This window comes from Dermochelys coriacea, chromosome 7 (genome assembly GCF_009764565.3).
Source record: "Dermochelys coriacea isolate rDerCor1 chromosome 7, rDerCor1.pri.v4, whole genome shotgun sequence".
NCBI classification, from domain to species: Eukaryota; Metazoa; Chordata; order Testudines; family Dermochelyidae; genus Dermochelys; species Dermochelys coriacea.
The window spans coordinates 17,760,347-17,897,540 of NC_050074.1; the positions used below are offsets into that span (position 1 = coordinate 17,760,347).

At 41.0% G+C, this 137,194-nt stretch overlaps 1 protein-coding gene across 4 annotated transcripts; it reads left to right on the top strand.

The window, feature by feature from the left end:
• Positions 1-54,724: 54,724 nt before the first annotated feature.
• LMCD1 (LIM and cysteine rich domains 1) lies at positions 54,725-120,200 on the top strand. 4 transcript variants are annotated; one of them, XM_043518725.1, is made up of 7 exons: positions 54,725-55,002; positions 55,512-55,603; positions 87,007-87,095; positions 95,052-95,307; positions 105,368-105,703; positions 114,060-114,275; positions 116,221-120,200. In XM_043518725.1, exons 2-7 carry the CDS (start codon positions 55,586-55,588, stop codon positions 116,377-116,379), a joined length of 1,074 nt encoding a protein of 357 aa, XP_043374660.1. In that variant the 5' UTR covers positions 54,725-55,002; positions 55,512-55,585; the 3' UTR covers positions 116,380-120,200. The 4 variants fall into 4 exon arrangements, with proteins under 4 accessions (XP_043374660.1, XP_038267161.1, XP_043374661.1 ...); XM_038411233.2 differs by lacking the exon at positions 55,512-55,603 and having other exon boundaries at positions 54,727-55,002; XM_043518726.1 differs by lacking the exons at positions 54,725-55,002; positions 55,512-55,603 and adding an exon at positions 68,588-68,654.
• Positions 120,201-137,194: the final 16,994 nt, after the last annotated feature.

Below are 137,194 nucleotides of genomic sequence, written 5' to 3' on the forward strand. Positions count from 1 at the left end.
TATTCGCAGTCTGCCTGGGACTTAACTATCTTTAGTAGTTGAACTACATAAGCAAACTAGCTGTAATTAAACTGAGCTATGATGCCAATCATCATACTGCACAAAATAAGGACTGAAATTATAAACTTGGCATGGTGCAGGGGTAGAGCTCAGAAATTTTTCGACATTTTTATCAGAAAATACCAGTTCAGTGAAAATGAAACTTTTCATGGAAACATTGATTTTGACAAAACTTTAATTGGGAAAAGTTTATCGGGTCCAGGATGGAATTTTGGGTCAAAACTGTGACAAAGTATTCTAACCACTGGAGTATCAGCTATTCTAAGATATCTCTCTCTCAGCTTTTTTCATAAAAATTTCAAAGGGACTCTGTTTCATTCTTATGCAGAAAAAAAAAAATTCTGAAACTTCTAAGTTCTTCACAAAACAGAATTATTGTTTTCCAGACTGCCTGACCCAGGGGACAGGCAATGGAATGCCCACTCTATTCCATCTTTATCTCTGGTTTAGATAGGTCTCAGCTGGTAGCAACTGAAGGTTGTCACCATTTGGTGGCTTATTGAAAATAAGGGCCTTGTCCTGAGTCCATTGAGGTCAATGGGAGTCTTTCCAATCACTTACATTAGCCTTGAATAAAGCTTTAAGTTGAGAAATTGGTGCACATTCAACACTAATTGTAACCCTTAATGGCAGTCTAAGCAGAAAAACCTAAAGACATGGAAAGGCTGCCTCTTTCACCCATAGAAATGCTTGTCCAGCTCAGAGTTGAGTTATATTGAGGTCACAATGTGGATAATACTTTGTCTGCCCTTAACCATGTTGTGCAATATTCTACCTGTTCTCCAAATAGAGCACTTCAGAATCCAGTCACTTTCCAGAGTGATTTTTTTAAAGCAAATTACAAAGAAGTACAGAATTGCAGTCCAACTCTAGATATGCTGAGCACCACTGGAAAGGTGCTAAGCATTGATGTGCTCAGTATCTTGTACCTTTGGCCCTAAACTAGTTGGTCCTGTATCATTAAAAGAACTGGACTTTAGTTTTTGGGAGTCCTGACATCTGGATGAATTGCAGTTGGCTCTCCTTGACTTTGAGGTCCTGTCACTCTCTGAACTTCTAACTAAACCTCACAAGATTCCACTGAAAGCCAGGTGACAATTTGCTAGTTTTGACTTCAGAAGAAAGAACTGGAATGGAATCTAAATATATCCACAAGCTGAGGATAAGAAGAGGACTGAATAATGGAAGTGGACAGGAAGAGAGGTGAATTAGGGACACAGACAGATAAAAGGCTCAAACTTATGAGGTTCAGCCAGGCAGATGTGCTTCTCGTCTGAGTCTTTCAAATAATGTTTATATGATCACATTCAAAACTTTATATAGCATTCATAGCAATCTAGGATTTCCCAAATCCCTAGTTTAAATATAAAAAGAATAATAATTATTGCTGATTAATTATTTGGTTGTCATTGTAACCATAATATGCCCCTCATCTTCTCAGAATTACCTGCTGCTAACACTTTTTGTGACAGAATGTTTACTCTCAAGACAAAGACCTCTTCTTCTTGGATTGTGTTGTCAAAATGTGTTGTATTCAGGAAAACATCATCATCCTACATTTAGTAACTTAAAATACTTGATTAGACTCTTGTATTCTGAAGAATGTTTGTCATTTCCATATGCCCTAAGAAGCTTTGAATAGCTCTAAAATATGCAAGATAGAAGAATTGTCAATCCTATTTTGAATTTTTACATTGTATTACAAATATATTAAAATGTATTTCAGTGAATACTTAGATAATTTGTGCCATAGCTGATTAGTAGCTATTAGTCATCTACTGTAATTATTGTTATGACTAATGAATACTATGACCAACTGCATTGTTCATAACCCTTTCCTTCTTTCAGCAAGATAAACCATGAGGCATGCTTAAACTAGGGAATGGAAACATGTTCAATTATATTTTGAATATAAGTACATGCCATATGTTCAATATTTCTTTTTCACATCACCTGAAGTTCCATAATCCACAAACACAGCTCCTTTAGGTTGTCCACAATCAGAACTCCTCAGTGTAAAATGTCTAATATGCTGAGAAGACTGCCACCCTCACCCCATCATGTATTTTACCTCCCTGGAGTGACAACATATCAGAGATACAGCACAGGGTTCCATGAAGTCTGAATGCTCTATCTGATGGAGACTTCTACTTGATCATTCAGAGGATTACTGTTACCTAATAATGCACCTGGTTACTTTATACTTCCCCAGACAACTGGAACTTCTCAAATAACTCTAGAGTAGTTTCACCAGGTTCAGACTGCCTATATTTGTCAGGTTCTGATCTCCTGACTTCAGAGTATTCTCTGGAATATTTTCCCCTATCTTCCACCTCAAACACTGTTTTACACACCAAACCTCCCTTTGACCAAGCCCAACTCCCTACAGCATCAGTTGGTTCTCCAAATGTAATGTAATGAGATAATTAGTGAGTCTGTCCATTTATATTCCAGAAACTTTCCACAGTAGTTAGTAAAGCTGAGAGAGAGGCAAGTCCCATTAATAACATTTCTACAATAGCATAATAGATTTTCAGGCCCTTGTATTATTAGAGGCTGCTTGAATTATACACCAGCCTCCAGTTTGTATGTACCACTGCACATTATTCTGTCAGAGCTTTGATGAGATACCATTACTGTAAACTTTGCTTGGAGAGCTGTGAAAGATTAAATCAACCTATTACATCTCCATTTGACTGATGCCCCATTTTCAGACAGAAAACAACATGCAGTGCCAACTCAAAGGTCTACTTATATTCAGGGGAGGAATCCCACTCCTGCAGACCAGGATGTGACACCACAGCTGTTCTCTCAATGCCTCTTTGTGACAGCTTCTGCACTGTGAGACCATAATGCTATTTTACCATACATGGACAACGAGTGCCCTCAGGGAGCTGAAAACTACTTTTTATAGTGTGGAAGCATCAGTGTTAAAGTCTAATACACTAAATAAATTCAGGAGTCCATCACAGCTCCTATGATATGACATAGAGAATGCCATAGAAGGAGGCAGAGTCTAAACTATTTAGGACATTTTTTAGGTCAAACCATGACTTTAACATTCACCCTGAAATCAGTTGGCACCCAGCACAGATTGCAGAGGAGAGGAATAAAGTGGTCTACATGTGAAATATTTAGTAAGCAAGCAACTGTTCTCTGCAATTGCTGAAATTTTTGAATAGTTTTGAAATGTTATTCCTCATCAAGCATATTTCAATAGCCAATCTTTCTATAATTTCTGGCCACTTAATAGCTCATGAACAGAATAAATGTTAGCCTTACTGTGCATCATCTCAAGAAGCAAGCTTGAATATGCAATTTAGAAAGAGTCCCTAACCCAAATCCCTGAGCCAAATACCTCCAAGCTTATGGTGTATCTGAAACTGACTCCAGATCCAAAGTTTGTAAATAGGCTCTATCTCTGAAATGGAACACATAGAAAAGCCAAATCTAAGTACCCCTGAATCGTGAGGAGTTTGAAATGAATTTTGTAACATTCAGCAAGGTATTTTCCTCTAAGAATAATGTTTATAACAAGGAAGCAAAATGCCCTTACATAATCAAAGAAATAGAAAATAAACTCATTCTCCAGTTTGGGTTCCACCTCAATAATATGATGTTGCATTTAGCTAGCAGTCTTCCTCCATAAAAACTTCCTACCTACTCTGTCCCTCCAACAAATGCAGTCAGTAGCCCTTTTCCTGATCACCTGTGTAAAGTGGCAGAGAAAGCTCAGGTGAGGTTAAACCCTTATCTGCCAGGAACCAGGTAATAACTGTGTATCATCTCACTGCCCATCATTAGTGGGCAGCATACTCTGGTATATCTCCTTTTTTTTCACTTCACACAGAATAGAGTTTTTGTACTTTTTAGGTGTGTATATGTCTAAGCAGAAGACTGGAAGTTTTGCTAGGTAGGTTTCTGTGGGCTGTCATATCAAGGAAAGGAAAAGGAAAATTTAATTTATAAAATAAGCACAGTTCAAGTCTCTAAACCATTGTCTATTTTTTCTCTCTTCAAAACATTTTAAAGCTTCTCCTGTGGAATTCAACAGATGGCACATGGACAATGTACCAATTAGCAGGAATTACTCCCAAATTCCTCGTCTCATAGAGAGATCTCACAGAAACTGCCCAACTCCACAATCAGTGCAGAAAGAACTGAAGCCAGCCACAGTGCTTCTGACAAGGTCAGATATTTACTGTCACTGTAAGGGCCGAACCCCAGTGGCAAAACACTTTCTCATGGGAACCAATTAGAAACAAAAATACCTAAGTGTTTGCAATGGGTTCACATATTTCTTTTTTTTTCATTTAACCCAAGCACATTTTTCCTTGCTTCCTCACTTTCTGCTTTCCTCCCTTCCCTACTGCTGCTATACTTGGTAATTAGATCCATTAGTGACAGCTGACCAGCTGCTGTGACTCTGAAGGACATTAGGAGGCCCCATTTACAGTAGCAGTCTGGTGGAAATAACACCAATCAGCAGCCCCAAGTTCCACTTAGCCACCAAGTAGTTCCACCCTGCCCCCAATCCCAGGTATGCTACCTTCTAATTGAAGAACCTGGTTGTGGAAGCGGACTAGGGCGATGGGAACACCCCACATTGCTCTGCAGTCACTCCCTGGCAACTGACACGAGAGTGGCATTCTTCCTTGCCCAGGAAGAATGGGTCATTGTGGTGACAGAGACGACACCTGGGAGGGAGGAACAAAAAGTTTAATGAGCATTCTTAGAGGGTTCCTCTCTTTTGTCTTAAATTTGTGGTGAAATTCACTCCTGTGCAAATGGCCAGCGCGAAGCCAATGCACCACTTAAGTCCTGCTTCAGCTCCATTGTGAGGGTTTAGGTAAGACATTCCGGTGCCTAAGCCTTGTAAGTGGCCCTCCACACTGAGGGAATGTGTTACCCACAAATGAAAAAGTAGTAAGAAAATACTTACTGCCTGAACTATTGATGAAAGAGAGATGAAGTAAGACGAGCTGATTATTAATAAATCATTGCTATAACTTGTATCCAAACAGTATATGTATTTACTTTAATCCATTACTTAAGTCTGCTGCTTCCCCTAATCTGGTGTATCTGACATCTTCTTTTTTTTATTGCTTATAGAAGGAAATGATTTCTACTGTTCTTTTTATCTTGAATAAAACATTAGCAGCTAAGGGTCCAAACCTGCAGTGACTTCCAAATAGATGCAGGAGTCTAGCTGTGTGGAGCTCATTGCAGTATCAGGACCCATCTATATTCATAGGTTTTTCTTTATTACCAACTGTGATGGGCACTAGGCCCTGTAATGCAATGGCTTTGAATCAGGCTCTATAATACAATGTAAATGAATGGTACATGGTTTGTTTTATTAATAACATATGTGAAACTTTTCCAAGACCAAGAAGGTAGAATAGCTTCTATACCAGATATGGATCTGAGCCACAACTTTTGTATTCAGATGAAAATTTTCAAGTCCACTAATCCACCCACTTCCCCCACCCCAAAAGAGATTGTGTTTAGATCCCCAGTTTTGGTTCAACACAATATGCAGATACAGATAGATGTGGATTCAGATTTAGAGTCTGAACACCCATGATCCAGTGTCTGGTTATGTTCAGAACACAGATTTTAACCCGGAACTCAGTCTTGAATATATTATATAATAAATTAGCAAAATTCAAGCATCTGCGGATTTATACAGGTGTAATGGACATCAGAATCCAATCTCCGAAGTTACAAAATGTACTGACTAAACAGAAAATAGCAGGTAAACAGTTGTTCTTAAATTCTTTTCTGCTGGTTTTAAAAATATAGGTTTTCTCAAAATGATATTAATCAGCAATTCAAATCAGAAATTGATGTTCTTTTAATAATTTTCTTGAAAATGCTGGAATGTTATTTCTCAGCTGAGTATCAATTAATAAATCTTCTGCACATCTGAGAAGATCTTTTGCTGAGAAAAATATCCAAGGGCTTTTCTTTCATCAAACTTTGGGTACATCTGTAGTTCAAATCATCTTCAAAGAACAGTCTCTTATGGTCTCATCTTCTTTCTCAAGTGATGCTGCCTGAACATTTGAATGAACTCTTTCCTTTCCTGAGATGATTCAAGCAAAGAGTTTAGTTACGTAGATTCTCTGGTACATGGACATTGCACACAATTGCTCTCATTGATGTAATCCATCTGACACATCTGTTCATCTTTTATTATGTTTATTATATTTATTATTCAGTTTAGTTGCTATTCTTTTATGTCCAATGGTTGGCTGTAGTGTAGTGCTATAATATACAATAAAATATTTAAACAAAGTATAAGATCCTTCAGCAGTAGTAAATTGAAGACAGCAGAGCTATGCTGATTTATACCAACAAATCTGGCCTGCAATATGTGAGAACCACTGTCATTTAATGGGGCAAGGGGAAGAAAGAAAATGTCATGCTTGTTTTTGATACAAAAACTCAGAATACTTATAAGTACCTTATACTTACTTATGGGTAGATGGTTGGGCAGACAAACCTTGTGTGTTTTTGGATTGTGCATTTTTTCAGTAACCACTTTTCCATAATGATGTTATTCTGATTCAGGAAACTCAGCCAGTAGCGAATTAAAAGGGGGCCAGTCTCAGTGTGTGCCTTACACTATATTGTTCCTTCTCTGCAGCAGCAGTTACTTGTGGATGAAAGTGCTAATGAACTAAATTTCATCTGGGTGACAGAATAAACCTGATTCATTTCTGGGTCCAAAAATCAACTGGCATCAAGAGCTTATGCATAAAATCTCCCCTAGCATCAAGAGCTTATGCAACTAAATGCTTCCATGAAGCCAATGAAAATTTCCTCCATCTTTTACTATACTCAGCTGCTGAAAAGTGCTGCTCATCCAGCTGTAAATATCTGAGAGGCAGTCAGACAGCACCTCCAGGAAACAAGGTTTTAAAGCAAAATCTAGCTATGTATCATCGATGTGTGCATGTTAAAATTCACAATATGCTGACAATTGAGATCCCCTGGTCACATCAGATAACTCAGAGACAAGGCCCAAAACAAAAGGTGCCCCTTTGGCGGATGGCACAAGTCAGTTTGGGACAGGAGATGAAAAATATCCCTGGATACAAACCAACCAAAGTCCAGCAGACAAGACCAAATTCAGGTGAAAGCAGTTACAGATGGAAGTGTCACAAATTCCCACTGACCCAAGAGGGTTTCACGAACCTCTGGGCCAAACGCAGCAGGTATATTTTAAATAAAGAAGCAGATAAAAGGTAAAGGGAAGTTCAAACTGTATTTGAATTCAGACTTTGAGGCATCCGACACCTATTCAATTTCAATATGATCAATACTGACTAGCACCTTTAGGCTCCTTTGAAATTCATGAATCCAGATATCCATAAGGAGTGCCATAATATCCCAAGGAAAGGTGTTCCAGATGGACTGCACCAGTAAATACTCAGAAGCAAATCCTGCTCTAAATGTACAGCCCAGAGCAGCTTTTCCAGCATATGTTTCAGAACACAAATGATATCAGAAGTGAAGTAATACAGATATTCCTCCTTCAGAAACAGTCTAATTCTAGGCCATGGACATTTTGCTTACAGTTTACCAAAATATCCCTTTAGATTTTTCTTTAAAGGCATGCACATTCAAAATATGAGTACAGCTTTAATTACCTGTTCAGATAAGGTTGAAATCCCAGAACCCTCAGGGCTGTTGATTAAGTGTAGAATAAACTCTCACACCTTTTCCAGTGCTACGAGCTAAACAAAATATTAGAAGGCATAGAACAAAACAAATGCAAACACTAAGATTCTTCAGTGCCCCCTTTCCATGGCTCTTCCTCCTTTGAACTTAAAAGCACTACTATAAGCATCTTCGAGCAGATGACAGGTTCATTGGGAAAACACTTTTCTGTCATGTGTTCTGACTGGCTTGCACCTTCATTTATGCTGAATAGTTTGTCTGCCACCTGCAATGACAATGTCAGGAATCCATCTGCAGGCTGTCAAATTGGCTCTGTCCACATTGTCTCTACAGCTCAGTACTGACAAATCATTTTAAATTCTTTCTTAGGTCTCCAGCATGTTCCACTGCAATGGCACCTCTGACAGATATGCTAGCTCTAACGGGTGGACTCATAATTGGCATAGAATTTGACCTGTTGAGAACGTAACACTGAGGACACAGTAGTTCTTTTCTGTGTGCTTGTGATATTCAAAGATGGATGTTTCTTGAAGAGAAGAGCGGCTAGCCCTATAGGAAAAGGGGAAGAGTCAATGGAGACTACACTAAATATGAGCCCCAGGAGAATACAGGATGGGCTGAAGAGGATTACAAGGGAGAATAGAAATGGAAAGAACTTGCAGCCAGAGGAAACGGGATAGACCGGAGAATTGCACTGTCACCAGGAAAAGGCAGGTCTATGTGATCGGGGACTCCTTACTGAGAAGAATAGACAGGCCTGTAACCAGAGCTGATCCAGAGAATAGAAGGGTGTGCTGTCTTCCAGGTGCTAAGATACAGGATGTGGACCTGAGGTTGAAAAGGATCCTAAAGGGAGCGAGAAAGAATCCACTGATCGTCCTTCATGTGGGAACAACTGATACCGGTAGACTCTCGCTGAACGTATCAAGGGAGACTATGCCGGGCTGGGGAAGACGCTTAAGGAAATTGAGGCTCAGGTGATCTTTAGTGGGATTCTGCCTGTTCCTAGAGAAGGGCAACAAAGGTGACAAGATTATGATGCTCAACAGATGGCTCAGGCAGTGGTGCTATAAGGAGGACTTTGGGATGTATGGCCACTGGGAGGCATTCATGGACAGAGGACAGTTCTCTCGGGATGACTTCATCTAAGTAAGGAAGGAAGTAGACTTCTAGGATGGAGGCTGGCACAACTGATCAAGAGAGCTTTAAACTAGGAATTTGGGGGACATGGTTGGGAGATGTCCAGGTAATCTCCACCCCAGATTTTAGCATTGAGAGGGAAGAAAACAAAGTAAGAAAGGATACAGCCATGGGTGGGAGAATGGACATAAGGAGTAAGGGCAGTGTGGATACCAGTCTAATAGGTCATACTGGCTGTAAAATGACCGTGCCTAATCAGGTAAAGAATGTGAGCGAGGCCAAACAGCAAAAATTAAGATGTTTGTACACCAATGCAAGAAGCCTAGGTAACAAAATGGAGGAACTAGAGCTACTGGTGCAGGAAGTGAAACCAGATATTATAGGGATAACAGAAACATGGTGGAATAGCAGTCATGACTGGACTACAGGTATTGAAGGGTATGTGCTGTTTAGGTAAGACCAAAATAAAGGTAAAGGTGGTGGAGTAGCATTGTATATCAATGATGAGGTAGAATGTAAAGAAATAAGAAGAGATGGAATGGATAACACAGAGTCTGTCTGGGAAAAAATTACATTGGGGAAGAAAACTATTAGAGCCTCCCCTGGGATAGTGCTTGGGGTGTGCTATAAACCGCCAGGATCTAATTTGGATATGGATAGAGCCCTTTTTAATGTTTTTAATTAAGTAAATACTAATGGAAACTGCGTGATCATGGGAGACTTTAACTTCCCAGATATAGACTGGAGGACGAGTGCTAGTAATAATAATAGGGCTCAGATTTTCCTACATGCGATAGCTGATGGATTCCTTCATCAAGTAGTTGCTGAACTGACTAGAGGGGATGCCATTTTAGATTTAATTTTGGTGAGTAGCGAGGACCTCATAGAAGAAATGGTTGTAGGGGACAATCTTGGCTCAAGTGATCATGAGCTAATTCAGTTCAAACTAAATGGAAGGATTAACAAAAATAAATCTGCAACTAGGGTTTTTGATTTCAAAAGGGCTGACTTTCAAAAATTAAGGAAATTAGTTAGGGAAGTGGATTGGACTGAAGAACTTATGGATCTAAAGGCAGAGGAGGCCTGGGATTACTTCAAGTCAAAGCTGCAGAAGATATTGGAAACCTGCATCCCAAGAAAGGGGAAAAAATTCATAGGCAGGAGTTGTAGACCAAACTGGATGAGCAAGCATCTCAGAGAGGTGATTAAGAAAAAGCAGAAAGCATACAGGGAGTGGATCTTAGGGATAATGGTAGCATGACAAATGGGAATGAGGATATGAAGGCAGATATTACCATATCTGAGGTAGAAGCGAAACTCAAACAGCTTAATGGGACTAAATCGGGGGGCCCAGATAATCTTCATCCAAGAATATTAAAGGAATTGGCGCATGAAATTGTAAGTCCATTAGCAAGAATTTTTAATGAATCTGTAAATTCAGGGGTTGTACCATATGACTGGAGAATTGCTAACATAGTTCCTATTTTTAAGAAAGGGGAAAAAAGTGATCCGGGTAACTACAGGCCTGTTAGTTTGACATCTGTAGTATGCAAGGTCTTGGAAAAAATTTTGAAGGAGAAAGTAGTTAAGGACATTGAGGTCAAAGGTAAATGGGACAAAATACAACATGGTTTTACAAAAGATAGATCGTGCCAAACCAACCTGATTTCCTTCTTTGAGAAAGTAAAAGATTTTTTAGGAAATGCAGTGGATCTAATTTACCTAGATTTCAGTAAGGCATTTGATATGGTGCCACATGGGGAATTATTAGTTAAATTGGAAAAGATGGGGATCAATATGAAAATGGAAAGGTGGATAAAGAATTGGTTAAAGGGGAGACTACAGCGAGTCATACTGAAAGGTGAACTGTCAGGCTGGAGGGAGGTTACCAGTGGAGTTCCTCAGGGATCGGTTTTGGAACCAATCTTATTTAATCTTTTTATTACTGACCTCGGCACAAAAATTGGGAGTGTGCTAATAAAGTTTGCGGATGATACAAAGCTGGGAGGTATTGCCAATTTAGAGAAGGACCTGGATATCATACAGGAGGATCTGGATGACCTTGTAAACTGGAGTAATAGCAATAGGATGAAATTTAATAGTGAGAACTGTAAGGTTATGCATTTAGGGATTAATAACAAGAATTTTAGTTATAAGCTGGGGACGCATCAATTAGAAGTAACGGAGGAGGAGAAGGACCTTGGAACAGTGGTTGACCACAGGATGACTATGAGCCGCCAATGTGATATGGCCATGAAAAAAGCTAATGCGGTCTTAGGATGCATCAGGCGAGGTATTTCCAGTAGAGATAAGGAGGTTTTAGTACCGTTATACAAGGCACTGGTGATACTGGTGTGCAGTTCTGGTCTCCCATGTTTAAGAAGGATGAATTCAAACTGGAACAGGTACAGAGAAGGGCTACTAGGATGATCCGAGGAATGGAAAACCTGTCTTATGAAAGGAGACTCAAGGAGCTTGGCTTGTTTAGCCTAACTAAAAGAAGGTTGAGGGGAGATATGATTGCTGTCTATAAATATATCAAAGGGATAAATACCAGAGAGGGAGAGGAATTATTTAAGCTCAGTACCAATGTGGACACAAGAAAAAATGGATATAAACTGGCCATCGGGAAGTTTAGACTTGAAATTAGATGAAGGTTTCTAATCATCAGAGGAGTGAAGTTCTGGAATAGCCTTCCAAGGGAAGCAGTGGGGGCAAAAGACCTATCTGGCTTCAAGATTAAACTTGATAAGTTTATGGAGGGTGGGATCTGAGTTACTACAGAGAATTCTTTCCTGGGTATCTGGCTGATGAATCTTGCCCACATGCTCAGGGTTCAGCTGATCACCATATTTGGGGTTGGGAAGGAATTTTCCTCCAGGGCAGATTGGAAGAGGCCTTGGGGGTTTTTCACCTTCCTCTGTAGCATGGGACATGGGTCACTTGCTGGAGGATTCTCTGCACCTTGAAGTTTTTAAGCCACGATTTGAGGACTTCACTAGCTCAGACATAGGTGAGAGGTTTATTGCAGGAGTGGGTGAGATTCTGTGGCCTGCATTGTGCAGAAGGTCAGACTAGATGATCATAATGGTCCCTTCTGACCTTAATATCATGAGTCAATGAGCTTTCTTCAGCCTTTTTTTTCCCCTGGAGATAAACCCTAATCTCTATAAATAAGATGCTGTTCTGCAGTGGTTGCTATGTTCCAGTAGTCATAGCCTTGCAGTGCACTGCACATTGATTCTTATTCCCTCTCTCTTTTCCTGCTCAGCAAAGTTTCTTTGTTCAATGGAAGCCTTGGATAAACGATCCTCCACATCAAACAGTTTTTTTTCCAGATGTATTCTCCTCCTTCCTCCTGGTTTCTCTGCATTCTTAACCTTTGTATCTTCTTCCCCTTTTCCTCCTTTAATTCAAGTTGGAAGAGTGTCTACAGTAACCCATGCTTAACAACTTGTCGCTCTTCACAGAAGGGTGGACTCTGTTTCCTGTGCTGCTCTAACTAGCCTTATGTCTTATCACCACACAACTAAGCTTTATTTACATCAGTTTCCCTCTATATTATGCAGTAGGAGGAGCATCAGAGCCTAGATTTTAATCCTAGTTTATGTCAATGAGGCCCCTCAGAGTCAGGGACTCAATGTGTTAGCCAGTTCAAGAGGTGGTCCTTGAATTTTTCAAACACTTCTTAATGTATGCAGTCTTTTCCCATGCATTTGTATAATCTCAACCTCCTCTCTCTGAGCAACAGTAACAAATGCTATGTAGCTGGGTGAGGAGAGAGGAGTAGCAGCTAAGGCTTATTTCAAGCATTATTAGAATGATAGCTGAGCTTTAGATGTTCAAGAAGGTCCCTAGTGTCATTCATGATGGGGAGACAAACAAAATTGTAAGAGTGTCCTGGTAGTTCAAGAGCGCAGATAATTCCTGTAAGAGGAAGTAAAACCCTCTTATTTCTTGTAGATGAACTACAGACCAAGGGTGAAACCCCGGCGCTATTGAAGTCAATGGGCATTTTCCCATGGATTTCTTTGAGGCTAGATTTCACCTTGCTCTTTTAGGTCTCCCTATACCTCTATTTTATTATTATAAAATAATATTATTGATTATTATTATAAAACAATATTTATTATTTAGCAGGATGTCCAGAATTCCATTATCATCCCGATTTTTCACTTGGTGTAAACTTTCTAGAAAATTATCCTTGGGGTCAGACTTCTCATGTTTAGAGTCAACCGATAGGTGAAAGTTTAAATAAAATCTTTTCAATCATTTTGAGATATGGAAGAATTATATAGAGCACACATATACACACTTTTTCAGTTAAAATAACTAGTGGCCAAATGCTCCTTGAATAAGCTCTGTTGACTTTAGAGGAGCTGCGTCAATTTACACCTGCGCAGAACTTGACCGTAAGATTTGTTTGTATTTAATTTTGCTTACCAGTGACATAAAATAACACACAGAAATAACGTTGAAACCTGACATGTGACCTGGGTTAGGTTGTGCTGGTGAGTGAAGGGGTATACAGTTTGGACATACTGCTGTAAGTAATTGGAAAACCACTTTTGAGCATGCTCAGGTGGTAACAGCTATGAGTTTAGAAAAAAATAAATGAAGCCCCACCCTCTAAGTGACATCATGAGTAATACAGCGGAACTGTATGTTTTTACCAGGGAAGTGACTCTTCAGGATTTAAGGCTTGTGTTCTCAGGCTACTGCTGGAGCAGTCTGCATGAGCAAGAATGGAAATGTCTCCCTGGAAAGTCACACAGCAAAATCCCCAAAAGGGTAATGAAGTACCTCTTCATTGACAACACGAAGAATATACTGCTTTCCTGAACCACGCTCCAAATCAGTGCACTGTGGAGATTTGTAATCTAAAAGATGTAAAAGGGCACACGGAAGATTAATTTTATTTTTGTCTTAAATATGTCAGTAGCAAAGGCAAAGTAATTGAAGGAGCATTTGCGTTCAGAGGATTCCTGAAAGGTCCCTAACAGTCTGAGAAAAGAAAAAGGGGGAATACTGTCAAAGCTAAATTCAGTCCATACATAATATCTTTACATTTTATACTATGCACAGTTCTCGTACAGGGATATGGCTCTTCTGTGGGAAGTATGAAAAACAATTGAAAAGTATTAGAGGATGCTGGAAATGGTTAATAAACTGGTAATACTGTGGGGGTGGCTAAGGAAGTCATCTGCTCTGCTTTTCCATGGTGTCCATTTAGAATTTCAGGTCTCAAAAACAGACACTATGCTAGACTGAAGAGGTTGCATTAATGAATCAGATCCTCACCCGGTTTCAAGCAGCCTAGAACCGTTGGCTTTGGATAGTACTTCATACAAAAGTATCACAAGAGAAGGACTGAATGACTTATTAGGTGTTTTCAACTCTAAAATGTGTTGGTTTGAATCCAGTTTGACTTTTGGGTGAGGTACAGAAGTTAGCGTTCTGAAAAAAGTTGATTATGCTTTCATAGTTCATGATTTTTCATTTTCTGATACTTTTATGCACCTCTTGTTTCCCCACCATCCTCTTCCTAGTCAAGCTTCAGGTGGTCTTTCCGTAGTCCCTCCTAGCCATCTCTCGCCCACACCACTCTCAACAGAAAGTACTTGGTAAGTTCTCCAACACATTTCTGAATGGTTTGCCTGCTGCTTGCTTAGCTCTACCAAGTACTATTCTTTTCCTCAACTTTCCCATCCTACCTGCTTTACTAGGACACCTATGTTACAGTTTCAGAGAGGAAGAAAATCACCCACACGCAAGGTAAAAATAGTTGATCCAGTTTGTCACCAGGTGGTGAGAGTCTTTTCTAATCTCAGTAACTGAACACCAGAACTCCAGGGACTTTTAACCATTACTGTACTTTATTACACCCCTTCAGCAAGCCACTACCTAGGGTATTGTTTACAGTCAGTAGCTAACTTCTCCTATTAGTTCATGGGAAATGGTACAGCCTGGCTAGAAGCCCTGCTTCTTTCAGCCTACCTAATCTCCCCCTAACACTAACCTCCTGTCTGTTTATATAGTCCCAGCAGTTGGGGGCACACTTGCAACCAAATGAGCTCCTCAGCTGTACCACTACTCAGTTAATTGGCACCCTCTGCCAACTGTCTGTCTTTCAATCAGGTCCCAATTAGTCTATATTGGTGGGGATTTGAGTAACAGGGCAGTGAGTCCAGTCGTGACTCAGCACATCCTGTTCACAGTTATATAGGATCACCTCCCTCCCCCTCAGTATACAGTCCCACTACCCACAAGCTAGAGGCAGGGAACAGCTATTCTACATGGCATGTTTCCTAGCCTAAACTCTCAATTATAAGCTATAGAGCAGCATTATTTGTTCTCTACATACTTGAACTGCACGAAAGGATTGTAGGGAATAGCTAAAGTCAGCTGGGCAATTGAGGCCATTCTGCTGGTTTTTGGGGGGGTGGTTTGTGTGGAAACAGGGGTTTTCAGCAGCTGGGTAGAGATCCTTGGAGTCTCCACATATCCACTTCACTCTCTTTTCCTCCAGATCTCTGTGGTCTGGTGTGCACATGATCCTGCCTCTGGCTGCCAGTCCCATCTTGTCCAGGGGAGTGAGCAGCACAGAAGGGCTCTCTATTTTTAGAGATATTCTCTTATGCTGATCTTATGCAGAAGTGGAAGGCAGGACTTTCAAACAGGATACAGGGATCAGAAAAGAATAGGCAGGGATTCTTTCATACCTGAATCTAGGGGATGTGCCAAAACTGCTCCAGTGTATCTAGGAAGAGGTGAAAAAAGGATTGATCTTGCACATTATGAGAAAATGCTGTTAAACCATGTGCATCCAAATAAGCCTCAAGCATCCTGTAGTGATGATGAGGAATTAGTTTACAAAGATATTCCTATTTTAGGGAACCATGTGATTTAGTTAGGGTTGTAATGCTGCATACTTATCTCAGAAAACAATCTGGCTAATAATCTCAAACAAATGGTTTGCTATACCAAACAGGCAGGCAATACTTGGAATAGAATAGGTACTTGTCTGCCTAACCATCTTATTACCTGTCCAATGCTTCTTGTTAAGTGTTCAAACAGGGAGAGGCGGAGAAGACACAGGCAGTAAAAGAGAGAGAACCTTTATCAGCGGGTCTCCAGCCAGTCAGTATTTGTGGCTTTGAACCACTGCACCTAAGCTACCAGGGCAACCTTTCTATTTCAATTTTCCATGCTCCCCTGTGTGCATTTGATATCTTGATGAACCCTCCTCTCCCCAGCCCAGCCATATACAGGTTGGAACAAAATGTTTTCAAAGCCTTGTTAAGCTCAAACACAATGAAAAGTGGTGTAATCATGAAACAGACAGTTGGCGGTCATAGGCACTGCAGCTCTCCAGCCCCCCTCACAGGTTCTGCGGGCACCTCATCAACTACATTCAAATTAAAGAAGGTGTCAACCCTGCTACTGCTGTCCCAGCCAGCTCCATGGGGATAGTGTTTATTGTAAGAAACTCTCCTAAGAATACCTGGTCAGATTCTAGGGGGATGATCACTAGACCGATCTGAGAAAGCTACTAATAATATGTAATAAAAATCAATAGCATCCTGGCCCTTCTTCCTCCAGTGAACAAACACTCGAGAAAAAACTAAGGTAAGGTGCACAGGTAAAAAGACCTCAATACTCTGAGTATATGTTTCACATCAGAGTGACAGCTTCAAAAAATAGAAATTGGGTCAGTGGCCTATTGTACATCCCATGCTCAGCACCCTGAACCCTCATCCAGCTCTCACTGATGGAGACAATGTTGTCAATGAAGGAATATGTCATTAGGAAGGAATATGTCATTAGGAATATGTCCTAATTAGTCATTAGGAAGACTTTTTCCATCATAATGTATTGACCCAACAGGCAAGACAAATTCCACTCCCAGTTAGAACGGTGCAATTAACGGACTTTCAGTTTGAACGAAATTTGGAAATTTTTGTGAACTGAAAAGGGGAAAAAAAATAGTTTCAGGCTGAATGAAAAGTTTCATTTCAACATTTTATAAATAAAATGGTCTGATTTGGAGCATTTTTAAACAAAATTTTTTTTTATTTTTTTTTAAATAAAGTTAAGCTACATTTTGAAATGAAAAGTAGCTTGTAACTGACCACCATGCATTGGAGCTGTTTTGTATTATAGCTACAGAGTAGCTGCCATGGTATATGGTATATCATCTGCAATGTCTTTAGGGATCATGTGGAATGAGATGGACTGCATAAATGTAACACTTTGCCATTTATTTAGTATGATGCTGTTATGATGTCGTAAGAATTTCACAATTAATCCTTCTTGTGACTGTTCCTGGTGTTGAGTTTTTAAAGTATGTTTATGATAAAAAAGCAACTTAATATGGGCCTGATCCTTAAAAGTTCTGGGAAAGCTGGAATTCCTGCTGATCTGTAGCTCAAAGGGACTCATGCCATGGTGTGAACCCCAGGAAATCAAAGCCAAAGGCAAGATTTGAATCAACTACTCACACACTTACATCACTGCCTTGTGACCGTAAATATGCAACATTTGCACAACCCTAGCTATATCATCCAGAATATTAGGAGTTTCTACTAAAAATGTTGGCCCAAACCTAATTATGGATGGACAATTGGTATAATTTTATTAATAAGTACTACGTTTACCCTAGTTATGTTCTTCATTAGCTCCTGTAGTTAAAATAATCCAAAAATATATGGTTTAATGAGCCCTAAAGAGTCCTTTTCAGAGCTGCGGTAATAGGTAAATATTCTGAGTATAAAATATCATTTAAAACTGACTCAGTTCCATTACAGATCAATACTCTTCCCATAAATCCAATCTATTTTCCTAACCCTGAAGGTCTCTTAAGTTTAGCATGTACACTTGTGCTGACAAAAAGAAAAGGAGTACTTGTGGCACCTTAGAGACTAACAAATTTATTAGAGCATAAGCTTTCGTGAGCTACAGCTCACTATCTCACGAAAGCTTATGCTCTAATAAATTTGTTAGTCTCTAAGGTGCCACAAGTACTCCTTTTCTTTTTGCGAATACAGACTAACAGGGCTGCTACTCTGAAACCTGTCACTTATGCTGACAGTTAGTTAATATATAAACATGTTTTAAATTAAATGTTTTACCACAGTGCCACCTGGTGGTTGACCAGAAATGATACACAATTCCAAAAGTGAGTAGTTAAAGGAATTATCAGAGAAAATAGTAGCACTATCTCTAGGGTTCTTTGTGCCTTGATAGAGAGGAAAGTTTTGAAGAGGTTTTGCTGTCTTTATCTTTCAGTTTGCAGTCCAACAGTTGGGGAAAGCAAATATATTATGCAAATAACACAGTGCAACATAATTAAAGGGAGTACCTGAAATGTAGAAAAGGCCTGGGAAAGAAAACAGTAAGGGACAATACATTGAAGGGTCAGGGAAAATTCTATCAGTGTGATTAAAGAGACTGTCCATTAGTACAGATGCAATGGGATCGAAGTTGTTTGGAGCAGGAACAATTCTTTTGTTCTGTGTATGTACAGCATCTGGCACAGTGGGATTCAAATCCATAACTGGGGCTCCTAGCTGCTGTCACAATACAAATAGCAAATAATAATAATAATTGATTAAGATATGGTTTTATATTTCAGCTTTAAGACCTCTGGGCCAGATCTTCAGCTGGTCATCACTTCAGCTCCATTGATTTCCAAGAACAGTCTCTGCTCCCAAGGTCATTTCTACACTCTGTATAACATTTCCTATTCTTTTTTCCTTCTCTCCAGAACTGTCATATCATGACATCACTATAAAGCTGGTCACATGCTGTTGTTCTTATGCATCACAAAAGTATACTTAAATAACTTTAATTTCTCCACTAGCAACATCTCCTGGCTTCTCTCTCCTCACATTGTTCTTGGTAGTTGAGCAAAAATGTGCTTTGACACATATTCAATAAAGGAAACTCCTTGTACTTGCTTCAGCCTACATGGTGTTCTTTAGCCTCTCATCCTCTCTGTGGGAAATCATCTATCACAAAGAATTACTTATCAGGTTCTGTCATGCAGCATTGGATCACCCAATTAAAAATTCAATTCATAGAGGATTTTTCCATTTGCTACTATTCCTTTCTATAGCAGCCTTACTGTGGGATGCTGATCTTGCAGCTACAACACTAGCCTAATATTTGGAAATTGGGGGGATGATTCTCAGCTTTGTCACAGATTTCTCATTTGACTTTGCCCAAGTAATTTGGTCTCTCTGTGCCTCAGTTCACTGTCAAGTGGAGAGGGTAAGTCTAAATGCACTAATGATTATGAGATGTTCATATGCTATGGTGATATAGCCTGTGTCAGTGCCTAAGCGGTGGATTGAAGCGCCTCCCCTAGAAGTGAAAAGAATGAAATCAAAAAAGTGATGTACCTGTTTTAAAGTTAAATGACTTCCTCCTGATTTTGTGGATAAATTTCAATTCTGTTTCATTTCAGTTGAGCTCTTCTGACATCTGTGCCAAGACTCCTCTTCTATTCATTAATATATTTAAAAAACCAGCCTAATCATTCAGACACCTGGGAGTGTATCTAAACACCTGTATAATGTTTTCCTTAATGAATTTTTCACAGCAAATAAAATGAGGATCAAATTCTGCTCTTGAATAGACATGCTGGAACCCCATTCATGTCAATGGGAGCCACTCATGCTGAAAGGAGGACTGTATAAACAATGTTGTAAAAAGTTGTAGGCCCAATACTGCAAACCTTTATTTATGTGAGTGTTCCATATTCATAAGAGTAGATAGATAATCAGGGGTTCTCAAACTTCATTGCACCGCGACCCCCGTTCTGACAACAAAAATTACTACATGATACCAGGAAGGGGGACCAAAGCCAGAGCCCATCCAAGGCCCCCCATCCAAGGGCTTCAGCATCAGGTGGGGGCCAGTAATCTGAGCCCCACCACCCAGGCTGAAGCCCTCGGGCTTCAGCTTTGGACCAGGGTGGTGGGGCTCAGCCTTCAGCCCTGAGCCCCAGCAAGTCTAATGCCAGCCCTGGTGGCCCCATTAAAATGTGGTTGGGACCCACTTTGGTCCCAACCCACAGTTTGAGAACTGCTAGATTAGATAGATAGATAGATAGATTAGATAGATAGATACTGCTCAATTCTTTGCAAGATTGGGCAGTAACATTCCTATTCACACCCTGTTTGTTTTTCAGTTTTCATGAAGATGTGTCTTTGTCAGAAGTAATTATTAATAGATTATTATTAATAATTAATTATAACAATTATTAATAATAAATTTAATACAGGGCTTTGCTAAAAGGATGAGCAGAACCAGATTCAGATATTTCAAACACACCCCTGGATAATATAGCTATAGTAATCTGTCTGACTCTGAGCTTTTCTACTACACTCATCACCATAATGTCTGAACGCCCCATTGTATCTTTGCCAAATTTTTTTCAACATATTGTTTTGTCATTATCATCTTTGGAAAGCCTTCCCACTGGGATCACCACATGAAATATCTTCTTTTGCAATATTGCATTACTTTTATGAATGAGGACAATCCAAGTTGCAGGTGCAGAATCAGGCTCTGTTTTAATATAACTCACGTACTATGTCAGGAACTAATGCTGAATGACTCAGAATTTTGCTGTTGACGTTAATGGATGCAAGGTCAAGCCCTTAAAAACCCAGTGCTGTAAGGTACTATTTGGTGCTCTCATGATCAGGTTCAAAGACAGCTGGCCAAATTAAGCACTGGTGAAGATCTGAGGCTGCTCCTCTCAGGGTCAATGGGACAGCTCGTAATTATGTCAATATTACAAGATCAAGCTGCAATTATTGAATAATTATTAATTATTGTTTGTATTCCAATAGTGCCAACAGCCCCAGCCACGAACCACTGTGCTAGGCACTGTACAAACACAGACCAAAAAGATGTTCCCTACTGAAAATACCTTTGTGGATCTGACCTTAAGGTATTTAAATTCAATATGAAGCATTACTAAAAGATGAACCAAACAATGGATAGCATAGCTGTGGTAATCTGTCCAACTCTAAGCATTTCTACTGTGCTCATCACCATAGCATCAGAGCACCACATTGTAGTTAGTCACCTAAAGACCTTTGGATTTAGGCCTTACAAACTAACTAATTGGGTTTAGCTCCACTGAAATCAATGGTGTTACACCGGAATTGAAATTTGACCCTTCTTTGCCTTATAATACCAGACCAGACATTATCACTTGTTATACCTTTGCTTATTTGCCTAACCACTGCTTGTATCTATAACAACTTTTCAAAGACAAGCCAGAAGAGTTCACAGTTCAATGCGTAAAAAAGGATGAGAGAGATTTTGCAGTCACTGTTTTGGTTTTTTTTGGTAGTCATTTTCTTTACAGTAAAAAGAAAAGGAGTACTTGTGGCACCTTAGAGACTAACAAATTTATTAGAGCATAAGCTTTCGTGAGCTACAGCTCACTTCATCGGAGGCATTTGGTGGAAAAAACAGAGGAGAGATTTATATACACACACACACAGAGAACATGAAACAATGGGTTTATCATACACACTGTAAGGAGAGTGATCACTTAAGATAAGCCATCACCAACAGCAGGGGGGGGAAGGAGGAAAACCTTGCATGGTGACAAGCAGGTAGGCTAATTCCAGCAGTTAACAAGAATATCAGAGGAACAGTGGGGGGTGGGGTGGGAGGGAGAAATACCATGGGGAAATAGTTTTACTTTGTGTAATGACTCATCCATTCCCAGTCTCTATTCAAGCCTAAGTTAATTGTATCCAGTTTGCAAATTAATTCCAATTCAGCAGTCTCTCGTTGGAGTCTGTTTTTGAAGCTTTTTTGTTGAAGTATAGCCACTCTTAGGTCTGTGATCGAGTGACCAGAGAGATTGAAGTGTTCTCCAACTGGTTTTTGAATGTTATAATTCTTGACGTCTGATTTGTGTCCATTCATTCTTTTACGTAGAGACTGTCCAGTTTGGCCAATGTACATGGCAGAGGGGCATTGCTGGCACATGATGGCATATATCACATTGGTAGATGCGCAGGTGAACGAGCCTCTGATAGTGTGGCTGATGTGATTAGGCCCTATGATGGTATCCCCTGAATAGATATGTGGACAGAGTTGGCAACGGGCTTTGTTGCAAGGATAGGTTCCTGGGTTAGTGGTTCTGTTGTGTGGTGTGTGGTTGCTGGTGAATATTTGCTTCAGATTGGGGGGCCGTCTGTAAGCAAGGACTGGTCTGTCTCCCAAGATCTGAGAGAGCGATGGCTCGTCCTTCAGGATAGGTTGTGATATAACCGCATTTGCTCCAACCCCTCAGACAGAGACAAACACCTACAAGATCTCTATCATGCATTCCTACAACTACAATACCCACCTGCTGAAGTGAAGAAACAGATTGACAGAGCCAGAAGAGTACCCAGAAGTCACCTACTACAGGACAGGCCCAACAAAGAAAACAACAGAACGCCACTAGCCATCACCTTCAGCCCCCAACTAAAACCTCTCCAACGCATCATCAAGGATCTACAACCTATCCTGCTCTGTCATGTGACCACTTGGTCGATCTCAACAGCTGAGCACAGACCCCTACCAAGTGACTTCTTCCCAAACCAATCTCTTCCCTAATAAATCAATACTCTGGGTTAGGAGCCAGACTTTTCCCTAGGATGCTTCTATACCATCTATTGTGCAACTACCCTTGGGAATTCCAGTCCAACCAGGAAGTAAAAGGACAAAAGAAAAGGCAAATAAACCTGACATTCAAAATAGAACCCCAATCAGACACAGACACACATAAACACCCCCCATTATCAAATAGAATTCATAAACTGTGCATGGACAGATTCCCCAAATCACCACAGCCAAGTTTACCAAATTATCCTATGACTGACCTATCCTAATCATTACTTACCACTCCACCAATTTTTGTGTCATTGGCAAACTTTACCATCAATTATTTTATATTTTCTTCTAAATCATTAATAAAAATATTGATTCGCACTGGTCTAAGAACAGAGCCCTGTGAGGCCCCACTAGAAACACCCCCTATGATGAGATCCAGTTTTAAAGCCAATTAATATGTGCTACATTTGATTTTGTATACTGCTACATTTTTAATCAGAATTTCATGTAGTACTGGGTCAAATGCCTTACAGAAATCTATTATGTCTACACAGTTGCCTTTATCATCAAACTTCAATCTCATCAAATAGCAATATCAAGTTTGTTTGAGAAGACTTATTTTCCACAACCATTCTGATTGGTAACATGTATGCTATCATCCTTTAACTCTTTACTTGATCACATCCCATATCAGGCTTTCCATGACTTTGCCTGGACTGATGTAAGCTAAGTGGCCTCTCTTTATTCAGGTCATCCTGTTAAAGCTTTTTAAATGCACAACATTAGCTTTTTTCCCAGGCCTCTGAACTTCCCCAAAAGTTATTAAAAATCTACATCAGTGGATCTGAAAGACCATTGGCCAATTCTTTTAAAACTCCTGCGTGCAAGTTATCTGGCCCTACAGATTTTAAAATGTTTAATTTTAGCACTTGTACTTTAATAGCCCCCCTAGCTATTGCTGGAGTAGAAATTATCACTGTAAAATGTGATTAAATCACCCAACTTTTTTTCAAATCTTTTTCCTTCAGTACAGATATTACTGTTTTCTGGGCAGATGCTCTCTCTCTATCAACATATCAAACCTGAGTCACAGGGTGAAATGCTGGCCCCACTGACATAATTGGTAGTTTTGCCATTGACTTCAAGAGAGCCAGAATTTCATCAATAGCACTTAGGTTCACAGTACAGTTCTCATAACTGTATAACTCCTTCCTTCGTTGTCCAGCTTACAGAGTTGCTTTAGGGCCAGATCCACAGGTAGGATTATAATCACAAGTTTATTCAGACAGCAGAAGGTACAAAGAGCAGCTGTGTCCAAGAGAGTAGAGAGTAATGAGGTACAAACTAAATCAGAATCACTTTTCTAACATCAGATCTAAAACTATTGAAAACCCAAGGCAGCATTTGGAAGTGATGTCAGATAAAGGGTACAGGTTGCGTGAATGGCATCTCTGGAGGGAAAGGGAATCAGTTACACTGAAGTTAAGATGAATCTGATGGTCACATCTCAGTAGACAAAAGTGCATTTCTCAGTTCAGTCACATGATGCTGTGTTGCAATTCTGTCAGCTTTTGTTCCAGACATAGTAGTACAGACACTAGCTAACATGAAAATGAACGGAGCTAATGTGATCTCAAGTGAGTGAGTGGCATGTCCAGAGGTTAAGGTCAGAGTATTATTCTTATGGCAGAATGGGGAAATTCACTGTAAAACCTGAACTGCCTTTGGAGAAAGAGAATTTGTAACTAAATTTCTACTACACTCCTAATCATCTGAAGCACTGCTACATATTTCAAGCTCATGCCCTCATCCCTTTGCCCCCTCCCTTCACACCTATCTACACACATAAAGTAATAAAGCATTTACCAGTGGATATGAACTTTGTACTATAGGTCTGGTGGTCTTTTTGTGGTGGAACTCAACATATATATATATATATATATATATATGGAGGGGGGAGGGAGAGAGAGGAAGTGCTTATGGTATTGGTATGTCCAAAAGTAAGAAGATAATATTGTAATGCAAAGTATGCACCTAATCCCTTATAGATTCTAAGGCCAGAAGGGATCATTGTGGTCATCTAGTCTGACCTCCAGCATGCCATTGGTCATAGGACTTCCCTGAATTAATTCCAATTTGAACTAGAGCATATTATTTTTAAAGTCCAATCTAGATTTTAAAATTTCCAGTGATGGTGAATGTACTTCAACCATTGGTAAATTGTGTCTACAAGATAGATATAATGTTATGGACTCAAGGTCAGAACACGGCATGAAAGTTGGATATATTATTGATGCCAAAGCTCTTGGACGGAAGTCAGTGGTTACATATCACTTAATCTCTGTGGTGTGGTCGCATATACTATGAATGAATAGACAAATCAAATCAAATATGCTACAATTAAAAGATTACTTCATCAAAACCTACTGACCTTGAGCACAATTTCTAAGCAAACCTATTCCTTTGATGAAGAATTACACGATTTAAAGACAAACAATGCACACTCTTTAAACCATGGATCCATAAATGGAGATAAATTCTACTTATCACAGCTCCATCAGGGAATCGAACAGTAGTGAAAGATTTTCCTCTGGTTAATTCCAGTGCTTTCTGCCTACAATCTTAACCTTGTATCTTCCCTTGGATATCAAAAGCTAAGTACTCTTTGGTGTATTTTTAATGGAGCAGAGGAGATTACGCATTTTAAAGGCAAAATACTCCCAACCCCAGGTCTGCATCTCATCGCTATTCTGTGCCAAATGCCAACAAATATCAGTTGGAGTTATATACACGCAGAGAGTGTCAGAATGGAGACGTGCTGTGTGAATTTAGGAGAACTTTGCCTAAGGGTGAGTTGGTCCATTTTATATGTTTCAGAGTGGTAGCCATGTTAGTCTGTATCAGCAAAGAGAACGCATGCATCTGATGAAGTGGGCTTTAGCCCACAAAAGCTTATGCTCAAATAAATTTGTTAGTCTCTAAGGCGCCACAAGTACTCTTCATTCCTTTTCCATTTTATATGTTTCCTTGCATTTCTCACAGGACTCTCTAGGTGGCAGATGCTACCTTACTTGACACAGGTTTTGTTAAGTCTATGATATTTTCTTAGTAGCTCTATGTGCATTTCCTGATCCTGATTTAGGGCCAGATTTTACCATTTTACTCAAGATAAAGAGTACATTATGGACCAAGTAGTTCCATTTACTTCATTGGGCCTAACTGTGGAGTAAGTTACTCCTCACAACCCAAATAAGGGAAAAAATCAGGCCCATATGCGGTGTTTGAGAATGTGGCCTTTCTAAAGCGTTCTTTGTGCATTCTTTGTGCAGATTGATATTTCTATCCGATGACTGACCTTCCTACACTGTCTAAGCACTGTGTGTGGGTTCAGATCTCTACATTCAGTCAGAGTCCTGCTAAGGAATTACTGCACATCTCTGCACAATATACTCCTAGATGTCTATCATCGTCAGATTCATCAAAGTGGGAGGTGGTTTTCATCTTTAAACTGTAATGGAAGATAACTGTTTATTAAATAGGCAAAATGAGGAAGAGATCTAGTGATGATTACCAAGGGTCCTGTTCTGTCACCTGCTCGCATGCTGAGGCGTACATTACTTCACAAGCAGCTCCACTGATTTCAGGATTAGTCATTGTGCAGTAAGAGAGTTCTCAGTATGAGAAAGCTTGTCAAATCTGACTTGTAAATAGCTTAGCTAAAAGGATAAAAATTTGTTAAATGGCTCTTAGTGGACACTTGACCACACCACAAATGGCATTATTACAATTTGCACTAATCCTTGTCAGCGGTCTAAGCAGAAAGGACAAGGGACAAATGAGCCATGTAGGTAGAATGGACTCTTTCAAACTTAGAAGTGGTCCCTTCAGGCTAAGGTGGATGTATATAGATGATGCAGTTTGGAGTTGTCCACAGAGCTGCCCACACTAGCTCTGTCTATCTAAAATTCACGTTGAAAAATAGATCAGATGCCTAGCTGATGTAAATCAGCATAACTCCACCAAAGTCAATGGAGCTATGTAGATTTACATGCACTGAAGATCGGGCCCTATAACCAGAAAGAGATTAACTCAATTGTGTTATTATAGTGTCCGACAAGTGATACTACTCTTACGGTTTAGAAAGCATTTTCATTCTAAGTGAATAGATGTGTGCACATTTTTGCATGTGTAATAGTGTACACTTAGTGTGCAAATCAAGTCCGAATGATTCCGAGGCAGTTTCTGTAACAGTAAGTATTTGTTGTAATGTCTTTGGCCAAAATTTCCTAGTTTCACTAACTGTCTCCCTCCCTCCCCAGATGTGTCTGCCCTTCAGTGGCATACCATGTAAAGGAGTTGTTTTGTCTTTGGGATAACATATTATTGATTATTATTAATAGTAGCCCAGGAGATCCCATATACATGTGAGACTTTCCAGACAGATGCACTCAATTAGTGGCAATAATAACAAAATCATACCTGCTAGGTTCCATGAGCTCATAGTTTCTCTAATATTTCATAATACCTAGGGCTCACTGTTAGTCATATATCACATATAACTAGGTCTGTACAAAGCTCTTCAGGGTTCAATTTAAAAAGGAATTAGGAAACCAACCCTGGTTTACATGACCAGGAAGCAAACCAACTGTTGCAGTTTCACTTGGAGATTCAGGGTCAGATGCAAATGGTGCAAATCAACATGGCTCTGTTGATTTCAATGGAGCTACACCAATTTACATTGACTGAGGGTTTGATCCTCAATCCAGAATTTCCTGAGGTTGCTTCACTTCTGCCAGTGCCTTCCCACTCTATGCTCCCAACAAGTCACTGTACCCCCTCCAGAAAGTCCCAGCTTCCCTGAAGACATCTGGTAAAAGAAGGGGAATGCTTGGGGGATATCGGAGAAAGAGGGTGAATACTGTGGGCAGCATGAGACGCCTGCTAAGGTGAGAGAGTTGTTTCTGGCTTTCCAGATGTGCAAACAAGCACAGCCTCCATTCATCAAACTTTTGCAAATGCAATCTGAGATTGGTAAATGATCAAAGATCAAATCCAAGGCCAAGTTCACATGAGTTTGAGCTTCAGTGTGAATATTTCACACAGTTTCAGTTACAACTTATCCTGTCACTTTCTATCAGGACCACAGATATGATTCAGGGGTAACTGCTGTTCCCCACCCTTACCTATCAACGTGAAAAATAAATATTTAAGATGTAGCTTCAGATCATGGACTGTCTTCATATCTGGCTTCTCAGAGTTTACTTAGCAGTAACCCTATCAAAATAAAGCTATCCAGTATGTCACTTCTTTGTATTGTGTCCTATTATAATATGTATCCATGAGCTGCCAAAGAGATGGTAAAGTACCTCAACCAATCGGATGTGAAAGTTTGTAGAGCACCATTGGGCTGATGAGTGCACTCAATAGGAACTCACAGGTCCATTGTTTGGCTTGCGCAACAGAACTCTCCCACTTTCAGATTTCAAAATAAAACAGATTGGAGGAGCACCCTGAAGATAACTGAAAACATCTGTAGCCTGAGAGTCCCTTCTTATGCCATTGTGCAGTTTCTTGAATGTTACAGTGCTAGCACGTGAAGATGTATAGTCAAAAACATGGTCCATGCCTATTTGCTTCCACTGCAAGCAAAATACCTCTTTGTTCTATGAAACAGCAGAACTATTCTCATGCCACCAATGGCATAGGGATATGCAGGTAATAAATACTCACAATAAAATGACCCCCCCCAAACACCTATTCTTTACAGGCAACTCAGCCATATTTCACATTATGGGTTTGAAACTTTAATCTATTCAATCCCTCACCAAATGCACTAGAAATGTCAGGTGTATTAGTGGAACTGCACTGAAACACAGTTGGAAAGCCTTATAAAATATATTTATCACAGTTGAGATAATGCACATCATTGCCATGGGTTGGAAGTTTTAAAAATAACGGCTAGTGAATCTCATCTCAGATTGCAGAGGATATTATGGTGAGAGGGTCAGAACAAGTCAGTTAAACTAGTACAGAATTTTCTTTTTTATTCTTATTCTTTTTATTGTTCTTTTCATGTTCAGACGGCACTGAACAAAATAAATGCTGTTACATTTTGTTGACGTGGAGAAGAAAATATAGTCTAGTGACTAAGAGTCAGAACTCCTGGGTTCTACCATCTTTTTATATTGAATTGATGTGTGATGTTGGGCAAGTCATTTAAACTCTACAAACCTTTGAAAAATAGTTATAATGCCACCTACCTAAAAAGCTTCCGCTTAATACAGACCAGCAGTGCACTTTGAGATCCTCAGATGAAAGATAATCTATGAATGCAAAGCACATTAATTATTACTCAATGAATTTTAAGAGGAATTAAGATCACTAGAGAGGATCCAAACCAAAACCCTGAATCTCAACACCCCAAATCTGGAGCATGGAGAATCATAGAATATCGGGGTTGGAAGAGACCTCAGGAGGTCATCTAGTCCAACCTCCTGCTCAAAGCAGGACCAATCCCCAACTAAATCATCCCAGCCAAGGCTTTGTCAAGCCTGACCTTAAAAACCTCAAAGGAAGGAGATTCCACCACCTTGCTAGGTAACCCATTCCAGTGCTTCACCACCCTCCTGGTGAAAATGTTTTCCTAATATCTAACTTAAACCTCCCACACTGCAACTTAAGACCATTACTCCTTGTTCTGTGATCTGCTACTACTGAGAGCAGCCTAGATCCCTCCTCTTTGGAACTCCCTTTCAGATAGTTGAAAGCAGCTATCAAATCCCCCCTCATTCTTCTCTTCTGCAGACTAAATAATCCCAGTTCCCTCAGCCTCTCCTCATAAATCATGTGCTCCAGCCCCCTAATTATATTTGTTGCCCTCTGCTGGACTCTTTCCAATTTTTCCACATCCTTCCTGTAGTGTGGGGGCCAAAACTGGACACAGTACTCCAGATGAGGCCTCACCAATGCAAAATAGAATATAAACCTAGATCTGATCCACACTTTGTAGCTAGGCACTATCTTTATTCAGGGCCAAAACAAATGCCCTCATCAGAACACCCTTTAATTTCAGTGTCTACTTCTGAGTCTAAACCTTTCAACTCTGTATCACTTCTCATAGATAGATAGATAAATAGATGCATATATCTATCTATACATGACTAGGTTGTTGCAGGGCCCACTCCTGCAAGCATGTCCACATGTACCTAAGCATACTCCGAGTGATCCATTGGGTTCCATGAGAAATGTGACTTTCCTGAACAAGAGTTTTCTGGAGTAGAGTAGCCTTTTTTAAAGGATTAAAGTGAGATTAAAGAACAGGCACATTTGCCATATAAATGCTTAGCTGAGAACTTTTGCCAGTAAGCACAAAATCCAAAATAAAATCACTATTTGCTCCTATTTTCCATAAACTTTATTTGCAGAGCTTTTATAAAGCCTTTTCATTCTGGGATACTAAAAGATAAGCCACAAATAAAAGGAATGAAATAAATATGTAACTCCTTGTGTTGCCTTGTCTAAGACCTCCTCGGGTGGAACCTTCTGAATTTGCACAGCTCTAACATAGACACACACTCCATGGTTCATGGAGCTGCTGCTTCGGTCTTTTAATGCTAGTTGTCAGCAAACAACAGCATTAATATTCAAATGATTTATCTGCTGGAGGAATTAGACTCTCAGTGGACCACTGAATACATCTGGACCTGCCTAATGAGTGCATTCTTCACCAGCACAGTGATTGTGGAGGGCTTGCAAATATTTTAGACATGATTCACAGAGCCATGTTTACTGATATGCTATTTATACCTAGCGCAATTAAACCTCTTTGGAAGAAGAAAAGAAAACGTCAAGGATGCCAACACTGGCACTCCAGTTGAAAGTGAATATATCCTCATTAAAGAGGTTAGAAAAACATCATTAATAATTTTGATAGTTTCTCTCAGGGATATTTATGTCTGTCTTTGTCTGACTGCATAAAGTAGCATATATGTTTCTGACAGCAGAAAAAAAAATCGATGTTTTAATCTGACCATTTCCCTTGTACCAGCCAATTTTTGTCCTTTCAGCTGTGAGCAGTCTGGAGGTGGGTATTTTGTTTCTTGGTTTTTTGGTTTGGGTTTTTTGTCCCCCAGCCTTCTCTGACAAATTAGGAATATTCTTAATTTAGTGAATAATCATTAGATTTCTCTCACCAGTTGAAGATTAGTCTAAGGAGTTGCGAGGTGAAAGTCAAAAGAGGCTAGAATGTGGTTGGTCCCTGCACAGAACTTTAAGATGGAGACTAACACAAAGGCCCAGAGCCACGAAGGTATTTAATCAATGGAAGTTAGAAGCCTAAACACCTTTGTGGACCTTGGCCAATGAGCCAACATAGTTGCAATCCTTTCACACTAGTGGGGATGGGATGGGAAAAGATACTTGCCCTTTCCTTTGCGGGCCTCAAAGGGGACAGCCAGCTGCATCTTCTTAGGCATGTAGCAGTACCTATGTATCTTGGAGCTCCAAAAATAGCGTGTCTCCAATGTGGGCCAGCACTTTAAAGGCACAGCTGAGCCCAGGGTATGGAGATTCTGTCTAGAGACCAATCCAAAAATTAGAAGACATATCTGGAGAACTTCATGGAACCAAAAAATTGCACTGAAATTCTCTTGAGAGCAGCCCTCTTATGTCAAGTTTTGTGGTATTTCCTGCTTCATAGAAACGTAGAAGTAATAGATGGAAAAAGCCTATTAGATCATCCAGTCCATCTCCCTGCCAACGCTGAATTGATGCTGGCAGCATATGTATCCATGTCAGCTGGTATTTTTGAGCTTCTGTTTCCCATCCTACCAGTACTGGGAAATGTGGAAAAAAGCAAACTGATATTTTTAGCTTCATAACAGAACATTTGGGGCAAAGATGTGGGGTGATTTATTTTGTCCAAGCCCATCTCATTGAGTAACACACCACAAAGATTTTTATACATTACACTTTTATTGAAAAAAAATTAACATCCATTCTCATACATACATCTCTGTAAATTCCAGGGTCTGGATCTGTAACCTTTATGCTGAGTTGCACATACTAACGCAGAGTCCAACTATGGTCAATGGGTCTACTCCACCAAGTGCTGACAGTGTTAGTCAACATGTAGCCATTGTAGAATTGGGCCCAAAGTAATTAAGGTCTCTGCTTTCCTATATATATTGGAAAATGGCTAAAAGTCATTCCCTATCCAATACCTAGTGGATATTGGTCTTCGCCAAATTTATTTTTTGTAGTGCAGCCCAATCCCTTACTATTAGTTATCAGCTTCACACTGTTTTGTATCTGCTTCTTACTACTGAGTGGTATTTGCTACTACTTTGCTGCTATAGCAGCTAGTCTTTACTGGTGCCAAGTAATAACCTTAATAATTCTCACTGTTCAATAGTTCTCAGTGCAGAGTCTAGAGTACAGACGTGGAGACACAAGACAGAATTATACAAATTGGGAGATGCACCATAAAACAGATTACAAAAAGAGAAGCAATTATTACCAGAAAACTATTGAAACTCTTGGGGCCACCTACAAATCCAAACTTCAAAAATTACCAAAAAGGTAAAGTCAATACAGACAACTGGTTCACAACATGGGAGTGGGATATTATGGCAAAAGGCAGACCCCGACTATTACAAAAGCACCACAGGATCTAGAGTGCCTAATTTTTATGGTGGTCCTTAAATTTGCACCTCTGTGCAAATAGGTTCGTACCTTTGGGTACCCAAGTGTCATACACAGAAACTCAAAATTTGCGTGTACCAAATGATGTTTGTTCACATAAAACATTCTTAGATGTCTGTGTACCCAATATATGGAGCTACACACTTGATTTGCATGTGTAAATGCTGTTGGTGTGCACAAACCTGAGTTTTAGGTTGTTTAAAATGTGTAATTGTTCAATTTTAGATTTTAATGTCCATGCGGAGCAGATTGGAATTTGGTTTTAAGACAACTCCACCTGGTAATATATGGAACTCAGTTTACCTACCTCACAAAATGAAGGACTGAATTATTTCTCCTGAGATCTGAACCCCTGTTTCCAAGAAATCTGGTTGTTTTAAACCATATGCTTATAATTAACAAACAAAGTCTTGCCCTCCAGCAAGAAAGAAAACCACCGATAAAACAAGCTTTAGTGTTCATCCTGTGATAAGCAAAGGAAGATTTAACAAGAAATATTTAGGTATGAATTAATGGGAGAAAGTACAATAGCCTTTGTATAATATTTAAAATGATGTACATGTTAAATAATCAAGGTTTTGTAGTGTGAATACAATATTAATACATTTCTAAGCATCAGATCATTTTAAAAATGTATTTTATTCAAATGGAAAGCAACTTAATGTGGATTTAGAAAACAGGGAGAGAGTGAAGCAAATTATAAATACCTTCTACTTTATCAGCATTATAGGACAGTATTAATTTTAAAAATAGCTTTTAAAAACATGCATAGTATACCATAATAGAGATGGCTGTATTTCAGTACATCATCCTGATGACTCTCTCCACAGCAATGAGTTATGCAGACACACAGAGCTCTAGTCAGCAGATACGGTATGTTCCATGTCGCAGCTGAGGGAAAGAAACATTTTTGTCTTTTGATTCAGGATTATGCTCTGTAGCTACTTTTGAACATGAGTGGTTACTGACTTTATCTGCATGTACATCAAAGTCCAGGAAGCTGTCCCCTGGATTATATCACTTCAGGAAGTACCATCTCTGAAAAATGTCCAATGTTTATTATAGCCAAAGACAGTTAGAAGGATAAGACCATTAATGCATCTTTTCTGTGATGAAGAACAACAGGGCTAATGGAACATGCAGTAATTTAAAGGGGTTAAATTAACTGCATCTGTAAAAGTTGACAGTACTAATTGGCATGAGTGTCCTTTAAAATTATGTATTATGTCTCTCTAAGTGAGGAAGGGAGCAGTTACCATAGCAAACACTGTTTTTATTGACTGCTTAGAGGAAATAGTCACATAAAACTGCAGATCAGGCCAGAACACAAGTTAGAGCTGCCTAGGGATTTTTCTAACATACCAACTTTTTTTCCCCTAGTCTGCAAAGTTTTCTAGGCCTCATAAGATAGCAATTACAAATATGACAGATCTCAAGGACCTGTTACAAAATTCTCCAAGGATGTTGAGAATGACTGCATCTTTCCATGAGCTACCGAGATCAGGGACAATTCTTTAACCGTCATTGAAGTCTGTAAGGAGAAAAAGTACCTCAGGATCTGTTCCAATAGAAATAAATGACCTATTTTTTTAATATCGGAAAGAAGTATGATCCAATGGATAAAATACTAGACTACGTATCAAGAGACTTAAGTTTTTATTCTTGGATCTGACACTGACCATCTTTGTCGCTATGGTCACATTACAGCACTGCTCTGTGCCTCAGTTTCCCCATCTGTAAAGTACTTTAAGATCTAGGGATGAAAAAAAGCACTATTTAAGATCTAGGTGTTATTCTGATTAATTCTTTAAACAGTTCAACAACAGAACTATGAAAAACTCTGTGGTTTTGGTTTGCAGGTGTTTAGGCAAATTTTTATTTCAGCTACTCATCTTTAGTTGATGTCCCATTACATTTTATGTATTTACGCACATAGTCATGTTAATACAAAGCATCACATCTTCTCTTTTCCTACTACCGGCTTCCATATTTGAGCATGGCATAGACTGCCAGTAGTCAATTCCAGTTTTAGATCTGGACATTTCTTTCAGAGCACATATTTCTTGGTTTGAAATGTTGCCCTCTTCCCTCTCATACTTTATTTCATTTACTAACCCAAGAATTTCTTGAAGATTAGATGTCACTTTCCAGATTTGTTTTGCTCCTTGGAAGTCTGATCCAAACCCAATGAACTTAATGAAAACAACTAGAATGCATTTGAAGGCTGAGTAATTTTTCTTATACAATTCCTAGAGTGATAATTATACACAGGGCCACCCATTACCCTTAAGTACCCAGAAAAATCTGCTCCTTAATTTAAAAATCCTTCAAAACCTTTCCTTCAAACAATGAGCACCTGAATGCAGCCACTTCTCTGTATAATGGTGTCACATTGCTTGAGACTGCATTATAGGTTTTAATAACACTTCTAAGTCCAATAAACAGATGTCCCTTTACTTCAGTGTATGCCAGTGAATGGTTTGGAGCGTTGTGTACTACATACCTACTAATGTGAATATTAAACACTAGGTTAATTTTCACAGTACTTTGTGAATAATTTTGTTTCCCCAGTTGTTACAGTGGTTTTGATGTCTAATTCACTAAGGGGACAATAAACTAGATTCGTGTGGACTGTAACTATATACAGCATATATTTGGTAATAAAGTATAAGGTAATTCTTTAGCCCAGATTTGACTTCCACATGCACTACGTATGACATTCCCCAGTGTACAATCAGGATGGTTGAACAGCTGTGTCCTCTCAACTCTCCAAACCGGGGTGCCTTTCACACTGCTTCACTGTGAGAGCAACCGCTCCTGGCCTTATTCACACACAGCCTCTAGCATGTAAATTACTCCCAGCTGAGTTATAGGAGTGCTTCTAGCCAGTCGCTCCTGTTTATGCATCCAAGGAGCATATTTGCTTTTTTGGACACCATCACATTGGACTCCCAAATCTTTTTCAGAGTCACTGCTTCCCAGGATAGAGTCTGTAAGTAAGGCCTACATTCTTTGTTCCTGGATGTATATATTTACATTGAACTGTATTAAAACACATATTGTTTGCTTACATCCAGATTACCAAGCAATCCAGATTGCTCTGATTCAGTGACCCTGTCCTCTTCATTATTTATCACTCACCCAATTTTTGTGTCATCTGCAAACTATATCAGTGATCGTTTCATATTTTATTCCAGGTCATTGACAGAAAATGTTAAATCACGTAGGGTCAAGAACCGATCTCTGCAGGACACCACTAGAAACATACCCATTGGATGATGATTCCTTGTTTGCAATTACATTTGAGAACTAAAAATTAGCCAGTTTTTAATCCATTTAATGTGTACCGTGTTAATTTTATATTGTTCTAATTTTTTAATCAAAAGGTACCAAGTCAAATACCTTACAGAAGTCTAAGTGTATTACATCTACACAATTATCTTTATCAACCAAGTTTCTAATCTCATTAAAAAAAGATATCAAGTTATTTTGACAAGTTATCTTGACAGGTTATTTTCCATAAACTCATGTTGATTTGCATTAATTATATTGTCATCCTTTAATTCTTTATTAATTGCATCCCGTATTAGTTGTTCCATTATCCTTCCTGGGATTAGTGTCGGACTGACAGGCCTATAATTACCTGGGTCATTCCATTTACCCTTTTTTTAAATTAGCACATTAGCTTTCTTCCAGTATTCTGAAACTTCTGAAGTGCTCCAAGACTTATTCAAAAATCAACATTATTAGTGGACCAGTGAACTCTTCAGACAGCTCTTTTAAAACTCTTGGATACAAGTTATTTAAACCAGCTGATTTAAAAAATGTCTAACTTTAGTAGCTTCTGATTAATATCCTTCAGAGATATTAACAGAATGGAAAGAGAGTTATTGTCAGCTGATGAGACTACATCATCTGTTTTCCCCCCAAATACAGAATAAAAATATTTATTGAACATGTCTGCCTTTTCTGAATTATTATTGATAATTCTACCATTTCCATGTACTAATGGACCAATACCATTGTCAGGGTTCTTTTTGTTTCTAATATATTTAACAAACTCCTTCTTATTGTCCTTAACTCTGCTAGCCACAAATCTTTCCTTCTGTCCCTTTGCCTCCCTTATCAATTTTATTCAATTCCTAACTTCTGAATTATATTAATTACTATCAGCTTTCCCTTTCTTCCATTTGTTTTAGATAGATAGCTGCCCTCAATTCCCCTCTAAACCAGGTCGGTTTTTTAACCAGCACTGCCTCTTCCTCAATTGTGGCTTTTGGGACATCTTATGAGTTATTCTTTAATGTTTCCCAATTATCATTCACATTTTTCTGATTAAATTCTTTCTCTCAGCTCATTTGGCTCATTAATTTTTTTCAGCTTTGTGAAATTAGCCCTGTTGAAGAATGAAGCATATGTACTACTGGTCTGGACTTTATTCTGTTTGCACATTATAAATCTGATAAAGTCATGATCACTTGTATCTAAGTGACCATTATTTTTTAGTTCTGTGATCAGTTCCTCTTTATCTGTGAGGATAAGGACTAATAAAGAATTTCCCTGTATTGGCAGTAAAACTTTTTGAGTTAGGAAATTGTAATCCATAATGCTTAGAAATTCTAAGGATATTTTCAGACTGGCAGCATGAGACCTCCAACACATGTCACCTCCAACACATGTCACTCAAATTGAAGTCCCCAATGATCACATGCAGGTTTTTTCCCTACACATTATAGACAGGTATGTAAGAGGACAGTCATCCTGTTTCCCAGAGTGATTTGGTGGTCTATAGAAGATTCCAACTAATACCCCGTCTTGTGCTTTATCTGTTAGGACACTGATCCATAAGCATTCAAGATCATTTTCTTCTGTGGTATCAGTGACTCAGAAACAGGTAATGCCATTTTTTGACAGAGACCCAGTCCCACTTGAGCCTTCCTAAATAGCTTATAATCATTGATTTTATGTGAATCATCCCACCACATTTCAATAATGCCAACTAGACTGAATTTAGCCCATAAATGAGCAATTCTAATTCCTCTTGTTTTTTTCCCAGGCTCCTAACATTGCTGTATAGGCAATTCAAGAATGTCTTCTCTTGATAACCTTTGGTTGTTTGATTAATTTTGTTCTCAACATATTGATTTTGTGCTGAGTGCTCATATCTTCCCTCTTTTTACCCTCCACTTTTGCGATTGGTTTAACCCCTCCCAACTGCTCTAGCCAGCCTGTCCCTGAGGAGATTGGTCCCTCTTCTACTTAGATGGAGGCCATCAAAACTATACAACTCTATCTCTCCATAGAAGGTGGACCAATTTTCCACAAAACCAAAACCCTCTACTCTAAAACACCACATATCTATTCAACACTTCACTTCCAGAATCTTCTGTCTTCCATTGCTCATGGACAGGTAGGATCTCAGATAAGATCACTTGGACATTCTTCTTTTTCAGCACACTTCCAAGTTCCCTGAAGTCATCTACTATCTGGGACATAGCCTACAACGCTGTCTCATTATTGCCCATTTGACCCACCACCAATGGATCCTTGCCCATTGACTTCAGAAGCCTATCCAACCTTAATGTGACATCTTGTGTCTTGCTTCCAGAAAGGCAGCACGCTGCCCTGTTGTCTGCCTATCCCTTGCAGAATGTTCTTTTTGATTCTTCTGAGTATTGAATCTCCAACATCTGTCTTTCTTGGATGGTTGGACAACTCTTGGCAGGCAAATTTGATTTTCGTACATGTTGGGTCAAGCTGCCATCCACATGTGTGCCTCATACATCTCTCTGTTCCCTTGAACCTGCTGGATCTTGAGAGGTGCCAAAGTTTCCAAGGTAAGGATCTGATATTGATTTTAAACTTCTAGATGTGTGGAATTCCTCCTGTTCTTCTTCTCTCTGTTGGCCACAGCCTGCCCACCACCATCTGTCTCCAGCTGAGTAGAATGCCTCCTTGACCTCTTGTCTCTGGGGGTTATGAACTACCAGATCTCCTTTCTGACTTTCTCTCTCTCCAGCTCCTTAGTGGTTAGTTCCCCATTCTTCCTTGAATCTGGTGTTTCCCAAAGTAGGAACTCCTCAGTATTTTTGATTCTCAGTAGCATGTCTACTAAGAATCTCTTCCTCCCACTCAACCACCACCTTGCACTTCATACACACAAAATCCCTTGAGTCTTCAGGCAGAAAAATAGAACATGGCACATCCATCTTAGGTCACCAACACTGTTCCATTGCCAGCCATCTTGGTATCACATATAGTGCTGAACCTAGAAGGAAAGCTTCTCGCACTCCCTGTCTGAACTCCCTCTGAAACTCTCCTGTTAGCTGCCTGTTTGTGGCTCTCAAGTTCACCTAACAAGTGACTTTTTATACTAAGCCTTCCCTGCATAGCTTAGCTCAGTTCTGCACATCTCCACCCAGTCCACCATTAAGAGACTTTGAAAAGCTGAGCTGACCAACGCTCCTAAGGTTAGAGCCTCATGGCCTTTAGCAAGGCACCCTGCTTACTTGGGGCCTGTGACCCAGCCACACAGCCTGTACACAGAGAACACACAAACAGTCAACCAAACAACTCACAGACAGACCAAACACACCATTCACCTAGTCCCGCTACCTCCAAGCACAGAATCTGCACTACTGCCTCTGAAACTCTCCTGTTAACTTCCTCTGTTTGTGGCTTTTGACTACTTTCCACAGAACTCACCAACCATAGGTCCAAAAAAATATACGGTCACTACAATTTCTGATCCCCTCCAAACCCCGTAACCACTAATCCTAGTCTTGTTAATATCTAATCCCTGCACTTCCTTGGTCCTGGATCCATCTACTCCAGCTAAAAAGAAGCCCTTTCTTCAACTAAAGATCATTAAACATCTGGGGTTAACTGAGGCAGAATGTTCATTTACCATGTTATGAGGGATTGCAGGCCTTGAACACAGGCCTGGGGATCCCGAGACAGTACTTGGACCACAGCCTCAGTCACGAGATCACTGGAAACCATGGAGAAGGGGGCTAGCAGAGCCCTAGCTCACCAAAAGCTCTTACCTCAAAGCTCCTGACTGAGGGAGACTCTGTCCCTACCAATTGGCTCAGACACAGCACTTAAGCCAGAAGGAGGCACAGGAAGTTATCTGAGTAACTAAGTGAATCCCTGGCTAGCTGCTACTTTGGACCTTGTGTACTTGGCTAACTCCTGAGCTCTGCCCCCCAGCCCGTTCCTGCCTCCAATCACAAGGCACCTCCCCTGCTACCCAGTGTACTTCACTGCCGGGCCAGTTCAATGGGTCTCATGGTCATAAACACACATCAGGCTGTTATCCTTTCACCAAGATGTGAATTTATTCTTTTCTTACAAATTATCCCAGTGTAATGCAGGTTTACAGCAAAGAGAGGCTTCCCTGCAGTCTTCACTCCTCAGCCAAGGCTTATCCTCTGAGCTCACTTTCTGAGAACCCCTTACTTCCTGTTCTTTCCACTTATATCCTCCCAGTTACATTGTTAGCCCAGGAATTACCACCCAGGTCCCCATAATCCCCCAACAGAAAGTGTTTAATAGCTGAGCCTGCAGCCTTCTTCATCAACATCAGTAACCAGGGTGCTACTAATAGTGCCCTGTAACATCTCTTTAGCCCAGATTCTGCTTTCCTGCCTCACTCCAGGTGCCTGCTCCACCATTCTACCCCTCACTCCAGTTCAATGCTAAACTTGACTCCTGATTCTGTCTCCAGCTCTGACCCCTGGCTCTGGTTTCTGACTCTGACCATGAGGCATGACCACCCTCACCCTGATCCTCATACATGTTTGCTAATGTGACATGGTTGCCTCTGATAGCAGACTAGACTAGATTTGATGACCCAGGAGGTCCCTTCTAGTCCTATGGTCTTATGTTCTTGTTGGGGCCATATGGATGAGGAGTTCTCCAGGAAGAGGAGTGGAAATATTCATAAAATTACTTTAAGTTTACTGAAAATATATGAAATTCTGGCTGTCTGACTAATATTGGCCCTCCGCCAATCAGAGCACAGGTATCAACATACTCTATGGCTACTGAGAAATAATTATACAAATAATTCAGCATAAAACAATCAGGATGAAGGAAATCGCATATCTGTTAAATGTGTGCTATTGACAATTAACAGTTTCACAGCATCCCTACATTTAGACTGATTGAGACAATGCCATTTCAGTACTATGAGTGGTTCTCAAAGCCAGTCCACTGCTTGTTCAGGGAAAGCCATGTGCCAATTCTGCCTTCATTCAAGATTCTCTCCTCTCTGGACAACAGGTTTGAGACTAGGGAGAGTATATTGAGAAAATCAGACCCTGGTGTTCAGTATCTCCGTATTGCTGTAGATTGATAACTTGATTAAGAACATTAAGGCTTTTGTTATGAAGTATCACTTTCAAATATGCCTACTTCCCACTCTGACTCTCTGTTGACAAGGCTGTGCTCTAATAATCTCTCCACTCTGGTGTGGATTCAGACTGTGAGCTTCTCAGTACTGTACTGAGCCAAGAGAAGGGCATATTTTCAAGTGACGGGGTAAAGAGTTCCAGCACTCTAAATCAAATGAGCAGACAACCTCTGAGTGGGAGCCTCTGATAGATGAATGAGCTGGCAACAAGTAACAACAAGGTAATAAACAAGATTAATGTGAAACTAATGGATGAATAGAGATAAATGCACAGAATATCCATGTAACAACAGAGAGGTTTGTATGGTAGATTTCTGGCAAAGAGTTTGGTATAGGGCTAGGTGACACATACCTACTAAATCACTAGCAAAAATCCTAAGCTATGTCAAAGGAACATGAAGGATCTACTTTGAAATGACAAAAGCAAGGAAACTCAGCATTACAGACAAAAATCCGGGCTGAAACACGGTCCTTAATTCACTCTTTAATTTAGACCCAGATTTGAAAAGATATGTAGATACCTACAGATGCAGGTAGAGCTTTTGAAAATCCCACCAGGCATATGTATGCATCTTTAGGTGCCTAAATATCCTTACAAGCCTAGTTCTGAATAAATAGAGCAGCAAGAGAGCAAGCTATTATGGTGTGAATTGAGGATGTCCATCGGAGGTTTTTCTCCTTGCTCCTGTATGTTGAAGGTGGGTTCCAAAAATGAATTTAACATATTTTTGCTATGTCACTGACTTTTGGAGGCACAACAACAACACAAGCAGTTTGTAATTTTATAGGCAGAGCTGGTTGGAAAAACAACAAAAACATGAAAAGATGTGAAAGTTCTCACTGGAAAATATTAAAATGTTCAAATAAATGTTTTTGTAAAGTGACCCTTCCAATCCCTTGAGATGAGCCAATGGTAAGGACTTTAACTCATTAATGACAGTTTGCCCGCTCTTCTAGTTCCGCATTTTCTGGCCTTCTCCCTCTCTCGTTTCCTTCATTTTTCACATTGCTCCAAATGGTTAGAACAAAACCTCATTTCCTCTGTATCGATATCCTCTACTCCTCTCCTTCAATTTCCTATTCAATATCTTCTTCTTTTTGCCTTGCTCTCCATTGTTTCCCTGTGTTCTACTTTCTCTTCCTCCCTAGCCCTACCTCAGAACCCACTCAAAAATCTCAGAGCAGGCAAGATTCACTCACAACCTACCAGGACTCACATTTATTTTAACCCTGGCCCCTTCTTTGTTTTTTTATGTTCATTATCTGTACTTACCTAATTTATATGTAAACTCTTCAATGCTGAGACTCTGAATAATTTCATCTCCATAACTGTGGTAAAAAGTGATTGTGCTAAATAAAAAAAATAAATTGTGAATGTGACACTTTGTTACTCCTGCATTTACCTGCTGTTCTCTATGGCCAAATCAACAACAGCTTATCACTATAAAGGGGGAGGGTGAATATGCAGAAGACTCTCACACAGGAACTTGACCTTCTCCGTGGCCCACAGAAGTGATTTTCATAGTGGGCCTTCACAGAAAGGGAAAAGAGGGGAAAAAAGGCTTGTTACCCACCAATTAGCATAGGTCAAATGGGTTCCCCATCACATATGCAGTGTGGTTCTGCACCACCAAACTGTACCAGTAGTTCATTTATTTCTATCTCTTCTACTCAGCAGAAGCAAGCTATGCATTGGCTATATGGATGCCCTGGTTCTGCAGCATGCATAGGCTCAGAGGATTCTTCCTCTCTGCATCATTCTGTTGTGATGCAGTGTGCAGCAAGTAACACAGGGGCTTTGCTCAGAGTGTTTAGGATTGGGCCCCAAACGTATGTACTCTGAGTTAAAACTGCTTAGATAGCCAAGAAACCCCAAGTTTTCACCTTTGCTAAATTTAAAGAGGTAACAGAAAGTTACAGAAAAGTGATCTGTGTTCCAGTCTGCATCATGGAATCTCCAGCTACATTTTGCTAGACTGCATCTTTGGGTACATGGGCTTATTTAATAGTTACTAGATTGAGCTTGTAGTGTTGGGAGTTACAAAAATCTTCCAAGTGGGGAAGATGATCTTGTGATTACAATACTTAATTGGGAGCCCAGAGATCTGTGTTCTACTCCTAGCTTTGACACATACTTCCTTTGCTACCATGGTGAAGCCCCTTAACTTCTCTGTGCCTCAACTTCCCCATATGCGAAGTGAGGATAATGATATTTACATACGTCAAAAGGGTGTTGTGAGGCTTAATTTATTTCAGCTTGCAAATGGTTTTAAGATAAAGTGCTAAGTGTAAAGTATTATTAATTAATATTTATTTTTATATTATTTTGACTCACAAAGTGGCTTGGGAAGACGTTACTGGGAAATGAATATGAAGTTAAATACCAAGTTGTTTTTTCTGTGCAATTGCTTTTCTGACCAAATCCACATGTAAACTTGTGCAAAAAGAGAACACAATTACATAAAGTTTAGAGTGCTCATTATTTATGTGTTCCTTTAGAGCTATTGAAGGAGATGGTGTCAATACACGTCTCAATTCTGTACTTCTCAAACACATATAATTTACTCTAAAGTTTCTATTGGCTTCTCTGAAGTAAACTTGTATCCACACCTAAAAGACAATAAAAGGGGAGATGTCTGCACAGGCTCAAAACAGCCCTGAGGTAGAACAAAAGTATGACAGGTGTTCTCAGCTTTGTCTGAGACTTTGCTCATTAAGTGAGCTTTTTGTGCTCACACCAGTGGAATGAACATAGCAATTAGCTAAGTGAACTCAGAAATCAGTTTAGCTATTCCAGCAAGACCTCCTAGTGTAAACATAGTTTTACCATTCCCCAAATGAAATAAGCTATACTGGCAAATACACTTTTTTACAAATGTAATTACATCTACACTATGGTTTTTGATGATATAAAAATGTTATTTAAAAAATCACATCCCTAACCAATGATGTTATACCAACAAAAGTTTCAACTGGGCAAAATCTCAGCCTTGAATAGACACCCTTCTAAATTGGGGTTTTACTCCGATTCCTAAGTCAGCAAATAACCGAAACTGTTACATTTGTAATCTTATCTGCCACTGGACAGAAATGAGTTTTATATCAACCAGATGCTTTTCATTTTTAAGTGATCCATGTTTAAAACTTTCAAGATTATTTTATGAGCTAATGCTAAACTCTGAGGATACAAATACTTATATTTACAATTGTTTTCTTGATCTTTTGTGCAAGCTGTTAAGCTAGACAGCTCTAATGAGACCCTGGACTGTATGCCTTCTGAAATATCACAACATGTAAACAACATTTTTCTCATGTCCATGCAGAGGTAAGACAGCTGAAGATAACACAGAATTTGCTTATACTTCTAACAATGGCACATTTCTTCTTTTAGAAGTTGATTGATATTTATTGCTACAGTAAATGACAGTTTAAATAAATACTAGTGCTTATTCAATGCATCATTAATTTAAAAAAAAAGCAGGACACCTACTGTCAACAAACAACGGACCTGAACACATGAATAATTGGGGCAATATGACAACCATTTTAAAAAGGAATTATCAGAGTACAATAATAGCAATTGAAATGGAACCTCTTTATCATCAAGAAGGGAAGAATTCCAAACATTTTGTATGATTATATATGGTGTAATCAATAAAAGAGGTGTCTGAAGTTATCTGTTCTAAGTAGCAAAAACAAAAACACTGGGAAAACATTTACATGTTCATTAAAATTAGAATTGTCTCCATAAAATACTGACAGTGAGATGCATTTCATATTGTGCTTATATTGGGGGTAAGTTAATGAGTTCCTGCCTTTTTTTTTCTTTTCTTTTTTTATTTCTTTTTGTGAGTTCCTATGTTTTTCAATTAAGGATACAATCTGTGAGTAGAAATGTTGAGGTCAAATATGTATTCCTCCAAGATTTTTCACTGGTTTTTAGCTTGGATTTTAGGAAAGTCAAAAGACAACTATTGATTTCTAACCTGCACACCTTTGCAAACACAAAGTTAACCAAATGAACACACCTGAGGTTAGGGGTAGCTGTTAGTTAAGGTTGTCCCTAGTTTACTTATTATGATGTTCTTTAAAAGAGTTATTGTTACCTCTGTATCCATGCATTTCTACCATGCACATCTCACCCCAGTATTTCAGTGCCATGTATATAATGTAAGGTAGCAACCTTTCAATCTGCAAAAAAACCTGGATTCTCTCTCATGTCGTGCTACTTTGTCAGGGGTTCCATTCTGGGAGATTGAATGTCAGGAGATATAGTAGCAGACTACTCTGTTTGCACCACTCTCTGCTGAAGGAATACATGAGTATTCATGTATACATGAATATACATGAGTATATGTATACATGAGTATACATAAGGAATACACTGCATTAAGAAGGTGACAAGACTTGGACTCATCCTGATCTGACTGGGTAGAGAATTTCACAGTAGAACAGTGAACATCCTGCTTCTGCCTACTAACAATTTCCCATGGGGGCAATTGGACACAGCATATGAGTCAGTCATAGGTGTTGCCGTGAGAAATGCAGTTTGTGCAGGAACTGAGTCCAAGCCTGTTGAGAACTGTAGGATGAGAACCATGACTGTGAAGCAGATCCAGAACGGGAGAAGCAGCTGGTGCAGAGACCAGAGCACCAGGATGATATGGTCTAGGTGATTTCTCTTACCCTGAAGGTGTGCTGCTTTGTGTTGAGTCAACTGAAGCTTGTGGTCTGAAGCAGGTGAGAATGCATTGCAGTAATCTAGTCTGGAGCTCTCAAGCAGCGTGTGTGGATCTGTGCTCACAGAAAGAGGGTGCAATCTTCTATATGGCTAAAATGGAAAAAAGGTCATTTTTTTCATAGCTGCGAGGTGGCTACTTTGAGTGCAAAGATAAAACAGTTACAGAATCCTGAGACCTAGAGAGATAATATATGATTTTGAAGGAAAAAGCCTTGTTCTAGTGAGAAATCCTTCAGTGAGGCTGCTCACTTGTGTAAGGCTCTGGAAAAAAGATCCCCATATACTTAAATAGCCAAATTAGGAAACTCTGTAACACAAAAGCTATGTCTATAACATGCATTACTGTTTTATTTTTTAATCCAAATTATCAGATCTATTTTTGTCCATAAACTCTATGATTCACTAGACTGTGGCCATTGAAAAAAAGTCAAAATATGCTGCCACAAAATATCTCTTAGAGAAGCAGCTGCAGCATTTTTTCCTTCTTGTTGCAGTAATATATCTCTTCACAGACAAATAGAGGGAATATTGACAAGCACTCTGGGCTGGTTTGGTTTAACTGGTAATCGACATGAGAGGAGCTACCTGGTTTAATTGTTGTTGTTGTTTCACATTCTTTTCTTCCCACCATTTTTCAAGCTCATTTTCATTTGGTTGCTTTGCTCGGATTCAGAATCTGTGAAATTAGAGCATTCTCTAAAGTATTTCAACCAAAATCAGAATTTCTTTATATTTTCAATACCATGTTCAGGGAGTAAAAGCAAAAACAGCTCTGGAGAGGTATTTTCTACTCCAGTGAGTCCTTTGTGTTCTTACAAATGAATAAAATTGCCCTAGAATGTAGTAATATAAAATTCTCTTGCTCAAGACACAAGCATAGTGTGAAGTAAGCCCTTTTACCATAGTGTCAGCTCCTTGATTTGCAGCTCATAAACTTTATTTTCACTGGGACAAAGGACTGTACAAGTTGTACAGACAGATCCACAGCACTGAAAAAGTAATGGAATTCTCACCCACATTTTATAATAGCACATTTGTAATTACATGTGTAGCCTTTGTGACTATGTATAGCCCTTGTACATGAAAATCTCTATTGTCTCTGGGCTAAATTCTCATTCTTATGTTCCAAAGAAGGGAAAGATTTGTGGAGCTCCATTACACCCCAGGCAAACATGCATGCACAATCTGGGATGCCAGTAGCATACTAGCTGCCCATTGATGATCAGGCTATCTCTGTGAGCCAGTGGATCCGCTCACTCACTAGTGTATCAAACTACACTCCTAACAGCTTCAGGATTTCAATGCCTTTTCTTTGGGCATCTTGCATTTTGTTTCTTCAGATAAAACAGTTCAACATAATTTCCACATATAAACCAAAAAGAAAAGGAGTACTTGTGGCACCTTAGAGACTAACAAATTTATTAGAGCATAAGCTTTCGTGAGCTACAGCTCACTTCAAGGTGCCACAAGTACTCCTTTTCTTTTTGCGAATACAGACTAACACGGCTGCTACTCTGAAACCTGTCACATATAAACCCAGGATCTTCTGCAAGTCTCACTCCTGCCTGGTTTCATTCCCCATGCTCTCTTCCTGGAAGCCAGGGAGAGTCTTTCTGGTCACTTCTGCTGATGCTGTTCTCCAACAGACTGGATTCCAGCCTTTCAAGCTTGCTCCCTGCAGGATTGGTCTGCCAGGACATCTACCTGAGGGCCTCTTTGTTGCCTTCTTCTCTCTAGCCTGCTCCCTGAACTCAGGCAGCCCTTTACATTGCAGCAAGCCTGGCTCTCAGTCACAGTCGTCTATTGCAAGACCCCAGATTAAGGCTATGTCTACACTGCACTTTTGTCAGTAAAACTTTTGTCTGTCGGGGTGTGAAAAAACACCACACCCCACTAACCGACAAAAGTTTTACCGACGAAAAGATGTGAACAGCGCTTTGTCAGTGGGAGATGCTCTTTTGCCAACGAAGCTACCACCGCTCATTGCAGGTGGTTTTATTTTGTCAACAGGAGAGCTCTCTCCTGCTGGCAAAGAGCAGCTATATGGGAGACCTTACAGTGGCACAGCTGTAGGGGCACAGCTGTGCCACTGTAAGGTATGCAGTGTAGACATGGCCTTATTCCCTTTCACCTGAGAAGATGGGCTGAGCCTAGTACAGGGTGCATCTGAGCCCCACCCCCACAGTTCTTTCTCTCATTCTATCTGCTTGATTTGGGTATGTCTGTACTGAAAAAAAATGTGTTTTGTATTGAGATTGCTCCATCAAGATAGTTATTTCGAAGTAAAATCCAAACCGAGACAAGGCACTGTAGTTTTTACCTTAATATAGCTAGTCAAGGTAAACCCCAGGAGGAGATATACAGAGTTGAAGGAAGGTGCGGTGATAACATAGCCTTAATTCTTCAGGTGAGAACGCTATCAAAAATGCCACATTCCCTCTGGCAGCATTCCTGTTTTCTCTTTCACCAGGGTCTGCTAGTTCCACTGCTGCAAGCAACAGGAGTAGAAGTCAGGAATAAACCTATTAAAGTCCATTGAATTACACCCTGCAATACTTGTACAAGAGAGTGCAAAATCAGGCTCAAGACAGGCATATTGCCTGAGACATTTTAAACCATCGGAGTGATGAAAAGAAAAAAAAATCCTACCATACTCCCCACTCCAGAAGGATGGATTAGATAACTTAATACATCTTTTCTATCCCTTAAATCTTCAGCATCTTGTCAGAATAAAAAAGGAATCCTGTTTGATTACACAGTTATGACTGATTTCAACCTTTTACTGTTGATTTATCAGCTGGCAACTATTTTTCCTGTGTAATGCACGCTCCTGACTTTGTAGTTCAGTTAACCTCTGAATGCACTTCAGGAAGCAGCAGTTTGATGATACCTCTGCAGGGATACTTATGTTCTGATAAAAACTGCAGGTGAATCAACAGGAAACTCAGGATCTCTTGCTGTTCTGCTTCTGATAATTGAGCACCATTCTCTTTCATCAATTTGTCATCAATTTCTAGAAAATGATTGCCGCAAAGATTTAACTGTGTTTAGTCATAGAAAGATTTTTTCTATTCATAGCATATAACCAAGTACAGCACACAGACTTATTATTCAGAAGCAGTCAGTGATAACTTACTTTGGAATCCTTCCCCGACATAGTTTGAGTGTCCAAGCATTCCTCAGAACTGATTTTATTTTCCTTTCCGATGTTGCTAACCAAAAGTGCTTCTGTTTCTGTGTTACTGATCAGTTGGTCATTCTCATATCAAGAGTAAATCTCATCTTCAAACAGCCGCCAGCTATGACTGTTTAATGCTATTTATGGACTGAGTTTATTTAGGAACATAAGACTTGCCAGACTGGATCAGACTCCAGGTTCATGTCGTCCACTTTGTCTCTGACAGTGGGCAGCACCACATGCTTCAGAAAGAGGTGTAAGAACCGCACAGCTGGTTGATGTGGGACAATCTGCCCCTCAATACAGGTCTCATCCTGATCAGTAATAGTTAGAGATTGGAATAAACCTTAGGTTTCTGTATGGGTGTCCTGATTATGGTTTAAATCTACAGAAAGAAAAAAATAGTAAATAAATCATAAAAACAACATAGCTGTAAGAAAAAAGTAATTTTAAACATATCTGCAACATTCTCTTTTTATTGATATGCAAATTAAAAACATTAACACCACCATCTTTCTATTTTTTTTCCTTTCAGCTGTTATATCTATTTGATGAGTGTACAAGATAACACAGGTACCTAAGCTGGCAATATGACCGCTCTAGGAATTACTTTGGGGAAGTCCTATAGCAGGCAGATTAGAGGATCACAGTGGTCACTTCTGGCCTTGGAATCTATGAATAACACAAAATGTGTGGGAGTTTATGCTGAATGATGCTTAGCTATAATAAACACTAACTTCCTGGTTGGAATTCATGTTGCAGATAGTTGAATGATGCCATAAAAGTGGTGGACTTTAGCTATATGGCTTCTGACCTCATCTAATATATTCATTAGAGGTTATATTTTAATTTAAGCTGTGTGTCTGTGCAGGTATGCAAAGGAAAGTAAGAACACCTCCTTACATTCCTGTGCAAACTTCCTAGCCTTTGGCCCCAAGTGCACAAGAGTTAGTGGGTACTGCATGCCCATTCGCCTTTCCCCTCTCAGAACAGGTGACAGGGGACGTGCAGGGAATTGAGTGGCACTTTGGGTCTGTCTCTACCATTGCACTGGCCAATGCAGTTGAGCTAGCTAGTTGAGGGATGCTGTAACGTGCTGCTGGTGTAGCTTAGCAGCAAATTATTACCTCTGTCCTTTACATGTTTGAGAGAGGCTAAAGGCAGAAAGGATCATTAGATCTAATGTATACCATATGCCATTAAATTTTACCCAGTACCCCTATACTGAGCCCAATAACATGGAACATTTGGGGCAGTCGGTGGGGGCCCAGCCAGCCTCCCCTGTAGGTAGGAAGGTAGCGACAAGCTTCCAGCCCTGCTCCTCCCCCAAACCAGCTCCACCTCCAATCCCATTCAGCCCCCTGTCTTGCTCTGCCTCCAGGCCCAGCTCCGCTCTCACTCCCTCTCCGCCCCCAGACCAGCTCTTCCTTCATTCCCCTCTGTGCCCAGACCAGCTCCACCCCCAGCTGCAGCTCCTCCCGCCACCCCCAGTTCTGCCCCCAGCTACACCTTCAGCTCAAGCTCCACTGCCAAGGAAGCCTTGGCTGTGCAGTAATGCGGGGAAGAGTGTGGACAGATTCTGTTACTGGGAAGGGGGTAGGGGGTGTGACTGGAAAAGTTGGAGCACCACTGTTTTAGAAAAATACCTAATTTCACCTTAAAGACTCCAAGTGGTGGTGAGTCCACCAACTCCCCTGGTAAACTGTCCCCGTGTTTGATTAACCTCCCTGTGAGGAAATTGCATCTTATTTTAAGGTTGAATTTGCCTAACTTCACCTTCCAGCTGGTGGATTTTGAAATGTTTTTGTCAACAAGACTGAAAAGCCCCTCGCTTTCAGATATCTTTGTCATGTGTATGCACCTATCCACAGTGATCAACTGAGACCCATAAACCTCTCAGTGTCAACTGGCAGAGGAGAGTGGGTGCACAGAGTTTTACAAGTATCCCCTAGGTCGGATATATGTATAGTAATTCACTAAAGATTGGCATGTGAAGTCTCTGAGCCAGTAGCCCATTGGCAGTGGGTATCGTAGGTCAGGGGAAGCTGAGCCTCCCCTAACCCAGGCCATAGCCTCACCCACGATCCATCCTGAGGCCCCACCCTTGCTCACCCTCTTCCCTGAAACCAGCGGGGGCTCAGCTCCAGCGGTCAGGGTGGAACTTGGGGCTCTGGTGGGCGGGTGCGGGGGAGCTTGGATGGAAGGGGAGGGGCTAGGGGGCTAGCATTCCCAAAGAAGGGGGTTCACCTGCCACCCATGCAGTAGCCCATTGGTCATCATAATAATTGTGAAATGTACATATGGCTGACATTTAAGCAGTTATATGTCTGTAAGCAGAGTCAGGAAGAGCTCTACCCTGACATCTGGTGGTGAGTCGTGGTGGGTTATGGAAAAGAACTTCAGGGGCTGATCACATTTGCATAGGTACACCCGCCCCGCCTAGATGGTCACTTTGGCTGCTGTAGGAGTCCCAGTTTCTCTGTTATTGGGGCAGGAAAAATAAACTGTTATTATCCTGATTATGTGAATCAAGGACAGTGGAACTGTATTTGGCCTTTTGTTATGATGGAGGGACTCACCATCAACTAAGCAGCACTCGCTAGGCAAGGGTCATGGGTTCCAGAAATTGAGAGAGGTTAGGGACAGGTATTAATACTTGGTGGGATGGGTCCTAATGAGGGTCTTACGTGTCAATTGCATTTTTTTGTTCTCTTTTCATGGTAGAATATCAGAGCTAGTTTTGATTCTACTATGAGTCTAGTTACAGGCTACTGAGCTGAATTCGCTTTGGGCTTGTGGTGTACCAGCAGTGGGGCTCTCCTACTACAGGCTGAAATCACTAAAGAGCTAGAATCACCGAGTGTTGTGTTAAGTAGGAGGGCGGGGGCTGAAGATATATTGTGGAGCAGTTTGCAGGATGGCGGGAGCAGCTTGTGGGACTGCTGGCAGAGCAGAGCAATTAGTGGAGCAGCTGGCAGAGCGGAGCCCCACGGAGAGATTGGGCAGTCGGCTTTGGACCATGTAAGGTGCCCCTTAAACCTCCCCCCCCCCCATTTCCAGCCAGGTTGGGAGGTAAAACTCTGCAGATAAACTTTCAAACTCTGGGGCTGCACTGACCAAGGACAGAGACTTTTGGGACTTTGGGTGACTTTTGGGTTGCTGGACTCAAGAACCAAAGAGAAAGGATATGGCCCAATTTGTTTGGGATGGGTTTTGGCTCATGGGTTGTGTTATGAATCCTATTGGTGGTGTTTCCCCAACATAATGCCACATTGTTTCTCTGTTATTAAAAGGCTTTTGCTACACTCAGACTCTGTGCTTGCGAGAGGGGAAGTATTGCCTCTTAAAGGCGCCCAGTGAGGGTGGTGTATATTTGTCCCAGGTCACTGGGTGGGGGCTCGAGCCGTTTTTGCATTGTGTTATTGGAATGGAACCCCTAGATACTGAACCCGGCCCTTGTTGCTGCCAACTCTGATGGGCAGAAGGGTTACATATCTATACTGAAAATAACATTCTTACAGCAGGTAACTAGGAGGTGAGACGTCTCAGCCAGGTTTCTTTCAGGCTGGGGATAACAGACACCTATCTCCCTGTCTGGTCATTTTTCAGAGTAGCAGCCGTGTTAGTCTGTATTCGCAAAAAGAAAAGGAGTTACAACCAGTGAGCTGTAGCTCACGAAAGCTTATGCTCAAATAAATTTGTTAGTCTCTAAGGTGCCACAAGTACTCCTTTTCTTTTTGTCTGGTCCTTGTATATTGTGTGTCTCACAATATATGTCTATTTGCACACTGAGCCAGATGCTGATGAAGAGATTGTGAAATCTACAAGAAAGGAGTATACAGGAAAAAACAACAAGCAAGGGACTTCCTGTTCATGAATAAGGACAACAATTGTTCTGATCTCTCTGGGGGTGCAAACAGACACCCTGGATCTTCACCAAGGAGGCAAGCTGACAGGGTGATTTGGCTCATGAATGGAAGACCCCAGCCAAGCCTGGCTGTAAAATGATGGAAACACTTTGGGTGAGCATTGCTTTGAAAGATGTGAAAGTATCTAGTTAAGTAAGTCTTGGTTCTAGAATGTGTGTTATTTTGTTTGATAAGGAATCATTTGTTTGCAACACGTCTACTTGCTATCACTTGACTCTGTACGTTGTTAAATAAACTTTTACTTATTTTCACTATCCGAGTGCTGTATGTTAAACGGAGCAGTAGTCTGAGGTATAACTGGTAAGCTGGGGTGTCCTGCTTCTGTGGCAACACCGAATCTATGAATACTGTGTCCAGTGGAAGAGGGGCTGGACCCTCCAGGGAGACACTTGGAGGGTTTGAGAGCTGGAGTGTGCCTATTACTAACCTGCAGAGTAACAGCGGGGCCTGTAATGCCTAGAGGGAGTGCTTGTGTTGCCTGTGGCTGGTAGAGTCGGGGAGCTGGCCCATGGCAGGCACAGACAAGGCTTCCTCACATTAAGTGCAGGTCCTAGCGAGGTGCCTCATAACCATGGCTGCTGCTGGGAACTGTCACATCAAGCCACCCCTCAAGTCCTCTACAGAAAGGGGGAAGCAGGGAGGGAGCTGTATCTCTCTGTGCCGCTTATGCGGTGATACAGCTACATGCTGCCCCATGTGCAAGCTATGTTGCAAAGTCAATTTAGCCCTGAAACATTAAAAGTGCCCCACCATTTCCTGATCCTGTGGTGGAAGCTCCATGCATATGGATTTGAAAAATGCCTTTGTAAACTCATTTCCGTGTGTGTGTGTGTGTGTGTGTGTGTGTGTCCCCACTCTTCATATGAGCTTGAAACACAATATCCTTATGCCATTCTAGTCTGAAAATGCCTCTTTGAGGGGGGCTTTATAAGTAATGGGATTTTTAGGTGTGTCCAGATTTTCTCCCATACCTTTTCTATTCCAGATTAATTTTAAAATGTTCAAATGTATCTCGTGAAAAGTTTAGAAACAGCTACCCATGGCACATCAGTTAGCTGTTTCTAAACTTTTCACGAGATACATTTGAACATGTAATATGGAGACCGTTCAGCCCTGATCAGTTATTTTTCTTCACTGCTGAAATGCCTATTTTATTTCTGAACACAACAAGGTAACTAGATCCTGTTCTTTGCTATTTTGACTGGACTTCCCATTTTGTCTGTGTTTTCCAGCAGCTTAGATCTAGACACCAATTAGGAAAGGGGAAACAGCAGGACAAAAGGATGAAGTGAGGAAACTGAAAACACAAGTGTATGGAATCCACTTTGACTTTCATCTGAACAAAGGGGCTTTGTGTTTAAATCGCTGCAAAAGAAAGAGCAGGAATGAACTCTTCTTGAGGGCATTAAGGAAGATCCTGCAGTTTCATGTCAAAATGTCATGTTTATTCTACATTCTTGCACTGGGGCTGCCCCCCTCAACAAAACAATTACAATGGAATCATGTTTTTAGACCCTTGCCCTTCTAATCTATTTGATCTCTGTCCACTGTGATAAACTGACCCAACACATTTCTGCCTGATTCAAGATTTATGAGACCTCCCCCAGTATTTCCCAGTGCTAAAGCTTATGGCATAGGCAGCTGCTTTTTTTTTAAAGGCTTTGTTTGAAGGATGCCTATTCACTGTCAAATATTTTAATAACTTGCCCTTGCACTGTGGTTCTAACAAATCACATATCACCCCACCACCCTTTCAGAGCTCACAGTCCTGCCCCCCCTTCCCTCAAACACACCCCAGTGCAAGAAAATATTAGCTTGGCTTGGAAGATAATAGTCTGGTTTAAATCAACACCGTGGTTATTGCAAAGTGGGGGGGGGGAGGGCAGTGTGAGATTGAAGGGGGGAGGGGAGGGCAGAGCAGGTTTAATTTCCAGATTTAAAGGACTGAGAGTGCCCTGGATTCTCTTGTTTAAACACCCACACTCCCGTCTGCCGCGATTCTGTGAATGAGTTGGTTGCCCGAGATCGTTCCCCCTCCTTCTTCCTTTAAAGGAAAAAAGGCCAAAGGGGAGATGTGCTTCAGGCTCCGTGCTTGCGTTTGCGCGGGACAGATGTGCAGCAAACTCTCAACAGCTGGCCCCCCCCCTCCTCCTCCTCCTCCTCCCCCGCCCCCGCAGGGGTTAAAGCGAGCGAAAGAAGCTGAGGCTCGAGGCTGGCTCCGGCATTGGACGGACAAGTTGGAGCCCCGCCTCGGATTGGCTGACAGCGTTTTAGAGGGAGCTGTCGCCTCCAATTAAAGAGGCCCCGCGCAGGCAGGCTGCGGAGAAGGTTTGAGCGGCTGCCTAGTTAACCAGCGCGACTCTAGCCCGCAGCCCTTTCCAAGCAGAGGGGTCGTTCACCGGCGGCTGCCAGGAGTACACCCTGTAGCACGCTGCTGCCGTGCACCGAGAGAGCGGACACCTTGACAAAGGAAAGGACGAGGCTTGCAATGGAGCTGAGCCCAGGAATTCAAAAGGTGAGTTGCAACTTTATTTGCCCCTTCTGCTTTGTGTAGTCTCCCCCCCCCCCCCCCAGCCACCACTTGCCTAGCAAGGTTAGGAGTGGCTAGGATGTTGTAAGTTTTGATGTGCCTTTCCCTTTTCCCCCAGTGGCTCTAGCTAAGTAAAGCCTCTAAATAGATCAGTGCAATTTCTTCCTGAACACAAAAAGAAAAGGAGGACTTGTGGCACCTTAGAGACTAACAAACTTATTACAGCATAAGCTTTCGTGAGCTACAGCTCACTTCATCGGATGCAGATTCTCTGTGGTGTCACCTTGATCTTTCCTGGGCTAATGCTAGTGGAGGTGTTAATTTACCTTCTTGGCTGAGGTGACTGTAATGTTTTCCAAAGGACACAGTTCATCTGCTGGTTTCAGAGTAGCAGCCGTGTTAGTCTGTATTTGCAAAAAGAAAAGGAGGACTTGTGACTCTAAGGTGCCACAAGTACTCCTTTTCTTTTTCGTTAATCTGCTGTCACTTTGTAGGATTTGCTTTCGGCCACCTTATGATTCATTCCACCATCGGTGTACTTCAGAGAGGACAATCAGAAAGGTAGCCTATGGAGTTTAACAAAGTGGTAGGTAGCCTATTTTGGTAGATCTTTAGTAACAAAACCCCTGTTTCCCTTCACCTCTTGTAGCTTCTTGGGCCACTGCCAAAATGCTCATTCAAAGTACTGAGAGCACAACTCCAGCACAAGGTAGCTAACTTCTCTCTCCAGGGTCTGAATCCTTCACTCCCACAGTGCTGGCCTGGTGCCCAGCTCAGTGTATGTATGTGTGTGTGTTTTTTGTTTTTTTTTAAATAATAATAAATGTGCAGGTCAATAAATAAAACTGAGCGTAGTTTTTTATTCCCCTATCTTGACAGCAGATAACTTACCTGCACACAATGGAAAGAAGCCAGATTTTGGAAGGAATTCAGTTTCCCATTCAATGTAGTCATCCATCTCCTAAGGAGATGGAGGGATAGCCCTGGTGGGTGCAATTAATGACTCTTTCCAAATTTCTTTTTGAGCTAGTTATCTAGCAGTGGAAGGTTTGCCTGACAAAACTTGATGCCTAAATGCATGATGGGAAAGCTGGGAATATCTTCTGAAAGTTGAGATTCTTTAGAAACTATTTCACCTTGGGCTGTTTTACAATGAGGAGGGAGTTTAATTTTAGTATTCACTCTCCTCAGTAGAGTGGAAATCTGTTTAAAAATGGGTTTGGTCATGTTCCGTTCCTTTCTTTGGTAGAGTTGGATTATAGGAGGAACGCTTTTCCCTCTTATTGCCACTTCCTTAATTGTCTGCACATTGTTCATGCACGCAAAGATCTTCTAATTTTTCTCCAAGGCTACAGTTACATATTCCAAAAAAATCTTATGTGCTGGAAGTGGGAGGAGAGAGGTTTTAATACACCAGGGAGCTGCAGATAGTGGAAGATTTCAATTCTACATTTTTGTGTGTGATATTTGCTCCATGTCCAGCGTAAGGGGTTGTATGGAGCTACCCCAAAAGAAGCCTGTGATGGAGTGGTGGCTTAAAGTGGCATGCATGCATACAAACCGGGCTTGATCCTTCAAGCTCTGAGCACATGCTTAACTTTAAGCATGTGAGTAGTCTCATTAATTTCAATAGAACTACTCCTGCTTAATTGTAAGTAGGTGTTCTTGGGTGCTGTATTGGCTCAGGGAAAGCATGCTCAACATTTTGCAGGATCACACCATAGTGATCAGGATTTAGAATGGTTTCCACTACCCTTCTATGACTTGGAGAAGTGAATTCTTAGTGTGATGGTATTAGACTACTTCCATCCCTTTCTGGGCTTAATCCAAAGCACACTGAAGTTGATGGGTTGTGGGGGCAATCAATTGACTGACTTGGCCTCTGGATCCAGTTCATATGCAGCAGACACAGAAGAAAGGAGTGTTACAAAATAAGTGTATTGTTATGTGTACCATAAAACACTAAGTACATGGGGGGGGGGGGAATCCATAGGGAACTTTAATACATGAATTGAACTATATAAAACTTTTTGACAGGAAAATGTGTATATTGAGAAAATTTCCTTCAGTAAAACTTCAATTGGCCAAAACCAATTACTAGTCCTTATCTATTCTAAACTGATATATATCACAACTTTGACCATCAGCCTCTACTAGAGACTTGGATTACCTTAGAGAGACCCTTTGGGTGGGTGGAGTTTTTGTTTGTTTGGGGGAAGGTTGGTTGGTTTGTTTTGAGACTGGAGAATTTTCAGTACTTTTTATCACCCTTACTCAGGAAGTGAAGTTCCAGGACACTTTCATTCTTTTCTTTGAGTTAGAACAACTGAACACCATCCCATGGTGACTCCTGACTTCAAACTGAATTTAAGAGCTGTTAGTCTCCAGAGAAAAGATACATGGTGTATGGTGCCAGGGAACTGGATGCTTTTTGGCTTTATTTTCTACACCTGCATGGCCGCATAACTAGGGAAAGAGAGGAAACCACCTCCCTGAAGTGAGATCACATGCATCTCTAGGTTTCTGCGTTGTCAAAATAGCACATTTTGGATTTCTTTACATTAACAGCTTCTTGCCTCACTACTTAATGGCAACAACCCTGGTAGCATGGTTTGCCCACCCCAGGTGCTGGATGGGGGAGCACCCACTGACTAGCATGGGTGCTGAGTCTCAGGGCTTCTGTGCAGATGGCTGTAGCCACCCTGGAATCTACCAGGTTTGGTGGCAGGTCCTGAGGCCTTGAGGTGGGAGAAATGGGTGGCACCCCTACCATCCCCAGCTAAAACCTTCCATGAGTGATTCCTTGCAGAGAACAACTCCCCAAAAATCCCTCTCCTGGCTTCTAATACAGGAGAGGAGGATCTGTCTCTCTGAGACTGACATGGCTCTCTATTTGGAGTAGTGCTGAGCAGCAGTGGCACCATTGAGACCAATGGCAGGGATCTCTCCAAAAAAAGCACTGTGCAACCTGTTTCCCCCCACCCCTGCACCTCCCTTCCCCCTGAGATTGGGACCATAGCCCTGCTTTCTCACTGCCCTACCTGCTCCCGCTGGTGCAATGTAACCGCATGGGTGCACACTACTGTGCTCTCCTGAGCTCCGGGACTATTGCTATGACAGGCCATTGCACCAAGTTCCTGAGGAGAGGCAGCTCTTTTGGTTTGCCATCTGTAAACCCTCCCAAAGGCCAGTCACAGTCTAGCCCTGAACATCTAACTGATCTGTGCTGTCTTCTCCCTCCCATCCTCTTCCTCTCCCCCTCCAACTCTGCTGCTCTGTGCCCTTCATGTGGGCATCAACTTCCCATCTTTCATTCCCACCTGATGCATATTGGAATGCTGCCTGGCTGAGACAACTCTCATTAGCATTGTTGGTCTAGTGACAATGGTTCCACTCACTGTACAGCACACTTTTATATATATTTTTAAAAAGCCCCTTATTGCCAGAATGTCATTGGGCCATTGCTTCCACATGGGGTGCAATCCTATAGCCTGAAATGATCCCTAGCAGAAACCACACAATGACAGCGAAACCTGAAGTATATGGGGCAAAAAAATTTAGCGGTAGCTTTTGATCATCCAAAAATACTTCCTCTGATGCCCAGAAATGAGCCTTTCTTGGGGAAGGTCAGAAGACGAAGCTCATTCTTTGGCTGCATCTACGCTACAAGCTAAGCATGTGATTCCCAGCTCATGTAGCCATAATTTCTTTAGCTCTCCTCTGAGATAGCATGCTGAAAATAATAGTGCAGCTGTGGTAGCACAGGCAGCAGTGTCGCATGGTACAAGTCCTGAGTATATACCCATGAGATGTGGTGCATTTGTAGTCAGGGTGGCTAGTCCAAAAAAAGTTTGGGGCAGAAAATCTGTTTTCCAGCCAGGTCTAGCTACTCTTCCCTTGTGCTGCAACTCATGATGTGGATACCGTATGCAGGAGAATAAGGACTACTTATCTCCCCTTACTGCTCAGTGTGAATATATACTATGAGTGACAATCTCTACACTAGGCTGTTCTTGCCTCGAAGTTCCTCATATGTGATTTGAGAAGGGACAATGATGCTGCACAGCTGTGGATCACAGAGGGGTATTTTGCACTCTGGATGCAGAAACTTGTCAGAGTCTTTCCAAAAGATAAAGCTTTATACAGAGCTGTCATTCCTGAAAGAAGATATCATCAGCAACTTTGGACTTCATTTAAATGTGTGACAAGCATTGCATGAGTATCTCATCTGCATTACAGGGATGTGGTGTCATGTTTTTGCACAGTTGCATCTGATGGGTCAAAATAGGGCTAAAACGCCCTGCATCGACTGACCCAATGATCTATCTCCTTATCTTCTGTAATTGTTCTGATAAGTTGTCTGTCTCCTACCACCTGAATTGAAACCAAACGCAACAGTAAAAGGAAAAAAGTCCCAGCTAGTTTACACTTAAAGAGAAATGCAGTAACATAATACCAAGAAAAATATCTTGCATCAATCTGTCTGAATAATAGAATATGTTCACAGGCACATGAATGTCTTTGCATTAGACAGCTGTTTAATTTCCTGAATTGTGAGAAGGGCACTTTTTCTGGGCACAGGGTGAGCTACTGTCAACTATTAATTTGGCTTGGCACTCTCACATGGCCAGTCTGAGCAAGTCTACGAATGGGAGTCTGGAATTCTTTAGGGCTTGTTCCAGGGCCTTGAAAATTTGATTTTTTTTTTTCAATCACTGTTGGGTTTAGTTATTGCTGATGTCTTGTCTCATGTATTATGGGACTCCTCTGAGGAAATTAAAACAAGGTGGTGGGGGGGAAGCATTCTGCTGGGAGAATCAGTGGTTTAGCTTAAACTTTGAAAATATTTTGAACTCCAAACAAAGATGTTTTGTAGTTTATTGGAAACATTTGAGAACAGAGAAACATGGGCTGCTACCCCTGAATTCAAACTATAATTTGATCGGGAAAAGGAAATAAAACCTGTGCTCAAAGCGAAGCTGAAGAGTTTTTTGTTTCAGGTTATTCATTTTTTTCTTTTTTTAAAGCGGGGGATGTACGTCACTAAATAAAAGCTGTTCTGCCCAAAGTGGGCAAGCTAGAGAGAACATAGGAACATAAGTGTTTGTTTGCCATAGTGGATCTGATCATTGGTCTGTCCTGTCTGGAATTCTGGGTGGACAACCGAATGCTTTGGAAAGTGGCAAAAAACTCCATAATAAATTCCCAGCAAACCTGCAGCAATCAGCGTATGCCTTGGGGCCAGAGATTTTATTTATATCTGACGATATCTAATGATATAGAAGTGAATGAGAGCTTTGTTTGATTTGGTACTGCTGGAATTTGGTCCACTGTTATAAGCCATAAAATTGCCCAGAACCTTTTAAAATCCTGCAACTGTTTTGGTCTCTGTCTTAATGCAGTATTGTGAGACTTTTTTTTAAATTGCTATATCACTTATTTAAGTCAGTCAGGAGCTTTAAGCTAAATCCACAAAGTGATTTTTTTTTTTCCACTGTGCATGGTGGGTCTCATACAACTGTCCAACCAGCCATTTGTAAGCCTGTAAATGAAGCAGGGGGAGATGTTACTGCTAAAAGCAGTCTATAGAACATTGGCTGAACCACTACTTTGGCCAAAACCATAGCCGTTTTCCAGCAGTTTGGGCATGAAATGTGCTGTGGCTCTATCTTGGGGTACCCTGGACTGTGACTCTCCCTGTTCTCCCCCGCCTCAGCAAGAGAGATTTGCTTGTGCTTAACTGGTTGTCAGCTTCCTCACACCATCAGTCTCTTTAAGGTTCTTCTAGCCCTTATTCTGTTTAGCAGGTTACCAATAGCCCTGAGCCCCTCTGAAATTGTCCCCCGGTAGTATCCGGCTCCTGTAACTGGACACTGACAGTAATTACCAGGTTTGCTGTTTCCAAGGGAACTTTATACAGACAGCTTAATGGGCACAAGTCAGGATCAGGTCCCTTTATAACATCACAGCACAGAGATGTATGTATAGTGAAGCAGTCATGCATCTTATCAAAGACTAAGACTTAAGAGAGATTAAGGATAACGGGAAAAGAAATGGTTACATAAAAAGTAATAACTCTTTAGAGTCTAAACTTAACTTTAACAGGCTAAAATCCTTATGAAGTTGTTTCTCACCTAAAACAATCTCCCAGCATCCCCAACTCCCGTGGCTGGGATCCACAGATGCAAAAAGCTCTATTCCTTTTTACTCTCTGATGGAGAACAGGGTGTTGTCTTATAACTGCAGGACAAATCCAAAAAACCTTTGAAGTGCATCTCTAGATATGGCTCTTTTTTTCCTGTTGACTTCCTGTCCCTCTACTGATTGATGCAAATTGGGCTTTGCAGTCTTTTGACTCACCATGCTTCCTCTACATGTGAACCTAGACAGACTGGTAAATATATATATCCTTTTGTCTGGCAACACCAGTTTTTTCACCTGTGTTGGGTGGTAATGCTTGATACTAACTATAAGTTGTATAGTCATAACTTGTGAAATATATGGATGATTAAAAATATTAACAACCAGCAAGATCCTGGCTTTAATTTAAGATCTCATACGACATTCTTTACAGATAAATACTATGACGGCAATTTGTTGTGTGCAGTGAGTTTGTCGGGGGTACTGTTACAGAACAGCAAACACTTTGCCAGTTGGCACTGACAAGGTCTGAGTGACATGCATATTTACTAGTACTGCACATGTAAACTATAGTGACGCTGCATGCAAAAGGATTTCATTAGTTATTTGCATATGCAAGTGCTAATTTGTGTGAACAATAACTGTACAACCAATTCACAAAAAGAAAAGGAGGACTTGTGGCACCTTAGACAGACAAATTTATTTGAGCATAAGCTTTCGTGAGCTACAGCTCACTTCATCGGATGCATTCGGTGGAATTGGTGCAACCAATTGCATGTCTACACTGTCAGAAAATCTGACAAAATATTTTCTACACTTAACCTGCAAGGAAAAAAGTACTCCTTGTCTTTCTCAGTATTCACAATTGCTGGTTGTGGATCACATTAGCAAAAGTTCAGAGTTCCGTGTTGGAACCTTGTTAGCTACTTTATACGGTTCAGCTAATGCAGACCCTAATCTTAATTGGAAAGCCAAAAGGCATTCCTTCTTTGTGTAGATCCAGTAGATATCTATGGTGTTATGTAATGTACTCCCCAAGAAAACTGGAGACACATTGCCATCTGTGGTCCTATTTAAAAGGTGGTCCATAGTTGTCATGATGTCTGCATGACTTGAATCAGTATGTACCCCAATGAGCAATCCTCCTCCTGTTGGAGTGGGATGACTAATAGCACTGCATTAGTTGCAAAGGAAAACATTCATCTTACTGTAGACACTTGTTTGTCTCTACTAACAAGTGTTTCTATGTACTGAATCATAAAGTTGTCAACACAGTCTGACCTCAGTGCAAGAGGATTGGGAGTTCTGCCCACACCCATGCCTTTCTTTCTCTTTGACTTAGACTGTTAAGGCACTGATGCTGTCCTATTTTGTCAACTGTCATGTGAAGAGGGGGTGAGGGACAATATTTTTGCCTTTCCCTCATCCTGACCTAAAACGGCCTTGAATGAGACCAAACACAAATTGCCATGAACCTTCAGCCAGTAGCTCACTGTGAAGAATGTGTGGGTGAAGAGTTGTGTGTTTGGGCTCTATCTAGTCTTTTGGGGCCAGGTCTGGCTCACCTTATGGTTCAGGCAATTTAAAATTCCTTCTGTAGGAAGAATGTTCCTGGAGTCCTTTTTTTATAGGGAGGGGGTCTGAAGTGCCAAGAATGTAGGTATTGTTTCATTCAAAAATAGGAGTTCAGTGGAGCTATTCTGAGACTATTTAGCCACTACAGTCAATATTTTAAGGGGTGTTTCCGTCCACACTTCCAAGACATTCTCACCACACCTGACCCTGGCTACAAATTCTTTAACTCAGTCAGTCCAGTTACAGATACTCTGAATAGTTTCCCTTGTCCTTAGTCTAATTGTAGACCCTCCCCCTCATCACCACCACCACACCTCTTCAGTGTCCCACTCTCTTCTTTCCAGTCACAGGCACAAGTGTAGAATCTCCAAACCCTCCCCCTCTTGAGTCCTTGGCCCACCACACAATAAAGTGCAAGGGTCTGTACTCATTTAAAAAAAAAAAAAAAAGTGCTACTGAGATAAATGAAAGTAGTAGCAACTTTGGAGATTGGGAACTGCTGCCTGAAAAGCCATGATAGGTTTTTTAGGCCCAGATTTTTAAAGTGTTAGTCATTGCTCAGTGTTGCAGCATATGACTTTTTTTTTTTTTTTTTTTGGAGTTTAAATTCCATCCACATTTCATTATATTTAGACTCTGAAGTACCCTAAATCTCTCTTGAAAATGAGCTTTAATTTCCTAAATCAGATGCTGCAATGCTGAGTGCAGTAATGCCTAAAGATGTCTAAAATCTGGGCCTTAATGCTTAGCAGCTCCTTCAGGAAGAGTATTTTAAGAATACTAAGAACTGAATCCTCTGAATAGGTGAGAGGAAAGGAGAGGGGAAAACCCTAGTCCCCACTACTGGTGTGCAATACTCATGTAACATTGCTCACATTACTGTAAGTTCTCTACTTTCTAGAAAGTAAAGACCCCATCCAGTGTTTGGAGGGTGTGTCTAATAGCTCACCATTGGTTCCAAGGTGAGATGAGTACAAATAATTAGGGCCACAGGCTCTTGAATAAGGATGGCAAATGAGCTGTTTGAAAGAAATGAGCCTTTCTGAAAAAGCGAGGACTTAATTAGTAGGATCCAGAATTTAACATTTGTGTAAAAATCCATGTGTAACTGAGAAAATTTCAGGCTGTAGCAGTTGTTAGGCCCTCAGAGGTGCCGAGGGGGCATATTAATAACACTCCATTTCCTTCCCCTCTTTCATGCACTTGTGAACATACCAGCTAAGCTTTTTAGCAGCCTTGCAGGGATGCTGCCCAGTCTCTGCTGGGGGCACAAGATTGAAAGCTTCACAAAAAGGGAAGAGGAAGAGTGAACATAATAAGCAGCTCCCTATGGGCTTTTATTTAGCAGCTAAACCTAGCACAAGTGTGTTTATATGTGTACAGACACCAGCCAGAACAGAAGCAGAATAATAACCCAAGACAAGCAGAAGCACCCCAGTTTCCAAATCAGATTTTGATTACCCATGGGATCTTCATGGACTTGATCTTTCTCTTCTAAAAGGCATGGCAAAACTCCCATTGATTTCAGTGGAAGCAGGATCCAGTTCTATATTACTCTTTCAAAAATTCACTAATACTTGATGCAATCCAAAAACTGTGGGCAAGTTCCCCAAGATTTGCTCAAACCCTGGCAAAGTGCTCCTGACATGGAAAATCTGTTGGGGGAAGATAGTTCATGACAGCAGAGAATCTCTTCCTATTACCAGGAGTGTGTAGGGGAGCAGAGCTAGCCAAATAGTTTGCACCAGTAGCCAAGATGGTTCTACAACCAGGGCAATGTTTGATGTAGTGCACCCATTCTGCAACCTCAGCCCATGAGATTTCTATGGATTGCCAGCCATAAGCTGATTTAAAGCTGCTGTCTCTTCTTCAGGAGGAACCCTGAGGAAGGATAGGAGGTAGAGGTACCTTCCTCATGGAGAGTGTTTTGTTTTTGTTTTTTATTGGCTGGTGCTCCAAGGAGGTGTCATGAATGTGTCCCCTACAGCAAAAGGTGCGTGGCTGGTACGGGGAATGTAACTTAAATGACCCTGTGCCAGCTTCATTTGACTTGGCTTTGAACTATATAAAACGTATTCATTTGTGGAACAAGTCATTTGACTTAATGTTATCTCACTAAAAGCCAAAAATTACATACTGTAGTCTAGAATATTTGAATATAACAATAAAGTATTAATGATTCTGAACTATTGTTAGCAGCTTTGTAAAAGCATTAGCTTTTCTTCTCTGGAGTCCCTTTGCTTGGGTTACAAATGGACATGGGTCTGATGTTCGCATGCCTTGGGTCTAATCATAAACATGTTTAGGTGACAAACTTCCATTGGAATAAATGCCATTTAGGTGCCTAAAAACCTTTGAGGATTTGGACCTTCCTCCTCTTTAGACAAATATCCACATCTAAAATTGTCATGATTGTTTTAGTCTTGGGCCTGCAATATATAAACAGTCCTAGGGTGGTGTGAATTTGGAGTGAGGTCCATTGATAGAGCTATGAAGAGAAGCTATGATCGCAGTTAGCTCATGATGGGTCAGTTCCTTCAAGGTGATGAGTACTCTCAAATCTTATTGATTATAATGGACTGAGGATCAGACCCATGTGTTTAACTCTCTGCTCTGGTATGGACTGAGTCCATGGTAGTGATTTCAACGTAAGACACACAGGGTATGTCTACACAGGTATAAAAAAACCTGCAACTGGCCTGGGTCTGCTGATTTGGACTCAGAGGCTAGAAATTGCTGGGTAGATGTTTGGGCTCAGGCTGTGACCTTGTGAGGGTGGAAGAGCCCCACTTCACCTTGAATGGTACTTTAGGCTATATGCTAACTACTTACGCTAAACTTATGGCTAGAACAACATAAGAATAGACATACTGGGTCAGACCAATGGTCCATCTAGCCCAATAGCCTGTCTTCTAACAATGGCCAATGCCAGGTGCTTCAGAGGGAATGAGCAGAACAGGTAATCGCCAAGTGAACCATCTCCTGTGGCCCATTCCCAGCCTCTGGCAAATGGAGGCTAGGGACACATTCCCTGCCCACCCTGGCTAATAGCCATTGAACAATGCTGCATACATTTGATTATGTAATCATTCTTGAGGTTAAAGCATCGTTTATATATCCTATATTTGGAAAGCAAGGACTCAAGCCTGCAGTCCTGTGCAGGAGCTATGAATATTCACCACATGTCAATCAAGCCACTTAGTTAGGTAACGTTAAGTACCTGAGGCAAAAATATTCACACTGAAGTCTTTAAATACAATTCTCCAATCACTTCTTCTTCTTAAAGCTTCCCAGGTTTGCATTTAAGGTTTTGTAAAGAAACCAAAGTTTCAACACCTATTTTGAAACTCTTAGGTCTCTACTGGTGAGTTTATAATACCCAGGGACAGGCTTTCTCCATGTGAGATTTCTGATGGTGCCTACTTCCATCTGAGCTGTAAATACTGTGAGAACAGGGAATGTGGTCTATTACCATGCTCAAACCAATAGGAGTCAGGTGTTCTGTCGCAGCTTTCCTTTGTGGCCTTCAGCAAGCCATTTAACTTCCCCATGGCTTAATTTCCCCATCTATCAACTGAGGACAATGGTGCTCAGGGGGTTTTGAGGCTCTTTGAGATCCTTGGATGGAAAGTACAACAGAAGTGCAAAATATTAGTAGATTATTACCATGCTTGTGGTATTTCAACACTTTTGCTTCCAGTGGGAAGCAGAAAGCACAGAGGAGACACACTTAACTGAAATATAGTACTTATCTGAACGTTTTGGAACTTGTAAGGGCTAGTATTTAGTTCAAATTTGGGCAGCTTCATGCCCCCAAACTTTCATTTTTATAATTCAGACCAAGTTTTCAAAGCTCCAGTTTCATATTGGTGGAAAAATCTGTTCACCTTATTTTTTTTATTTTTTATTTTTATTTTTATTTTTTTTTTTTTTTAAAAAGCCTGTCCTTTCTTTATCATGAATTCACACTCTGTTAGAGAGAGGAATGCTGGCTGCCAAGTATGTGCTCTTGGACGAAGAAGATATTTGCAGAGTCTCTAGCTCGATTATATCTCTGTCGTACCGGAGGTTGAAATTTGGCACCTCTGCTGAAATAGTTTCCTTCAATATCAATGCCTTTCCCTGTGCTTTATATATTGCCAAAACAAAAGGCATTGTTTTTAGGATAAACTTCCCACACTCTGAAGTACAATGTCAGTTAGTACTCCCAGCATTCCAAATGCCACCAATTCATTCCACATCTTGTATCCAAATACTCTATTGGATTAGTTTAATTCGGACCTTAAGTGACCCCCTTTTTTTTTTTTTTTCTTCAAAGGGTAATAACATGAGTATCTGCACTTAACCTAATTTGCTATCACAGCAAGTCTTGCTCAAGATTGTGCATATGATGGACCCTGCACCCATGCAAATGATAAGAAAAGGAGTCTCAACAGTCCTTTTTCCCAAGACAAAGAAATGCAGGTGTTGATAAATCTCACACCTGACAAATTTTTGTCACTTTTTAGTGAATTCAGTCCTGGGGAGAGGTGCTGGATTGGCTGCCCTACATGATGAGGTTCTCTCTATCTGCAGAACTTCGCCACATTAATGTTTTGACACAAAGCTGAAGCTACAATCTCCAAGGGGTAGAGGATTGTTCAGTTGCCATTTTAACCTCTGCTGAGACATCATCCAATTGTCCTGTTGGCAGATTGTTGTGGTGTGCCATGCTTACCACTGAGAACTGGATAGTGACTCCATAGGTGAGTAATGGACATAGTTGAGGCTCTCCTTCCAAAAGTCACCAAGGACCAGCTTCTCCACAGCATTGTAGCAATGTGAATTGTCCACCCTGAATGTCATCCTCTCTAAGAGACTAGGCCTCTCACAGTTGCCTTGTGTGACAAGACATTAGGTTGTTTGTCAGAGTACCAAGTTTGGCCTCATCTAGAGGGTACTTGACAGGACACAGGCATTGCAAAGTTCTGGACTCCTCAATTGTAAGGAAAAAATAAGCATATACTACTACTTAATAAGGGGGAAAACTGCTAGGCAAGGTTAATATTTCTATGCCTCAACTGTAGGACCCTTGCTGTATTACATCATTTCTTTTGTACTTCATTAACACAAGCTTGCCAAGAACACAAAACGGCAGCATAACTGTAAGCAACTCTGGAGCAAATGAGCAGGTTTCATCTTGTGAACTGGTCCAACTGGCTTAATCTTTGAACTTCAACATCCAATAACCTATATTTTGAAATTTATGCATATTTTTCTCAATGCAACTGCAGCAGCATCAAGACTAAATGCTTAGACCCATTAAATAGGGAATTTTGCCATTGACTTGAATGTAGCCTAAACATGTACAGTAATCATCCAAGCCTTACATGATTGCTTCTCCATTCTGCTTGAATGCAAGAAGCAAACATTTTGCTTAATTGTGGAACAGTAAAACCAGAAAGCTTTTTTGCATAAAAGGCATGGTGAACATCAATTCCAGAGCACAAAGTGAATCAAAACAAATTTGGAGTCAATTTGAGTTAAATTCCCTACTCTCTGTATAACAGTAACTTATACCACTCAAGATTTGTTTGTTACAGGGCTAAATGAGATCCAAGGAGGAAAAATGTTTAGTGTATATTTACAATTTAGTTAAAATAAGGCTTTATATTTTTGAGCACATGATTCTTTTTGACCACATAATTTTTGTTTTAATATTGAGTTACATCAATGTATATACGCTGAGGATCTAGCCTATAGATCATAAGTACTGTGCCAAAGTTTCTTCAAAGAACTTTTATCTCTTCTCCCTTCTCCTCTTTCCCCCCCGCCCCCAACCCAGGTCACTTCTATCAACATTCATGGTGTCAGATGATCAGTAATCCTGTTTTGCTAGAACTTTTCAGTGCACTGCCTTGAAGAAAAGGAGACTTGATCAGGTATCCTCTCAAAGGAGATTGTCAAAAGGTTTTAAAAGAAAGCATCTTCCTATGTTTCCTGACTAAGTGAAGTGAATCCCTCAATCGAACTATAAATTCATGATGCTCCAGGCCAGGTTTCTGCTGCCTATGGTGTGGGCTGATAGGGATCTTTGTTCTGCATATGTATTTTAGGCAGATAATACATACCACCTTCCACAATAAGACCCTCTCCGGCTGTTTATAACTTTGCTAAACTTTAACCAATTGGGCTGCACTTTTCCATGCTGGATATCTGGGGTGGGGTGGGTGGGGGAGGGGGGTGTTTTTTGTATGAATGAGGCAGGGCTCCTGTATTAAGGTGATAATTTTATAGTGATCATAATGCCCAAGGAGCTCAGCCAACCTTTAATGCTATCACTGCCTAAACTTTGACTGCTTGACATTGAAAATTTAATGTTCCTCTAACATAGGTTTTCATGTAATTTAATATAATTCCTGGCATTCACCAAAACATGTACCTTGTCCTGTATTTGGTGATGTCAACTTGTTATAAATATAGGTCCTGATTCTTCAAACACTTTACTCACATCGTTAATTCTGTATCCCTGAGCAGTCCCATTGACTTAATTTTGGCCACTCAGCATTCTTAAAGCTAAGCATGCATGTAAGTTTCTACAGAGTTATGGCTCCAACTTGTGTATACACTTCCATGTACAAATGGAGCTATGCATGTAAATAGCAAGTTTAGCCACAAAATTCAGTTTTTGTGTGTGTGCAATTGCCAAATGTGAAATGCAACTGCAATAGACTGAATTGCTAATACGCGCATGCAATCAAACATACAAATTTCTGAAAATCAGACCCTCAGTACCTTTGCAGTACACAATTAATTTTTGCACCAGCAAGATATTAGATTTATTTATTTTAATCCACCATGCAAGGTCCCCGTACCTACTTTCAGTACAGCACAGATTTAATGGGTGGTAATCAAAATCCTTCCTCTCTTGGGAGTCATCCTTAATCTTAATTTACATAGCAGGTTATGGTTGTTCTATAAATGTCCAGCATATGCATGTTCTAAGGCATTAATTAGCCTATATACTCTAAACAAATTTTTAGTACATCTGTCATCTTCACTAAAGATGCTTCCTTTGGAAGACCTTGTGATTGGCATGGAAGCTTAGTGTTTTTTGTTTTTTTTTGCTTTTGTTTTTTTTAAAGCAAATTTAAGAACGTCCCTACATTTTAAATAATAGGAAATATGAATATAAATTGTAGTGCATTAACTGTAGGTTTGTGCTTAAGTGAGGAGCCCCAACAATCAGTCCCCCCCCCCCCAAGAACTCTCTGTTCACATTTAGGCACTGAATGAAGAACTAGATTCTCCAATGCTCCACACCCAGCATCTTCCATTGTGACTGTTGCCCATATTTTTTCCATACTTCTGAAATTCTGGCCACTTAGTTAGGTACCTAACTAGGAGACCAGATTTTCAAAAAATCTGGCCTCAACTATGGGTGCTGACTGAATTCCACATCTCTAAGGTGTGGTTCATGATACTTCTCTTCCTCAAAATGATTTTGAGGATAAAATAAATGAGAGGCACAGAAAAGCCAAACAATACATAGAAACTACAAAAGATCACCTTTCGACATGCACCCACAAATTTTGATGCTTACCAGTAGAATTGCTTGGAAGTCTCCATGGGGGGGCAGGGAGAGTCTGAGTTCTGGTACTTAGTCTCCATATTTTTTGACAAAATGAGATTGACTTTTCTGATAGTATATCAGAATTTCTGCCCAGAATGGGGAAATGAAGTGAAAAGAACATACTGAACCTCAAATATATTTGGGTTAGGTTTGTTTCTAGTTTTGGGGTGAGATTTTTGAGCCCATTCTTATCCACAGTGGATCACCCATTCCCATCTGAAACACCAAGGATATATCTATTATCTTTTTCTTTAAACCCAAGAGAAGGCATATAATATATTCTGAGGATCCAGCTGCTCTCAAAAGTCCTAATTGGAGTAGGAGTAAGAATTGGAGTAAGAACTTCTAACTGAAACACAATTTCTCTGTTGCTGTACCAACTGGATCTGCCTTAGTAGGAGCAATGTCCTGACTTTCATTGAATTTAGGTCAGGTCTTGTAATGTATACATTACATCTTTCTCAATGAATTCTGCCAGTTCCTCATGCATTTGTGAATAGAACTGAATGAATGTGATGTACTTTGCTTTGTTCAAAAGTGAACCAGTTTCAAAGGATGACATTTTACACAATTGTAAAGTCCAGTCACTTTCAGTCTAGTGCGGCTTGTATACACAGGGCTTCTGCAGCTGCTTTTGATTCAGCTGTATGTAAACACTATCAGCAGAAAGGCAGACGTGTTTCCTTTTCTCTACAGTCATAATCATCACTGTGCCAGCTGAACTATAAACAAGCATGAACGCATTTATGAGCTTTGTCCTAGAATGTCTCAAAGATTTTGAGATCAGAAGATGAGTGGGCATGATGACCCCTGTGGGAATTCCAGAAACATTGATCGCTTCTCCAAAACTGGATATGAAACACAGGAGAGGAACTAGAAGAATCCCAAAGATGTGGCATGAGTTCCATGCCAATAATCACCACCCCCCATCCCTTTTTCCCCCCCCCCTCCTCTTCCTGGAAACCTCTCTAATAGCTGATGCTACATACAGAGACCTTGGCAGAGAAGAGTGCTGCAGTCTCTGGCCTTGGTCAAAGGACTCAGCGAAAGTCAAACTCTAGAGAGTGAGCTACTGTTTACAACCGCCTCAAATAAAATAAGAGGGATGTTGTTCACTTTTTAAGCTTCCCTGGAGATGTGGGTGCAGTGTACAGTTGTTTCCAAATCTAGATGGATCACAAAGGTCAATACAGAATAAATATAACAAACCAAAGGAAACACAGAAAATTCATACTGCTGGGCCTGCTGAATGCAGTGAAGAAAGCCTTTGTCCATATATGGAGTATTTAATTCTCCTACCCTCCAACATAGTGCATCTGGGGGGCGGGGGGGTGTATAATATATATATTTCCCACTGTTCGGCTTGTCTTGGCTTTGTTTCTCTCCCTTAGTCCCTGTGATTTCTTTCCTGGAGCTTATGTTAGCATCCTTGTTCAGACCATGCAGCAACATTACCCATATTATACTGCAGATACCTGTGCACTCTCTCACTTAAAACACTTCCCACCCTGCCAAGATATGAAACCTCTTAAGGAGACTTGCTGAGTTGGGCATCCTTTTCCTACCAATCCTAGTTCTCTAATGCATGCAAATAAACCTTCATCTAAAGAACACAACTCAGTTAAGCAATTGCAATAAGTAATTAAACTCATAAACGTGCTGCATTGAACGTCCCAAACCATCTAAACATTATATGCATGAATTCTTAGTGTTTTCTTGCCCGTGGGAGTCCTTTCAAAGCTGGAATTGTTAATGTCTGAAATTCTATGCAGGCTGGAGGAGCCCCACCCATAACATTCATGCTCTGCCTTAAGGGCATTTAACCCCAGTTTTCTGGTTGGGCTGGTAAGTTCCCAAAACATTCTTGAGTGCAGGATGACTTAAACTATACCAAAGAACTAGAACTAAGCAATCTTTAGGTCATTGTTTTGGAACATATTCCTCTTCCTAAACAATCTTCCCATAAGGCAAGCTAGAATTTGACTTTGGAAAACTTTAGTACTAAAGGGATAGGCTCAAACCTCACTTACACTCAGTGAATTCAAATCCACTCTCTGAAGTGGACTTCACTGATGCAGGTCTCTGGCTGTCTGTCATGGTGTGTGAGGTGGCTTTTTTTTTGTTTTTGTTCTCCCAATTAAAGCCTGTATTGAAAAAATAATACCTTGAGGTGGTTATGTGGGTGCTTCACTGTTTGTGCATGGTGTGTTTGCATAACATTTCTGTTTGGAGTAAAAATTCAATACACTCCTTGAGAATGCAGAAGCCTCATATAGGTAAGTGGGGATGAACAGTTAGGATAAGCATCTCCAGAGCTAATTATTTTGGCTAAATATAGGTAACCCTTTCAAAAGCACCTTAGTGACTTAAGAGCAGACATTCCATTGATTCTTGTGGCATTATTCTGCATAGTGCATTTTATACATACGAGATGGCATTTTCAAAAGTGCCTAAATAACTTTAGTATTGACTTTCAATGGGCTATATATGTGTGGCCTGGAAGATAAGACACAGGATGGGCAGCCAGGAAGAGCGGATTTCTATTTTCAGCACTGTCACTGATCTGCTGTGTGAGCTTGCCCAAAGTCGTAGGTTTTTAGGCCAGAGGTACCATTGTGATCATCTGACCTCCTGCATAACACAGGCCACAGGATTTCCCTGAAATAATTCCTGCTTCAAGTTGAATAGCTGTGCTTGAACTAGAGCATTTTTTTAAACTCCAATCTTGATTTGTAAACTTCCAGTTATGGAAAATCCCCTGCAACCTTGGGTAAGTTGATCCATTGGCTAATTATGTTAAAAATATGTGCTTTGTCTAGTCTGAATTTGTTTAGCGTCAGCTTCCAACTTCTTATACCTTCTTTAGACTGAAAGTACTCCAGCATAAAACTCCTGTTTCCCATTTAGGTACTTATGGTTATGGGTCCTTTTATTCTTGATATACTTCAAAGAATGCTCCTCCTTGTCTATGGCCAGCAGAATTAAGGACCATTTCTCCTTGTTCTCTTGCTTCACTTATCAACTTTCTGTAATGCTTAGCTTTTAATTACATTAATTGCTATCAACTTCCGTGTGTGTGTGTGTGTGTGTGTGTGTGTGTAAAATTTTGACTTCCTTTCTAAGCCAGGCTTTTTTGTTTTTGTTTTTGTTTTTAAACCAGTGTAGCCTTCTCTCTCAACATATGGCTTTTTGAGCATCTCTTAGCTTCACCTCTGCCTTTCCCTCTCCCACCCTTTGTCTAGCATTTAAGATCTCCAGAATAGGAATTGTCTTTACGGAGCCTAGCAATCTTGGCCCTAATTTTGGTTGAAGTCTCTACGCAACTACTGTAATGCAAATAATCAAATACAGCCTTCTGCACAGACTTTTAGATAAAGGTTTGTGCTTAGTTTTTATCCGTGGAAAGTGCCATAACCATTTGGAAGACTAGGGCATAAATAAGGGTGTTTGCTTTTAAAGGAGGTCTCCAAGTTCTGTTTTCTATAGTGTGGGTCTGCTGTAAATTATCTTTCTTCAGAAACCTGGGGGCAAATTCAGCCCTCTTATAAGCAGGCCCAAGTACAATTCGGTTATGCTTGCTTACACCAACACTAGAATCTGCCTCAAGTCTAGGTTTGAGCTGTATTTCTTATACTCTTAATAATAATAATTAATAATTAATTATTATTAATTAATAAAAAAGACAAGAGAACTAGGTTTAGTGTCTCACATAGATAGCTCTAATATGACTAAGGCTAGGTCTGGGATGAAATACCAGAGTTGCAGTTTCTTCAGTTAAAACAGCAAACAGTGCAAGGACTACTGGTAAAATATACCCATTAGCTACACTAGTTCGATGCAAGTCATAATAACTTGATATATGCCTGTGATCAAAGTTTCAGGCATTCCTTTAAATAAGAAAACATGTACATGTGTGAGAGGAAGGCTAAGGCTAGCAAAGCTGTCTTTCAGGTTTTGTTTCAGAAGTCACAAACAATACCTAAATGTAAATGCTATGGTTTTTATTACTAAATCTGTAAATGTCTACTTTCTGTTTCTCTTTCGAGGGAGAATGTTTTACCCATTTTCCCTTCAGCCTTCTGTGCCTCTTGAAAACAATAATTCCAAGTGTCTCTTCTTTTTTAAAAAAGAAAAAAAAATCTTGAATAGGGGGGAGAGAGTGTTCGATCACAAGCTGTTGTGTTTGAACAAATGAGTTTCCAGATGATTGGAGCCATTGAAAGCTATTTGGAAGGAGAAAAGTAGTACCTATTACCAAGAGAAATTGCCTTTTTGAAGTTACTGATAGAATCCAGAGTGAATGACCTTTTATATAAACATCTGATGGATTCTATGACACTTTCAAACTGACTCCCTGATTTTTGGAAGGAATGCAAGTCTACATGCATGTGGTGTATTTACCATTTTAAAAAGTGATGTCATATTATTCAAATTAAATTGATCTATGGTAGACAAATGCAACTAACATATGCCTCTATGTTTGGCCACTACCTTCACAAAAGCATACCTCCTGAGGCAAAAACCTTGCCATACCTTATTTCAGAATGAGCCTGATGCTGTAATTCCTGTCATGTGAATGCCACCTGTTTCTGAAGATATTTGTATAGCTTGGCACTAAAGTGGAATGGTTAATCCTTGCCCCTCTAATAATTCTGTGGATCAATTTAGCACCCAGGAACACGAGGGAGAAATGGCCAGAAAGAGCTAACTATACTCTAAGCAAGTGCTGTTTTAAGCTTTGCCACTCCTCTTAGCCAAGGCAGCTCAGTCCTGATCTGCACTACCTTAGCTCTTCCAGTACTGCTCACTGCTGAAGTAAAATTATTAGTAGTCAGACCTGGCTTCGCTTCTTGCTTCTGCCACCGCCTTGGCCAAACAACTTTAATCCCCATGTCTCAATTCCCCTACCTGAGGAAAATATTTCCATATCTCCAAAGGATGTCAAAACTAACTTGAGTCCAGATTGACCCTTGTGCAGGGAAGAAGAGGTGTGGGATGTGTAAGGAGCCTTCCCTTCCTTCTCCTCACCACCTGCACCAAATGAGTCCCTAATTACTTCAAATTATATGCTTGGCCAGTACCTACCACAGTGGCATCTGGCCCATGAGTGGGGCTCCAAGGTGCTACAGTAATACAAATACATGCAACCTCTATTCCTTGCTGCTATCGGCCACCCACCCCATGCACCCCAACATAAATGGGGTCAGGGAGGTTGTGCTGGGAGTTGGACAATGGGGCCCCAATTCTTATTGGGCCCACTCAGCACTATTGAGATACACGTAACTGGGAGAGTCCTATGCTCTGCCCTTGTATCTTCATGTAGTCTGGTTTGTAAATTCTCCAACAGGGATGGAGGGAGGTAGATCTGGACCCTTGGAGCTGGCTGATCGTAGAAAGAGGGGAATAGTCTGCTTTATCCTAAACTCTGATGCAGTCTGCACAGTCCCACTCTATACTTCCTGAGGCATAACACTTCTGACCTCCCACTGGGGAAATACAGAGCTGTCCCAGCTAATATTGGCCATGCTAAAACTTGCTCTGCTTGGCCCTTAATGTTTGTAAAGCTCTGTAAGGTGATTAAAGGAAGCAAAATATTGCTATACTCTGGCTTCAACTACAATGGGCAGATACATTAGATACCAAAGTAGTATAATGGGCTTCAAGAATGAACTGTAATATTGTATTCTCTCTGGGCTAGTGTTAATTATACACTAAAGCACACAGGAGTACAACCTATTGACTTATTGGCCTTCTCTTTGGCCTTCTTTCTCATACGATCACAACTTACAGGTTGATCACAACTTAGAATGTAGTATTTCTCTCTCTCCTATTGATGCTACTTCTGTCTATTACAAGAGGCAAATACTTTGAACTCCATGTCTAAAACAATTGCCACAGATTGTATTTGTGCCACTAGGACACTGTAGTACATGTTGGAAAAGAAACTTTAGACTGAACATGAACTTGTCTTGCTTACAAATCAAATGTTCGGTCAACACTTGAATTCATGTTGTCCAGCTGTGACAGGAGATGTTGTAAAATGAAACTTATAATTTCTATGAATATTTGCTTATATAGATATTCCAGACCTGCTTATTTACCTTGTTTAGACATAAACTCAAGTGTTTTCCTTGTTTTTATTAACTTATCAGGGTAGCTGACCAGGAATAAGGTTTGCCTTTCCAATTCTGTCTAGACAGTTGAACTATTAGTCTAGTCTAGTGCTGGACTGTTTAGTGTAACTTCAGTCAATCATGTTTTCCATGTCAATACTATACATTTATTAATCCTTACCTAATATACAGGCATTGCCTAACACAAGCAATGAATTCTTGATCTCGTTATAAGCTGTTGGGGCTTATTTTTGGCACTATTGATAAACCAAGCAAAGGCACTTCAAAAAAATCAGGCTACTGACAAGAGAGGCCACTGGACTAAATCCATTGCTGAAAAGGTGATTCCAGTGGGAGGTTGAGTGATCAGCTCTTGGTTGGTTTGTTTGTTTTGTTTGGTGCCTGAATATGAATTTAGGTGCCTAATTGGGCATAAAGTTTGAAAACTTTGTCCTTGCTCAACAACTACTGGATATGTCATTGGCATCTGTAGGGAAACATAAACCTCTTATTGGCATGTGTCTCTCCCTTGTGGGAAAGTTTCAGATAAAGGTCTGAGCAGTATTAATAGTCTTTGTACAACAAATGTTGGACACCAGCCTGGCATGCCGAAAGGAATCAGAATGATGATCATGGGCATGGTCCTGAGAAATGCAGCGTGCCCTCAACTCCCATTGAACTCAATAGGAGTCACAGGTACCCAGCATCCTGCAAGATTATGCTTTACCTCAGTACCTCACTGGGAGTCAGATCAGTACCTCACCAGGAGCTCCCAGTGAAGTAAATGGGAGTCTGTGTGGTAACTTCAACAGGAACAAGACCAAGCCCCCTAAATAATGTGCTGCTTATGACTTGATTATTATGGCCAAGCCCATGATAACCTTATTTTCCCAACAAGGCAATGCCCCGCCCCCTTCGTGAGGCAGCATCACACCTGACTGGATCACAGATCTGGTGCAGGGTGAAAAAAGTGGCTACCCCCTTGCCCGTAAGAGTAAATAAACCATATGGAACCATGGCTCTGTGCTGGCCAGTGGAGGTGACTGCATGCAAAGGGCAGGGGGAGGGTCTCCATGCAAGAGTGAAGACTGAAGAAATCCATTCTCCAAGGGGTATGTCTGAGGCCCAATGCCTCTCATGCTGTAGAACTGTGGTATGCCCCGTTGCTCAGAGGTAGTGCATTGATGCACTGTCTAGCCCTTAACGTTAAATGTTTTAAAATAATGGTTACAACATGTACGCAATAGACTGGTTTATGTAGTTGGCTACGTGGTGTACTAGGCTACTTGAGTGCCAGGGCCATGCCAATATTTCTTGTTCAACAGCTCCTGTTACAGCCACAACAAATCAAGGTAAGCCCTTCTTATTGTGCAATACCTCAACCTGAAGAGTCACAGTCTGCGTGATAAACTTGCCGTGCAGATCTTCGCAGACAACACAACTAGTGCTGTTTCTGGTAGTACCTTCAAGCCCTTTATCGCCGGAGCTTTAGATTGGATTTGTTCAGACCACAAGATCATGACTACTAACACAGGCTTTGAATCCATCTGGAGCCAACTGTATAATACTGGCAAGTACTTGGGTGTTTACTTGGACATTAACCTCAGTAAGGGTGGACGAATTGCTCTCTGTGGGCTCTGTGCTGGCTGTCGTCAGTGCATCTGTCTGGCACTGGGAGCTCTCAGAGTTCAGCCTGTTCTAGTGAGCCATATCCAGTCTTATTCACCTGCCCTTACTAGAAGTATGCTTGTTCCAAGTTTAGGTAACAGTGTTTCCCATGATCAGTCTCCTTCCTTGGTGTGCTAAACTCTTCACTTCTGATCTGTTAAATGGTACCTCATCTTTCACTGCTGCTATTTGTAAGCATGCTTGTACATAGTTAGTCAGAAAATCAGAGACCAGGTTCATGAGCATTTGTTTTACCTTATCTTGCTGTTTTCTTTGCCAGGTCTTGTTTATGGGGGGAGGTTTTTGTAATCCAGGCCCTTAAAGATGCATAAAATGGGGAAACTAAGAAGCTCCATTTCTGGGCAGGAAGTACTGCTGACTATGCAAATTCTAATACAGACAAAGGCTCCTATTATGACCAGCCCCTTCACAGGGATGCAAATGAAGAGTGACCGAAACCTCCCTTCACTCTCATGGAAGAGAAGACAACACATGCAATCTTCTGAATACAGAAGGCCCACTGCATCACTAGCCATCCAAAGTGGGTAGAAGATGAGGAGCTGGAGCCACTGGCCAGCAGAGATAACTGGCTGTGCAGAGGAAAATGCAGCACAACACGGAAGTAGTGCATCAGGCATGCACTCTACCCTGAAGTTTCTGGAAACTTTGGAGTGTATGATGCCTCCTCAGACTCTGAAGGGGATAGTGCAACTGCACAGGATTGTGCCTGGAAGGCAACACAGAAACCAAACATAAGTAGTTACTTAAGGCCTCTGTACTTCTGGGGACCTTGCAGTGCAGAGTGCACCTTGTGGGTTGACCCAGAGATCTATCTCCACCTATGGTCATGGTACCAGAGGAGAGACAAACTGTCAAAGATACTGTAAAGTGTATTTTAAGGACCCCTGTCTTAGCTAGAAGAGCCTCGTAAGTGTTAAGCCCAGCCCTGCACTTTGTCCTGACACTTTCTCTTTTGTTCCCTTTCTGCTTTAGGCCTAGGTTTACACAAGGCTGGCTTTGAGCTGGTTCACATGCCTAGTATCAAACTGTTGAAAGTTATGAAACAAAAGTACCCTAGAAAAGTTAGATATATGTTGCTCTTATCTCTGAGGCATGGAATTAGCAATTAGCTATGGCAATTAAACAAGTGGGGGAGAGGAGCCATGGGAGGTATCTTCTACTGTTTGACTGATAACCTGAGTCTACATTTGCCTAAGAATAAATACATTGTTTTCCTTAAGGAAATAGACCATCTGTTTTACATCTTAAATCAAAGCAAATGTTCATGTGGAAATGCTGAACTGCATACACCACTCATTTATATTGACAGCTCAAGATAAGAGTTAATTGAATCACCTAATATATAATTTGCTTGAGCTGAGCAGATGTGTAACCCTGATGCACAATAAGGGAGTTCAAAAAGGTTTCACTTCAAATGAGGCTGGTGTTGGCAAAGTGGCTATGTTGCCTAGAAAGCAAGTGAGAAGGTGAAACTATTTAATCTCCGATATGCTGACAAAAACAAGCAAAGTTCAAAGTGCTTATTTATCTTGTGTATATGAGGGATTGATTGACATAGTAGGGTCCACTCTGCAGCCTCACCTGTTGCAGCAGAAAAGTGCACACTAACAGGTGCTGCTGAATATTTAATTTAACCCTTGAGTGCAAACCCTGGTGTAACAAGTAGGCCTCCAGGGCTGTCTGTGTTCCAGCTAACTGGCTGCCCTTTGGGCCACAGCACTGTCTGGAATCTCCAGAGCATGGTGGCCCTAACCTGGCATGCACCCCTAAGCCTTTATGCCCTTCTAGAGTAAAAGGGTCTAGAGCAGGTATAAGGGGGTCCATCTTTTACATATGAGTTGGTCAGTCAAATCTGTTCCAGTGCATTAATGGATCAGAAAAAGGATCATGAACTGTAGGAAGTTTTTAACAAAGGGATAACATGGGGCTGGCAGAGTTAATAGTCAACTGTCTGATTGGTGATAGCTGTGTCCACACTTTTTTATGGAATGTGGATTTAGAAAGTGATTTTTAAAGCATGTAGATACCAGATCCAAATCCCACTAAAGTCAACAGAGGCTGACTTCAAGTGAGCTTTGGATCAGGCCCATAAAACAGTGTTTATGGGAGAGTAGACTTGTCCAAATATAAACACTCTTAAACAGACCAAGGCTAAGTGAAATATCAAATGTATCTCAGAACTCTTCAGCTGTCGCTGGATGTCCCTGACTCTCAATGTCTTGACCAGTATTTACTTTAACTGGCTGACATTGAACCCAAAAAACTCATGGCTTCAGTGGCTCTCCTACATTTTTATTTTTTTCCCCTATGGTCTGTGTATCATAACTCTCTTCTAAATGGGTTTTATTTAATCCTATTTACCTTTTAAATAAACAGAAGCATAGACTTTCGTATAGACTCAAATTCTGTCAGACATCTGAATCTCTCTCTAGTTGCAAACTGTACATGTCCCTGTTAAACTCCCTAATCCCTATTTTATATTTAATGCACTGTTCCAGAACTGATGTCCTCATTGGCTTCCTGCCTCACCCACAATATTTGGGGTCCCAAAAAGATTATTGGCCGGGGTAGGGTTGCCAACTTCCTAATCACACACAACCAAATACCGTAGCCCCCTCCCTTCCCTGAGGCCACTCCCTCTCCCTCCCCCACCATTCTTCACTTTCACTGGGCTGGGGCAGGGGGTTGAGAAGCAGGAATGGGTGAGGAGTCTGGCTGGGATTGTGGATTCTGGGATGGGGCTAGGGATAAGGAGTTTGGGGTGAAGGGGGCTCCAGGCTGGGGAAGGGGGGGCCAGAAGGGTTCAAGGTATGGGAGGGGGGCTCTGAGCTGGGGTAGGGAGTTGAGGTGGGGGAGGGATGTGGCTGGGGATGTGGGCTCTGGGCTGGGGATGAGGGGTTTGGGGTGCAGAAGGGAACTCCAAACTAGGGGATGGGGCCAAGGGATTCAGAATGTGGGAGGGGGCTGTGTGTTGAGGCAGGGGAGCAGGATGGGTACAAGCACTGGGCTGGGGGTTCAGTCTCTAGGGTGGGGCTAGAGACGAGGGGTTATGGGTGCAGGGGGGGGCTCAGGGCTGGGGCAGGGGATTGGGGTCTGGTCCCAGTCAGCAGCACAGTGTGGGGGCTAAGGTAGGATTCCTGCCTGTCTTGACTCTCTGCATTGCATCCCAGAAGTGGCCAACAGCAGGTCCAGCTCCTAGGCAGAGGAGCAGCAGGCAACTCTTCATATTGGTCTCACCCCCAGGCACTGCTCTTGCAGCTCCCATTGGCCGGCCCACTCAGCTGACCGGAGCCACCAGGGTCTCTTTTCGATCGGGTGCTCTGGTCAAATACCAGGCACCTGGTCAGCATAGCCAGTGGTGACTTTTGAAGAATGTGAAGAAGCGGGGGCCAATGACCATTTCAAGGCATATCTTGTGAATCCTTAGGACTGAGGGATCTAGCTCTTCAAGAACTTGTAGCAATTTTTTCTAGCTGTGGTGCATCACGAGTAATGATGGATAGATTTACAGTCTCATGTCAGCTGTGTTCTTTGCTTGCAGCACAGCAGCCAGTTTGCGCAATTATACTGCATTGCCAGCTATTTCAGCAATGCAGTTTTTTGTCTAGTTCATATCCTGAAGGCACATTAACAAGACAGTAAACTAATATTTAGGGGCAAGTCAGGTAAAATTTATTTATGATCGGGCACAGCTTAATGCATGGAGGCATTCAGTGGCAGAGGCCAGGAAAGAATTTAAGTGAGCATGAAGAGCAGAGGCCGGATGCGATGCTGAGGCTAATGGGGGAGCAAACGGACATGATGAAGTGACTGTTGGAGCTGCAGGAAAGCCAACAAGAGCACAGACACACCTCCCACCCGCTGCATCCACTGTATAACCGCCTACCCTCCTCCCCATGTTCCATAGCCTCCTCGCCCAGATGCCCAAGAACACGGGGTGGGGGGAGGCTCCGGGCACCCAGCCACTCCATTCCAGAGGATGGCCCAAGCAACAGAAGTCTGTCATTCAAACCGTTTGTTGTAGTCCTACTAACAATCCAAACTGTGGCCTTGTCCTTCCCTCCTCCCGCACCCCACCCGGTGTGTCCGCATTCTCTATTTAAAAAAAAAATGCATGGTTTCAAAACGATAGATAATGCACGAGGTGTTTACAAAGCTGACAGCAACAGTGACAGTGAGCTGAGTGGGCTCCATACTTGCTGTGGTATGGCATCTGCAGGAGAGCAGAGTTGCAGCGGAAGCTGTGGATGATGACAGTTAGCAGTCCAACTGCACTGTCTGCTGACAGCAGCACCCAGGACACAACAGCAGCAGTGACGCTGAGCTGAGTGGGCTTCATGCTTACTGTGGTTTGGCGTGTGCATGGAAAAAAGGCACAAAACTATTGTTTGACATTGCTTTCATAGGGGAGGGGCGACTGACGACGTACCCAGAATCACCCGCAACAATGTTTTTGTCCCCATCAGGCACTGGGAGCTTAATCCAGAATTCCAATGGGCAGCAGAGACTGTGGGGAACTGTGGGATAGCTACCCACAGTGCACCGCTCTGTAAGTCCATGCTAGCCACGGTAGTGAGGACGCACTCCGCTGACTTAATGTGCTTAGTGGGGACATACACAGTCAACTGTGTAAAATAGATTTCTAAAAACCAACTTCTACCTAAGAAGATCAACCTAAGTTCATAGTGTAGACATACCCTTAGTTCCTTGCATTTGCTCTCCAAGCACTCTACAAATGCTGACTTCATTGAACAAAGGAGGAAACTGACACGCTAAGTCACTTGGCAAGGGCACATGGCTCAGAGGAGACTTGCTAGCTAGAGCTTTTAACAATCTTCCTGGAAGGTGCTGTGCACAATGGGCATGCTCCAGCCTGGGGCTGAGCAGGACTTCCCCTGCAACTGCAGCTCTGGGCTGCAGTTCTGGTCTGGGCAATGGAACTGAGAGCAGGGAGCCTGTCTCACCTGTGATGTCCCTGAGGCTGTATGGGGGACAGCATACTCTTATTTTTGCAGCCTTAATGTTCTTTTAATTTTTTGTTTGTATAAAAATGGATCCTGGAGTAGTTAGAATGATTGATTATTTAGAAGGGAATATGGATGTTGTGCTACTAATGGATCTGTCCCTTTAAGAACAGACGACATATTTAAGACTGAGAGCAGCGTGAGCTGCTTTGTTTGTGTCTACAGGATGAAAGACCCAGTCTGTGTAAACTCCAGAAAGGTCAGAACTTGATTTAGTATATCTCTTTCCAGAAATCCAGGCAACACCAGCATTTACAAGAGACTGGATGTATTGGGGTATTGCTAATGAGGCATAAATGTTTTCACTTGTAGGTCACTATCCTGTCCAGCTCAGCAGGGTTTAAATACTGCTACTATCTAAAGGAAGTTTGGACCCTGTATGAGATTAGTTTAAGACCGTTCCCATGTCACATACTCTAATGCAAAGCATGGTAGTGAGATTAAGCTCTTTGGGATGGGGACACTGTCTGACTATATGTTTGTACAGAGCCTGTGGCAGTAGGTCCCTGATATTCATTGTGTCCTCCAGTGAAAAATCCTGTATCGGGACCAAAATTGCTTTGCTCACTATAAATTTTGTGAGTTAGTAACATCTTAATTTTCACACCCACACTGGGAATGGGTGATAGAGGGGTTCTAAAAGCCTAAGATTAAATCATAATTTTGGGATCAGTCTTAATTATAATTCCCGTGGGGGGAGGGAATCAACTCACAGGATTTTAAAAAAAATTAACAGTCGGCAAAACTGATCTTATTTTTTTGTAGAGACTTGTTGCTAGTGCAGACGAACTGTGTATCGGAGATGGGAGTCTGGGAAAGTTTATAGCCCTATTCAGAAATCCACAGTATCACTTCTCCATAATTTTTCCTTTAGAATTACTTCATTCTTGGCTCCTGTCGTGCATTTCACATTCTTTAAATTCATAAAGTCATATTTGATAAATCCTGCAGTGCAAAGACAGACACACAAGTTGTATTTTTAAACCTTATTGGCTGCTTTTGCTCAACAAATGAGCTCATATTTGCCCCCTTCTTCCCATTTTGAGACTAACATTTTTTGTCACTGCCTTCCCTGCACAGCCATGGACTCCCCTATATAAACTTAGTCTGTCAACTGTCGTGAATGAACAGCCTAAAGTGGAGCATGATCACACTTTTTTTTTTTTTCCTCTTCTTTTCCTCCCTTGGGCATTTATCTATTCCCCACCATGTTTCCCCTTCACCATGGAAATCATCTGCAAAGCAAAACATGAGATGTAAACTTGAGTCTCTGAATAGGGACCAAGGAAGTCTCTACAGTATACTCTGGACTATCTGAATAGCATGGGGAGGGGGGGGGGGTCAAGGATTTTGTTCAGCTAATTGAGGGCAGGAGCCAGTCGGCAGCAAGGTAGCCTCCCCTGTTACCCCCGTGTCTGGGGATTCCTAGTCTATTATCCAAACATCCTCATCTAAATCTCTTCTGGCCCCCCCCAGCACAAGACACGTAAAGTATGTCTACACTGCAGTTAGACACCTGTGGCTAGTCTTTGCCAGCTGGACTCTGGCAGCTGGGCTGTTTAATTGCAGGGTAGATATTCAGGCTCAGGCTGCAGCCCAAATTCAGGGATCCTCTCATCTCACAGGGTCCTAGAGTTCAGGATCCAGCCCGAGCCTCAATATCTCTGCAAATTTGAGATCATAGAATTTTTATCTCATATCTCAAATTTATCTCAAATTTATATCTCATAGAATCATAGAATCATAGAATATCCCTTCCAACCCTGATATTCTATGATTCTATGATTCTATGATCTACACTGCAATTAAACAAACCCTTAGCCCAAGCCCTGCGAGTCAGTCATCTGTCACAGGCCAGCCGAAGGTTTTTAATTGCAATGTATACATACCCATGGGAGATGAAGAAGGGATTCGGATAATGCAGAGGTTGGAATAACAGGGTTTTGGATAAACAGAAGTATACTGTATATCAATAAAATGAACATTAGTAGTAAGGCAGTACCGTGTATCTCAATCTTTCACTGCTTAATGGTGTTTTCTCTATTATTCAGCAACAGAAGTGAATGAAAGCTGAGGACTTGTCTCCCTGGGGAGCTATTTCTGATTATCTCCATGTGTGGACACTCCATTATTCCAGAATAAGAATGCTGCATTCTGAATTAATTTGGAATTAACTATTTTTGTCCACTTTTGGATTAAACTAATCCAGAATAAAGCACTCTGATTCTAGAATAAGAGTGTCTACACAGAGATAATCAGGAATAGCTTCCCAGAGACAAGCCCTTAGAACTACATGAAATAAGAATAGTCCCGCAAGGTGCTGATGACCCTCAGCTCCCATTCATTTCTATTGCTTTAAGAGAAAGTGCTCTGTCTGAATATGAATGTATAATAAATATAAAAACTTGCCTTTCATTTGGTAACATGAATAAATTTAAGATCTGTGTCTTTAGATTTGTAGAGGGAGCACTGGGAAGAATGTGTGGTTACTTTTTTTGCAATTTCTTTTGAACAACTAGAATGGTGAATTCTCAACATGGGAGAAGCAAATGCAAGGAGAGGGCCCAAATGATGGGTTGGATGTTTCTTAAAATCCAGTCTGTGTTAAAAGAGGCATTAGTTTTCAACCAGTGATCATTACAATTCATATATATTTATATTGCTGTAGTGTCTCTGGCCTCACATTTCCCACCTATTTGAAGAATTGTCCATATATCTAAATTCTTCTCACCCAGACATTTTTTCCTGGAAGTTTATTTCTCATGGTTAAGGCCAAAGATTATCTAATTCAGCTGTTTGCATCCCATGAAACTTAAATTAATAGACTCAAAAGCCAGACAGGAGCACTATGATCCTGTAGTTTGACCTACTGAGTAGCACAGGCCATAGAACTTTTCCCCCAAATTATTCCTAAAAGTGATCTTAGAAAAACCATCCAATCTCCATTTTAAAATGGTCAGTGATGGAGAATCCACCACAACCCTTGGTAAATTGTTCCAATGGTTAATTACTGTCTTTTAAAAAATTATGCTTTATTTCTAGTCTGAATTTGTCAAGCTCAACTCCACCATTAGATCACATTCAATCTTTCTCTGCTAGATTGAAGAGCCCATTATTACATGTGTTCCCCTCCTAGATACTTCAAATTATCCCTTAATCTTTAAGGTAAAAAGATAATGAGCTCAGTCATTATCACTCAACAATCTTGAGTTGATTTGTACATGGTATACAAGTTTTGTGATAAGTTTGGTGAAACTTAACTCATTGATAACCTCTCAGCAAGACTCAGTCTGAGATCCGTTCTTCTCACATTCACAGATGTAAGTGGTAATTCAATATCCTGTGCTAAAACTAAATGTAAAACATGCTCCTTTAGCCACAGTCTCTAAACATCTGTTTAGATTGTGCTGCATTTTAATCACATGTCCATTAAACAAATGGCCTAGAAGGGAAGGGGTCTGAAGTTTTGCTTTGATAAGAAATTTTCAGTTGTACTGATTGGTGAGCCCAACTTATTGGCCAGAAGTTTTATTTCAATGTTGTCTCAATGGTTTATAATGTATGATGGAGGTACTACAAGCTAGCACCCAAATAGTCAATAAGAGGTCTCTATCCCTTTTCATCTACATTCAAGACCAGAACTTTTTCAGCAGTCTTGCTTAACCATGAGTACTCAGTTGCCCAATGATTTATTGATGTGGAGACCTCAAACCCCACAAGGCATAGTTGTAAAGGAGTCAACATGCTTGAGAAGCGATGCACTATGGAAGAACTCAAGGCCAAGATTATATATATATAAAATAAGTAAAATCTTGAAACTTTTCTCTTTTTCCAGATGTCTGTAAGCCAGCAGCAATCAGGAAGAGGGGTGCCTTGTCTGCGATGCAGAGGGATGTGTACAGGCTTTGAGCCACATTCTTGGAGGTAATTTATCTACTGCTAGATGGGCTCTTTAAAAATCTCTCTTGGGGCTTTGTCTATATTCAGGCTTCACTGATTCTCTATGTAGATGCAAACTGATAAATGAATGTGTTGGAGGAAGGGAAATGCAGAGTTTGTGCAAACTCAGTGCTGGGGAGGCCACTAGAGGGCAAGAACCAGCATGAAGGTTCTGCCCTTAGGATATGTCTACAGTGCAGTCTTAGCTCATGCACCTACATGGTGTGTGGTTTGTTTTTTTTGTTTGTTTTTTTTTTGTCTAAACTTTCTATGCCGCACATAACCCTCAAGCATGTGCTTCTTTTTGCACTTTGAACCTGTTTGCTTGCTTGTCTGGGGGTCTGGATTGAAGCTGTTATCTCAGACTGGAACCTGCCCATTTTACAGTGAGGACACAGGAAAGGTCACTTGAATATTGATAGTCCTCCACAATTCTCCCTGAGACAGGCATATTCTTCCACAATTGACAGAATTGATTGAAGAATCCATTGAGTATCTGAGCACAAAGAACCATGGGAAATGCCCCCAGATACACATTAAGTGCAGAAATGGTGAGGACATAATGCATATAGGGCTTTTTCTGACTAATGCTTGTACTGGATTAGGCTAACCCAAGTGCTCAGACCTGGGTGCCAATCATCCAGGCTACCTGCGCAGTGTAGACATAACCCTCAGTCTCTCCACCTTAACCTGTTCTCCTCCTCCCTCTATCAGTTTAGCTAATCTCCTCCCTATACAACCCCATCCAGAAATTAAAGAAACAAGCAAAGTTGTGGATTCATCATGATGTTTGGAGATTATTGTCTTGTTCACTCTACCAGGGTGGTATATCTCCACTCCACCACCTCTGTCTTCTTTACCCTGTACGTTCTATCAGAGTAGGGACCGTGTCTCACCCAACTTGTCTAGTGCCTAGCACAGTGGGAATCAGATGCCCTAGGTGAGATCAGAGTTTTACTGCAGTCCTGGTGGTAATGAGGCACAGGGCACTTGCACAAAGTCTCTGGGATCTTGGGGAACCACCAGGCTTGGGGAGAGGCTCCAAGATGAGCTGCGGGCAGAGTGGATAGGGAAGGGAGTCTTTGCTAAGATTACCTCCTGCCAGAACCCTGTACCAGAAGTGGCGCTTGGATCTTCAGTGAATGAGGAATGACCCAAATCATACAAGCTAGCAGACAAAAATACCCTTCTACACTGACATCCCACAGAAATCTGTAACAGTTTTCCCCACCTTGATCCTAAGCCAAAGAACAGCCTTGTGTCCTTCTTTCTTAAACCACAATCGGTACCATTAGGTTTTACTGAAGGAAGCCAAATGGTATCATCACTTTATTGCTGAAATACTCCTAGATTCTTCCTGACCCCATCCTCCTGCTCTTCCCCTCTTCCCCCTTCCCACCCCCCCCAACCACCACACACACTTCATTTGCTTCTCAGTGTTCTTCAGCTTTTCAAAGTTCTCATGTACAGCAGCCAGGCTAATAGTGTCTGGTGTTTATCCCAGTATGCCTACAGTTATAATGGTTAGAGTACGTTTCCATCAGAAAAGCCAGTTTCATTTTTTGTGTTAATAACACTTGCTCCTACTTCAATTGGGTGGCAGGAGGCAATTTCAGCAGGGTGTACGAGTGATCCCAGGGCAACGATGTCATGCTTCAAAAATTCCTCAGCTCAGTTCCACTGTAGCTGTGTACAACTAAAGTAACCTTTTTGTACAATTTAAATGATACAAATTCAAAATAAAAACTATTCAGGACTGGACTCCTCTCTTCAGCCAGCCTGTGTAAACTATTGGTGGCCCAGTGTGTTTAGCTACTGTAAGGGGACTGTTGGCCCCCTTACTAACATTCAGTGGGCGTGTTTTAGTTACTAGCTCCCAGTACTAAAACGGGGGAAGGGTCGATGGGGAATCGGGACCCTGAGACTGACAGCCCCCAGGAACAATGGAGAGAGGCCAATGCTCCAGGTTAGCCTGAATGACAGGGCAGGCAGGCTAATCAGGGAGTCAGAAGGCCAGGGAGGTCCCGTCCTCCATGTGAGCTTTGAATTGCCTGGGTCAGACAGAGTGGGGCTGAGCTAAGGAGAAAGCAGGGACCCAAGCTGAGCTGGGGAGCAGAGCTGGGCCAGATCCAGAGAGAGAAGACCCTGTCCTGGGAGCAGAGCTGCAGCCCCAAAGCCAGAGGCACAGCCTGGAGAGAGCAGACTTGCCCTGGGAGCAGAGCTGCAGCAACCAGAACCAGAGGGGCTAAGAAGCCGGTCCGTTCTGGGAGCAGAGTCACAGAAGCAGCCTGCAGAGCAGACCTGTCCTGGGAGCAGAGCTGCGGCAACCAGAGGCAGAGGGTGTAGAAAATCTGCCCAGGGAGCTGGAGGCAGAGCAGCAGAGACAGTGGTGGGGCTGGGGCTGGTGCAGTCCAGAGCTGGGATTGGTGAGCAGCTGGGGAGACCGAGGGGGACCCTGGGCAGCAGGCCCAGCACAGGGAGACGCCTCAGCCAAGAGGCTCTGCAGGCCAGGCTTGGATCGTAACCCCAAGAGGGCAGGGGCGACACTGGGAAGAAGGGTCCTACCACTTAGAGCCTGAGAGTATGTGGCCACCACCAGAGCAAGTGTCCAACCCACAGCATCCCTGCAGCACAGCCAGGGCCTGAGAAGGCTTGGGACTTGCAAGGAACAGACTGTGAACTGCCCTGACATTCCAGAGACACTGTTTGTGATGTTCCCTGCCACAGAGCGGGTTGATGTGTTTCCTTTAACCTTTCCCATTTTTCGTTATTCTTTTTAAAATTAATTGTTGATTTAAATAACTTGCATTTGCTTTAACTTGTATGTAATGGTCAGTGGGTCAGAGAAGTGCCCAGGGCAGAGAGAGTGCCCCGGAGTGGGGACACCCTAGCTCCTGTCCTAGGTGACCATAGCAGGGTTGGGGGTTGAGCCCCCCAGGAATCCTGGGCCCAGCCTTGTTGGGGTTACAAGGACTCTGCCAGACAGGAGAGTGGAAGGGGAGTCTTCGAGGACAGGGAGGCCACTGGGTAAAGGAAGTGGGAGCGAAGACTCGGATCCTTTCGCTAGCCCACTTCACCGGTGTAGTGGAGAAGCCAGGAAAGTTCCCCATGATAGTGGGACTATTCCCCCCCTTACACTACCATTTCATTCTATCCAGAAAACACTTCATCTTGGGCTATTTGTCAGAATTGCATAGTCACTTCTTTACTCTGTATTTCTTTAACTGTATTCTCAGTACTAGTCAAAATGTCTCTTCCCCCCACCACCAAAAAAGCAAGAAAAGGGTTGGGGGCAGGAGTGTCTCAGATCCACAAGTCTGGTGCTCTGGAACTGTCCCTGGGGAGGACCCCTTTAGTGTGTTGGCCCTGTTAGGGTCACAATCTCACTGGAGTAAGTCCCTTGGCTTTACCGCCTCCTGGGACTGAACGTTGGAGCCATCAGCACCCCTGCTGCGCTCCGTGAGCTCCCACTCAGTGAGTGCACCTGAACTGCACACTTAAAGAAGACTTGCACGACCAAAGGGAGCAATGCACCCCGACTCTGAAAAAAAGAACAGGAGGACTTGTGGCACCTTAGAGACTAATAAATTTATTTGAGCATAAGCTTTCGTGAGCTACAGCTCACTTCATCGGATGCATTGAGCTGTAACTCATGAAAGCTTATGCTCAGATAAATTCGTTAGTCTCTAAGGTGCCACAAGTCCTCCTTTTCTTTTTGCGAATACAGACTAACACGGCTGCTACTCTGACCCCTGACTCTGGAGTGGCTCAGCCAGCTTGGTAAAAGCAGAAGGTTTATTAGATGTCTGGAACATGGCATAGAAAGTCTTTCTGTTTAATGTAGAGAACAGAAAAGTCCTTCTGGATCAGCCCAGAGCCCTCCTCCAACCCCTCTGTAGTCCCAGTCCAGAAGCATCTCCTCCTTCCAGCAGCCCCACACTTAACAACCCCTAAGGGCTCTTCCTTAAACATTTGTTCTTGTTCCTGGGCAAACATTGTCACCTGGCCCTTTGTTCTCCAGCTGGTCAAACCTGTCTGGCATCCTGCAGAGGGTGGGTCCCTCTGGTCATTCGTTGCTAGGTACCAAATGGCCAGGCAATTGTCTGGGCCCAGGCCACAGACAGCAAGGAGTCGGTCATATCTAGGTCTAGGGAATAAACCTTCTGCCCCCCCCCCCCCCCGGTCTATCTAGTTAACCATGCAGCATGTAGGGGAAATTGAGGCACACACATTCTTCATACAAAATATTATGAAATATTCTCCTCTGTCACAGGGAGCAACCCAAATTTTTCAACTGTCAAGGCTTTCAGGCTCTTTTCCTTGAAAACCCTGAAATTTACATGGAAAATGTTAAAAGAAAATCTTGTCGTAGCAAGCATTTTCTGAGGAAAAGATTCACATTTGTTCATCAGTTCTAGACTCTGGTGCTGCTGTACTCACACCTGCTGATATTGGTGGGTGGAGGGGCATGATCTGGACAGCCCTGTGACTTGGCTATCTCCATATGGTAGAATGCCCTCTTGAGGTCATGGGCAGCTGGCACAACTTAAATCACCCTTGAGATTACAGTAAGTTGTGGGGGACCATGATCAAGGGAGGATTAAAAAAGGGTCTAAGCCACTCTTGCCAAGGTAGCCCTCCAGAGCAGCACTGGGAGGTGATTGGTTGTGTAGAACAAAAATGAATTAACCAGATCCAAAGCTAAAGAGTGCATTTTTTTAAGTTAAATGATGTATCTTCATTGTGGGGAACTGACTTTTCCCTTTAATAGGCATTTTTGTATAGTGTGACTTTAAAAAGTAAACAAACTGCTTCATTCCACGTATCTAATGTGCAGATGTGACTCTAACCTAGGACCTTTTTAAGGTGATATTTGGATGATGGTGACAGAGAAGCTGAAAGCATACTAGTGATGCATCATCTTGTACAAATAAAAACACATGTTCAGCTTCACTTAGTTACATTATGGCTTCTTTGGAGCCAAGAAACAGCTGTGATGTGATTACCTGCTGTTAATAGAATGGGTGGTAATATAAAATCTGTAAGACTACACTGGTTGGGTAGAGACCTGCACAACAAGGGAAAATAGATGTTTAGCAGGCTAACTTTTTGTATTTAGATCTCCCAAAATGCACCAAATGCTCTGCCAACACATTGCAGGTGACCTACTGTGCTGTGATGATTATTGTGGACCCCATAATGTATTAATCTAGATTGCAGCTCTGCATATGTTAACCATTTTCTTTCCCTTTCTCTAGCAACCCTCATGCTAGAGGGTCCCAGTGTATCACAACAAGGAGAAACAATAATGCACTTGGTACATGCAATAATCTATACACACTCACCTAAATCTGAGAGCATTTTGTCATATATTGTAAAATGAATTAAAATATACTCCTCCTTTGTATAGAGTAAACATCTTTCAGTTCACTTGACTTAAGCACCTTGGATCCAAACTGTACATCTAATGTACTAGAAAAAGGAGAGGGGAAACCATGCAGAAAACTTAAACCTGAAATCTTCCAACAAAGGAAACAAATTCCTATTTTTCAACCAGCTTCACCCATGAGTGTGGGAGACAGTTTTCACAGGAGCACAGACTATGCGCCTTGCTCCTGCAAAGATAACCAGCTCAGATCTTGCAGCAGTCTGAACTGAATATGAAACTCCCATGCAAAAATAAAACCTTGATAACTAATCAAGCTATTACTTTTACAGGCTGGGAAGCAGGAGAGGAGTTTCTATCTCAAATACCGGGAGGGATTTACACATCCCCACTGGCATTACTGCTGTATTTATGTTAGATCTGTACCATTTTAGCAGTTCTGTCCATCTGTTCTGTGTGCCCTTGATGAAACTGTATGATCCACCACCAGTAAGCCAGGCAATTTACAAACTCAAATATCCCTCACGAAGATAGGGAAAAGCTGGGCCAAGGTGCTAAGGGTTGTAAAGTAGCAGTGTCTGAATTAATCAAACTCTAGAACCCACAGTATAAGTGCAGGTTCAAATGAAGGCAAAACGAGTTTGCACCTCTCTTCCACCAGTTTTTTTTTGTCTTAAAATAGATTTTTTTTTTTTAAATTGTGCTGTGTAATAAAATTTCTTGGCAGGGATTAGAACAGGCTGTAAATCCTACATTACAGCCTACTGCAGTTTGTATAATTCTGAGAATTTTAGTAAATGAAACTGAATATTCACTTATACTTTGGGGGGGGAAAGTGATAATACTAAATGATGGTGGCTGGCTCTCTTTGTGCTACTGTTTTTACTTTGGCATCAGCCAGTTGCAAAATAGCAGACATGTACTTGATGCTATTCAATGGCACAGCAGGAATGGGGCTTAGTGCCAAAGTAATTATACTCTGTTTAGACTTTAGCCACCTGATCCACTGCATATGGGCTTGTACACTGTAATCCAAATCCCCTGTGTGTGTGTGTGTGTGTTACACAGGCTTGGAACCCAGTGCACAACGATTTGAAAAATGCTTTTTAAACAAAACCCATGCTGTCTGTCCTTGCTCACTTTCAAATCTGTGAGGGACAAGCCAACAGGATAATGCCAAATGTCTATAGTAAATATTCTATGCACTGCCTCACTGCTATCAAGGACAAAAGTGACAAACATGGCTGGGGAAAGTGAAAATAAAAAGCTTTGGTTTCACAGGATGTTAATGTCACTCACCATGCTCCTCAACAGGTTAAAATATCTACCTTAGCAATGGTTCTCCTAAACCCTCAGTTCAGCCAAAAATAGGCTATCTCAACAGGATGTCTAGTATCAGAAATATCTTGTGTTTCTAGATATCCCATTTTCAGTATTTTTCTAAAAAACATCATCTAACCAAGAGATCTACCAGTAACACACTTCTGTTTTGAGGACAGCGTGAACAGCACTGATGTTAACTACTGAACATCTGTATTCCTCCTCTTATCCTGAAGAATGCCAAAGTGTGTGTTTGCAAATCAAAAAGAAACAATGACTAAAAATTAGAAGGCAACTTCTGTCTAGCAGATGAACAAGAATTATAATTTAAGAGTCTGTATCATGCTTGTAAAATACACAACAGTCTTCAAGATTTTCGAACTTAACATTGACCATTGTGTTTGGTTAGTGAATTCTGTATTGTTTGCTAATTTGCTTTTATAATTGTGTATTTAAGTACCGCACAGTTTCATATTTGTACATATGGAATCTCTGTATGTATTAAGTACTATTACAGATTTACAGAATGTGATATGTAACATCACATTATACAACTGTGGGTTCCTGATTTCCACACCTAAGCTGTATGAAAATCTCAGCCTTCAAAGTTCAGTTACTACTTGTTTTAAATTGACTTGCCAACTACAGAGAAGAATTGTGAATCAAAATTAATCATTGCTATTAAAGTTCTACTAAAAATGAATTTGGCCCTTTGCTTTTAAAACTATATATATTTTTGACTGCCAAGAAATAACAGTATGAATTTATAATCTTTCTATTTTTTGGTTATAATTATGACTACAAAAACACTTGCAATGAAGTATAAATTTCAATAATGGAGGCCAGAACTTTACTATTGAAAACTGTGTGGTACTGCCATGAAATTAATAATCTCTTTGAGCATCCCTTATAAACTGGAAACTTGCTGTCCAGTCACAGCAGGTTAGAAGGCACAGTTGATCAGTATGTGCTGCTGCTGCTGCTGCTCTCATCAGGGACAACAGTAAGGCATTTACAGTTTTTTGTATTCCATACCACTGCAAATTCCTTTAAGGCATATCATGCTGCCTTCCCAAATATAGTTTGCATCACAAAGCCCTTTTTGTCTTCTGTCACGATCCAATTTAATATTTAACCTTTAGTAACTTTAAAGTTCAACGCTGAGCCTTCAAAAGAGCACATGCCTACCAAGGTCCAGCTTATATCAAAAGGATGATCTCACTTGTCCCCCACAGGAAAATATGCAAGTCATGCAAATGTAGCCAAGAGGATCACAGCTTAAGTTCTGATGCAGAAGATGATCGGAAAATTGGCCGCTTGTTGTCTGACTCCAAGTATTCTACGCTCACTGCCCGGGTGAAAGGTGGTGATGGTGTTCGCATCTACAAAAGGAACCGCATGATCATCACTAATCCTATTGTGTCTCGGAAAGATCCAACATTTGACACGATAACTTATGAGTGGGCTCCACCAGGACTGACCCAGAAACTGGTAAGGATTTGCCAGTTGAGTAATATGTTCTGCATTGCGTAACAAAGTCCCTGTTGGAAACATTACCATTAAAAAGTATTAGAACCTATGGTTTCTCTTGGAGTTAAAGTTCATGCAATGGTTAGTGTAGTGCAAAAACCACACAAGTGCAGAAATAACTTCAGTACATTCAGGCTGCAACAATAAGTGGTGGCTTGTGGAAGGCTGATTTGTTTGTTTTTGGTTTTTGGGGGATGCATATGGGGGTTAGGTTCACTTATATTAATGTTTCTCCTAGAAAAGTATTTTACGAATGGAAAGTCTACCTCATTAATACAGTTAATGCCCATTGGAGTGGACAGCCTATCTCTGCTGTACATCTGGTTATACTAAATCTGTGTATCCCACATTAGTCTTTTTTTTTTTTTTTTTTTTTTTTTTTAAGCTTAAACACTTATGTTTCTCAGCTTTCTTCAGGATGGTCATAAGGAAGATGGCATATTTGTTTGTTCCAAAGCTAAACAATTGGGATGCTAATCTTTCATGAATAGATGCCTTGAATGCTTGCTGTGTTGGTCTGACTTCCTGCAAATCTAAGTGTAAGACTTACTGAAATTCTGGTAGACTTACATGAAGGTGGTTTAATGTGACAAATTTCAGGGGTCTGGGGTTTGTTTTTTTTTTTTTTTTTTTTTTTTTCAACCAACCTTTTAAACTGTATTTGACTCAATTTTTCAAAAACAAGGCCCCTATATTAAAGCTGTAAGGACCAATGCAGCATCTACATCTGATGCTGTATTTGCAAACTTCCTGTATGAGGCTCATTAAAAATGAGCTATAGTCTCAATAGTAGATGTGAAATCTCCATTTAAACAGCGGTTTGGTTTGGTTTGGTTTGGTTTGACTCTTTGAGGCCAACAATAGTGTGGGCTTAATTTTGAGGTAGTATCTCTTTTGCTTAACGAGAAGCAGTTAGTAGTCATTTCCTGACATGTAAATCACAAACTGGTCTTCAATCTTTCTAAGATGAAGTATTACTTCCTCTTTAATGCTCTGTTGTGTAGGCCTCTGGATTTGCTTTCCTAAGCTATTTCTCCACGGAGTCAAACTATAACAGCCATAGTAAAAATGGTGTTTACTTTGTGATTTTTAAGCTGTAATAACTTTTGTAGCTTTCTTTAGGTCTTTAAAGTAAGACACTGATGTAAGTGACTGGAACTTGCATGCATAATTCTTCATTTTTGCCACTTACAAATATGCAGAATGACAAGTTAATACCGTCCCTTAAAGGCAGACTTCAAAGTTGGGGAAGATGCTTATTTATCGTACCAATAGATAAGAAAGACCAGGTCCCTGCCCTAAAATCTACAGCTTCCGGCCCCACAACCATAATAAACACTTGCTCAGACTAAATTCGTTTGCTTACTCATGTGAATAATCCTACTGAATGCAATGTTCTCGCTTGTGTAAAGATTAGTGCTCAATACTGCCAACCCAGACCCATGACAATAAATGACTTGCATCGGTTTAACGCTTTGCCTCTCTAGCCATTGTTGCCCTTCCAGTTGTTTGCAGAGGGGCAAGTTCAATCATCCCTGTTCAATGGAAATCAGCTGTCTCCTCCAGAATGATCAAGCGCCAGATACTACTCTCACAGAAAAGCTTTCTCCTCTTTCCTGTCTTGTCCTAAAAAAGCAAAGGAATACTTGTGGCACCTTAGAGACTAACAAATTTATTAGAGCATAAGCTTTCGTGAGCTACGGCTCACTTCATCGGATGCATTGTAAATTTACAATGCATCCGATGAAGTGAGCCGTAGCTCACGAAAGCTTATGCTCTAATAAATTTGTTAGTCTCTAAGGTGCCACAAGTACTCCTTTTCTTTTTGCGAATACAGATTAACACGGCTGCTACTCTGAAACCTGTCTTGTCCTGAATCTCTTGGACCCAGAAGTCTTGTCAGAATAGGATTTTTTCATAGAATTCCAGTATCTCCTACTTCCAGCTGGCTTGGAATAGTGAGGAAACTAGGCCTCCCAATTACATCAGTACTTCCAGTCTCTGGAAGCAAGTGCTGATGCATGAAAATAGGGGTAGTGAGCTGCAGGAGTTACATGAGGGACAAGTTTGGCTAAGAGAGGGAGCACTCATACTGGCAAATATCCTACAGGGGCTCTCCGTGACCTTCTAATGTTACAGGCTAGAGCGACTGACATAATACTTATATTTCAAAGTTCATTGTCACTCGAAAGGAATGAGGATGGGATTGTCTGAGCACCTGTTTTAGAAATACAGTAGCAAATAAAATCTTAATCATCCATAGATTCTGTCAGCTCAAAAGCAGGTACAGAGACTAGGATTTACAATAGACTAACAATTGTCTGGAATACAAAAAAAAATTTATAACATACTAAATGTTTCAGGGTTCAGATTAAAAATAGGGTGAAATCCTAGCATCATCAGGTAAGTCTACACTGGAATAAGACCCACATCATGACTCTGGCTGGCCCAAGTCAGCTGACTCGGGCTTGGGCTGCGGCCTGTACTACTGCTATGTCAAAGTTTTTGGGCCTGAGCTGGAACCTGAGCTCTGAGATCCCATGAGGTGGGAGGGTCTCAGAATCTGGAGTCCAGAACGAGCCAAATGTCTACATAGCAATATTACAGCTCTACAGACTGAGCGTGAGTCTGCTTACCAGCCCAGCTACAGATATTTAATTGCTGTGCCGACATTCCCATTATAGCCAATGGGAGTTTCGCTGTTGAGTTGAGCAGGATTTCACCCATTTTGTACAGCAGATTGTTTAAAACTTGCTTGTGGGAAACCAGAAACTTTCAGCCTCACTTACATATATAGCTAGCAACTAAACTAGGTTGCTGCTGTGTCCATGTACAGAGTGTGCGCTACGTTGTAATATTTGCCTTAAGCTCTTAAGGATGCTATTTAGCTAAGTAGCACGTTCGGGATGTGTAATGTGAATTGAGATCCATATATACATGAGGGTGAGTTGAAATACAGGACTTGGCATAAATTCAGGGCAAGTAAGAAGGGGCATAACCTAGTTAGTGACTGGTCAGTCAGCATCCAGTAGTATCCAGATCATTGCTGCTTGTTGAAGTGTCTTGTGTGCTTCAGTTCTTCTAAAAAATGTTTATTCTAGCTGTCCTTTAGTAGCTTGAAATCTTTGTGCCTGGGCTTTATTTATATGGAACTGAAATGTTTGATATCCACTATACAGAAACATAACTTTGTGTATTCTGAAGCACAAAGGCCATCCATCCATAAATATCATGGTCTGCTTTTTAGCAAACGTAACCATTTCAACAATTATGAAGGTATGTATTTACCTTTCTTTGAGAACCAACTATTGCTGAGCTCTTCAGGCTTACATGAGAAATGTTTGCCATATTAGCAAGTGCTATCTTCCTCTTACCGCTTCTTGCCTAAAAGGCAAAGGGAGTATAAAGAGAAATATCTGGACACAGGTGCCACTGAAACAAACTGCGAGAGACCGGATGGTTGGACACTAACTTATTTTTCCTTAAGCATCATAAGTCAGTAGCTAGGAGCCCCACTGTTATCTGGTGTCCAGTTGTATTTATTGCATAGGGAGACCACTGAAATGAGCCCCATCACATCAGCACTGAAGCTGAGACATTGCTTACAGCTAAATACAGTCTAGACTAAATCAGCTGTTTAACTCAAAAACAAAATTTAAGTTTTATGAGTATTTGAGCCAAAAGTGGGTTCTTTGCCATCCAAATGGGTAGCTTGTTTTCTTAGAAAAGAATGTGTGATCTGATTGGATTTTAATGTCCACTATTTGGACTTGGTGTATATAATGCAATTATGGGAACAAATGAAAACATTTTAAGAATATTTTGGAAGTAAACTAACCAATAGAAGGACTTTTAGGGGAATTTGAGTGCTCAGATAGCTTTGAGCTATGTGCTCTGGTATTTAAACATCCTATAACTTCCCCCCCCCCCCCCACACACACACACACACACACTTCTGAGGGTGTCTTTTCCTCTTCAAATTTAAGCTAGGATGATTTTTAGGCTGCTCCAAAAATTCTCTTCTATGCTCAAAAGAAGGATTTAGAAGTAACGGTAAAGTTGCAGGATTCATCAAATGGTATTTATTTCTTAATTAGCTGTCTTCCCTGTTTAGGGGAAAAACAAAGGCTGTTGTTCACTAGAATTGTGCAACTATGTAATCACATTTTTCAATTAAAACTAGAGCACTGTGTTGTAATAGGAGGCCAAGAATCCATCTTATTTGACTGTCTGGCTATTTAATCAAGCAGCTACTGCTGGTGGTGTGTGGTTGGGAGGGGGAGGTTTTTTGTTTTTTTTTTTGGTTTTCCCCCCCTTAAAGAACAAATACAGCTGGAATGTATGTTTAACCAGTGTTTGTCTTTCAGGGTCCCAGGGGAGATAGGAAGCTTGCTGGGGGATCCAGAGAACAATAATGGCAGTTCTCCAAAGTAACATGGATTTTTATTTATTTATTTATTTATTTATTTATTTAGATTTAGATTTTACCAGAAATCCAATTTTTACCATGATGAAGGCTGACTATTGAATAGTGCTGCCTGGACTAGACAGCACTGTGGGAGGGTTTATTTTCTATTCATGGAATAAAATTATTCATTCAGTTTAGGTCTTTACTTAACTCTTAATTCAAAGCCATATTGCCCTTTTATGGTTCTGAATCTACCACATGTCTACTGGTAATCGTGTGTCTATACCACATGCAGTGTATATACTGTTCAGAGAACATTTGGAGAGCCTCCTGGTGGCTGGGCAAGTTGCCTGACCTTAAAGGTCAGACTGAGTAAAGAGCTGTAAATTGGATTCTTGCAGACTAGGGTGTTCAAAGGGGATCTCTCTTCTTTCCTCCCCCCCCCCCCCCAAAAAAGATTCTGAAACCTTTGATAATTTCTAACATGATTTTGATTTAAGTTAGACATTTTTGTTGTAAAGTCACATTTCCAGTAAACACAAATGTTCATTAACTTTGAACATTGATAAAAGTTTTGGTTAAATTGACAAACATGACATTTTCATGAAAAATTCTGAATGTCAACAGTTTTTGTGAAAAGCTTGAAAAGGGGCCTTTTGGGTCAGAAAAATCTCTTATCAACCAGCAGTAGTGACTTTTTCCCTTCTGAATAGAAAGTGGAAATCTAGGGATTTTTCTTAATGTTGTCCTGAAGTGGCTGGCTGAAGACCAGAAGGCAGTAGTTCAGTGCTTGTTTTCAATGAACTGGGTCTGTGTAAGTAATTAAGTGGGTATCCAAAAATCCCAGTGGAAAATGAAGAGAACAGTTTGCGAACTATCTGAATAAAGTAGTCAGGGTGAAAAGTGAAAATGTTTTTGTCCTAAATTATCCAAGTGAAGGTAACAAAACATTTGACTATACATTATAGTAGTAAAAGAAGAATCTTACTCTTATTACCAAAAAAAGGATGGGAGTACTGGTGGCACCTTAGACTAACAAATTTATTAGAGCATAAGCTTTTGTGGGCTACAGCCCTCTTCACTGGATGTATAGAATGGAACATATAGTAAGAAGATAGTTTATATATACACACCGAGGAAGGGGGAAGTTGCCATACAAACTGTAAGAGGCTAATTCAGATGAGCTATTATCAGCAGGAGAAAAAAACTTTTGTAGTGATGATCAAGATGGCCCATCTAGAAAGTTGACAAGAAGGTGTGAGGATCCTTAACATAAGGAAATAGATTCAATATGTGTAACCACCCAGCCATTCCCAGTCTTTATCCAAACCCAGGTTAATGGTATCTAGTTTGCATATTAATTCAAGCTCAACCATTTCTTCAAATAAATTTGTTAGTCTCTAAGGTGCCACAAGTACTCCTTTTCTTTTTGTTGGAGTCTGTTTTTGAAGCTTTTCTGTTGCAAAATTGCCACCCTTAAATCTTTTACTGAGTGGCCAGAGAGGTTGAAGTGTTCTACTGGTTTTTGAATGTTACGATTCCTGTTGTCAGATTTGTGTCCATTTATTCTTTTGCATAGAGACTGTCCAGTTTGGCCAATGTACGTGGTAGAGGGGCATTGCTGGCACATGATGGCATATATCACATTGGTAGATGTGCGGGTGAACTCTTATTACCACTGAATCCAGTCTTCAGTGACAGGTTGGACTTCTCTGTCCTGTTCTGTAGTTACTTAAGCATTTCTTTCATGTGGAAGGGGGAAAGCACGCTGTATCTGGCCCTGTCTTAAAGATGGCCAAGCTGACCAATACCTTTCTGAGGCTTAGAAAGGCTTATGAATGTTGCTGTTTTTCATTTTCTTTGCTAACACATTACATTATTTAAAAAAAAAAAAAAAATAAAATCTCCCATCTGGCACTGGAATAAGATGCCTTTGATAGGTATGTTGACATTTATATTGGTCTCATGGCTCTGCTATAGGAGTACATTAGTCTTGCCAAATTCTTATTAAAGCCTTTCATTAAGGTGTGCCGGGTATTGCTTTTTGTCTTTTGTGCTGCAGCTGAACTAGGTCAGCAGATTTTGAGCTGTCTAGTCTGTTATCTTTAATATTCTTGGATAAACTGCCTTGACTGTTTTCCCACTCAATAAATGCTTATGGCAGTATAGTCTCACATATTTATTTTATTTCTGCAGAAGCTATGTCTATGTGATACATTTAATTGTGCTTAAAGTAGCTACAGCGTTTCTGTAGCTTGCTTTAGATTTATGACAGATACATATGCATAAATGTTGGACCAATGTTGTTTTTCCTTGTGTGGTCTTCTGTGGAAACCCTTCTTTCTTAAGGATCAACATTTTTTAAGGGCACCTCAATATGATCTTGAGTTTAGTACCCACAGCTGTCTGTAGGGCACTTCTTTGGTGGGGCTCTAAATTATCAGGAGAGAAAATCAACACTTTTAAGACCTCTTTCCATTCACAAGGTAAATAGACAGAGTTTGTCTAAACACCATTGTTTGCAACCACATTTATTGACACTGCCAAAAATGTGGGGTGAAAACCTGGTCTTTGGTGAACTGAATGGACATTTAACCATTGACTGACTTCTGTGGGGCCAGGATTTCTCCCATAGTCTCCTTTTCTAGTTGAGCTCTGAAATCAGATGGAAATTTCATGGTATTTCTGAAATATCTTTTTGCTAAAGATAGTTGAGGAGTAAATTTACATTAAGGTGAGTGTGTGTGGTTTTTTTGTTTGTGGATTTTTTTTTAACAACTCTCTTATTGGCTGTTTAATGTTTGGTACTCTGTGTAAACAACTTCTCTACCCACTTAAGAAATACACTAAACAGTTAAGTCTTTCATTCCATTACTGTTCCATTTGTAAATGCTGACAAAGTAAGATGCAAATCTAATGCAGCTGGATGCTGGTCTTAAAAGTGAATGTCAGGCAGCCAACTGGCTGCCTACTAGCTCTTCACACTAAAGTAGGAAAAAAGGTCTCCAATAGGAAACTCCCTTTCCTTTAAGATCCATGCCAGAAATCACTTAAATGTACAGAAAACATCCTCCTGCAAATGTTAATTCAGCATGGGACAAGACTGGTCATAGGACCAAAAAAGCTATGAATTCAATAGCCAACTGGCTACCAAGGGAATCTTCCATCAGATTAACTTTATTCAGAGAGCTGTTTCCTAATTGCCCTCTTGCAAATTCTCTCTTCACAGTAATGAGGTATGAAGCTGCTGACCACCATCCATATATGACAAAATCAGTAGTGCAGTAATGTTGGTGGCCATCTATTTCAAAGCTGTCAGTCCAGTAGTCACTGAACTTCTTATTGGCGTATAGGTTTATCTAGCAGTGAGGTGGGTGGGGGGGCATGTGCCCCACTTCCCTCCTTCCACCACCCCCCGATTTGTTGCTTGGCTTATACTGAGTGTGCTCGCACAGACTGAACGTGCTCAGTAACACTGCTGAAGCCAGCTGCCCTCACTCTGCCCTCCCCCCCACATTGGGAGGCATGGGTAGTCTCTGGGTTTTCCCTTTATACAATGGATAAAATGAAGGATCATCTGCCAATGTACAGCTTGGAGTAATTTTCTTGTAACCTCTTTCTTAAAAACTAACCAAAACTCATTAACATCTCACCCATGTGATGTGTGCAGTTCTTGAGGTTTATAAGCTGTAGTTTTTGGTTATACAATGCTATAGACTTGCCTCTGACTCTCCCAGTTGTAATGACTGGAAGCCACCTGGCTGTTGGCAGCCACTTGGTACAATCACTCAGCAATAGGACGGAAGTCTCGTGACGTACTCTGTTTTTGTTGTAGCCTTTTACCTGAAAGTGCTCCTGTGGGCATATTTTAACCTAGAACATTTAGGGCCTACTGTACTTGGGTAAGAAGAAACCATTAGTCAAAAAAATCTAGACATGCCAGCTTTCCACAAGATGGGAGAATACCTGGGTTCAATAATGTCTTCAAGGAATTCATTTTCTTGTTAGTAAACACTATCTTTTTAAATCTAAAAGGCTTTTCTCTTCAGGTAGACACTGGCTGCAAATAGATGTAAGCCTCTTGACAAATTCTTAGCGTGGTGGGGATAGAAAACTGGCTTTTCTGGGTGCTTTTTTTTTTCCCCCTCTCTCAATGCTTAACAAGCCATTGGATGCTGAGTGAAAAGGGTGTGGACATGGAACCTGAAATTTTGGTATCATTCTAATTTATGCTGCCTTTCACTAACACTGCTAAATAAGGTCCTAACTCAACTCCCAACTAAGTCATCTGGAGTTGGATGGGGACCATAAGTGGGTAGCTGCTTTCTGCACTAGCTGAGGCTTTCAATAGCAGCCTTTCATGGAGCATACTGTAGTGATATGATGGGGCCTGGGTGAATGGTGGTGGGGCCTGAATCAGAGGAATGATTTGTCATCCTAACCAAATGTGGATGGGATAAAGCGCTTCTGGCCAACAACTCTTTTTTCAATATCTTGGAACAGCTGAGATCCCAAAAGCCACAGTCAATGCAAATGATAGGAATAAAACTATAAAGACCATGCCACATATCAACGCTGCTATACCTGCTAGATGCTTCCCTTCATTTTAGAAGGGGAAAATTGACTGACTCTAATACAATACACATTACTACTCTAGCTGGCTTAGTATTAAATACTGATGTGGTTATGCACAAAGATGTATCAACTGGTCTGTTCCCTTCCAGTTGTCTAGACATAATTGAGCTGATCACACACTTCAAACTTCTAATAGCTCATCTGAAGCTAAAGAATAAGGGATGACTTATTGAGTTAATTTTTATTTTTTAGTTACTAGATACGCTTGTTAGGCAAACAGCTTTTTGAAAAAAAATCTCTCATGGCAATCAGACATTGATTAGAATGGCTTGTTTATGTAGACTAGAACTCTTTCTTTATTTCTTTAAATGCTAGGAAGGGACTTCTGAAGGAAGTCTATTAAAATAGAAGATGTGTTGGCTCAGGTAATTACACAGGCTTATCCAGACCTATTAGAGTTGGACAGGCTATTTAGATGACTGAGAGAGCCATGTATATTGGGATGGACACAAGAATGTGGCCTAAAGGCTAGGCCACCAGACTGCTACACAAAAGACCTGTGTTCAAGTTCTAGCACTGCCACTGGCCAGCCTGGTGACCTTGGGTAGTTTGGCTTTTTACAAATGGGATCATAATTTTGGAAAGTGCTTTGACTCCTACAGATGAAATGCATTCTATAAGCGCTAGATATAATACTATATATAAGATAGTATTTCCATTCCTGGTCACACTGAGAATGTGAGAGTTGAGCTAAAATATCAGGTTGGCTGATCTTTCTAGGTATTTATAGAGCTGGTTGGGAAAAACAAGAAGGAAAAACAAACATTTAACACTTTTCTGTCTCTCATCCAAATTTTATTTGAAAAATTTTGACTAGCTCTTCCTTCAAAACTTAGCTTCCAGAAGTTCAGCCTACCTTTTATTTTTCTCTGAACATGTTTATCTTAACTATAAAATTATTAAGCATACATACAGAGCTAGTACTTCTCTGTAGGAACCGCTTTGAGAATATTGATTTCTTCCTTCTCCTTACATCAGGCTATACAGTACATGGAACTGATTCCAAAGGATATGCAACCAGTCGCTGGCACGGAAGGGGCAGCCTATCGTCGTAGGCAGTTAATGAGGCAGCTCCCTATTTATGACCAGGACTCTTCCCACTGCCATGGCCTTGTTGAAAGTGAGATAAAGCTTATGGAAGATTTTGTAAAGAAATATAAAAGTGATGCTCTGGGAGTTGGTGAAGTTGCACTTCCTGGCCAAGGTGGCAGTGCCAAGGAGGAAGGGGAGCAACACCACAAAAATGCAGCTACAAGTAAACCGCCTGTTTCAACCAACAGAGCCCTGAGTGATGCACCAATGGGAGTGGAGTATGTAAGTGTCTTTGCTTCTATGAAGTTCTTGTGGATGCAGACATTACTGCAGGCTGAGTTCCCGTTGCCCAAACAACTTTCAAAAGCATTCAATGTTGGCCCAACCCTGCTCTCCTTGAAAATAGTATTCGGAAACACTATCCCACTAGGAGGATGGTGAAGCACTGGATGGGTTACCTAGGGAGGTGGTAGAACCTCCATCCTTAGAGGTTGTTAAGCCCAGCTTGACAAAGCCCTGGCTTGGATGATTTAGTTGGTGTTGGCCCTGCTTTGAGCAGGGGGTTGGACTAGGTGACCTCCTGAGGGCTCTTCTAACCCTAATCTTCAATGTTGGGTGAACACTCAGAATCATAGATCACGTCTTAAAAATCTCTCCCCAAGTCAAAAGCTGACTACCTAAATTTAACACATGGAAATAAGCCGCCTTGTTTTCATTACCTGCAGCTTCTATTGACTTCAGTGGGACTTATGGGTTCTCAACCCTTTAAAAATTATACAAGCTGTCTCAAGTTGGGCATGAGAAAATGAAGCGCACACACAGTTGGTGGCTTTATTTTACTGCACCTATAAATTACTGAATAATTCAATTGGGTCTTCAACCCAAATAAAAGTAAAAATAACTTAAATAATAGCAGGCAGCATTATATTTGAATATAATGCTTTGAACACGTAATGGTGGAGGCTCTCTGCAATGAAGTTACAAGAGCAGTTATTTTTAGATAAATCCTAAACCTATGAAATATTAATACATCTGGAACCCATCGTCCATAGATGTGCACAGCTGGGATTGAAAAATGCATTTCCGAAAGTATCCAGATTTTTTACCAGTCTTTTGTGCTTGGAGAATATAAATCTAATGTAACGTAACATAAAGTTTAAAAGGGGTCTGAGGTGGTCAGCATGATCATTCCAAGAAATGCTTGTCATAAAATATATTCATTGATCTGGAAACTTATTTCATGCTGACGCTTGCCAAGATAACTTCAATGATTTGGATGATTTTTTTTTAAAGCTGAAAAACTAATGTGTGAATTTTTAAGGCAATATTTTCTTGAAATTTATTATACTGGGATTGTAGCATGTCAAAAGTGCAGTCACTTTTCATTCTATATCAAGTAAAGACCTCTTATTAATTTTCTCATTGTCCATGTCAACTAATAGGTAACTAGTTTTCAGAGTCTGGGAATATACCTAAAGCTGTGTAAAGAATCACAAACTAAACAATTTAGTATCCGAAAAAGGAAGGCTTCCATTAACTAATTTATAAAAGCCATCTTGACAAAGGGCTTATTTAGACTGGAAGTTTGTCCTTCCAAGCAAATACATAACTGTGGTGGTGTTCTTCTAAGAACTTAAAGCTTTATTTTTGTTCAGGCACCAGCTGAAAACTGAAATTGTTTCAAAAATAGCACCAATGTCTATCTTGTAATTAAGGTATCACAAAGCTGAACTTTGAGGCAGCGCTGTAAAATTCCACAGCAGGCTTTGCCATACCAAAGAGTAATTGCACATTTCCCAGTCTAACAAAGGCATCCATTTTAGTATGAGTTGATGCAGCAGTTAACACAGCTGAACTGGCCTGATTGGCTAGGATCTCAAAAGCTGAATGTGTTAATGTCCTAAATTAATACTGGCTTTCCTAGAACTGCACAGGAATGAATCCTGAAAAACTAATTCTATTACAGAAAAACAAACAATGGGGGTCTGATTCTCTAGCCTTTCTGTAATCACTGCTGTGAAAACTGGTAGCATTTTTACATCCACTTCATGCAAGTGTAAACAAGCAAGAAAAGTAGTATTAGGCCAGACAGAGATCAGGATGGGCTCAGCCAATGCTGAGATTCCTGCAATGCTAATGTGACTCTTAGTCTTCATTCTCCAGTGCCACATGATGTGCTAAACAAGCTGCTCCATGATAAGAGCTATGTGGTGACATTAACTGTTTCCTGGTCCTCTGTCACTGCCTTTATTAGAGCATATCATAGATTCCTCCCTCCTCCTGTCCACACCAACTCACATTTTCCCTTACTCTCAACACAGAAACGTGCACACCAAGTACTGGGCTCACACTGTATTTTTCTTGCCTCTAAAAGTAGCATGGATGAAGGAAGGGCTAAGGGTGTAATTCTGCACTTTGATTCAATGGCTTTATACCACAAGATTCTCATACTCCAGTGATGTTACACCTGTAAAAGAGCTAAGAGTTTGGGTCCTGAAACTTGAGAATTTCAGTTAAGGGGCAAGGCAAGCCTGTGGCTTTGCAGGGGAGGGGTCCCAAATTTTCTTGAAATACCTGAGGACAAATCTTTGTCTTTGTGCCAGGCTCCCATTCAGTTGTGAATAATGCCCTGATCCGTCTTAAATGCTAAGATGGGATGGCAGCTATAGAATCATAGAATATCAGGTTTGGAAGGGACCTCAGAATTTCATCTAGACCAAGCCCCAATTTTTGCCCCAGATCCCTCAATGGCCCCCTCAAGAATTGAACTCACAACCCTGGGTTTAGCAGGCCAATGCTCAAACCACTGAGCTATCCCTCCCCACCACAAAGTGGGTTGCAGTTCAAATCCTGTCCCATTTGTCCAAGCTAAGATGTGTATTGGCATTTTATTCCTCGAAGAGCCAGGCCAAGAGTGCAGCAAATGGTATTGTAACACAGCATTTACCTTTCAATTAGTGAGATGCCAAAACAATAGGGGAGATCTGAATAAAAGAGTATCCAGAAAAAGATGAATGTGAGAATTAATTTAAAGTTGCTTTAATGCAGGCAGAGAATGAAGTAAAAGGGATGGATGTAAAGATACTTGCAATGCTAAAACTTAGAGCAATCTTTTATTTGTCATGTAGACCGTTAATCACTTTAGATCCAAGTATTGCTATTATCTAATGCCACCATCTTCTGTTCACCTCCCAAAATCCTAAAGTATAAGCCTGAATATTGCAACATCTTCACTACGTGGAGTGATTTATTTTTGTCTGTGGGATCTTGCTACTCCCTACCACGGCTTCTCCTAGGAGGCTTCAATCAAATCGTTAAGCAATCTCCATGCCATCTGAAGCTGGCCTCAGAGAAGGAGTGTTTCATCTGTGGTCTTGGGATTTTACCAGGACAATAAGCTATACTTGACAGTTTTCTGACACCCAAGATAATAGGTAGAAGATATGAAAGCCAAGGTGGAGGAGACGGCCAGTCTTGGGATCTACCAGGATTACAAAACGTGACATGGTAGGGTGTACTGTTTGGGGTTTTTTCTCAGAATTAATTTCTGCAACGTTTTGCTTGTTTTCTGTACAGAGGGTACAGACTCGGGTGTATCCAAAGGAAAGGTTTGCATGAATCCCAGCAGCTGATTTTCACCCTGGCCTAATTCAAACTGACTTTGCTGTCAAGGAGATCAGATTGAAGTACAGAACTAAAACCTTGTGCAAGATGCTCACAGCTTTGCATTGTGACAACAGTAACTACATGGGACCATGCCAGTTCATTTCTCTGTGCAGTATTTGGTCTCCTCTTGACAAATCCCTTCATATTAATTGCATGCATCAATTGGAGAATACCTCCCTAATACCAATCTTGAAATTGCTATTGCACGCTTAGGCAGCTGTTTCCTATTGGAATCAAAGTGTATAAAGCAAAACTTATTGGATCCGTGTAATTCTCTCCCTAAGAAAGGGAGCTGATCTCAAACCACCGTGGCTGCACTTTTTTCTGCTATGGGGGAGGAGTTCCATAGCTATAACAGGACTGTGCTCTGACTCGATATCTCCGGTTAGCCAAACTAGTTTTCTGTCAGGTAGAAAACAGACAATTTCTGACCCACCCAGTCTCAAGAAGTGTTCCAACCACCATGTTGGAATCAATCAAAATTAGCCACAGTTCCAAATAGTTTGAAGCCAGCATCAGTCTAATAAATATTCAGTGGCAGCACAGACATATTAAAAAAGGAAAAAGTAGCTTCAACTGTGGAAAATTCAGTTGTAAAAGAGCTTTGAGATTGACTGGCTCTTTTGAGAGGTCAAATTTTGAAACCATTCAATTTGGAGGCAGGGGGGTAGCATTGTTACCCCAGGTGGTAGTCAGCAAATGAAGTATTCACTCATCCCCAGAGAAATGGAGCTGTAAGATAAGAGTGCCTTATTATGTGATCCCTACAAAAATGTGCAAAAGAATTTCATTTACCACAAGGAAGAAAAAGTGGAAATATTACTGTTTGCTGCCTCGTGAAGACTGAATAATTGACAGAAGAGGGAACAGAGAAACAACTTCTAAATGTTTTTATGGGCAAGAAACATGAGCTTGAACCCAGGGAGAGTGTCGGGGTGTGTGTGTGCTTGTTAATGTTGTGGTTTAATAGTCAGTCAGATCTCCCAAAATCAGCGGAGTTGGGATGAGTCAGTTCTTAGAGATCTCCTTTATGAGGCAGCAAGCAAGCTCCAGGTTGCTGCTGAATATGATGGTAAATTCACTCGGTGGCCCTGTCCTCCCTGAGCCAGGACAGAACCAGTAACCCAGACTGATCTAGAGGGTTACAGTGAAGTTGCCAGTGTTCGGATGGTATGTAAAATCCATTCATTTTAAAGAATCCATCATACATTTTGCAAGAGATGCTAAATCTGATGTTCTGGCCAAAATCTAATTTAAATGATGATTCTCCCTGGCACTTTCAAGTGCAGAAGTTATGCTTCACTTTCCCTTTATAAAGTGTGGCTGATATTTACCACTCTGGAGATGGATGAGGTGAGCCGTACTAATGTTTGTATGTGTATTTGTTAGTATTTTGGAACCCTTCAGGATGAAAGGCATTACAGAAATGTGACTGACATCCCATTCCTGTATAAAAATTGCATGGGATGCCAAGTCAGGCCGTATCTGTAAAGTTGTGTGGCCTTGCATTTCCAACATTTTGCTGGCTTCTCACTGGCTAAAATGGAGCAGTGCAGGATATTTGAGCTCTGCAACACCATGGTCATTTTCCCAGCAGTGCTGCCCATACAGACTTAAAGCTGCAAAGTTACCATCATTCAGATCCACAGTAATTTGTGTGTGTTGCACTACAGCAGAACGTACTGGGGTTTGGACGTGTTTTGCTTGGAGATTCTTGTTAGAGCATGAAACCGGGAGTAAATTCATGTAAACTGAACCTGGGGAGGGATAAGGTTTGTACGAACCCTTGGAGGAAAAAAACTTGCAGAGCTCTGCTTTTGTTACAACATCACCACCCCCTTTTCTATATGACTGCATGAGGGAGGCATTAACAATGAAATGTGACACTTCAGAAGTCTGTCAAAAGAACTGAATCCTGGAATGGTTCACACCTTAATCTGTATGTTGAGAATAAACAATGTTCCTCCTATTCCTTAAGAATGTTCTTTTTGTCAAGGATGATCATCCACTGCTTCAACAAAGGGATCTCCCACGGGCACGTCTTAACCCCTGGGTACATAGGATAGGGTAGGTGTGCTTGTAGTGGAGGGGAGAAGGTACTAGTAGGTAATCTATCTGCCTTCTTATTTAGATGTAAGCACTTTCTCACAACCATAACCAAGGAAGGAGGCAGCAGCATGATGTTGCAAGTTTACATGCCACATGCTGGAAATGTTTGATTCTGAAAAAAACATATGGAAGACAACAGAGTGCTCTGCTATAAAAGGGAGGGATGAAGACTATGCTGGGTAATCAAGGGATGTGCTCCTCTCAAAATAGTCTTTTCAATACTTGAGACTTGATTAAATCTGGTGGGTTCCCTTCTGTCGGGAATGAATTGGGAGAGATGAGATGAATATCCAAAGAAGAGATGGCTATTTCTCCAGCTTTCCACTTGGTTTGGTGGTGGAATTCTTAGCAAGGACTCCAAGGAACCTCCCAATGTTTTCAGATATGTTTTCAGATAATGTTTTCAGATTATATGACCGTGTTTAGATTATCTAGATCTTTGGAAGTAAAGTCAAATATTGCGCAACTTAATATTTTTTGTTTAAATTTTATATAATTGCACAATCTACAAACCTGGAACACAGTCAAACCATATGCATCCTGCCCCTCTGCCCACACCCCTTCTCCAACCACAGGACTCTCTGATTGTCAGAGCTCCCAGAAACTGTCACTCTATACACACTGTTAGGGAAAAGCTTTCTGTCTTTCCTCTGTCTCCTGGTGCAAACACCAACATAATGGCTGTTTGCTGTAAACATGAGTTGGAGTCTTGAATTTTAATTCTTAACTTCTGATCGTCCATGACTCTTGCCACACTAAACTCTGTGAAATAGTGAGGTACTCGATGAAACAATCAGGCAGAGCAATTTAAATCACAACACATGTGAGACGAAGTTGCTTAAGCAGTACATCTTGTTTTCATGGAACTTTAACAGTGCTTCAAAGACTGCTCATAGAAAATTGCCACACAGCCAAAGGCTGTGCTGGATGAAATTCCAGCTGCCACTTAAAAAGCACTTTATTTGATGACCAAGAAACTAAAATGCTGATCAAGTGCGGACTCAGCAGCTATGAGGCAGACTCTGTCCATCCAAAATTGTAAAATGGGAACATAAAGGGCAACCTGTCAGCCACAATAAAGTCTTTTTTGGCTGTAAAGAATAGACCCTTTTTTTTAACTGTATGTATTTTTAAAATGATTGCAGGATTTCCCATTGTGGACTATAAAATAAATAAACCTAACTGGTTCTAATTGTAGTACGAGCTCACAGATCTCCCAAAGTACCTTCAGGTAGCTTTCACTTCCCATCCTTCTGTGGGCATGTGGAATCTGATTCTCTTATCTTGGTGTAAATGAAGGGTAACACCACTGATGTCCATGAAGCTCTGCACCTGTTTTAAACCAGTGTATGTGAAAGGAGAACCAGGCTCTTAATCTCTCAACATCTGCACAAAATTACACCTGCTAAAACATGCTGATTTTTGTTGTTGTTGTTCTAAGTTACAAGATGTCATGTAAATGTAAAATCAAAACTGATCAACTCTGTAGATTATATGCAGATTGGGGGAGTGGTAAATAATGAAGAGGACAAGTCACTGATACACAGCAATCCAGATTGTTCTTGTGCCCAGTTTACCAATCTGTTTCACTAGGACCAAGTTTTAGGTCAGCCCTTAAGAACGAAGACTGTAGGCTGCATTTAACTCTAATTTATCAAAGAGAAGATTAAGGAGTGACTTGATCAGTCATTAAGTACCTACATGAAGAACCGAAATTTGATAATAGAGGGCTCGTCAATCTAGCAGACAAAGATATAACGCTACCCCATGGCTAGAAGCTGAAGCTAGACTAATTCAGACTGGAAACAAGGTGCAGTCTTTAACAGTGAGTATCTTTATTATTGGAACAACTTATCAAGAACTGTGGGGGGGATTCTCCATCTCTGGAAAGTTTCTAGAAGACCTGCTGTAGCTAAAGCAGGAATTAATTCCTGCAAGTCCTATGGCCCAACTATGTGGATGTCAGACTAGATTACAATGATACCTTGCAGCCTGTGAAATAATGAGGAAAAATCTGATTAACTTTTAACATCAGAAGGTTATGGGGACAGATCTTTAGTTGGATGGGAAACTCACGTAGCTCCATTGACTTCAGAGGAGCTGTGTCAAATTATCCCAGCTGAATTGCTGGCCCTCAGTTCTCATCCTGGGGTAGCAAATCTTTAATGCTTTTCATTAGACAACTTTGCAGCACTGCCTTCATCGGCTCCTTGAGGCTGGTTTTACTTTTTACTACTTAATCATTTCTTCCTTCAAAAGAAAAATATCACAGCGACTTGCTCCTTTCCTCAGCTCTTCCAACTACTATTGCTGAGAGTAAGAGGGGGAAAAACAACTTAAGCCTAAATTATGCAGCTAAAGCAATACCTAAATTGGACATATTTGTACAAGAATTCACACTTGTTTTGCTGCTAGGCCAATACTGGTTTAAAAACAAGAGCTCTTAATCCTCCTACTGCAGGACATAAGCTGATTATGTGGCTGATCCTGAGACCAAAAAGTGTTCCCCTCTTGGTATATTATTGAACAATTAGCAGCATTCCCATCTAATTACTGATTCCCCTGGAATATCTAAAAGTCCTCTGTGTTGGAGACAAGATGTACAATAATCCATCTAACCTAAAATAGTCCTAGTCCACCATGGCAGTTATCTGTCAGTACTTACCAACTGCATAAATAAGAATACAAGATCAAAAAAAAAGCCATAAATCAGGAATTCCTTTTTAAAAAAGTCACTAAAATATGCAAAATTCTTAATCATGACTATGCCTTGTATTTACAGCAAGTTTGATGGCCGTATGACTTGCAGATGGAGTCCGCCTCTCTGCTCCCCACACAGTCAATATTCTATTTTCTATTCTAGTGCTGCGAGATCTGCAAACAGGTGGTGCCTACAGATTGCCCTGTGGTGTATGTGGACAGAGCAGGCTACAATCACCAATGGCACCCAGCCTGTTTCGTGTGCTACAAGTGTTCTGAACCTCTAGTTGACCTGATCTACTTCTGGAAGAACGGTGCTGTTTGGTGTGGCCGCCATTACTGTGAGAGCATAAGGCCACGCTGTGCAGCTTGTGATGAGGTAGGGCTGATTCCCTGCTGCAATTCTGCTACGCCTAGGTTGACAGGCTTTCTGGGATCTTTGTGCAAAGAGATCTGTAGGGCCTATTTCTCTTCTGTGTTCCTCCATCTCTGTATGCCCAGGAAACTCCCATAGCTGCATCCTGCTTATTTGTGGGGTTTCCTTCCTCCCATGCATGCTTTGTGCGTGAGTTTGGGAGGGGGTGCACACACATGCACCCCTGTTTGAGGCTCTGTGGACCTGGTGATCTTCCTTCATGAATCAAGAGGCTCAAATGCCATATGTGGAAGGTAGTTAAAGAACTTGTTCTCTGATGCTTCCACTGGCTCTAGAAACGTCAAGGACAAGAAATCTGGCTGGTGAGTTGGGCATGTGCAGTGTAGGGCTACTAGAAGAGTGAGGTCTCCATGCCGTTAGATAGCAGTAAGGGTTATGAATTGGAATGGGCTTTATATGCTGTTGCTTTCATTGAAACAGGCACTTGTGGTTTAAATACCTTTTTAATTATTTTCAGGGAGTCTAAGGAGCCAATATTTGAATCAGGATTAGATTTAAGAGGAGGTTCATGGTATAGGGCTGGGTTTCAGGTATGGAATCGGCAGTGCAGAAAATGTTGTTGAGCTGGTTGTGTTATATTTCTTGCCAACAAAGGCATCATCTTGAAAGTTTCCATCATCTCATGCCAAAATTCCCTCACAAGGGCAACCATTCTTGTGAGATTTTGCTCATATTAAAACCAGAAAGAGGTAATATTTCTCCTCTGGTTTTTAGATCTGGCCTAGAACCAAAATCACTGGATAGACTCAGACTCTGATCCAGAGATTTAGTCTCAAATTTGAAGAGGTTCAGGTCTGAGATCCTAGTTTGGGGCTATTTTAACTATTAAGAAGCTTTGTCAAAGAATAGCAAACTACTGTTGTCACTATTGAATGTGGTCTGTCTTTAAAAGGTCCTGGAAAATGGTCTCATTGAAATGTAGTCCAGTATGTTGATGGTAGACTATATACCATCTTTTTTTGTTTTCTCATGGGAGCCTATATTTATGGACTTGTCTACACTTACGGAGGATTGATGCATTGGCGGTCAATTTAGCAGGTTTAGTGAAGACCCGCTAAATCGTCCACCGATTGCTCTCCTGTCAACTCCTGTATTCCACTGGATTGAGAAGAGTAAGGAAAGTCGACCCGTCGACAATACATAGTGTGGACCCCATGGTAAATAGATCTAAGTTACGTTGACTTGAGTTACTCTATTAACGTAACTCAAATTGCGTAACTTAGATCGACTTTCATGCATAGTGTAGACAAGGCCAATCTCATGAAGAGATACAAGCAGTGAGAAGCTTTTTAGAGAGGCTCTGATACAGTTGAGAGTTTTCTACAAACAGCTTAAAATATGTTGAAGCCACCAGTAATGGTATTAAAGAATTGCAGTATTGCAGGGGGAAAGGCCTGCATTGAGGCATGGTAGAGAGCTGACATCATTCCCTATTAGGAATAATAAATATGAGTAATCAGCTCACTTTGTGATCATCTAGACTATTTTGAGGAAGAGGGCAGGCTCATTTACTAAGGCCACTGGCGCTAATCTAGAATAACATCATTGTACTCAGTGTAGATACACTAATGTAAATCCAGTGTAATGGACTGAATTTTTTCCCATTTATTTGCATTTAAAATATGTGGGATTTTTATTTTTTCGAAGCAACATGTAAATGTGGTCTGCGGCTTTGGTTTCACCCTCAAGAATGATCCCATGCTCTTTGCTTATGAGTTCTCCTAAGAATAGCTTCCATATCTAATGGAGACCAGTAAATGTGTTCATTTGTTTTTGTGCTCCAACTTGGCAAACACCCTTTTTCTTTGCTCACCTAATGAAGGGTGATGGTTGGTCTGCATGAGGAAAAACTATGCCAATAAACAGATGTATTTGTTTTCTTCCACAGATAATATTCTCAGAGGACTACCAGCAAGCTGAAGGGCTGACCTGGCACAAGAAACACTTTACCTGCCTGGAGTGCGAGATACTGCTGACTGGCAAATCCTTCAGCCTGGATAAAGCCAAGCTTCTATGTACAACGTGCAGTAAAGCCAAACATCCCTAAACACCCAGTAGCTTGAGAATCCAAAGTCTGCTCTCATAGATCCAAGTTAGAATTGGTGTAAATTGACAAATATATGGAAAAGGGGTAGACGGGGAGGGGGAGTATTACTTCATGTTTCATTCAAACTAGAGTCTGGCAGTTCACTGCCAGGCAACTAGAACCCCACCCTCCTTAAATTAAAGGAAAATAACCCTTTGGCGAGGAAACAAAAAGAAAATTCACATGCTAGGGGACAGGAAGGAGATCTCTGGTCTCTTCCTGGGAAAGAATTGCACTAAAGCACTGGTATAAGTAGTTTCTGGGAGATCAAATCCACTAGGTTAAACCTTGTGATTAGCATGTGACTAATCTGAACCCAACAAATCCAGAAACATGCAGACTTTTGGTTCAACTGTAAGATCTTGCTGCATCCTTTTTATAATGACACATTTCAGAAGCCCTTTTTGGGCATACTAAACCTATGTTCAATAACTAGTTTTATGGTGTTATTGTTCAATGTATTCATAGAAAACTAGCAATTTGTACTAAATCAATGGCTTCAAAGAAATAGATTAATCCAATAATTTATGTTGTGGGCAGGAAATTGTATACATTGTGGAAACAAGCAGGCTTTTCCTTGTTGGTGTATAATGTCCCACTTTTTCACTGTAGTTTGGCATATTAATTGCCTGCAAGAATTTGGTTGCAGGTAGGTTATTGCAGTCCTCCTGTGAGCAATGCATATCTAGGCTGATGGCAGAATGGAATAATGATGAGGGCAATTGACTAATCCCACTATTTAATTGGAATTTTGATGTGATGAAAATTTCCTGGAAATTCTTAGACTTGTAGCCCCAAGGCTACAGGCTTTAACCTCGTACTCTCCACTCATCCCCTTTGTAGTTTGAATTTCTGGGGAGAGGCATTGTATTAATGCAAGTAGTAATGGGATGGCCTCAAAAGTGGAATTTATTTGGATTTTTTACAATTGGTTTTTGGCCTGGAAGTCTCACAGAAATTAACTTTCTCATCAGAACAGTCTCTTGGTTCTTGCTGTGCCTGATTTATTAGGATAACATTTAATGCTCCCACCCAAAAAACTGAAAAAGGATTCTTAACATCCAGACCTTCCCAATCCTAATATCAATTCCCTACACCCATCTGATTCTGGTAATAGACAAAAAAACATCCAAATGGGAATAAGCCTGGTTTTCTATATTTTTATACCCAAATTTCTCACTAAAGAGAACTGGAATATACCGGTAATTTTGCAACGATATTTCCATGCTAGATATGTACTATGCTTGGAATTGCTTGCTAATCGTTCTTTGAACTATAGAAAATGTCTTTCTTTCAGACAGACTAGGTATAACTGCATGCTGAGTGTGTGAACAATTTCTCTAATATTACTAGAAAATGAAAGTGTGGTAAATTTAAACATGCAACAAACGTATTGAAAGCTGGATGCACAAATCAGGTTCCCAGTTCTTCACACCTTATTATGGGCACAACTGCACACATAGGTTTCACTCAGAACATGTATAATGCACACCCATGCTGTGTGACTAAGTTTTCTCAAACCCACCTTCACACATGAAAAGGAAAACATCTGCCAATCTAAACGAATCAATATGTCTATATCTGGGAATAGGGGTGAGAATGGATAAATCCACATATGGAGATCTGTAAAAACATGGTGGGGACTCTTACGATGCACATAATGAGGGCTCTGTTTTGAATGCCACTGACTTGTAACATGTTTATAATTGGTGTTCCTGGACATGCTTGGACATTTAAAAATAAAACCCTACCTCCGGGACTGATGCAGTTGCAGCAAAAGTTCTGAAGTGATGCTGATGGTAATAGTCATGGGAACAGTGAAAATGCATCATTTGTGGAGTAGCTACAGTATGCATATTTCGGGGGTTGCCTGTGGCCATTTTGTCAATCTGACTCATCTCTGATTCAGTTACTTCTGTGAACTCAGTAGGATCTTATAAATCACCTTAAAATGTGTTGACTCCAAGTTACAGTAGGAATTGTTAAGCTCTCTTTGAATAGCTTTGGATACAAGTAGTCGATCATTAAAAGTTAGCAATGTGTGAATGGAAAATAAAAACCAATGGCTTTGTTTTACAGCACCCTTCTTGATGTCCTTTATAGTATCCTGAATTATTGCTGTCCAACATAGTTTTATTTATGTACTTCTGTACCTTAAAAGATTAAGAAGGGTAAAAAGTGCACGCTGTGTGCAATTGGTGGTGAAAAGAGCCTAAATCCTATAGAGAATACTCTTTCAATAAAGAAATTAGCAGCATTTATTGACAGGTATTCACTTTCCATTTGTGCACAAAGCATGCTATGTTATAGCCAAATCACTTCATAAGAGGTAAATATGAAAAAAGAACATGAGTTGAAGAAACCTACAAATCACATACAATGAGTCAATAAAACATTGAGTTATTTTTAAATGTAACAAATATCACTCTCTTGCAGTGAATACAGTACATCTTTGGTCTACCCCCTACAGAGTAATTGATTACTTATTTTGCTTAAAGTAAACTGGCTGCTTATTCCTTGCTTTTGTGTCTGTCTCAAAGCATATATACTGCAATAAGAGTCTAAAGCCAAAGATATTCAGGATAAGCTCAGATTTCATCTAAAAAGTCTCGGCCACTGCAGCTTGTAAAGAGATATGTAAGGTAATCATTTTTCTTTTTAAAAAAAACAGGCTCAGGTCAGAGTGAACATGAGGTGGAACAAATTGTTCTTCTTTTGTTTGTTCAAAAGAATTTGCATGGTGGTAATGTGTATAAATGTCAGAGCCAATGAATGTAGAACACTGGCGCCTTCAAGTCAGAGGACTTTAAAATCTTAATGAAACTATGGGCAGAAACCATCTTTTCAGATATTTTGCTGGCAGTAACTCCATTTTCTTTTGTGCACAGTTTGTCCTGCTTGGGGCCTGACAGACCTTGCTTACACTGGTTTTGTACCTGTGCAGCTTCACAGACTTCTGGCCTGATTTTTCCATTGTGCCATTGTCCCTTTGAACCAGCACTAAGAGGCAGTAAACTTTGGGGGATCCAGCCACTTGACATTCCTATGTGGCATAAAATCAGCCCAGTGATTCTAGGTAACACCTCTTCCCATCCTCACCCCTCCACAGTTTCTGGCATCTCCGGGTGTGACCTTGCAACAGGTAGGGTTGGGAGTGGGGAGGAGCATAGCTACAGCACAACTTCACTCTGTCTGTTCCTGGATGCCAGAATGACACTTGGAGCGATAGGCAGCCAGGCCATAAGTGTCCCTGATGGGTGTGAAAGGCTGAATCAGCCCCCAAACTAGGGGGAGATACCTAGGGGGCATACAGCATGATGGAGAATTTGGCTCTTAAATAGCTATTCCTAATTTAAACTGGTATAGCAGACCAGATTTGGGCATGAAATTAGCTAGTGAAAGAAGCTTTCTATCTTCTGTATTAGTAATCTACCCAGCTTTTCTGTAAGAATCTGGTCCTACAGATCCTTGATATGTGAGTAGTCCCTGCATAAGTAGTCCTAATGAATGAGACCATTCCCATAAGGAAGGGTTGGCAGAATCAGGTTCTTAATTTTCATTCTGAAACTTCGTTGTTATGGGCCAAAAATATTTTGTATATATGGGTATAAATCTGGTATAATTCAATTAACTATGGATTTTCATCTGTATGATTAAGAGCAGAATTTGGCCTATTGTTTGAATTACTGGAATAAAATGATAGGTTTAACTCTTCTAGAATTTAAAACAAATTTATTTGTTTTAAAAATAATTGAATAAACTCCTGTTTTGACCATTCTCAACACCATTTTGTCTGTTCTTCTTTTGTTACCAAAAAAAAAAGAGCTTGTTCTTTCTCTCAAAGTAGTGCTGTTGTGAGTCAAGCCAATTAAATCCTGTTTTGTTTTATTTAATCTCTCCAGCTGAAATAGTAATTAAACTGTTTGCTCCTCAGTGTACTGTGGACATAAGGTTCTGATTATGTAAAAGGTGTCATAATGATAATGTTTTCCACATATGTGTATCCTAATGAATAAAGATTATAGGCCATGGATTATAATACAATTATTTTAACATACAATACCAACTGTATAAACTTGTATGTAGCCTGTGTCTCCATCAGTGGTGAGACAAGATGGGTGAGGAAATGTTTTTTTTTTTTTTTCTTGGACCATCTTCTGTTGGTGAAAGAGAGAAGCTTTCAAGCTTACACAGAGCTCTTTTTCAGATCCATTTGCCATTAGTGGTGGATAAACTATTATTGCATTAAACAATAACCAACTGATTTGATCACTCAGGATTGCTAAATGCTAACATAGCATGTTCTAGTTTGGATTTTTCTCTAATGGTATCAGCAGGTAAAATCAAAACTAGCCCTTTCCTCTGAAGTTCCAACTTCAGATATGTACATACCTCCCTGAACCCTAGAGAATTGGCTACCGCCCTCTTTCTTAGCCTCTGAAGCATTCGTACCAGTGTAATAAGCCACTCTTCTCAAAGCATCTGTGATGTGGATTGCTTGCAAAAGGTCCTAGCAACTACTCACTTCAGTGTGTGCTACCTGTGAGCTGTGCCTGTGATAGTTGCCTTGGTCACATGGTTTTCTCACTTTCATTGAAGTGATTGCAAACAGATGGCTTTTAACGCATAGCTTCCAGTGGGAATTAGGGTTGCCAACCCTACCAGCTTGGCCGGGAGTCTTCCAGAATCGGCCTCAATCTCCCGATGACTATTAAAAGCAATCCGGGAGATTTTTGTAGGTCAAAAATCTGGCCAGGGGTGAGCAGGGCTAAGGCAGGCTCCCTGCCTGCCCTGGCTCCATACAGCTCCTGGAGGCAGACGGCATGTCCGGCTCCTGGGTGCTGGGGTGGCCGGGGGGGGGTCTCCTCGTGCTCCCCTGTGCCCCACCCTGAGCGCCAACTCTGTAGCTCCAATTGGCTGGGAACTGCGGCCAGTGGGAGATGCAGGGACAGTGCCTGCAGGCAGGGGCGGTGCACGGAGCCACCTGGCTGCCCCTGGGCCTAGGAGCCGGACGTGCTGGTCGTTTCTGGGAGCTGCCTGAGGTAAGCGCCATACAGAGCCTGCACTCCTCACCCCTTCCTGCACCCCAATCCCCTGTCCCAGCCCTGAGCCCCCTCCTGCACCTAACCTCCCTCGCAGAGCCCGTTCTCCCTCTCCTGCCCCCCAGTCCTCTAGCCCAGGCTCAGCCTGGAGCTCCATCCCACACTCCAAACCCCTCAGCCCCAGCCCAGAGCCTGCATGCCCTCCCACATCCCAACCTCCTGCCCCAACCCGGTGAGAGGGAGGGGGGATGGAGTAAGTGGGGGAAGGGGCCTCAGATAAGGGGCAGGATGGGTGTGACCTCAGCAAATGGGCAGGGCAATTGTGTTTGGGTTTGTGCGACTAGACAGTTGTCAACCCTAGTGGGAATCCTGCACAGATCCGTATCTCCACAAGTATCCATGCTTTCCTCCACATTCCTAGGAACAAAATGGCACTCATGTTTGTACGGTGTGGGAGGGATAGCTCAGTGGTCTGAGCACTGGCCTGCTTAAACCCAGGGTTGTGAGCTCAGTCCTTGAGGGGGCCATGTAGGGATCTGGGGCAAAAATTGGGGCTTGGTCCTGCTTTGAGCAGGGGGTTGGACTAGATGGCCTCCTGAGGTCCCTTCCAACCCTGATATTCTATGATTAAAAAGCTCAATTTTTTTCCACCTCTCAGATGTCAGTATCTGGATGACAAGAATGATATGAACAGCGCAAAACATGCAAGTCTCTTGAATCTCACTTTTCGTGTCAAATCAAATGCAAACATGAAGTCAGACACCAATCAATAGCAAGTAAAGAAATACATTGGCCTCTATTCTTTTATGGCTCATCATCTAGAACAAAGAAGATTATCGGACTTCTTCCACAATGTGCCATAGTATGCCCTCTGCAAGAAAGCTATGCCTATCATTGCGTGATAACCCCATCCAGTGCAAAAGCATAAATGAAACAACATACACCATCTGTAGGATTTTTTCCACAGAAGAAAGACAAAAGAGGAATCTAGTATGATGATGTGTGAAGCTACTATAGCTTAAGCTTTTTGAGGCAGGGACTGTCTTTGTTACGTGTTTGTACAACAACTAGCCCCATGTGGATTTGTACCATGAGTATGTCTCCTAGGTGCTACAGCAATATGAATAATAGCCCCAAGAAGAGTGCTACAAAACCCAAATACTAAATACAGTGATTGTTTTATTAAATTAATTCTTAGTTGTTACAAGGTGCTTTGAGACTACAGAGAAAAGGTGCCTTCCCTCCCTTGTAGCATTTTAGCTGACAGTCACTGAATGGCATCCATTGAGTATGCAGCTGATTTTGTTCTCCTCCCCGGGCCAGCCAAATGGTCTGACACGAGAATTACTTTAGTAATCCCTGTTGCTCAACTGAGTTTTGATTAATCGACAGTGGCTGTGTATTGCTTCCTCTAGATCAGTGGTTCTGAACTCTGGTCCACCGTTTATTCAGGGAAAGCCGCTGGCAGGCCAGGCCAGTTTGTTACCTGCCACGTCCGCAGGTTTGGCCGATCGCGGCTCCCACCGGCTGCAGTTCGCTGCTCCAGGCCAATGGGGGCTGCAGGAAGTGGTGCGGGCCGAGGGATGTGCTGGCTGCCACTTCCTGCAGCCCGCATTGGCCTGGAGCGGCAAACTGCAGCCGGTGGGAGCCGCGATCGGCCGAACCTGCAGATGTGGCAGGTAAACAAACCGGCCCAGCGCGCCAGCAGTTTTCCCTGAACAAGTGGTGGACCAGAGTTGAGAACCACTGCTCCAGATCCTCTACCAAATCTTAGTACATTCCCATGGTTAAAGCCTTTGATGCACTGTAACTCAATGGCAAGGTTATCATCACCTTCTGGAAAATATCCCTCTCCCTTTAATTTGCTAATGACAGCATTCATGCTTCAGTTTTATAACTGCCTCATCTTCAGAGGTATAAAAAAGGATGAAATAAACCAGCATGAGGAATAAGCACATAGGACTCAGTTTGGGGATGACAGACATGAAAAAAACTGGCTGTCAGTGAGGAACATACAAGACCTCAATCTTCCAGATGCATTTGCAGCTACTAACGGATGTGCAATGTGATTTGAAGAAAGCAGCTTTAATATTAAGTGCTGTGTGAATTGTTATGATGAAAAAGCATCCTGTCGGATTTGGTTGTATGTAATAAGACTTTAGAATATCAGTTTCTGTTTCTGTGCTAAGGTACTAAAAGATGCTGAGCAAAAATTAAGCATTCAGACCTGCCTTCATCAAAAGAATAACCAAACACACAGAATGATTGGTGTTATTTGCAAGGCGAATTGACAACTTTATTTTTTCCCCCTTAGCTCAGTTTCTTTTAACTGGAAAAGTCCAGAGTTTGGATGCTTAAAATTGTTCATCCAGACTGTGTAAAATTTGTTTTTCTAACTACTATAAATGGATTAGACAGGGCAAGTGGAATTTAATAACAGCTACAAACTGAAATGAGCTTAATTACTATGCATGTCAGTGAAACACCACATTGAACTGAAAATTCAATCTGTGCTTAGCTTTCTCTCCAGTGTAAGGATCCATGCTAGTGGGGATAATTCAGACTCTGGATATCCCAGACACCTACCATATACCTTTCCAATATTGTCACTGTATTTCTTCAAGGATCTAGATGTAATTTATTTTTAAACACATCTATGTGCTGCTATAACACAGTCAGCCCACAGGACAGCTGTGTAAGACAGTTGGTTTCATACAAGAATGAGTTGTTGTAAATAAATTCTGATTTTGTTTTACCTATTGCTTTCAGTTGATTAGCAAATTGCTCAGCAGAGAACAGGGTTAAATGATCTTTTAACTTGATAATTGTGTTTATAATAATGTAGCTCTTCCATGAAAGGATAGGAATAATTTATGACTTATATGCAATTTAATAACACTTCTTTAATAACCAGTGCCAAACTTATAGCTTGAGCTTATAAGTGACCAAGTCTTCTGTTTGCTTCTCACATATATTCTCAAAATGGTGATATATAGTTGGTATACAAATATAGATTTAATACTTTTTTCTGATTAAGTTTAAACTAAAATATTCTGCATCATTTTTTCTTTACGTAAATGACTGATAAGACATAGAAATGTTTCTAAATGTGTAAATAAAACATGTATGTCTTTTTAAAGCATCTCAATATGTTCCACCCTGTCAATTTGGAAAGTGTTAAGTATGAAGCATACAACTGTGAGGTTTTTAAAGACGGCTCCTATTTATTTTAAAGGAAATAGATAAAAACTGGTAACAAGTCAAGCAGTTTAATGGCCCCAGGGGTGTCATAAAGATAAAATCCACTGACCGTAAGGTGCTCTGTTATGACAGTGACAAGGCCATATAAAAGAAGAAAATAATAAATTAGGGAGACCCTGTTTAATACTGAATCTCCTATTTTCATGAACAATCCAGAAAAAGGTATAAATTCAACTGTCGAACTTTTGATCACAGCAGCAAAATGTGAAATATGACATCGTATGACAGAGACAAATTGCAAATTGAGCTGGAGAGATTAAACCAGTGGACTGCAGGTCAGTAGTTGTATTGAGACAAATAAATGTGAAATCAAACTATTACAGAGAGTTAATACACAGCAAAAAAATGATAAGTCTGCATGTAACTACTGTGAATTTAATATAAAAGGTGACTGGATTACTCATAAACAATTCCATCCAATACCAATGACATCCTTTAAAATCATGATGTTTAAAGATTTGTGTCAGTATAAAATAATAGCTCAGTGCTATAGTCTATTATTTTGGATTGAGTGTCTTGCAATGATGCTTAAGGGAAAACAAGAATTATACTATCCTCCAATCCCTGGAGAAAAGTGGGATTTGCTATTCAAGCAAGGGGAATGTTTTGAAACACAGAATAACTGATGAAATTCATGTTAGACTGTTCAAAATATGTATTAAATGATTGGCAAAATAAAGAGGCTTTGGACAGTCGATTTGTAATCAGGGTGGTTGGCTTTGGATCATGTTGCAAAGCCTCCAAAAACATTGTCTTTGAACTGTGTGACGGGTGGAAGAAAATAATCCTGTGCCAAGACAGCGAAGCTCCTGTTTCAGTTATTTTAACCATGATGTGTAAGCTCAGTTTGGAAAGGTAGAGACTGCACTTGGACGGTCTTTAATGCCACCGTATGGCTGGAGGTACAAAATAGCTCATCCATTGAGGTAAAAAGACACTTGTCAATGAAAGTGATTTTATTTATTTATTTTAAAGGCCTTAAGCAATATTTTGTGTATAGTAAAAGGCAGCCACCTTCTTTAGATTTAAGGTGAGTTTTTATCTGCAGTAAGAAAAAGAGAAGTTAACTGTCCACCTATTTATAATAAATCAGACTTGTTCCAGGAAAAATGCAAAGGCCAGGGAATTGCAGGCACATGTTCTGACATCTACTCTGCCATAACTCAAGCTCATCTTGTTGTGTCCCTGCCATGCCTCTTTGATGTCAGCATCTTTCCTGTCCTCATTCTTGTTTCAGTCTCCATGCCTTCTCCCTATGTATGCAGTAACCTCCCAAACCAACTTCCTGAGGCTAACATCTGTGGCATTCAAATCCTTCCTAGAGATCCACTTCTGCCATGACCCCTACAGAAATAAATCCATGCCAAATGCTTTCTCCACTCTGCTGCTGCACTAGAGGAGGAGAGTTTTAGGTAAAAATGACACCAAAACCAAAAACCACCCTACCATGTCCAGGCCCTAATCATTTCTCCCCTTAGTGACTGTAATGTTTTCCTCTGTGGATTGCTTTATTTGCCACCTGATTCCCATCAGACCATTCAAAATCCTGCTGTGAAGACCTCTTGTTTCTGGCTTGCTACTCCAATCATGTCATTTCCCCATTTCAAATCCCTTCCCTGGCTACTTCTCACTTTCTCTATGCATTTCAAGCTTCTGATTCTCCCCCTCTAGGCTCAAGCATTGGTCGGCTCACAAATCTGCTCTCGTTGTCGTCACTCTCCTCCTGGGATTCAGCTTCTGGGATACTTTTCTTCAGGCCTTATTCCATGTTGTCTCATAGACCTGCAACTCCTACCCCTTGCAAATCAAGCATCCTCCTCCTTCTCCATAAATCATGCTGCTCTCAAGTAAATCACATGCCTTCCTCCATGTTCTGCCCAGTTCTTAAGGGAGGTAATCATGACTACAGCTAGGCAAATACTTCAAAAACGATTGCTTTTCTTTTATTTTCTGTAACTATTAACTCCAGTTTTTAAATGCATTTGCCTGGCCCATGCTGACTTCCCTTTTGTGTGCTATTACTGTGAACATCAATGTGATTGAGTTCTGGCCCAGATGTTTGTGGAATATGAATTTCAAGGCATATCTCTCAAGTGTCCCACATTGTGCAGGACATCCCACATCGTGCAGGACGTCCCACATCTGGACTTGATTTTAAAGTCATCCCCCATTTTGAGGGCCACCGTCCCTCACTTCAGAATCTGGGGGTTGACAGGTCCCCTGTGCAGATATTTGCAGAGCCTTAGCATGGAATCCTGGACCCATTGAAGTCGATGGGGCCAGAATTTAATCCCTAATGTTTATTTTTTCATACCAATGTGATTTTTGAGCTAGAAATGCTGACACACTTGACTAATTAAGGAGCAGAAATCATAGCCCCTACCTTATCTCACCAGTCACAACAAACAGGTGTCAAACCGCAAATGTAAACAGATGCAGAGAACAGTTCATAATTGGGCCTTAGAGGTTTTAAAGAGCAGGAATTTGTCAAGTAATTCAGAATAACAAATCAACCAGCCCCATGATCATGACCCTTTTCAAAGATACGCCACATCAATGAATACTCATCACGTCAATTATTTATTTGTTTTTCAAATTACACACATATTATGAATGAGTGGAATGTATTCATGATGTAACATCAAAGATTTTCCCACAGAACTGTAGTGTTATTAACTGTGGGTCAACCTGGGACTAACCTTTGCATGCATCTCAATGCCCTTGCAGATGTCTGCTCAATTACAGTACATTGTCTGCTCTCTCTTGAACACAGGGTCTGTTTCTTGTTAGTGCCCCATGGGAGGTGTAGAAAGGAAGGAGAGCCATAGTCACTCCCCATTCGCATTAGCCAATGGGACTTGGTGATCTGGGAAATGGGACAGAGTGCCTGCAAGAAAAAACAAACCTGTGAACAACTAGATTTCTAGTCATTTTAAATATTATGGGCCAGATACTCAGCTGCCATAAGCCAGCAGACACTCCATTGATGGCAATGTAGCTACGCTGTTTAACCCCAGCGAAGAATCTTTTCTATAATGTCAGTCAAGTTCAGATTTCTATGAACTCTGTGGTCAGGATGACGCCATAAGATTTTTTTTTAAATGAGTCTGATTATTTTTTTTTATTTTTTTAAATCCAGGACAAAGCCTGAGCCTCGTTCTCAGATATTTACCACCCTTGGGAAATCGGAGCCTTTTTATCAGCTTTATTAGTAATGTCAATAGTATGTTTTGGCAGGATTTGCATGGACAAGTCATACAATTACAGTCTTTATAGGGGAGAAGGAATGACAGCCTATTACATTTCTCCACACTGAGGTAGTTGCCATTTAAAGATGAGATTAACTGTAATGTGTTTCTTTGATGACCATGTAATATTGCATTGCATGAATCTTATGGCAATGTAAAGACAATCTGTGAGCCCAATATCACCAGTGAAATAACTGATAAAGAGGGTCAGATGTCACAGCCATGAATGTTCTCCTGGAGTTAGGTGCCTAAATCGGGTGAGCCCTTTCTTGTGGCAAAAATTAGAAGGAGCTGTTGCCCCCTTTTACCACCCTAACCCACCTGAGACGGGGAGGAGCACTCACCTGGGATATTGGATACTCAGCATCAGATCCTCACGCTGCCTGATTTGGAGCAGGGACTTAAACCCAGGTCAGTTCTCCCCAATGAGAGGCCTAACTTCTAGGTTACAGGGTATTCTGGGGCAGGGTTCTTTCAGTGTCTGCTGAAGTGTTCCATTGTGTATAACTAATTAAATATTCAATGGTGCAGAGAAAAGACTGACTCTGTATCCTGCTGATTCACTTTCCAAGGAGCGGGGCCCACACAAGGTTCAAATCCAGTAAAGCAAGGATTTGTTTCAAACCATCAGGCTATTGGATATAACAGCAAAAGGTCTTTTGTGCAGATTAGATGTGCTGTGAGCCCACCTACCAGAGTGGGCTCAGCACATAAAATGTGCAGAATGCCTGTTTTGTGACTCCCACCAGGGGGTAGGTGGAGCTCTGCAGCATCAGAAGTTAGGTAGCTATGCACATGCTCACCAGCAGAAATGTAGGTGCCTTGGGGACTTTACCAGTGGGAACTAGGGTACTTCCAGGGTTAGGCGGCAGCTGAATGGGAATTTTGTGAATGCCAGTGGGGCCTAACTATTGGATTTAGGTACCTAGCAAGGCAGTTAGTTTTTGAGTATGCCCATCAATGTAACATCCAATAGCTTTTCTACTTGTGATATGTAAAATTATATTACTGAAATGATCTTTTCCATTCCTTTCAATTAATAAAGTATTTGTGTAAGTTTCTTGATTCATGTAATCCTCTGAGCCTATGAAAATATTCAGTTCTTACCAGTGTAATAGAATAGTTTTGTAGCCAATTTGATCTTCAGTATCAAGGCAATGGCTGCTGCTAGCATGAAACCTGAAAACTACTTTGAAGACCTTTTAAAGAAACTTCCTCCAGAGAAAAAACTTATTCTACTGCTGGAGTGAAAATATAATCCAGAATTTAGTGATGAGTGAAATAATGGTTTTATGCAGCCCAATGGGGAAAAATATATCAAAGAGAAGACAAGCAATTGCTTAAATGAAATGTTAAATATAGTGTCATGATTATTTTAATTAAAAAATATTTATCCCTTACTAACTGCCCAAAGAGCAGAATTCATGATCACAATGACCTCTAGGTTTGTGGGTGCTTATTAGACATTAATTTAGGTTATTGAAATTTACTCTGTTACTATTAATCAATTAGCATGCATTAAGAACTGAGAAAGACGATCATTGCAATGATCAAAATCCAACAACACTTTCAAACATGCCCAGTATCATGGAAGGTTTATCATGACTATTCTACAGCAGATTAATTTAAATAAAATGAAAATTGCTTCAAAAGTATCATCACATATTGCTCTGAATGAATTCAGATATTGTCTGAATCCTACAACAGTTTAGTTAACATGGTGCAGTCACATCAGAAGGATTTGAGGAGCATCAGAAACACATTTTCAAATCTTATAATATGGACAAGCTGTCTGGGAGAACTTTGAAAACCTCACAATTTCCTGGCATCCTTTAATACCAACTCTCAGATCAGACAGGTGAAAACTAGGAGATATTCACAGAGAAATAAGAGTGTCATGGGGACAACACTCCGCCAGAAGGTGAGCTATCCATTAAAGGGCAAGTCTGAGTTCAGCCTATCTCTATTCTAAATTCTAGTCCTTTCAGGAGAGAAGCTGGGATCTGTATGGCCTAGAGGGGTCAGGTAACTGAGAGGGTCAAGTGACAGTGCAGCTTCCTGCTATGTAGGAAGAAACTCAGAGACAGCAGTATGTTTCTGGAGGTCTCTCCACAGTGGTTTAGGGTAGAGGCCTGGGAAGGGGAAATATGGAAATACTTATGGGTTTCTACTAAAGGGCTGTGGAAGAAGCCAAAGGATAAAGAGCTATTTTTGGATGAAGGGCTTGTGTTCTGGTGAAGGTTTAGAACTGGGATAGTATGGGGAAGAGCTGTTTGATCCGGCACAGTTGCAGTGCTGGAGGGCTGAGGCATTCTTCATGCAAATTGCTTTTCTTGCAGAGGTCCCAGGCTGGGACATTTTTAAAAAGTGTGGGAGGAATTACTCCCCTCACCTGCATATACACACTTGAATCCCAGAGGAAGGACTCAGTCTAGCATGGTAAATGGCTGTTTAGAATCTTGGTTTTACCCCAGAAGGGGATTCTTTTGGTTTGGCCGGAGGACTAAATCACTCAAGCATCCAACTAGCTGGAAGCGGAATGTGGACCATGGGTGGAAACTGACACATGGCTGCTCCCTGATCTGGGTTCTAGGTAAGAATGCCCTATTATGCATCCCCTTATTACATCATAGGCTAAATCCTGTTGACCCTATTTGCTGAAACCAATAGAACTACTAATATGAGACAACAGGCCTAATCCTGCACTGTTAAAGTTAATGTGATGTCTACCATTTATGTCAGTGGTAACAAAATCAGGCCTAAAGAAAGCACTGATCTGCCCTGTAACTTGGTAATGATTATCTTGCTTTGGACCCAGGAGAAATGTGCTAAAATCAAAAGAAATAGAAATTGTCGGTAGTCTTAATTTTTGTAGGCAACTTTGAAAGTAAATGCAGCAAAGAGTCCTGTGGCACCTTATAGACTAACAGACATATTGGAGCATAAGCTTTCGTGGGTGAATACCCACTTCGTTGGATGCATGTAGTGGAAATTTCCAGAAGCAGGTATAAATATGCAAGCAAGTAAATGTAATTATAGAAAGATACATTTAATTAAATAATAAAGAATCATATCTCAGCAACATTAGGTGAGAAAAACATGAACCAAAGGCAGGCTTAGGTCGCTGTATAAACGCTATTATAAGGCTTTCTGAAAAACCCCAGAGAGAGAAAATCAGAGTTGTAAAAACAGGCATTCATTTTGAATTATGAAGTGCTTTTGTACTTCAGAAAACTCACATTTCACTTTTAGTGGCCTGAAACAGCTATTGCTTTTGGGCTGTCCTACAATACGGTTGATGTGGATACATGTTGTCTTACAAAAAGCAATGTTAATTATTCCTATTTAAAACTACCTTGGTAAATTTTAAAAAAATCTTACTTTTCCCATAAAAACTACCAAAAATAAAGTAAATCTCTACATTTTGTTTTTTCTGTTCTGTTTTACTATTTCTGAAGTTCATTCACATGGATGTCATATATCCTGCAGGAGCTTTATGATACTGTACTTGTCTAATTTGGCCTGCTTTTACTCTGACTTCCACTGCTTACAAAAATACTTTATTTATGACTTTAAATAAACCACATATCCTGTAACACAAACAAAACACAAAAATGTGGAAAAAAAATCTAACGAAAACCAGTTTCTGTTTTCCAGGTAAAAAGAAAAAATAAACCCAAGTGTTCCTGCTTAAAATATCATGGTAAGGCTGTTAAAATATTGGCCACAGCTCTTTGTTGCAGAAAAAAATAACTCTTTGCCCCAGTAACTACCAGATGTCAACTGAAACAAAACAGTTTTATAAACTATTTAGAGATTCTAAAATTGTTGTCTAAGTACTGGAGGTTTCTAGGGCCAAATTCATCCTGTTGTAACTCCACTGATTTTAGAACTTATGCCATGGATACATTTGGCTTCTAATGCACAGAAAAGTGGTGTTGTTCCCTCAAAACCCAGTTGATTATTTACAGGCAGCAAAGCTATTTTGATTTAGATTTTCTTAAGCATAAATTGAAATATTTTCACTGCCATTCTGTTGAAAAGTGTAATTCTCCATATACTTTTTATTTGCATAGTTAGAAGCTTGCCATGCTAAGTCAGCTTGGTTCTTTTTCGCCTGTCTTTTCCAAGGTGAGCAGAAGGGAACAAATGGATTCAGAAGTTCGCACCTTCTCCAACTGTGGATGAAATGGGGATTAAAGATGTCTGGGTTTTAGAGGCCTCCTCCCCTTAGAGATTTTTCCTTCTGTGCTGATTTCCAGCCTTCCAGCCATGACAAAGGCAGCTTCTTGGGTCTGTATAACTGGGTTCAATATCTGGAAAGAACATGCTTTCTTGTATGACTTCTGGCATTTCCAGCTTCAGGTCATACAACATATACTGCAAATATCTCTCTTTCTGCAGTGTATTGTCAGTTCAAGTTTTAGCCCCATCTGGAACCCCAGCAATGCTCAGAAATGAAAACTTCTTTAAAAAAATGAACCCTGCTTTTTCAGAAATATCAAAAAGGCTTATTCAGCAGCTGTGAGTTCTGGAGATGAGTGAATGTTTGGGAGAAGGCAAGGAGGTCTCTTTGTTTCCAAAATGGATCACTGTTCTCTGATATTTTGCTCTCAAACTGTAAGAACAATAAAAAATATAATAGTAGTAAGTGAGCAGAACATAGTACAACTCTGTAGAAACACAACATTTGTACACCTCTGAGTATGGAGACTTGTTTTCAGGGAAGTGTGGGCACAATTGCACTCTTAACTTGCATGTACTTGCTACTACTGCACAAGCTCCCTCAATGACTGCAAGCACAAATGCACATTTAAACGTATGGCTGAACTCTTAGGCACAGAGTTGCAATAAGATTGAGCTAAATTCCAGACCATACCACACAATCCATTGTCTACAGCCAAACTCTACGATACAACCTCATTTACTCCAACCTCTCAGACAGAGACAAACACCTACAAGATCTCTATCAAGCATTCTTACAACTACAATACCCACCTGCTGAAGTGAAGAAACAGATAGACAGAGCCAGAAGAGTACCCAGAAGTTACCTACTACAGGACAAGCCCACAAAGAAAATAACTGAACGCCACTAGCCATCACCTTCAGCCATCAACTAAAAACTCTCCAGTGCATCATCAAGGATCTACAACCTATCCTGAAGGATGACCCATCACTCTCACAGATCTTGGGAGACAGGCCAGTCCTTGCTTACAGACAGACCCCCAACCTGAAGCAAATACTCACCAGCAACCACACATCACACAACAAAAACACTAACCCAGGAATCTATCCTTGCAACAAAGCCCATTGCTGACTGTGTCCACATATCTATTCAGGGGACACCATCATAGGGCCTAATCACATCAGCCACACTATCAGAGGCTCGTTCACCTGCACATCTACGAATGTGATATATGCCATCATGTGCCAGCAATGCCCCTCTGTCATGTACATTGGCCAAACCGGACAGTATCTATGTAAAAGAATAAATGGACACAAATCAGACGTCAGGCATTATAACATTCAAAAACCAGTCGGAGAACACTTCAATCTCCCTGGCCACTCAATTACAGACCTAAAAGTTGCAATTCTTCAACAAAAAAACTTCAAAAACAGACTCCAACTAGAAACTGCTGAATTGGAATCAATTTGCAATTGACACCATAACATTAGGCTTGAATAAAGACTGGGAGTGGATGTGTCATTATACAAAGTAAAACTATTTCCCCATGTTCCCCCACCACCATCACCACTGTTCCTCAGATGTTCTTGTCAACTGCTGGAAATGGCCCACCTTGATTATCACTACAAAAGGTGTTTTTTCTCTGCTGCTGGTAATAGCTCACCTTACCCGATCACTCTTGTTGCGGTGTGTATGGTAACACCATTGTTTCATGTTCTCTGTGTATATAAAATCTCCCCACTGTATTTTCCACCAAATGCATCCGATGAAGTGAGCTGTAGCTCACAGAAGCTTATGCTCAAATAAATTTGTTAGTCTCTAAGGTGCCACAAGTACTCCTTTTCTTTTTGCAAATACAGACTAACACAGCTGCACTCTGAAACCTAGTATAGAAGTTGTTAATCTGCTTAAGGCAATATATACTATGGATCAGCTGCTCAACATTTCCTGACTTAGTAAACTTGTATGCGTTACATTTGCCTTTCCATCAGGACAGGATCCATATTGCATACTGTGTGCCATTTATTCCAAATGCATGTGGTGTTTCTGTTTGCAAGGTACAACTTGTTCATTACACCCAGGTAGCTTTAAATATGCACCACTAGGGTTTGTAGAGATAGTCATTTCTCAAGGATTGCTATTAGAATATTTATCTCTGCCACGTCACATCAAAATAAAAAACAACCGATGTACAAATGTATTATTGTTGGGCCAGCTGTTTTATTTATTGGGCTAATAAATTCCTTGGGAGACTCACAATCAGAGCTGAAGCATGGAGGCCTTTAAATACAGACATTTTATGTGTATTTTAACTTAAAAGCCATAGCAGGCTTAGACCAAGTTACAGCTCCGTGAGTAAAGGTCTCCTTATAAAAGAGACCTATTGATATACTGCCAAGGTCTTCCCCCGAGACCACCTGAATAAATTTCCTTCAACTGACAAGCCTGGAAAAGGCACCCTTTTAGCATAACAGGATTCAAAAGCTATTCAACTGGGAGGCACCAGCTTGTCTTTTTGAAGAAGAGAATTTACTCAGAAATGAAAGGCCATTTTTCAAACACAAGGAAAACCTGTCATGGTAATGTTTCTTTTCTGGTGACATTACAAGATGTGGGCAATTAGGTAGTCAAAGAATCCTAAAATCAATAACAAGTGACCTTTAATTGACTACTCTGAATGAAATTACTGATTCTGTTGGGGGGGGGGGGGTTAAATACATAATTCATTTTCATTTGCAATGGAATCTTTCCAGTGGCTTAGAAGTGGACATATAAAATAGAGCCAGAGAAAATCTAAGGGTAAACAAGCCAAAATACTTAATGCCACAATAACATCAAGATTAAGAGGCTAGTATCTTTTCCTGGATTGGCGGGGAAAGCAAGTGAATGGGGAGAATCTTTTTTCCCTAAAGAGTCAGTGGGCCAAGTTCCTACCTGATGGAAGTAGGTTGAACTCCACTGACTTCAGTGAAGGTCTGAATTGGGCCCTATATCATTAGTAAGGTTTTGCCTGAATTAATGCATAGAGAAGCAAAAGAACTTTAGGGTGCTTATCTGATATTATTATCTTGTATTACAGTCGGGCATGGAGATCCCAATCAGTGGTCAGGATTCCATTGTGTTAGATACTGTACTGACATCATAAAAATATACTCCTTGCAGGCTAAACATATGATAAGACAACAGCTGGAGAAAAACAGGAAGGTTCAAGTAACTAGGGAGGGAGCATTTTTGGTATAGTAAACACAGGATTCCCACTGTCTAGTCATTAATCTAACATCTAACAGCAAAATCTACATAACTGGGCTAGAAACTTTGTGAGAAGATGTTTTGAAATTGTTGCAGAACATCAGTATTTCCATACACAATGGCATCTATAACCAGCAGAGCTGCTGAAATAATAACAAATAAAATATTAGACATCTTTGTTTCATTAGTCGCCCAGCTCTGCAGATGGTTGACTGATATTTATCAAATAAGTTTTTCACAATTCATTTCCCATCAAATGTCAAATTACTTGTGAATACCTTTTGTCACTAATTGACCTGCTCTTGCCAAAACTCAAGTCACCCTGGAAAATGGAAAATATTTTATTTTTGTAAATAAATTAAAAAAGGGTATTTGAGCTGCTTGAGCCTCCAGAAGGGATTTAGAGTTGGTTTTAGTTCATCTTTCAAGATGAAGGTTTGGTTTGGTTCTTGCTTCATCAAAACTGGTTGGGCCTTCCCTTGCAGTGTCCATATCTTAACTTATTGTGGTAGCCCTTTATATTTGTCTTTCATCCCAAGTTTCTTTTTCAAAGGACTTGAACTGTCACATGGCTTCTATCATCACATTTCCCTCTGTAAGCCTTCAGTGCACAAGAAGCATGGAGGGATGGATCCTCGTCCCTGCTCAGACCCCTTTTCCCCCACGTAAAAAGGTTGGAGCTGCATAAGGGTCCCTAAAAGTCCCAGTCTGGCTGTGGGGAAGATTCCCTTGACACAGGCACTGTGGATGCTAGCTGTAAGGCTGCCTTCTGAGGACTCCCTCACACATCTGGAGTTGGTGGGAGGAGCTAGATGGCAGGAGGGTGTCTTGGGATGAGGCAATAGCAAGCTGTGTGGTGGCCTATTGGACAGCTCAGGGAGGCTGTGTTTCTTAGGCCTTCATCGCTGCCTTTAAGTAGTGCTGGGGCCTTTTCAGTCTGCAGAATAGCTCAGGATTGGGAAGCCACAAGCGTGGCTTAAAGCTGCCTTAATGTCCGTTTCCCCTGGGTCGTGAATTCTGTGCTTTCCTCTCATATGGATGGTGTTTGGTGGGCTGTTTTGTTTTGTTTTTTGCCATTCTCTCTGTGGTTTCTGATACTGTCTATCCCTGATTGTGTGTCTTACCTATGTAGCTTTGTATGATAGTGTATTAACTTTTTTAACTGCACTTGGTATGAATGAATATACAAGTCTGTCTGTCTTTGAAGGTAGCAAATTCTATAGAATGTTTACAGTCCTATAATAGTCCCATAATCCTGTGGATTATCTAATGATGAAGACTACAACACCTGATTAATTTTTAGAGATAGAGGAGTGGTGCTAAGAAGCCATTTGCAACTGTGTCACTCCTGTGGCCAGTTCTATGTCATCCCAGGCCCTGGAATAGTTTAGAGCAGCACTTTAGACATTCCTCTTTTTCTTGGCCTTGACTCTTGGCCAGCAAGAGGAAGCTTAGGGGAGGAAACCTCCACAAGGTTTTCATTATAGAGTTTTCTTCAAATTTTATTCTCATTCTCCATGGAACAAAACAGACCCAGCAAATTCTGAAGCCAGAGAGAACCTTCCACAAGATCCCAGGGATGGTAAGTCGGCAAATATTCACTTTCCCCCACCTCTGTCTACAGGAGGTAGTGCTGAGCCAGCACAGGAGGTCTCTTTCATCCATTGATTCTGGGGGAATCCTCTGGTTCCAATCCGCTTATGTTCACCATTAAATCTGGTAGAGGGTTATTTCAGATCACTCTCATAGTACGGACTCTTTTCACATCAGACATTTACACTAAACTGTTA

Coding starts and splice junctions, on each gene's coding strand:
- LMCD1 (XM_038411233.2), top strand. CDS start 54,976: ATGGAGCTGAGCCCAGGAATTCAAAAG. Junction 95,308..105,367: donor CAGGACTGACCCAGAAACTG/GTAAGGATTTGC, acceptor TCCTTACATCAG/GCTATACAGTACATGGAACT. Junction 114,276..116,220: donor GCTGTGCAGCTTGTGATGAG/GTAGGGCTGATT, acceptor TTTCTTCCACAG/ATAATATTCTCAGAGGACTA.